Genomic DNA, 129,854 nt, shown 5'->3' with positions numbered 1-129,854 from the left:
CATGTGTCCAGCTTGTAATTGGCCTTCTTGTCAAGAATGTTGTCCTCACTGTTTCCACTAGTGATATAAACAGATGAGCCAAAACATTAGAACCACCCACCAAATTTTCCACTGATAAATGATGCATACATGTATAGCCATCCACATAAGCTTGACACATTTTAATTATTAAAACAGAAATGATAATTACTCTGCGGTTAAAGCCTAAATATAACATCCTTAAATATGCTGCTGCTTGCCCTAATGTCAAATTCCTAACGAATGTAAACCTTACAGAGTGAGAAACCAGAACAGAGAAGACTTTTTTTATTTGGTTGCTTGGATGTCCACATACAGTGCCTTGCAAAAGTATTCATCCCCCTTGAACTTTTCAACCTTTTGCCACATTTCAGGCTTCAAACATAACGATATGAAATTGTAATTTTTTGTGAAGAATCAACAACAAGTGGGACACAATCGTGAAGTAGAACGAAATTTATTGGATATTTTAAACTTTTTTTAGAAATAAAAAACTAAAAAGTGGGGCGTGCAATATTATTCAGCCCCTTTACTTTCAGTGCAGCAAACTCACTCCAGAAGTTCAGTGAGGATCTCTGAATGATCCAATGTTGACCTAAATGACTGATGGTGATAAATAGAATCCACCTGTGTGTAATCAAGTCTCCGTATAAATGCACCTGCTCTGTGATAGTCTCAGAGTTCTGTTTAAAGCGCAGAGAGCATCATGAAGACCAAGGAACACACCAGGCAGGTCCGAGATACTGTTGTGGAGAAGTTTAAAGCCGGATTTGGATACAAAAAGATTTCCCAAGCTTTAAACATCTCAAGGAGCACTGTGCAAGCGATCATATTGAAATGGAAGGAGTATCAGACCACTGCAAATCTACCAAGACCCGGCCGTCCCTCTAAACTTTCAGCTCAAACAAGCAGAAGACTGATCAGAGATGCAGCCAAGAGGCCCATGATCACTCTGAATGAACTGCAGAGATCTACAGCTGAGGTGGGAGACTCTGTCCATAGGACACAATCAGTCGTACACTGCACAAATCTGGCCTTTATGGAAGAGTGGCAAGAAGAAAGCCATTTCTCAAAGATATCTATAAAAAGTCACCTGGGAGACACACCAAGCATGTGGAAGAAGGTGCTCTGGTCAGATGAAACCAAAATCGAACTTTTTGGCCACAATGCAAAACGTTATGTTTGGCGTAAAAGCAACACAGCTCATCACCCTGAACACACCATCCCCACTGTCAAACATGGTGGTGGCAGCATCATGGTTTGGGCCTGCTTTTCTTCAGCAGGGACAGGGAAGATGGTTAAAATTGATGGGAAGATGGATGGAGCCAAATACAGGACCATTCTGGAAGAAAACCTGTTGCAGTCTGCAAAAGACCTGAGACTGGGACGGAGATTTATCTTCCAACAAGACAATGATCCAAAACATAAAGCAAAATCTACAATGGAATGGTTCACAAATAAACTTATCCAGGTGTTAAAATGGCCAAGTCAAAGTCCAGACCTAAATCCCATCGAGAATCTGTGGAAAGAGCTGAAAACTGCTGTTCACAAACGCTCTCCATCCAACCTCACTGAGCTCGAGCTGTTTTGCAAGGAAGAATAGGCAAAAATGTCTGTCTCTCGATGTGCAAAACTGATAGAGACATACCCCAAGCGACTTGCAGCTGTAATCGCAGCAAAAGGTGGCGCTACAAAGTATTAACGCAAGGGGGCTGAATAATATTGCACGCCCCACTTTTCAGTTTTTTATTTCTAAAAAAAGTTTAAAATATCCAATAAATTTCGTTCCACTTTATGATTGTGTCCCACTTGTTGTTGATTCTTCACAAAAAATTACAATTTCATATCGTTATGTTTGAAGCCTGAAATGTGGCAAAAGGTTGAAAAGTTCAAGGGGGCTGAATACTTTTGCAAGGCACTGTATGCAATTGATTTGTTCTAGCAACTTGCTTCCAGCAAGGAGTTATAACAAGTCACTCTTACAAGCCATACCATGCGCTTACCAACAAAAACAATCAAACCTCTGTCTTCCACGTGACAGGCAGAGATACTGTCCACTATACCAGGGGTGTCAAACTCATTTTCACAGAGGGCCACATCAGCATTATGGTGGCCCTCAAAGGGCCCATTGTAACGTATCCTGCTGTGATTGCAGTCTGTTGTTTTTCTTGGAGGCTAAATTCTGCATTTATATTGTCCTACTTTACCACAGACACAGCCTCATAACACAAGAGACACACCGGTTTTTCTTCCTGAAGCACAAACTTGTTTTCACTTTCATTAAATTTCCTCCTTATGCTTAATTTTCTTACTTATCTTCTTGTACATTTTAGGATCATGTGTAAATATGTGTAACATCATCTACTGGCGGGATGTGTCACTTTGCAGGTCACAAAATCAGCATGCATTTTAAAAGATGCAGTTTGTTTAGGATTTTACAGTGTATTTTTAAGACAATCGTTCTGCCCTCACTAATAGTTTATCCCCCTTTCTCAGCTAGACAGACAGACAGACAGACAGCTCTCTTCAGAATACAGTCGGTTTTATTTGCTTCTCAGCTGTGTGATACACTGTGCATCAAAATGAATTAAAAATACAAACAATAAAAACAATAAAGAACTTAATACAGTACAAGCACACAGCTGTAGTCAAGTGTTACATCTGGTACAATATGAGATTTAACCAAACGTAAAATAGCGCTAACGAGTTAGCATTTTGTGTAAAGATACTAATTGCTATAGTAACAGTAACAATTGTATTTAATTACGATAAACTTGTAACTAAAGCGCTGTGATATACTCACTAAACATTTACTAACAACTGAGAATATAAACGCCACTACTTACAGACGATGCTTTGGTATTATATTGCAAGATAATTATCTGTATTTATTTATTATTGTTTACGTTACTGACTACGCTACTTCGCGTTCTTTTGCAGTAAAAGTCACATGGCTACTCAGCGAGGTCAAAGTTAGTTGCCATGACTACGATGTCGCCAGTTGCACTTAAAGGCGCAGGAGTCCCATTAAATTATAAGCGCGTCTCTGTAACGACTCGAACCAAAACAACAATCATACAGTCGTTTAAGCTCTCGCGGGCCACATAAAATGACGTGGCGGGCCAGATCTGGCCTGCGGGCCGTGAGTTTGACACCCCTGCACTATACTAACGAGGACGAGCAAGTGGGCCATCGGTTCGGCATACCTCCCTGAAACTCTCACCACTTCAGGTGAACAGTAAGGCCACCTGCAGCAAAGATGTTTCTGCCCAGTTTCGAACCAGGGACCTTTCGCATGTTAGGCGAACGTGATGACCACTACACTACAGAAACTGAGTGAGGCACTTCTAAGCTGCTAAGCTTGTGTCTGGAATAAAATGAAACTCAACCCTTCGAGCAAGGCAGAATGTTGTCATGCGAAGCATAAGAGGTCACAACTGTTGGACCTTTCGCGTGTTAGGCGAACGTGATGACCACTACACAACAGAAACTGAGTCGGGCACTTGAAACCGCTGATCAAGCTCCCACTTCAGCTAACCCGTTAGGGACCGTCATCAAACTAACAGAAAACTGTAGGAAACATTTACTCTGCACTTATTACAGAGAACTTAAATACTACAAACCATATTTTAAAAAAATAATGTTTGGATTTATTTTCCATTAATTTTAAAGTAAAAATAAATGTAATGTAATGTTTTATGTACAAAATTAATGTCCTTTACCAAACCTTTACAAACCTTGTTTTTTTTTTTAATCCTTTTATATTTATTTTATATTAAAATATAATACAAATCAGTAAATCCAAAATAAGTGTAATGATCATTTCTCCAAAAAATGGTTTGATTTTGATCAAAATGCTACATATGTGCTAATTCATACAAAAATGTCAAAAAAGATATTTACAAATAAATCCAAAATGTGATAGCTTCGACTTTCAAATATTGAAAGAGATTTAGATTAATAGAGATAAATAATGTTACATTTTGAAATATATGTTTCCTACCATGCTAAATCGTTGTTAATCATTTTTCTGAAGAATCATTAACATTAACATGATCAGACAGTCTCTTCAAATGTATGAATATTGATAATAATAATAATATAATGGAAGGCAAGCTGTGCAACTTTATGTTATTCGGGAAGTTTGTATCACAAAGTAGCCCTTTGTATTATTCAGTAGCCTTGAAGTAGCTCTCGGTCTGGAAAAGGTTGGTGACCCCTGCTCTAGACAGTGCCACTGGTGTTGCAGTGCTCATCAGAGGCTTCATTCATCCAAAGAACTGGCTCAATTCTACTGACTAAGTGATAAGCCATGGGCTTACCAACAAAAAAAGCTAACGCAGCAAAAGATAAGTCTGTGCTTTTAAAGCAGACACAGCAAAAGTAGCACTTGCAGCATATACGTACCTGCTGAAGTAACACTTGCAAGCAACACACAAGCATGGCAAGAAGGTGTGAAGCCAGACAAACGGCACAAGACACAATCACCCAGTCCCTACACCTAAGCACAAACTCAAGCTTCCACAAGCAGCCTTTGCTTCATGCCAAATGGCCAAATTGGCTCAGGAACATAAGCTTCCCACTCCAAACTAATTCAGTACAACAAGTCAGAAAGATCTCAGTCATGGTCAATGAAACTTTGAAGTGAAACTTACAGATGAGAGAGCAGATTTGCAGAAACGCACCCAGGTGTTGGTCTGCTTCCACGGGGCTATGAAAGTCTCCTTGCATCCCTGGTACTTTTGCGATGTGCAGCAGAAGGAGTCGAAGCAGTATTTCACTAAAATGAGCTTGGGTTGCAGTCTTGCTGGGAGCCTCCACTCATCCACAGAACTGCCCGCTGATCCTGATAGACCAAAATTGTGGTGGCGCACAGCTGGGGTGATTGTTAAAGCTGTTGTGTGGTTGTTTTCTTTGTTGATGTGATGCAGAAAGATCAGCTGACTGCTAAAAGACCTCCTAGCACAAGTACTCACCAAAGAACAAGTCTTGGAGACCAATTCACCTTTACAGGGCCACAAAGACAAAACCAGCACTTGCTTCCAGCAACGAGTTTTAACAAGGTGAGGCTTTAGTCCAATGTGTTGGTGGTATAGTGGTGAGCATAGCTGCCTTCCAAGCAGTTGACCTGGGTTAGATTCCCGGCCAACGCATATCCGTTAACCAGCAGGTGCTGAGGGAACAAAATGTTGCTACCACGTGCAGTTTGAGAAGACTCAAAAAGAAGATACGGACAAGTCACTCTTACAAACCACGCCATGCGTTTACCAACAAAAACAACATGGTCTCCCCGTCAGGGAATCGAACCTTGGTCTTCCGTGTGACAGGCGGAGATACTGTCCACTATACTAACAAGGATGAGCAAGTGAGGCAGCGATTGGGCATACCTCCCTGAAACTCCCACCACTTCAAGTGAACAGTAAGGCCAGCTGCAGCCAGGGGCGATTTAATGCATGGGCTTACCTGGGCTTCAGCCCAGGGGCCCCGAATAATTGAGGGCCCCGGATTGGCTGTTTTTTTAAATATATTTTGTTAGTTATTTTGGTTAATAAGAATGGGGAACCTTACAAACCAATGATTTTGTAAATCATTTACACGTTATTCATATTTCTGACTGTTGATTGGCCAGATAAACTCCAACGAGCTGCTGTAATTTTGGTTGGTGGTTTACGGCTCTGGTTAGAGCTAGTATGTGAGTGACATTCAGCTCAGCCAATCAGAATGCAGCACCTGGTTTATACATGTGCGTTCAGACGTTCTGCAGTTAGTTTTGTATATGAGACTCGCCTTATGGTCCCAGCATTAAAGTTCGGGTTCTGGAACTAGGCAGTCTAAAGTGTTGTAACGCTCATTGAAGTCCTGACTAAACAGTTAAAGTGAACTCTACCCTGTCATGTGCCTTTATTCCTACACCTCCACCACCGCACAGCAAAAGACCCATAGCATCCCACCGTAGCCCCTGGGCCCACAGGCAGGTTAAATCGCCTCTGGCAGCAGCAAAGATGTTTCTGCCCAGTTTCAAAGCGAGGACCTTTCGCGTGTAAAGATACCGTGATGACCACTACACTACAGAAACTGAGTCTGGTACTTCCAAGCTGCAGCTTTGTGTCTGGAATAAAATTAAACTCAAACCTTAGAGTGAGGCAGAATGTTGTCATGTGAAACATAAGAGGTCACAACTGTTTCTGCCCGGTTTCGAACCGGGAACCTTTCGCGTGTTAGGCGAACGTGATGACCACTACACTACAGAAACTGAGTCAGCCACTTCCAAGCTGCAGCTTTGTGTCTGGAATAAAATGAAACTCAAACCTTGAGAGTGAGGCAGAATGTTGTCATGTGAAACATAAGAGGTCACAACTGTTTCTGCCCGGTTTCGAACCGGGGACCTTTCACGTGTAAAGCAAACGTGATAACCACTACATTACAGAAACTAAGCTATGAGCTTCTTGGGTACAGTTTCGTGTTTGGAAAAAAGGGACTCAAAACGCAAAACCTCGGCAGAATGTTATCAAGCGATGCATAAAGGGTAACCATTATTTCTGCCTGGTTTCGAACCTGGGACCTTTCACGTGTGAGGCGAACGTGATAACCACTACATTACAGAAACTAAGCTATGAGCTTCTTGGGTACAGTTTCGTGTTTGGAAAAAAAGGGACTCAAAACGCAAAACCTCGGCAGAATGTTATCAAGCGATGCATAAAGGGTAACCATTATTTCTGCCCGGTTTCGAACCTGGGACCTTTCACGTGTGAGGCGAACGTGATAACCACTACACTACAGAAACTGCCTGCCTCTAGACGGTGCCACTCGTGTTGCAGTGCTAATCAGAGGCTTCATTCATCCAAACAACTGGCTCAATTCTACTGACCAAGTGATAGGTCATGAGCTTACCAACAAAAAAAGCTAAAGCAGCAAAGATGAGTCTGTGTGCTTTTAAAGAAGACACAGCAAAAGTAGCACTTGCAGCAATGGACATACCTGCTGAAGTAGCACTTGCAGCAACACACAAGCATGGCAAGAAGGTGTGAAGCCAGACAAACGGCTCAAGACACAATCACCCAGTCCCTACACCTAAGCACAAACTCGAGCTTCCACAAGCAGCCTTTGCTTTATGCCAAATTGGCTCAGGAACATAAGCTTCCCACTCCAAACTAATTCAGTACAACAAGTCAGAAAGTTCTCAGTCATGGTCAATGAAACTTTGAAGTGAAACTTACAGATGAGAGAGCAGATTTGCAGAAACGCACCCAGGTGTTGGTCTGCTTCCACGGGGCTATGAAAGTCTCCTTGCATCCCTGGTACTTTTGCGATGTGCAGCAGAAGGAGTCGAAGCAGTATTTCACTAAAATGAGCTTGGGCTGCAGTCTTGCTGGGAGCCTCCACTCATCCACAGGACCTGATCGCTTCTGCTGGTCCCCTCCCTTTCCAGAAATTCAAAAGCTCTTTGTCTGAATCCCAGCTGTGACCTCAGCAAACTCAACGCGCAGTCATTGGAGGAAGGAGGTGTGAAAGCTCTCTGCTAATCCTGATAGACCAAAATGGTGGTGGCGCACAGCTGGGGTGATTGTTAAAGCTGTTGTGCGGTTGTTTTCTTTGTTGATGTGATGCAGAGAGATCAGCTGACTGCTAAAAGACCTCCTAGCACAAGTACTCACCAAAGAACAAGTCTTGGAGACCAATTCACTTTTATAAGGTCGCCACAAAGACAAAACCAGCACTTGCTTCCAGCAACGAGTTTTAACAAGGTGAGGCTTCAGTCCAATGCGTTGGTGGTATAGTGGTGAGCATAGCTGCCTTCCAAGCAGTTGACCTGAGTTTGATTCCCGGCCAACGCATATCCTTTAACCAGCAGGTGCTAAGGGAACAAAATGTTGCTATCACTTACAGTTTAAGAAGATACGGACAAGTCACTCTTACAAGCCATGCCATGCGCTTACCAACAAGAACAACGTCGTCTCCTCGTCAGGGAATCAAACCCCGGTCTTCCGCGTGACAGGCGGAGATACTGTCCACTATACTAACGAGAACGAGCAAGCGAGGCAGCGATTCGGCATACCTCCCTGAAACTCCCACCACTTCAGGTGAACAGTAAGGCCAGCTGCAGCAAAGATGTTTCTGCCCGTTTTCGAACCGGGAACCTTTCGCGTGTTAGGCGAACGTGATGACCACTACACTACAGAAACGGAGTCGGCCACTTCCAAGCTGCAGCTTTGTGTCTGGAATAAAATTAAACTCAAACATTAAGAGCGAGGTAGAATGTTGTCATGTGAAGCATAAGAGGTCACAACAGTTCCTGCCCGGTTTCGAACTATGGACCTTTTGTGTGTAAAGCGAACGTGATAACCACTACATTACAGAAACTAACTCTGAGCTTCCCGGGTACAGTTTCGTGTTTGGAAAAAAAAAGGGACTCAAAACGCAAAATCTCGGCAGAATGTTATCAAGCGATGCATAAAGGGTAACCATTGTTTATGCCCGGTTTCGAACCAGGGACCTTTCGAGTGTGAGGCGAACGTGATAACCACTACACTACAGAAACTACCTGCCTGCAGACGGTGCCACTCGTGTTGCAGTGCTCAGCAGAGGGATTCATTCATCCAAACAACTGGCTCAATTCTACTGACCAAGTGATAGGCCATGAGCTTACCAACAAAAAAGCTAAAGCAGCAAAGATGAGTCCAGCTTGCAGCTTTGAATGTAGGTTCCTTCCCTGTATTCTGGAAGCACAGTCTCATAACACCAATCTATAAAATTGGAGATAAATTTGACCCTAACAATGACCAGGGCATCTGCATGAACAGTAATCTGGGGAAGTTATTCTGCAGTATAATTAATTCACGATTATTACACTTCCTTACCGAACACAATGTCCTGAGGCTTTTGATTCAATTTGGCATCAAGGATTGTTTCATAAAATGTTGGAAAGTGGTGTAGGGGGTAAAACATATGATCTTATTAAATCCATGTACACAAAAAACCAGTGCTGAATAAGAATTGGCAGTAAGAGAACATATCTCATCTCTCAGAAGCGTGAAGTGAGACAGGGATGCTGTCTGAGTCCAACACTATTTAACATCTATATTAATGAATTGGCCTCCATGTTAGAGCGCTCAGCCACACCCGGTCTCACTCTACACGACTCAGAGATTTAACTCCTGCTGTATGCAGATGATCTGGTCCTGCTGTCCCCCAGCGCCCAGGGTCTCCAGCACAAACTGGACCTGCTGCAGCAGTACTGTCAGACCTGGGCCCTGACAGTCAACCTCAAAAAGACTACAATTATTACCTTTCAGGAAAGAGCCAGATCTCAGGGAACCAAACATACATTCAGATTAGGAAATCATGAAATTGAGCACACTAGAGATTATACTAACCTTGGACTAAAAATTAGTTCAACAGGAAACTTTAACCCGGCAGTAAATAAACTGAGAGAAAAAGCTTGCAGGGCCTTCTATGCCAAAAAATGATGAACATTCGTAGAAATTCCAATTCGAATCTGGCTCAAAATTTTTGAATCAATAATTGAACCAATTGCTCTATATGGCAGTGAAGTGTGGGGTTCGCTTACACACCATCAATTCCATAATTGGGACAAACATCCATTAGAGACCCTGCACACAGAGTTCTGTAAAACCATTTTAAAGGTGCACAGACACACCACGAACAATGGGTGCAAGGCAGAATTAGGCTGTTTTCCACTTATCATCAACATACAGATAAGAACAATTAATTTTTGGATACATCTAAAAGAGAGCGACCCCCAATCTTATCATTATAAAGCCCTGAAACACCAAGAGCTGAGCAAAGATACCAGCCCCTCATCCAACTGGTCCTGAGTCACTGCACTAATAATAGGCATCCGTCAGTCTCGGGAGACTATGGAGTTGTGCACTGTTCAATTTTGCAGCATCGGTTGTGGCTTGTCAGTCCTATACGGGAATGACAGTCTCTTCCACATCTTGCGCAGATGAAGCTTGATGCTGGTCTCTCAACTGCACTTAGCGCTTTCCTCTTCTGGTGTTGTACCTCTGTCTTTTGGGCTATTTTCTCTTCAAACTTGGAGAGACCCTTCTGCACTGTATGCTTCCAGGATGATCGCTCGGTGGCCAGGGCTTCCCACGTGTTGAGGTTGATGTCCAGGGCTTTTAGGTCTCTTTTACAGACATCCTTGTAGCGTAGCTGAGGCCTGCCCGTGGGACGCTTTCCTTCGGCCAGCTCTCCATACAAGAGGTCTCTAGGAATGCGGCCCTCGTCCATCCGGACAACGTGTCCAAGCCAGCGCAGCCGTCGTTGTTTCAGTAGGGTGAACATGCTGGGGGTGCAAGCCCTCTCGAGGACTGTGGTATGGGGCACCCTGTCCTGCCAGGTGATGTTGAAGATGCGGCGAAGGCAGCGCATGTGAAAGGTGTTGAGCTTCTGTTCTTGTCTGGGTCGTAGAGTCCAAGTTTCGCTGCCATACAGGAGTGTGCTCACTACACACGCTCTGTAGACTTGGACCTTAGTGTGTTCTGTCAGCTTTCTGTTGTTCCACACTCTCTTTGCCAGTCTGGACATAGTCATAGAGGCCTTGCCAATGCGCTTGTTCAGCTCACTGTCAAGAGAAAGAGAGTCTGAGATTGTCGACCCTAGGTACACAAAGTCACGGACCACTTCCAGTTCATGTTCTGATATGCAGATGTTAGGTGGAAGGTCCACACCTTGTCCCACGACCTGAGTTTTCTTTAAGCTGATTGTAAGCCCAAAGTCGCAGCAAGCCTCACTGAAGCAATTCATGAGCAGCTGAAGGTCGCCCTCTGAGTGAGTGGTGATTGCTGCATCGTCTGCAAAAAGGAAGTCACGCAGGCATTTCGACTGCACCTTAGACAACGCCCTCAGTCTGGAGAGCTTGAACAGCTTTTCATCTGCTCTGGTGCGAAGGTAGATGCCTTCAGTGGAGGACCTGAAGGCGTGCTTTAGCAGGATGGAAAAGAAGAATCCAAATAGGGTGGGGGCGAGGACACACCCCTGCTTCACTCCACTTCGGATGTCAAATGCTCTTGAAGTGGAACCATCATAGACCACTTTGCCCTTCATGTTTTTGTGGAAGGACCTTATGATGCTGATGAGCCTTAGAGGACAGAGTCACTGCACTGATACACTACCAACACACATCGACACACCACTAACACAGCAAAGACTCAGGAACAGGAGAAATCTGCAAACCCAATTATAATGAACCAAATTATACAAAGTCTCAAAATGAAATATCTGAATTATTGGGAAACTGAAACTAGTCAATGCAGTGTTATTTGGCCCTAAACAGACACTACAGTGCAGCAGATTATCTGAGCACAATATCTGACCCTAAATTAAGAAACACCTTGACGAGGTACAGACTGAGCGCACACAACCTGGCTGTGGAGACGGGGCGACACATCCGGTTCTGGTTGCGCCAGCACTGCACTCTCAGTACAGTAGAGATGGAGTTGCACTTCCTCACCCAATGCACCAAATACCACCACATCCGGTCCCAATTCTTCCCCAAATTTAACACCATCATCCCCAACTTCAACTCCCTCCCAGACCCCGACAAACTGCCCCACCTACTGGGGGAGCACAGAGAGAGCTGCACACTAGCAGCACTCTATACACACACCTGCCACCAGGTGAGGGACAATGGCTGACCATGTCACACACAACAAATTTTTATTTCTACCGCATTACTGGTAATGTTACCTTTTTATTGTTATTATTTGCAGTTTTTATTATTATTTTATTCTATTTAATTTTTCTTTTCTCTGTAACTGAGCTTTGGCAATACGCATGTCCTTATTTGTAATGCCAATAAAGCTTCCTTTGAGTTTGAGTTGAGTCTTGCTCTTTAATGGTGAGATGAGCAGAGGACATACTGTAGATGAGAGAGCCAGGGTAGGTGAGAAAGCCCAGGTGGAGGAGGGGGGCAGTGGACTGGCAGAGAGGTGCTAAAGATTGCCCTTTGTCTGTTCAAATCTGCAGAACTAATTCAGGTCATTGGTGAGCTGGCAGTCACTCAGAAGAAGGGAAGCCTCTCTCACCTTGTAGTTGGTAATCTCTTCGAGGCCGTTCCAAACTGAAGTCAGGTCACGAGCAGCAATGTGGCTGTTTAACTTTGCTATTTCTTCCTTGCTGCTTTAATCCATGTGTCTAGCTTGTAATTGGCCTTTTTGTCAAGAACGTTGTCCTCACTTCTGAATGCTGCCCAAACTGTTACACTAGTGATTTACACAGATGAGCTAAAACATTAAAACCACCCACCAAATTTTTTGTCAAAACTGCTCTTACCTTCGGAGTCATCGACTTAACATGACATCTGAAGATGTCCTGTGGTATCTGGTCTCAGGACATTCTCACAGCATACAGAAGCTAAAGGACCTGCTGGTATAGATCACCTACAGTGGTTTCTAGTGCCATTTCTTCCATGGGTAAATGATGCATACATGTATAACCATCCACATAAGCCTGACACACATTTTGATTATTAAAACAAAAATGATAATTACTGTGCAGTTAAAGTTTAACTTAAATATACTTCTGCTTGCTCTAAATGTCAAATTCCTAGCAAATGTAAACCTCACTGAGTGTGAAACCAGAACAGAGGAGACTTTTTTATTAGGTCACTTGGATGTCCATATATGCAATTGATTCATTTTACATAAAATAAAAATAAATACATAAATGGACAAAAACAGAAATGTACTCACATAGTCCACCTAAATCTGTTAAAATACTTTGCCCTGGCGTACCAGAAAGATGTATTTGTCAAATAATCTACAAATAAATTGCATTTTAGTGTAGTCAATAACATCTACATTGTATTACAGTAGTGTTCAAAAAAATAGCAGTGATTTTAAAAAAGTGAATAAAGCACAAAATCATTATAATAATTTTTATTTCCATAAATGCAAATGCACTGAAAATACTACACTTTCAATTCTAAATCAAAACATTAACTAAATGTAGCCAGTTTGTGTTAATCCTTTACAGAAAGTTAAGAAAAATGAATATTAGGCTGTTCAAAAAAATAGCAGTGCCAGCATTTTTCTTTAAAAACTAAAAAAATGTATCTATAACATGAAAAAATGTTTGAGGTTTCACTTTACTTTAAATTACTGAACTAATATTCAGTGGCATAACAATTGTTTCCGAGATCTGTGTTGCATGGAGTCGACCAACTTCTGGCACCTCTGAACAGGTATTCCAGTCCAGGATGATTAGACATTCCACAGTTCTTCTGCAATTTTGGGTTTTGCCTCAAAAAAACGTGTTTCAGACGTCAGCCCACAAGTTCTCTATGGGATTGAAGTCAGGGGATTGGGCTGGTCACTCTATTACCTCAATCTTGTTTGTCTGTAACCAAGACCCAATGTTTTGGGTCATTGTCATGTTGAAACACCCATTTTAAGGACATTTCTTCTACGACATAGGGCAACATGATCTCCTCAAGTATTCTGATATATTTAAATTGATCCATGATCCCTCGTATGTGATAAATAGGTGTAACACCATGGTATGAAAAACATCCCCATATCATCATTTTGTACCACCATGCTTTACTGTCTTAACAGTGTACTTTGGCTTGAATTCAGTGCTCGAGGGTCATCTGACATACTGTCTACGGCCACTAGACCCAAAAAGAACAATTTTGCTTTCATCAGTCCACAAATGTTGAGCCATTTCTCTTTGGACCAGTCAATGTGTTCCTTGGCAAATTTGAACCCATTCAGGACACGTCTTTATCTTAACAACGGGACTTTGCAGGAGTTCTTGCTGGTAAATTGGCTTCACTTAATCATCTTCTGTACTTACTGGGAACTTCAGATGTTCCTTGATCTTTCTGGTGGTGATCATTGGCTGAGCCTTTGCCATTCTGGCTATTCTCTGATCCATTCGAACAGTAGTTCCACGCCTCCTTTTGCGTCTTTCAGGTTTTGGTTGTCACTTTAAGGCATTTTAGCTGAGCAGCCAATAATTTGCTGCACTTCTCTGTATGTTTTTTCCCTCTACAATCAACTTTTTAATCAAAGTACGCTGTTCATCAGAACAATGTCTGGAACAACCCATTTTACCCAATATTTCAAAAGGAAATGAGCTATGACCAACCTGTGCAACATTTGCCACCCTCCTACCTTAAATAAAGGCCAAAATTGACACCCGTTCTTCTGCAGAATGAATGACTTCACCAATTGAACTCCTCACTGCTATTATTTTGAACAACCCCCTTTCAATCAATGCTTCAATTACTCAGAATGAACGGCATGCATGTCCTAATTGTTGGGTTTGTTTTGTTTTCATTACTCTACTACACTTTCAAGTGAATTTATTGCTATGTAGAAATATCACTTCTACTAAAAACAGTGATTTATCAAGTTAATGGTGTTGGACTGCTATTTTTTTGAACACTACTGTATATAGGCAGTATGGATCAGGGAAAATATTTCTTGGGGAGAACAGAAAACCATGCTTTATTGTAGCTGTATTTTACCAGTGCTGTAGTTAAAATAAAACTGTTCTTGCAAAAACTGATGTACTGTACAACAAATAGAATAAAAGTAACTCCAAGAATTGGTCCAGTCAAGACGGCAACATGCTTTTGAGACTCAGACCTGCTAAGCATGACCTCAAATGTATGCATTCTGGAATAAATGAACTGCAGAACCAACTAGTGTACAACTACTGTCAAAGTGTGTGTTCAGCAGTGAATAATAAAATACATTCAAATTTCATCCTTGAGGTACAATGTAAAAATATGCTGTGGATACAGAAAGCATTCAGACCCCTGGTAATTTGTCTTGATATTTATTTGATTTTAACGTCATGTTTACACACTTTGGTTACATTCATGACAAAAACGGTAGTTACTCATAACACAAGATTCATCAGTTCACATGTTTAATGTAAAAAATCATGGACAATTTTGTTTCTCCAATTCACCTGACTGCGTGTCTTTGGACTATGGGAGGAAATTAGAGCACCCGAAAGGAAACTCACGCAGACATGGGGAGAACATGCAAACTCCACACAGAAAGGACCCAGACCACCACAGCTGGGGATCGAACCCAGGACCTTCTTGCTGTGAGGCAACAGTGCTACCCCATTTGTCTTGATAAGAGCACAAATGCACTGCACGTGGCTAATACCATCCCCTACAGTGAAGCTTGGTAGTGACAGCATTACTACTGGGTGCTTTTAATTAATTAAAAAAAAATATATATATATATATATGTTTTCGGTTTGCCTAAGTGACTAAGTGTAGATTGATGGGTAAAATCGGCAATTACAGTGGTGTGAAAAAGTGTTTGCCCCCTTCCTCATTTCCTGTTTTTTTGCATGTTTGTCACACTTAAGTGTTTCGGAACATCAAACCAATTTAAATATTAGTCAAAGACAACACAAGTAAACACAAAATGCAATTTTTAAATGAAGGTGTTTATTATTAAGGGAGAAAAAAAATCCAAACTTTCATGGCCCTGTGTGAAAAAGTGATTGCCCCCCTTGTTAAAACATACTGTAACTGTGGTTTATCACACCTGAGTACATTGTCTCTAGCCACACCCAGGCCTGATTATTGCCACACCTGTTCTCAATCAAGACATCACTTAAATAGGACCTGCCTGACAAAGTGAAGTCCACCAAAAGATCCTTAAAAGCTACACATCATGCCGAGATCCAAAGAAATTCAGGAACAATTGAGAAATAAAGTAATTGAGATCTATCAGTCTGGAAAGGGTTCTAAAGCCATTTCCAAAGCTTTGGGAATCCAGCGAACCACAGTGAGAGCCATTATCCACAAATGGCGAAGACATGGAACAGTGGTGAACCTTCCCAGGAGTGGCCGGCCACCCAAAATTACCGCAAGAGCGCAGCGACGACTCATCCAAGGTCACAAAAGACCCCACAACAACGTCCAAAGAACTGCAGGCCTCACTTGCCTCAGTTAAGGTCAGAGTTCATGCCTCCACCATCAGAAAGAGACTGGGCAAAAATGGCCTGCATGGCAGAGTAATGAGGTGTATTTTATATACAAGATATTACTTCATATGTGTATTTTATTCATATGTGCACTGTTAGGGAACACAATTCTGTAGAAGGCATTCAGAGGGGGTCATTGTGCCCCTCAGAGACACATTCCTATGGACGGACATATGGAATGTATTTATGTGAGGCTCTGTCCCGGGGAAACACTCTTAAATGTATGGAAAGCTGTAAGGTTCCCAATGATAGGATGGGGAGGCCTGTCCAGCATAAGACGGAGGTTGGTGCTAAGGGTTAGAATGGGGTTTTAGTTCAATGTATATATTCTACCAGGGGAGGGCTTAGCTCTCTCTCAGTATTTGAGAGATCAAAGTGGAAACAGATGTGCTGTATGTAAATCGCTGGGGTATTTAAACCTGAGGTTGGCGTAAAGAAGGCAGAGAAGGAATCGGCTGCCTTCCTCCGGGCATAATCGCGAAATGTCTGTACTGACACTACTCATTTCTTTGAATAAACCTCTTAATTAAACATGAGTTAGTGTCAACGGAGTTGTCATTCCTCATTAGTGCTTCACCACGACAAAAGACACCACAAAGTGGCGCTGCGAGCAGGGTTCTGATGTGGCTGCTACACTACTGATGACATAACGACATCAGGTGAGCGTTCTATTTTGTGACATTGGGCGTGAGCCTGTGTGTTGTAATCTGTGGTGTTTGGCTGCACTGAAACGATCTGGTGTGTGCTGTGAGGTGTGGACAGTGGAATGATGCTCCGTCTAAATTTGAGGTTTATTGCGTAGTAAACTTTGCAATAAAGGGGGGTTATGGAAATAGAGTTAATAAGGAAAGGAAAAGTTTAAGGAAAAAGTTTACGTAAAGTGTGGAATAGCCTTAATTAGTAACGGTTACAGTGTGTTAATATGCCATGCGAGATTATGGAGTTTAGGGCCCATTAGGCTTTGTAAGCGGTAAGACATGAATATTAACCATTGCATGAAAATTGGCTAGATATAGTTGTGTTGTGAAAATAAGAGGAAGACAATTAAGCTCTGAGCACAGGGACATAGGAATAAGGAATAAGAGATGAAGTTAAAGATTAAGAGAAATTTACAGTGTAAAGGAACAAGAGAAGAAATAGAGAAATAGAGAATACAGAGGTAAAATAAGAGGAAAAGTGAAGTAACAAAAGAGAATAAGTTAAAGTTGTGACATAAGGATATTTAGGTAAGAGAAATTAGAAAATGTGGGAGAAAAAGGAATTTTAGAGAAATAGAGAACTGGTAATAAAGGGAAAGAAAGAGGATTTAACATGAGTAAAGGAGAGTAAATGAGTGTAAGGAAGAAGCATGCGTTAAGGAAAACATGGATTAGTCGATTTTGAAGCATTAAATGTTTTTTAGGAATGTGTGTGAGAGCTCTAAGTGTTTGTGTGTGCGTAAGGAGGGGCCTCTAGGCCTCTATGTGTGTGCGTTTGTGTGTGTGTGAACCCCCTTGTGTGAGGAGAAGAAGGAGGGGTGATGTGTGTGTGGCGCCTGTCTGTATGTAATTATTGCATATGCATAAAGGTGAAAAGTTATTTTGTCTTTTAATATTAAAAACACATGAGCCCTTGAAGAAGATTTAATTTATTAATTAATAAGTAATTTTAATGAGATTCTTCAAGAGGACAGTTAATGCTAATTAGTTAATAATAAGTAATGAGCTTTCTTTGGGAGATTAAATAGTTGAATAACTCATGAGCCTCAGAAGTAAGAGGACATTGTGTAGTTAAAATACATAAACTCCCAAAGAGAGACATAGTGTTTTTAAGAATGGAGAGATATTATTAGAGTGGAAACTAGATGTTTTACTGATGAAGTATAGTGTGAAATTATGGTTTAGTGCTTAAATGTGGACAACATTAATTGCCGATGAGGTGTTGTTCGGTAGAGGTGTATAAGTCTTGTTGAATTACTTATTGTAATTATTATGTGTTATAAGAACTTATGAATTCCTGTCTTTCTTATCCTGTGTGTGGGTGAGAAGAATAGAATGCATGTAATTCAGATTTGCAGAGATCCAAGGACGTAAAAATTAATTAAAAGGAGTTTAAGGTGAAGACAATATAAAGGAGTTTAATGTAAACAGAAATAAGAAATATGTAAGGATTTAAGGACTGAAAAGTAGTCAGAGGAACTGAAGGAACTGAACTAAGTGGCCCATGTACATTGATATATGTGTATGTGTGTAGTTGAAGTGCCTAGCCTTTGTAGGTGTAATGTTTAGCCTGACTGCAAATGCTTGCATGTGTGTAGAAGTTTAACAAAGTGAAGGGAAAAAGCCTAAGCAAAGCAGTGAGTGCTGTTTGGTAGGAATTTGTATAAAAGTTGTATGCAAAGTCATCTGAAAATAGAGAGTTAGTGAATTATAGTATGAGAGCATGAATTGCAGTACAGAGTGCTGAGTGTTGTGTTGATGCAGATGCATAAGAACAGTGTGTGAGGAAAAGTTTAGCATGAATAGAGGACTTGTGGAAAGCAGGACATAAATGATAAGTCAATATTCTTTGAAGAAGTGAAGAATTAAAGAAGTAGTTTAGATGTATAGAAATGGTTGGAGAGGTTTGTGGTTTGAGAAGGATTGTGAAGGAAAGAAGTAGTGGAAAAGAAGCAGAGAAAGTAGGGACCAGTAGAGTGGAATTTGACTTTGTCGAATAGAAAGAGGAGATTTAAGAAGTTGAGAAAGTATTAGTAAGTGTATTTGAGGGATTTTGAAGGTGAAGCTGATGTTAGAGAGCAGTGATGGTGTTGTATAAGTACTAATATAGATGTTATGTAGTTTGTCTGTTTATCTAAGAAGTTAGATAAGTGCAGTAAACCTTGTGGCAATTCTATGCATGATCATAGATGAGTGATGGATGAGTGCAATTTAAAGATTGAGGGAATAGTGAGAAGAAAATAACTTGGTAGGAGAGAAGCAGATAAAGGGGGGTGACCGGAGACCCAGGTCATAAGTTTCACAGACGCACAGCAACCCAGAGGGGGGTTGAGGCCATAAACTGCAGGGCCTGCACAAGAAGAGAGAGAGGAGAGGTTTTCACATACTCTGCTCCTAAATGGAAGATGCCAATATCATCGAAGGAGACTGAAATCTCAAATGAGGACAACAACAGAGAAGACAAACATCTGGAAGGATGATGACTGCATCCAAATGACAAGCAAGAGTGAGGATGAAGCGGCAAGAAGTAAAAAGGACTAAAGTCTTGGTCATTCATGGATCAGAGAAGACTAATGGCTCAGCTGTCAAGCATGAATTAAGGAGGCTGTTTCAGCTGTTGCTAGAGAAGTCTGTCTAAAGTGTCAAAGAAAAGAACGGGACAAAGAAAACATGGAGAAGTGAAGATGATGTGGATGGAGAAGAGATGATGATGTGGATGGAGTAAACAAATAAGAAGAGGAGTCTGATATTTGATCTACAGTGTACTAGCTGAGGCTGATGGACACTTATGCAGTACCAAAGATGATGTGAAAACGATGAATGCCAGATCTTGCAGATGTGTGAAATGGCTGTTGTTGCATTCTGATGTTTGAGTGAAGCAGTGTTCAAGAGACATGTGAGGTGCTGAGGTACAGAATGCCAAAGTAATGACATCATCAGACAAGAGGAAGTGGAAGCTGATGTGAGACTGGATGGTGACGTAATGCAGTGCAATCTCAAGCCCGTGTGGAACAGTAGTATGCTTTACTAGCATTCACCTGTAGATCTGGGTTCTATAATAAAAAGTGAGGGATTTGGTAACAACATCATATAGAGGGTTTGGATGTATTTTACAGTAGGGTATTAGAAAAACAGAGACTGTGTAGAAAAAGTTTTGGTTGCAAAAGTAAATTAGATAGGGCTGTAGGAGCTTGTGTTTTAGTGAGAATAGGGGTGCATGTACCATAGTGATGTAGGGTTAATGAAATTTGTAGGGAAATGTAACAATAATATATCAGAGATAGTATAGGTATGGAGGATAGGAAAAGTATTAAAATATTTAGTACAAGCTACTATCGAATAGTCTAGCAGACACTAGAAGTTGTACAGTAACTGATTGGGGATCAGTGAGGTTTAGTTAGGCATGAGGGAAAATGTATGTGTATGAAATTGCCACAAGGATACTGTGAGTTTAGTTACTAATAAGATAAGTGTAGTATGTTCAAATAATTCATATGAAGTGATATAAAAGTGGAAGTTTTTTGTATCCTAATTATATTGAGATTTTGCAGACTAGAGAAAATATAAGTAGGCATTTATTGCTGTTCTGTAGATTATGATAAAGATACATGAGGAGTTTAATACAGAGAAGTGTCATGTGGTGGAAAGAACAGATGCTCACAGAGAGTAGAGAGGGGTTTATTATTGTGATAGTAATAAACACTAGCGAAGCATGAATGCTAGGTATGCAGAATAGGTTGATAGTACTTTGCGATGTGGAACTGTTTGAATGAAATTGTAATTCAAGATAGCAAAAGCGGATCAAAGCACTGGTGATGATAAGCGTGAGGGATTGGCTGACTAGGAGCAGGAGACGGTCATGTGAGAGTCTGTTGGATTGTGGGAAATGGAGTCTGTATTATTAGAAGCAGGATGTGCGTTAGTATGAGTGACCAAAAGTTGGAGTAAAAATCTGAATGAATAAATATATAAGTCAGGGGTGTATAGGACTGATGGAAGCTGATATGGCAGAGCTGTTGTTATTTTAAGTATGGCAGAGTGTAATAAATAATGGATTGGTGATTTTGTGTTGGGAAAAGTGCCACTTAGAAGACTAGTGCATGACAATTAGACAATTTGAGGGGTATCTAGCATGCGATGATGAAATAGAATACATTAGATGTGTAGAAAATGTTAGATGTAATGTGTATGCAACTTCTGCTCTGATCAGTCTGAACTGTTTGAAGTAGAATTGTATATAGCAGGAAGGGTTAATGCAGTATGAGAGATAAATAATGAATTGCATATGTTGTTGACTGGATTGTCTTTAGTGTCAACAGGTGATAGAAGAACTGAGTATGACTTATAGTGGACGCGTCTGAGTTTACAATACATAAGTGTTGAGAATTAATTTGGCAGAAAGGATGGTTACGCCTGATGATATTGGGAGAGTTTTGATTTTGAATGATTGTTGTGGAAAAGATATCTATGTAACTGAAATAGCAGTGAAGTTGCTGTTAGACAAGGTCTGTTAGTGGATAATGAATAATTTGAAACAACCTAATGAGCAAAAAAGTAGGACAAATCTGAAGCAAGCGTTGCTTTATGAAAATAGGGTGTGGACCCAAAAAGGGGAGTTTCAATTTGCATCTGTTGTTTATGCAAAAGATACTGGTTGGTGTTCTTTCTTTCCTTCTAGTATGAAAGGGGGGAGACCACTTTCTGGGTGATTGATTATTCAAGGACCCTGATGTGCTGAAGGGGTTCATACAGCTCACACGAGGACAATAAGAATGGACTGAAAGACTCAGAACAAGGACTCTGTGATGAATGTCAAGATTCAATACATCATCAAGACTACATGGAGTCACATGGAGAGTCAATGCTGCTGAGGAGCTGCAGTGTGATACATTCTTATGTCTTTCTTATGTTATACTATGCAAATAGATGTGTGAGTTATAATTGTAGTCTGGTATTATGAGTGATATTCTTGTTAAGATATGATAGATATTCTTACTATATGAGTACTTAATATGATATTATGTTGTTTTGGGGGGTATTAGTCTTTAATGAAGAATGTTCAGTTATGAGGTAAGTACATTGGGGACCTCAGAGTTTTTTGTTTGTTTCTCGATGGTTAGGGACAGATTGATTGATAGGTAGGAACAAGGTCCAATAGATCAATTCGAAGGGTCGACCTGTTGGTCTTTCGACATTATTAATTTTCTTTTCTGAGGTTTTTAAATGTATTTGCTAAAATCATAATCTTATCAAATATAATAGTTCCACTTTTAGTTTGGGGTAAAGTTGGATGTGATCCTTTCAAATATAATAGTTCCTCCTTTAGATTCTGGGGAAAATTGGACTGGAGTACAATATGTGGCCGCCTGGGCAGAGGGGTCGCGAGTGAGTTTTTTCCTGTCTAGATTGACTGATTGATTGATGGACATTTCGGAAGGACGATACCGCCTGGTTTTTCGCTCCCGCATTCCATAAAAGTTGCTAAGTGCTAAATTTAAGTTGAGACACATATAGGTGGGAGGAACAGGTATTATGTTATGTCTATAACCATTATTAATTATGTTATTCTCTTGAGTTTTGAGACTGATTAGCCTCAAAGGGGGGAATGAGGTGTATTTTATATACAAGATATTACTTCATATGTGTATTTTATTCATATGTGCACTGTTAGGGAACACAATTCTGTAGAAGGCATTCAGAGGGGGTCAGTGTGCCCCTCAGAGACACATTCCTATGGACGGACATATGGAATGTATTTATGTGAGGCTCTGTCCCGAGGAAACACTCTTAAATGTATGGAAAGCTGTAAGGTTCCCAATGATAGGATGGGGAGGCCTGTCCAGCATAAGACGGAGGTTGGTGCTAAGGGTTAGAATGGGGTTTTAGTTCAATGTATATATTCTACCAGGGGAGGGCTTAGCTCTCTCTCAGTATTTGAGAGATCAAAGGGGAAACAGATGTGCTGTATGTAAATCGCTGGTATTTAAACCTGAGGTTGGCGTAAAGAAGGCAGAGAAGGAATCGGCTGCCTTCCTCCGGGCATAATCGTGAAATGTCTGTACTGACACTACTCATTTCTTTGAATAAACCTCTTAATTAAACATGAGTTAGTGTCAACGGAGTTGTCATTCCTCATTAGTGCTTCACCACGACAAAAGACACCACAGTTCCAAGAAGAAAACCACTGCTGAGCAAAAAGAACATTAAAGCTCGTTTCAATTTTTCCAAAACACATCTTTATGATCCCCAAGACTTTTGGGAAAACATTCTGTGGACCGATGAGACAAAAGTTGAACTCTTTGGAAGGTGTGTGTCCCATTACATCTGGCGTAAAAGTAACACTGCATTTCAGAAAAAGAACATTATACCAACAGTAAAATATGGTGGTGGTAGTGTGATGGTCTGGGGCTGTTTTGCTGCGTCAGGACCTGGAAGACTTGCTGTGATAAATGGAACTATGAATTCTGCTGTCTACCAAAAGATCCTGAAGGAGAATGTCCGACCATCTGTTCGTGACATCAAGCTGAAACGAACTTGGGTTCTGCAGCAGGACAATGATCCAAAACACACCAGCAAGTCCACCTCTGAATGGCTGAAGAAAAACAAAATGAAGACTTGAGTGGCCTAGTCAAAGTCCTGACCTGAATCCTATTGAGATGCTGTGGTATGACCTTAAAAAGGCCGTTCATGCTCGAAAACCCTCTAATGTAACTGAATTATAACAATTCTGCAAAGATGAGTGGGCCAAAATTCCTCCAGAACGCTGTAAAAGACTCATTGCAAGTTATCGCAAACACTTGGTTGCAGTTGTTGCTGCTAAGGTTGGCCCAACCAGTTATTAGGTTTAGAGGGCAATCACTTTTTCACACAGGGCCATGTAGGTTTGGATTTTTTTTCTCCCTTAATAATAAACACCTTCATTTACAAATTGCATTTTGTGTTTACTTCTGTCATCTTTGACTACTATTTGAATTGGTTTGATGTTCCGAAACACTTAAGTGTGACAAACATGCAAAAAAACAGAAAATCAGGAAGGGGGCAAACACTTTTTCACACCACTGTATATACAGTGCATCACAAAAGTGAGTACACCCCTCACATTTCTGCAAATATTTCATTATATCTTTTCATGGGACAACACTATAGACATGAAACTTGGATATAACTTAGAGTAGTCAGTGTACAACTTGTATAGCAGTGTAGATTTACTGTCTTCTGAAAATAACTCAACACACAGCCATTAATATCTAAATAGCTGGCAACATAAGTGAGTACACCCCACAGTGAACATGTCCAAAATGTGCCCAAATGTGTCGTTGTCCCTCCCTGGTGTCATGTGTCAAGGTCCCAAGTGTAAATGGGGAGCAGAGCTGTTAAATTTGGTGTTTTGGGTACAATTCTCTCATACTGGCCACTGGATATTCAACATGGCACCTCATGGCAAAGAACTCTCTGAGGATGTGAGAAATAGAATGGTTGCTCTCCACAAAGATGGCCTGGGCTATAAGAAGATTGCTAACACCCTGAAACTGAGCTACAGCATGGTGGCCAAGGTCATACAGCGGTTTTCCAGGACAGGTTCCACTCGGAACAGGCTTTGCCAGGGTCGACCAAAGAAGTTGAGTCCACGTGTTCGGCGTCATATCCAGAGGTTGGCTTTAAAAAAGAGACACATGAGTGCTGCCAGCATTGCTGCAGAGGTTGAAGACGTGAGAGGTCAGCCTGTCAGTGCTCAGACCATACGCCGCACACTGCATCAACTCGGTCTGCATGATCGTCATCCCAGAAGGAAGCTGACGCACAAGAAAGACAGCAAACAGTTTGCTGAAGACAAGCAGTCCAAGAACATGGATTACTGGAATGCCCTGTGGTCTGACGAGACCAAGATAAACTTGTTTGGCTCAGATGGTGTCCAGCATGTGTGGCGGCGCCCTGGTGAGAAGTACCAAGACAACTGTATCTTGCCTACAGTCAAGCATGGTGGTGGTAGCATCATGGTCTTGGGCTGCATGAGTGTTGCTGGCACTGGGGAGCTGCAGTTCATTGAGGAAAACATGAATTCCAACATGTACTGTGACATTCTGAAACAGAGCATGATCCCCTCCCTTCGAAAACTGAACCAAATTGAGCACCTGTGGCTCATCCTCAAGTGGAAGGTGGAGGAGTTCAAGGTGTCTAACATCCACCAGCTCCGTGATGTCATCATGGAGGAGTGGAAGAGGATTCCAGTAGCAACCTGTGCAGCTCTGGTGAATTCCATGCCCAGGAGGGTTTAAGGCAGTGCTGGATAATAATGGTGGTCACACAAAATATTGACACATTTGGGCACAATTTGGACATGTTCACTGTGGGGTGTACTCACTTATGTTGCCAGCCATTTAGATATTAATGGCTGTGTGTTGAGTTATTTTCAGAAGACAGTAAATCTACACTGCTATACAGGCTGTACACTGACTACTCTAAGTTATATCCAAGTTTTATTTCTATAGTGTTGTCCCATGAAAAGATATAATAAAATATTTGCAGAAATGTGAGGGGTGTACTCACTTTTGTGATACACTGTATATACAATTTTATGAATTAATATTAGTATTTAATACCACTTGCATGGTATTAAAAAAACACAAATGACTGGAGAGCATTAAGTGGCTCGAAAGAAACGAAAACTAGACAGATTTCAGGCAAAAAAAAAAATAATTTCACCGAGTTCAGAGAAAGGTGTACGTTTGATTACAAGAAGTATGATAATCTCCCCATCTGGATTATAAACTGGTAAGTAAAGTTGCAAAAATCTGATTATAAAACGGATAGTTTCGGTCCTAAAATCTGATTGGCTGAGCCGTGTTCGAAGCCGTTGTAAAATCCCCAATAAACGCACACCTAGGACCACCTCACATCATTCCATATTAATACGCCACTGAATAGAAAAAGTTAATGTTATTTTCGCCTTCATGTTGCCTAGCAACACTGTTAATCAAACTACCTGGCGTCGCGGAAGAATGCTTTTTGTAAGTTTATACACAATGAATACATTTATGAATTAAACGTTGTATTTATTGTATTTTATGTTGACCGCCGTTTTATAAAAGCAATAAGCCATAAGAGACCGTGCGTTACTGCTATGATTTTAGCACGGGGAAAGAAGTTTTAGGCACTCCGCTTCGAGTCGTGCCAAAAACGTCATCCCCGTGCTAAAATCACAGTAACGTACGGTCTCTCGTGGCTTATTGCTTTAGTTTACACAGCACTGTCAAACAATTAAATTAAAATTAAGTAAATGTTAGTAATCAGGTAGGTCTATTACATTTTCATTTGTTATTACATTAGTCTTTGTCCCAAGAATGCACACATATTACTCTATCTGAAACCACACAAGTAAGGATCGGACACTGATTTATACTACGCAAGTTTAAATAGAGGTCAAACTAAGAATGACAGTACTCGATTATCTATCATTAACCATCTAGATCAGGGGAGAGCGCGAACGCAGTCCCCCACTACCAGAAATTTTGCAGTCGAGATTCCCACATTTGGGGAATTCGCAGGGGTCAGCACAGCCGGAGTGCAATGGCTGAGCCTCACCCTGGGTGAACCACCTTCTTGATCATGGTATCTCCCCTGCCAGGTAAGTATGAATTCTACACGCACCGCGGAGCAGAGGCACCACAACACACAGCGTTCACACTCATGGTGACAGACACACACAGACACACAGACACACACAGACACACAGACACACACACACACACACACACACACACACACACACACACACACACACACACACACACACACACACGCTACATTACTGCATCACATGAACACTGACTGCATTTCTTGTACAAAACTCTGCTGTTACCTTTATCTAATCAAAACTACACCATTCTGAACCACCTCCCATCATGCACTGCTTCCGTATATTTAACGAGAGTGCTGATGGTTTCAGTTTGATTTGTTCTCTTGTGCAATAAATATACAGACGTGCAACCAGCGGCAAAAACACATCAGTAATTTCAGGCAGTATAACGGAAAGCTTTTACATTTCTCGGTTTAAATCAGATCATTTAAACACAATTAAAACGTATAAACTTAGGGAATCTGGCTCCAGCATCGGAGCAGACTTCAAAATAAAAGTCCAATTAAACGCACGCATTATAACAGACGAAACTAAGTTCTCTATGATGTTCCACCACAGGTAAAGGAATCTAAGTAATTTTAAAATGACAAACGGATTAAAGTCCAAGTATAGCGCCGAGTCCCTACTAGAATTAGGGACTACATAAGAATTATGACAAAGTAAGACATTAATGAGAAAAATACTGGTGTGACGGATAGTGGTAAAACAAGCAGTCCAACACACGAGTCCCAGTACATGAATTTTCAGCATTCTTGAAATAGAGTTAGCATTTTTGTACGAGTTTCACTTACATAAGAGTCCCAGGTTGCATTTCTTGATGCAGAATAATCAGATTGGATGCAAATGGACTTGCATTTGACTAAATGTCCAACCTTATTGTTATTAAATACAAATACAAAACTATCTGAATATTTACCCTACATGTTTCACTTTATTATGTGCATTAGTGTTGACCTTATTTATCATTTATTAACTTTAGTGGTCCGTTTGATGTACGGACCTTTTACTTTGAAAGCAGTGATACATATCCGTGATGTTTTAATAAAAACCAGCAGACAATAACAAGCAAAGCCCGTGAAAATTAGTGTAATGTTAAACATTTACAGTTTCTCCGTCTATGTTCTTTCATTAAACCATTTTAGAGGGGTGCACCGTTCCCGGAGACACTGCAATACCGGGTCGATGCGTGGAGTGGACGGAGCAAGCCCCTATTCCATCTCCCTGATCCAAAAATCAATTTAATATATGGTCCCCGGGTAGGGGACGTATCAGATATTAAACTGATAAGAACAGATACTACACTTGATCTTAGCCAAAAGGCCGAGAAGCGATACCGGAACAGAGGGGAAACAAGGAGAGTCATTCAGCAGTACACAACACACGAGGACGACAACTACCGTTTTTAGCTTCCAACACCTACTGTGTATCCAACACACGAATATTAATCAATAATAAACGTTTTATATCAAATCATTCCATTAAAAACTAACTCGTCGTTTAGCAACAATAGACTCAAGAGGAAGATTAGCAAGAGCGATGACCTCATGAACTGACCAGTCAGAAACGCGGACACACTTTTCCCCCTACTACAAACCTTTATCCTACTAAAATATTCATCTAAACTAGAATTTAGAAAGAAAATGGACTTAAGTTATTATTCAAAAAAGTAAAACAGACAAGGCAACCGTGATCGGTTTAAACAAAATAAGTTATTTTGCTTTAAACAATTTTGCCCCTCTGTGGTAAAAGCTGGTATCACATCTCAGAATAATATAAGAACACATTGAACAATATTTTTGAAAGAATAAACGGAGCAAACAATTAATTAGGTTTAGAAAAGGTTTTAACTGCACCCAACAGTTCTATTAAAGTATAAACATAATACATAGTGTTTCATTACACCAAGTATTAACCTTTCAAATTACATGATCCCTAAAACATTTAAATTTTAAAAATGAAAATACCAAAACTAACTCAATTGCTATGTGTGAACTAAATAACTCAATCCGAGCGGCTCGGCAAACACTCAGCGACTGAGGAGAGATACAGCGGTGTTCAAAAAAAAAATAGCAGTCCAACATCATTAACCTGATAAATCACCGTTTTAATTTACTGGAAAGTGTAGTAGAGTAATGAAAACAAAACAAACCCAACAATTAGGACATGCATGCCACTCATTCTGAGTAATCTAAGCATTGAGCAGTGAGGAGTTCAACTGGTAAAATCATTCATTCTGCAGAAGAACGTGTGTCAATTTTGGCCTTTATTTAAGGTAGGAGGGTGGCAAATGTTGCACAGGTTGGTCAAAGCACGTTTCCTTTTGAAATACTGGGTAAAATGGGTTGTTCCAGACATTGTTCTGATGAACAGCGTACTTTGTATGTTTTTCCATCTACAATCAACGTTTTAATCAGAGAAGTGCAGCAAATTATTGGCTGCTCAGCTAAAATGACCTCAAATGCCTTGAAGTGACAACCAAAACCTGAAAGATGCAGAAGGAAGCGTGGAACTACTGTTCGAATGGATTGAAGAATAGCCAAAATGGCAAAGGTTCAGCCAGTGATCACCTCCAAAAAGATCAAAGAACATCTGAAGTTCCCAGTAAGTACAGAAGATGATTAAGTGAAGCCAATTTACCAGCAAGAACTCCTTGCAAAGTCCCGTTGTTAAGAAAAAGACGTGTCCTGAATGGGTTCAAATACGCCAAGGAACACATTGACTGGAGAAATGGCTCAACATTTTGTGGACTGGTGGAAGCAACATTGTTCTTTTTGGGTCTAGTGGCCTTAGACAGTATGTCAGACGACCCCCAAGCACTGAATTCAAGCCAAAGTACACTGTGTAAGGCATGGTGGTTTCAACATGACAATGACCCAAAACATCTTGGTTACAGACAAACAAGCCAGCCCAATCCCCTGACTTCAATCCCATAGAGAGCTTGTGTTCTGATATCTGAAACATGTTCTTTTTTTTTTAATGCAAAACCCAAAATTGCAGAAGAACTGTGGAATGTCGTCTAATCATCCTGGACTGGAATACCTGTTCAGAGGTGCCAGAAGTTGGTCGACTCCATGCAACAACAATTTGCAATGCAGAAACAATTGTTATGCCATTAAATATTAGTTCAGTAATTTAAAGTAAAGTGAAACCTCAAACATCTTTTTCAGTTTATAGATAAATTTTTTAAGTATTTAAAGAAAAATGCTGGCACTGCTATTTTTTTGAACAGCCTAATATTCATTTTTCTTAACTTTCTGTAAAGGATTAACACAAACTGGCTAAATGTTGTTAATGTTTTGATTTAAAATTGAAAATTTAGTATTTTCAGTGCACTTGCATTTATGGAAATAAAAGTTATTACAATGATTTTGCGCTTTATTCACTTTTTAAAAAAATCACTGCTATTTTTTTGAACACTACTGTATCTACTATATCTAGTTTCTATCAGAATACATCGGCACACAAATTTTACAATTTGTGAACTTATCGTCCACGCCAAACCATAATACCAACACTGAATTACAAACAAATATTTATTAACCTCCAACTCGCTACAGAACAGAACAATCCCTGCTGGTCACGTCGGATTCATTTATTTTTCTCTTTGATTTTTTTATGCACAAACAACTTTGATTACTCGCTACTTGTTGACGTGCATTTTTGGATGTGGTATCATTAAACTTAACTTCACTTCTCACGTTTGTTTTTGTGACAAAACGTAGTTTGGGAAACCAGAGAAGCTCGCCTGCGATTCCAGTTGGTGATGGATTGTGTAGTGTGTAACCCCCTATCGCCGATCAGTCGTGTAGTGTGAAATACACACCGACTTGAGACTCCCGATTACAAGAGATCCAGTTGTGTAGTGTGAACTGTGCAGCAACCTGACCACTTGCAAAGTCGTGTAGTGTGAACTTGGCATTAGTGTGAAACTAGCTCGGTTGTCCATATAGGCAATTAAAAAAAAGTTTAAGAATAAATCAATAAAAAGTATCTACATAGTTAAATCAATAATTACATAGTTAAATTAGTGTTTAGAACATGGGGTTACAGTTAAGGTTAGTGACAATGGTTTTCCTAACCCTAGAGCTGTTCTGAATTACACTGCTCAAAAAAGAGGGAACACTTAATCATCACAGTATAACACAAAGTCAGTTAAACTTCAGGGATTTCAATCTGCCCAGTTAGGAAGCATAAGCAATTGTGAATCAAGTTCACCGGCTTTGGTGCAAATTAAAGTGACAACAGGTGAACTCGAGAGGCGAGAGGCAACAGCAAGACAGGCCCCTAAAAGGGAACGGTTTTGTAGGTGGTGGCCACAGACAAATACTCTCTGCTTATCCTTCCTGGTTGATTCTTCTCTAGTTTTGCGTTTTGCTAGTGTCCTTGTCACTACTGGTAGCATGAGGCTGTACTGGTAGCATGAGGCTGTACCTGCAGCCCTTTTAAGTTGCACAGGTAGTCCAGCTCCTCCAGGATCGCACATCCACACATGCCGTCACAAGAAAGTTGGCTGTGTCTCCCAAGAGCATGGAGGAAATGCCAGGACACAGGCCATTACACGAGGAGCACAGGGCTGTAGAAGGGCATCAACCCAGCAGCAGGACCGGTATCTGCTCCTTTGTGCAAGGAGGAACAGGAGGAACACTACCAGAGCCCTACAAAGTGACCGCCAGTGGGCTACTGGTGTGCATGTTTCTGAACAAACTGTCAAAAACAGACTCCATGAGGGTGGCACAAGAGTCTGATGTCCTCTAAAGGCACCTGTACTCACAGCCCAGCACCATGCAGCTTGATGATGATGCTTCCTTGATTTAAAAATAGTGGCACTACTGTTTAACTTATTGTTTAACACAATGAGCTCAATCATAATACATACAGCCAAAACGGGTGATCATGTTCATAAATAAATACGACCACCTATTAAAAAAAGAAACACACACAAAAAGCCGACGCGGTGTAATAAACACGTTGCGACTAATGTGAAGAGTGTAAATCGATATAAAGTGTTTAACTCACTCAAGATTGTAACACGTGAAGCAATGCAATTAGGCCTACCTGCATGTTTTTGTAGTTCTGGTCTCTACACAGTTCCAACTGATTTGCTGCTATTATTCCAACACAACAACATTCAAAAGTTTTTTATATTTTACTGAAGACAGAAAGTTTTAAAATACTCTAAACTATACAAACTTTCCCCTTCAATCACACAGGCGTCTTTCCAATGAGTAGCATGAAGCTCTGATTAGCTGGCAGGTGAGAGGCAAGGTCATGTGACCACACTGGTTTCAGTCGTATCTTACCAACAGACACCACTTCATCTCCTTTGGTGCACACACATCATCCACAGCTACTGTAGCACAAGGGGTGCCTCAGGGTTCTGTCCTTGGTCCCCTCCTGTTTATCTTATATAGCTCTCCTCTTGGCCAGATTATTCAAGATCATGGGCTTAATTTCCACTGCTATGCTGATGACATTTAGATTTATTATTAGTATAGCTCCATCTATAACACCTGGAATTCTCTTCCACCATCACTTCGTGACTTCCTCTCTTTCTTCTTTTAAAACTCAACTAAAAACTTTTCTGTGCACTTCCCATTACTCTGCTTAGAGGTTTTTTTCCTTTCCTTTTGTTTTTGTTTATTTGTTATTGTTTTTGTAAAGCGTCCTTGACATTGTAAATTATTATTATTATAATCATCATCACACTGATGAGCAACTAAAATACAAGCTGCTTTATCTGTGTATAAGCCTTTAGCATTCAAAATATTTTATAAGCATAATTTTGTACAATGTTTTGATTTTAAACATTTTTCAACAAAAGTTCCTTCAAGTTGCTTTTTAAAAGTGTTTATCTAGTATTTAAATGATGATAAACATGGTTAAGTAACATATATAATACTGACACTTCAAGCATGAAATTGTCATTTTAATAGTGCACAAGTATACATTCCTTAAGATAATTTGCTCTGGCTTACAGGGAAGATGTTTTTTGAAACCCCAGAGCTATACTCACCTTTTTCCTGCTGAAAAGCCTGTTACTGTCTTGCTCTTTAATGGTGAAATGAGCAGGGGGCAGAGATCAGAGAGCCAGGATAGGTGAGAGAGTCAGGGTGGGGGAAGAGGGCAGTGAATTGACAGAGAGGTGCTAATGATTGACCTTTGTCTGTTTAAAACTGCAATCTCAGGTCGTTGGTAATCTGGCCAGGAGAAAGAGAGACTCTCTCACCTTGTAGTTGGTAATCTGTTCGAGACCATTCCAAACTGAAGTTGGGTCGCTAGCGACAATAAGGCTGTTTAGCTTTGCTATTTCTTATTAGCTGCTTAAATCCATGTGTCCAGCTTGTAATTGGCCTCCTTGTAGAGAACTTTTGAATGTTGCCCCCTTTTCTCTCTGAAGCTGTCCAACTTTAACTACAAACCATGCTTTATCGTGGCTGTATTTCACCCATGCTGTAGTTGAAATGAAACCATCCTCGCAAAAACTGATGTACAACAAATACAATAAAAGGAACCTCTTAGAGTCCGTCCAGTCAAGAACGCAGGATATTCTTGAGCTGAAAATGAAACAACGGCAAGCTGTTTTACAATTTGTAAAAAGGCTGTACAAAACAGTGGTAACACAACAAATTTATAAAAGCATATGAAAAATCATGCGAAAGAAAACACAGAGCTACAGAAACGGAGAGAGTGCAACTGATAATTTGTTACTTTAGTCGACTCAAAAAGTATAAATTACGCTAAGACCTTGATATAATACATTTATACAATTGAAACATGTTATTTAAATGAATACATTTACTGGAATTGAACCAAAATGCTGCATATAATATGGCTCAGATTTGATGATGCATCTACCTTAATTATTATACCGACATCAGCAATACTGGTCCTGTATTTGCTGGGTATCGGATCGATAGCAAATTTTGCAGTATCACCCACCACTAGTACATACACTTAGGAATAAAGTGACAGGCGTTTTCATATATTTACTAATTCTGTTAGAACACTTGCATGGTATTAAACCGACGAATAGAAGGCATTCAAGCAAGTACGAAGCTAAATATTTTTTTCCACCGAGTTCAGAGGGAAGTGTGTATGTTTAATTTAGTGAAGTATAATCATATTCATCAGGATTATAACTGGTGAGCGAGATTGGCAAAATCATAGATTACACAACACTGTCAATGATGGATCAATTACTACAAAATGTAACAGACCTACCTGATTACTAACAAATAGTCTTTCATTTAATTTGATCATTACAAGAATCTGTGACCCATGAAAGCACAATGAAAACTCTATCTGGTCACCAGCAAGAACATATTGGACACATGAGACTACGTTCCCCTGCTCTAGAACACTTCAATGCAAATCGGATCTCTCCCCCATCCATCATCCATATAATGAATACACTTAATTATCTTTCATTAACCATCTAGATCAGGGGAGAGCGCGAACGCAGTCCCCCACTACCAGAAATTTTGCAGTCGAGATTCCCACATTTGGGGAATTCGCAGGGGTCAGCACAGCCGGAGTGCAATGGCTGAGCCTCACCCTGGGTGAACCACCTTCTTGATCATGGTATCTCCCCTGCCAGGTAAGTATGAATTCTACACGCACCGCGGAGCAGAGGCACCACAACACACAGCGTTCACACTCATGGTGACACAGACACACACAGACACACACACACACACACACACACACACACACACACACACACACACACACACTACATTACTGCATCACATGAACACTGACTGCATTTCTTGTACAAAACTCTGCTGTTACCTTTATCTAATCAAAACTACACCATTCTGAACCACCTCCCATCATGCACTGCTTCCGTATATTTAACGAGAGTGCTGATGGTTTCAGTTTGATTTGTTCTCTTGTGCAATAAATATACAGACGTGCAACCAGCGGCAAAAACACATCAGTAATTTCAGGCAGTATAACGGAAAGCTTTTACATTTCTCGGTTTAAATCAGATCATTTAAACACAATTAAAACGTATAAACTTAGGGAATCTGGCTCCAGCATCGGAGCAGACTTCAAAATAAAAGTCCAATTAAACGCACGCATTATAACAGACGAAACTAAGTTCTCTATGATGTTCCACCACAGGTAAAGGAATCTAAGTAATTTTAAAATGACAAACGGATTAAAGTCCAAGTATAGCGCCGAGTCCCTACTAGAATTAGGGACTACATAAGAATTATGACAAAGTAAGACATTAATGAGAAAAATACTGGTGTGACGGATAGTGGTAAAACAAGCAGTCCAACACACGAGTCCCAGTACATGAATTTTCAGCATTCTTGAAATAGAGTTAGCATTTTTGTACGAGTTTCACTTACATAAGAGTCCCAGGTTGCATTTCTTGATGCAGAATAATCAGATTGGATGCAAATGGACTTGCATTTGACTAAATGTCCAACCTTATTGTTATTAAATACAAATACAAAACTATCTGAATATTTACCCTACATGTTTCACTTTATTATGTGCATTAGTGTTGACCTTATTTATCATTTATTAACTTTAGTGGTCCGTTTGATGTACGGACCTTTTACTTTGAAAGCAGTGATACATATCCGTGATGTTTTAATAAAAACCAGCAGACAATAACAAGCAAAGCCCGTGAAAATTAGTGTAATGTTAAACATTTACAGTTTCTCCGTCTATGTTCTTTCATTAAACCATATTAGAGGGGTGCACCGTTCCCGGAGACACTGCAATACCGGGTCGATGCGTGGAGTGGACGGAGCAAGCCCCTATTCCATCTCCCTGATCCAAAAATCAATTTAATATATGGTCCCCGGGTAGGGGACGTATCAGATATTAAACTGATAAGAACAGATACTACACTTGATCTTAGCCAAAAGGCCGAGAAGCGATACCGGAACAGAGGGGAAACAAGGAGAGTCATTCAGCAGTACACAACACACGAGGACGACAACTACCGTTTTTAGCTTCCAACACCTACTGTGTATCCAACACACGAATATTAATCAATAATAAACGTTTTATATCAAATCATTCCATTAAAAACTAACTCGTCGTTTAGCAACAATAGACTCAAGAGGAAGATTAGCAAGAGCGATGACCTCATGAACTGACCAGTCAGAAACGCGGACACACTTTTTCCTTTCTACAAACCTTTATCCTACTAAAATATTCATCTAAACTAGAATTTAGAAAGAAAATGGACTTAAGTTATTATTCAAAAAAGTAAAACGACAAGGCAACCGTGATCGGTTTAAACAAAATAAGTTATTTTGCTTTAAACAATTTTGCCCCTCTGTGGTAAAAGCTGGTATCACATCTCAGAACAATATAAGAACACATTGAACAATACTGACAGACCTAAACAGAGCAAACAAAAAAGTTTTATTAAGTAAAAGTTTCTCCCTTATTTTAAGTTTTAAAAATGAGAATCTCCACCTAACCGTTCTATTGAAATATAAACATAAAATACAGTGTTTCATTACACCAAGTATTAACTTTTCAAATCACATGATCCTTAAAACATTTAAAAATTTCTAATGAAAATACAAAAATTAATTACTACTCATGAATAAATACTCATTAGTATTAGGGCCAATTGTTTTTAATTACCAGAATGCAAGGGCAGCATTTATTATTTAAAAAGTGACAAATACTGTAAAACATCCTTAAATATGCTGCAACTGGTCAAATTCATAGCAAATGTAAACCTTAATGAGTGTGAAATCAGCTTGGATGTCCATATAAATCATTTCTTTATTCTACATTTTAAAAAATAAACAGCACCTACATAGTCCACCTGAATCATTGCTTAGAACATGGGGATACAGTTAAGGTTAGTGACAATGGTTTTTCTAACCCTAGAGCTGTTATGAACTAGATAGTAAGCAATCCTGACCGCAATAACATCCCGAAGTGTTATGTATGGTTCCAACAGTGTTAAGAGATGGCAAACTGAACACTTCTTACACGTTTTGAAAAAACTAAGAACATGTTCTTTGGATTTAAGTATTGCGCGGTGGTATGACAATGCGTTCGGTATACCGGCTTCAATTATTCGTACGGTATAGATCTCTCATATACCACCATACCGTGGCATAGTTTATTCAGTTGATGTAGACTTCAAATATAGGCAGCATTTAGGTCCACATTTTAGTTTCAACATCAAATAAACAAGCAGAAAAGCCATGCAATTTTTAGTGCAAAATTAGCAGTAAATAAACAAAGTAAATCAAACAAATACAGCCAATACTGTAATGATTATATTTAGACTAGGGGTTTTCAATCTGTGGGGCGCGCGCCCCCCGGGGGGAGGGGGAGGTTGGGCGAGTACTTGTCTGGGGGGCGCGAGTGCCTGACCAGGGGGCGTGAGTGCCTGACCAGGGGGCGTGGCATTGCGAGATTTTTTTTTTTTTACTTCTAAAACTAAAGCAATTCATTTTTTCACCCACAGGATACATATTTCATTAGTCTAACTGACCACACACACACACACGCAGGTTTAATGTTATCCAGTTCAGTCTGAAAAAAACTTAAAAACAGGTCTAACAGTGAAGATAAACCGGTGACAAAAGCAACGGTGTGTCTTTACAAGAGACGCTCTGTTCACAGTATCGATATAAGTGATTCAGGAGTCGATTCATTTTATGCGATGCGTAAGTTTCTCTTCTCAGTTATCTCTCCGTGTTTACTGTTATTAATTAAATGTCGTGGTTTTAAATAAACACCAGCTATTATAGAACATTTTGTGTGACTCTCTTACATTAAAAAGCTTAATTAAACTGCTATTACCACAGAGCGGTAACCGAGTCAGACTCGTTCTGCCTGTGGAGCTAAAAGTTTTCTGTCAGTCAGAGCAGATGATCCTGAACTAACGAATTTAGTAATTAATAAACTTTTGCCTCCGATTGGCTCTGTAACGTTTCCTGTTCTCATCTGTGCTCATAGAATCGACTCAGATGGGATCGGGTTGAATTATCTTTTTAAAGTAAATATTTAAATCAGCAAAATTGCATCGTATGTATGATGCACAACGTTAATTATCTTATTTTAGGTTGTGAAATGCGATGGTTGACGAATGGTGATGCGATGGTTGGCGCTTTGTAGCTCAAAGTCTGGATCAATCCACTGTGCTGTTAAGCTTAACATGGAGGTGATCTTTATACATCACGCGATCGGATCTGCTGAATTTAAGAAATATCGACCGATCGCATATTTTCATTAAAAATCGGCTGATTTCGATACATAGCCGATCGATCCTTCAATCTCTAGTCACATCCCTAGTTGTAATAGTTACAAAATGACATGTACGATGCACTATACCAGAGCCGTAGATAGAGTTGCGACACTCCTTGATCTCGCTGCCACGTGGTCACGTGGTTCATGTAACCCTCCAATAGTTCCAAACAAACCTGGCGCTGTCATGTTCTCATATGGGACAGGCAGCAGTGAATGAAATATTAAACGCTAAATAATACACATTTGTACAATTTCTGGGTATTTTCAACTGCCTTTAAATTTACTGCATCTGCTTTAATGTCAATTTGGTATATAAAGTGGAAGATTGATGTTTATAATGACTTGTTAATAGGTCATTCTTGTTAACAGTACATTATATTAGCATACATTACATAATGCCATATCATTAAGTAGTAGATACAATATACAGTACAGAGATTACAGTTTTTTTGTTTAGTTTTTTTGCATAAACTAATCTCCCTTCACTTATTCATAATAATAATCATTTTGGTTAAACACTAAGCCATGTGGATGGATTCATAAGGTGTACCTGCACTGAATGAACAGATTCATAAACACACTACCGTACCAAAAACACTATAGTGCAGGTACATGAAAAAGCATTCATTCATGTCTTATTTCATGAGTGATTAATAATTTATTCCTACATGTAATACATTAATGAATTCATTATGAATATGCACTAGTTCATTTTGTCTAATGTAAGTGGTGGACAAGGTACACAAACCATGCAGTTGAGTTAAAGTAGAGATATCCAAGGTAAAATATTACTCCAGTAAAAGTAGTAGTAAAAGTAAAAATACTCTTTACCTCTAAACTAAAGTACTAAACTAAATTTACCTTCAAATGTACCTAAGTATGAAAGTAAAAGTAGCATGATTTATTATGGCTCTAATGTTTTATGATCATTTCTGTAACAAGACTCTTGATTAATCAACTCATTTTAGATAAAAAGACTGTAGTGTCATTAATTTAGCTTAACTGACTAAGCTAAATTCAGTTATACCTATTAATTAAGATAAACATGTAACATTTAGTGCTGAGCAAATGCTAAACAATAACAGTATTAAGTATATTAATGACATTAAATTCATTTTTTTTTTTTTAAACAAAGCAACATACAGCTAAAAATGTTTGATAAGTAGTGGAAATGAATGGGGCTCTATGGGATGTTTGGAACTATTCAGAGCTCCACAACCCGGAAGCTGCGCAGAAAAATGTCCCGCCCCGTTACAATGGTTCCCTATTGGAGTGTCGCCACTGTTCTCTCTACCGCTCTGCACTATACCTGTATTACAGAAGAATAGTTCTACACAGCAAAAAAATGATATAAATATATTGTAGAGAACATGCTAAAGAACAGGAACACCGGGCACAGTCTAATGATGCCATACTGCCCAGCCCTAGTTCTTGTAAATGTCAATATTAATATAATAAACGTTTTAGGTACCTAGTGACATGCTATATTACAGAAAAAGAACCTTACAGTATGGGTACAGTAATAAATCATACAATGTTGATTTATCCAAAAACCCAAAAATTAAGAAATGTAAATTTTAAAATGTTGTAGATTAATATTGCACATCACTGTCACAACATTACAAATGCAGTAACAATCCACCTATGCAAGGACATGATTTCTCTATAGACAGTCAAGAAAAAACTTTTAAAAAGCAGATTCGCTTTTATCGGATCGAAAAAGTGTTTTTTCAAAGTTACACCAACAACACTGAACTCTATACAATTGCCCACTTTCCAACAACAGATCTGTGGTCATGTTGCACAATAGAGCAAGACCTAAGTATAAGGGATATACTGGGAGAACTAAGGGAACTGTATGATACTTACGTTGTAGTTTTGCACAAAAAAATATTTACATTCTGCAACTGTTGCATGCATATTCATACCATCACATATTTAGTCATTTTGTGGGTCCAAGCAAAACGTATAGTTCCCAAAACCTTCATTATATACATGATGAAATAAAAATGCTTTATATTCTATGTACTCTTAAAAATAGAATAAGGCAAAGACATATATAGAATCACAGCCATACAAAATAAAATACATACTATCTATTTAAATGAATAATAATTTTTACAAAATACTGTGAAACAAATTTTTGGCCATACCGCTCAGCCCTAGATTTAAGTTTAATGTCTGAACTCGCTGTAAACCAAAATGCTACACAAAACCTTGTAACAATTAGGTCAAAATGAGTGAATTTTCATACATTTTGCTAAACCATGATGTATTAAAAAAAATATATGATCTTTTGGTAGGAAGACAATTTGGATTTTTCGCCTATTCAAACTTCAGCTCCTTAACAGCCTGTGTTCTAATTCTTTTCATCTTAGGACACAATACATTTACAATTGTAGCCAGAGCTGGACAGCACATTCTCAATAAAGTCAAAGCCACATTGCTTCTAGCGACCTGACTTCAGTTCGGAAAGGCCTCCAGGAGATTGCCACCTACAATGTGAGAGAGGCTTCCTTTCTCATGAATGACTGCCAGCTCACCAATGACCTAAATGAGTTCTATTGCGGATTTGAACAGACAAAGGACAATCTTTAGCACCTCTCTGCCAGTCCACTGCCCCCCTCCTGCACCTGGGTTCTCTCATCTATGCTGGCTCTCTCATCTCTGCCCTCTGCTTATCTCACCATTAAAAAGCAAGACATTAACAGGCTTTTCAGCAAATGAGGTGAGAATAGGTTCAGAGCCAAAAGGAGTCTCTGCATCCACCCTAACATGCTGATGTTACCAACTAGCACCTATTTTTACAGATATCTTCAATATATAATTGGAACTTTACCTTGACCACTAGGCTACAACAAATCTTAATTTTTCCATACATAGATAGTATGTTTCAAAACACGTGACAGAGTACTTTATTACTATATCTTAAGTAAAACATGAAATTGTGTTGTAGCCTCAACATACAAAACCCTGTTTTGTACTGAATCGAAGTTAAAATAAATCAGTCTCTAGTCAGACTCAACTTACAACAATATTTAGGCCAATCAACAAGACAGTAAACTCAATAAAGTAAACTCAATAAAAGTTTATATTTGGTCGACTGACAAACACTTAATTTCGCTCCACTATTTCAAAAACAATTGGCAACCTGTAGTCGTTTGCACTTAATAGAATTAAAACAGAATATAATAATAACGGTTGTATTTAACACCAGTAAACATTGACCCTGATGATGCTTGTTTGATTTAAAAAATAGTGACACTACTGTTTTACTCTGTCAATCAATGAGCTCAATCATTATACATACAGCCAAAACTGGTGGTCATGTTCATATTAAAAAAAATACGACCACCCATAATAAAAAGAAACAAGCACAGACGCGGGGTAATAAACGCATGTTGCCCGTAAATCGATATAAAGTGTTTAACGCGTGAAGGGTCCGTGTACCTTTGGTAATTCGTTTTTCACTTTAAATCCCGAAGTTGAAAAACAAGAAAACGGGGCGTTATTCGTTTTTCGTTTTAAGATCAAAAATCAAATAACAATTAAGCAGAAATTGAAAAACGGGTCGTATTTTAATTTTCCAAAATCAACATTTTTTATTAATTCAACCAGAAATAAAAGTGCGAGCGCGTGCACGTGCTGATGTGCGTGTACACGCTTCATATAAAGTGTAAATCAGGTACAAGTGTTGAGAAGACGGAGCAAAAAGTCATAATAACGTTACACCGCGTCCCCTGTTCTGACTTTTGTGTCTGCCGTACTTTTTCCTGCCCTTGTAATTCACACAAGAACTGTTTATCCTAAAAAGAATAGGGGGTTATTCTAAGAAAAAAAGAATGCTGCATTATTTTTTTACATTATTATTATTATTATTACCGTATAGGACCCAGTTCTGTAATATAGGCATAACTAATCGTACATGTCACAAAGTGGTGGTAAATTCGGTTCATTTTATGGACTCGGGTTAGTCTGAGTCACTCAGTGATGTGATTCGGTTCACTTGAGTCACTTGTACTGACATCTTGATTGCGATTGATTTACTGCATGAAAATACATTCAAATATCACTTATTTTCCGTGCACTCAGAGCCAGTGCCAATCAGAGGACTCCTAGGATCCGGGTTAATTGAGATCTCGGACTCGTGATTCCTGATTCAGTACGAAGATTCGAATCATTAACCGAGTCGATTCAATATTATTTCTTGTTCTCGACCAATAAACATCCAAAATTAATAAAATTGCACGAACTCTGCAGTAAACAAGGAGCAACAACAATCAAATATATTTCACAAAGTTATTTGGTAAATAATAAGCAGAACGCTGATTAAAAAAAAGCATTAGATGTTGTAATAGTTTCACCGTGACATGTACGATTAGTTCTGCCTGTATTAGAGAATCGAGTTCCATACGGTAATATAACAGGGGACGCGGTGTAACGTTATTATGACTTTTTGCTCCGACAACACTTGTACCTGAGTTACAGTTTATATGAAGCGTGTACACGTGCGTGCACGCGCTCGCACTTTTATTTCTGGTTGAACTGATAAAAAATGTTGATTTTGGAAAATTAAAATACGACCCGTGATCTTAAAACGAAAAACGAATAACGCTCCGTTTTCTTGTTTTTCAACTTTGGGAATTAAAGTGGAAAACGAATTACCAAAGGTACACGGACCGTGAAGCAATGCAATTAGGCCTACCTGTATGTTTTCGTAGTTCTGGTCTGTAACATTTCCCTTCGCAGTTCCAACTAATTTGCTGCTATTATTCCAACACATCGACAACAGTCAAAAGCTTTTTATATTTTACTAAAGACAGAAAGTTTTAAAATACTCTAAACTATACAAACTTTCCCCTTCAATCACACAGCGTCTGTACAGACACTAATTAAACCACCGCTCTTTCCACTGAGCAGCAAGAAGCTCTGATTAACTGGCAGGTGAGAGGCAGGATCATGTGACCACACTGACGATCAACTGAAATACAAGCTGCTTAGTCCGTGTATAAGCCTTTAAATATTTCATCACTTAGTTAATGGAAAGTTTCATTATGTTTTAATTTATTATGCTAAGTAAGCATAACTTTGTAAAACTTTAATATTGTTTATCTAGTATTTAAATAATGATGAACATTGATCAGTAAAATGTTATGATACTGACACTTTTAGTAGGGAGTGTTCATTTTCAGTAGAGCACAGGTAAACATTCCTTTAGGGTGAAGTGTTTTAAGCAAGTTCCCAAATACAATACCAGCAACTGAGGGTTAAGAGCCCTGTTCATCGGTCTGACGGTGACAACCGGTCAGTAGTGGGGAAACCACAGATCTTCCAGTTGCTAGTTTAACCACTGAGCTATCAAAGACTATTTACATTTAAACAGAACAGAACATTATGCCTTTATTTGTTATATATACATATACACACGTACAGTACAACAAAATTCTTTCTTTGCATATCCCAGCTTGTTTTGAAGCTGGGGTCAGCCATCGCAGAGCACCCCTGGAGCTGATAGGGTGAAGGGCCTTGCTCAAGGGCCCAACAGTGGCTGCATGGCAGAGCTGGGATTCGAACTCTCAACCTTTCAGTTGATAACCCAAAGCCCTACCCACTAGGCTACCACTGTCCAAACAATACCAGTTTGTTGATTAGAACGATTGTTTAACTTGGTCAGTCTTTGGTAAGCTGCTATGGTAAAATGGATAAAACGGATAGTTCCGGTCCTAAAATCTGATTGGCTGAGCCGCGTTCGAAGCCGTTGTAAAATCCCCAAAATACGCACACCTATGACCACCTCACATCATTCCATATTAATACCCCACTGAAAAGAAAAAGTGAATGACTACCTGATTTCACGGAACAATGCTTTTTGTAAGTGTTTTTGTAAATAAAAACATTTATAAATTGAACATTGTTGTATTTTATTATATTTTATGTTGACCGCCGTTTTATAAAAGCAATAAGCCACTAGAGACCATGCGTTACTGCTATGATTTTATCACGGGGAAAGACGTTTTAGAAACGCATCCTTCCCTGTGATAAAATCGCAGTAACGCACGGTCTCTCGTGGCTAATTGCTTTATTAAGTTGGTATTAGGCAGCTAAATGTGCACTACATGAACTGTTGGCACAAGGCAGACTGGGTCCATTAACTGCACCTAATACTGGCTCTTCTATCTGCCTGTTGCAGCATAAAATTTAGATTTATTTGACCAGGTAATGTTGTTTTCAGTATTGGACTGTCCATTTTACTAACCTATGCCCACTACAGCCTCAGATTCCTCTTCTGTGGAATGCAATGTAAGCTTATTTACATTTTCAGCATTTAGCAGACGCTTTTATCCAAAGCGACTTACATTACTGTGACAATAAGCAATTGAGGGTTAAGGGCCTTGCACAAGGGCCCAACAGTGGCAACCTGGCAGTGATGGTGCTTGAACCAGCGACCTTTGGATTACTAGTCCAGTACCTTAACCACTAGGCTACAACTGCCCTAGCTTATGCTGTTACAATAAATAAATAAATGGACAGTGACAAAAATGTATTTACATAGTCCACTTAAATCTGTTTTAAGATCATTTGCTCTGGCTTACAAGGAAGATGTATTTTTAAATCATTTTGGCCCTGGAGCAATTCTCACCTCTTGTTTGCTGAAAAGTCTGTTAATGTCTTGCTCTTTAATGGTGAGGTGGGCAGAGGGCAGAGAACAATGAACCAGGATAGGTGAGAGTCAGGGTGGGGAAGAGGGCAGTGGATTGACAGAGAGGTGCTAAAGATTGCCCTTTGTCAGTTCAAATCTGCAAAATTCATTCAGGTCATTGGTGAGCTGGCAGTCACTCAGGAGAGGTGAAGCATCTATCACCTTGTAGTTGGTAATCTTTTCAAGGCCGTTCCAAACTAAAGTCAGGTCATGAGCAGCAATGTGGCTGTTTAGCTTTGCATTTCTTCCTTGCTGCTTTAATTCATGTGTCCAGCTTGTAATTGGCCTTCTTGCCAAGAACGTTGTCCTCACTTCTGGTATCTAGTCCTGTGGTATCTAGTACCAGGACATTACCAGCAGGTCCTTTAGCTTCTGTATGTTGTGAGATAGATCATCTTACAGTGGTTTCTAGTGCCATTTGTTCTACGGCTAAATGATGCATACATGTCTGGCCATACACATAAGCTTGACACACATTTTGATTATTAAAACAAAAATGATAATTACAGTGCAGTTAAAGCCTAAATATAACATCCTTAAATATACTTCTGCTTGCTCTAAATGTCAAATTCCTAGCAAATGTAAACCTCACTGAGTGTGAAACCAAAACAGAGGAGACTTTTCTTTAGGTTACTTGGATGTCCATATATGCAATTGATTTGTTCTACATTAAAAAAATAAATAGACAAAGACAGAAATGTACTCACATAGTCCACCTAAAGATACCTGTTAAGATACTTTGCTCTGGCTTACAAGAAAGATGTATTTTAAAATCATTTACAAAAATGTGGTAATTGCACCTTGGTGTAGTCAACATCTACATTGTTTAATATAGGCAGTATAGATCAGGGAAAATATTTCTGTTAATATTTATATTGCTTTCAGATTCTTCGGTGCATACAACTAAAATATTTTCATATTAAATGTCAGTTTAAGTGTATGGAAAACATCAAACAGACACAAGTTAAAAGAGCAAAGTTCCAGTGATTTATTGATGATATTGGTAAAAAAAAAAAAATTTGCTAGTTGGTAACAGCAGCATGTTAGGGTGGATGCAGAGACTTCTTTTGGCCCCCGAACCTATTCTCACCTCTTGTTTGCTGAAAAGCCTGTTAATTTCTTGCTCTTTAATGGTAAGATGAACAGGGGCAGAGATCAGAGAGCCAGCGTAGGTGAGAGAGCCCGGGTGGGATGAGGGCAGTGGACTGGCAGAGAGGTGCTAAAGATTGTGCTTTGTCTGTTCAAATCTGCAGTAGAACTCATTCAGGTAATTGGTTTAGGGCTAGTAATGAGGTGAAAAAACTAAATAATGGATCTCCAGTTTGTCTACAATTGTGTGAAAATGATTGAAATGTTGTTTGAAACAATGTACCTCAAAAACAGATTGGAAGGGATTTGCATATTTCTCCCTCTACAGTGCATAACATCATTAAACGATTCAAGAAATCGGGAGGAATTACAGTGCATAAAGGCCAAGAGCGCAAGCTTAAGCTGAACGCCTGTGATCTTCGTTCCCTCAGACGGCACTGCATCAAGAACCGCCACTCAACAATAGCTGATATAACCACATGGGCAAAGGATTACTTTGGCAAACCTTTGTCAAGCACTACAATACAGAGTTACATGCACAAATGCCACTTAAAACTTTACTGTGCAAAAAAGAAGCCTTATATTAACCATGTCCAGAAGCAACATCGACTTTTATGGGCTATGAGGCATCTAGGATGGACCATCACACAGTGGAAATGTGTATTGTGGTCAGATAAATCAGCATTCCCGGTCTTTTTTGGAAAAAATGGACCCTGTGTGCTCTGGACCAAAGACGAAAAGGACCACCCAGACTGTTATCTGTCCAAAAGCCAGAGTCTGTCATGGTATGGGGCTGTGTCAGTGCCCTTGGCAAAGGTCATTTACACTTTTGTGATGGCAGCATTAATGCAGAAAAGTACATTGAGATCTTAGAGCAACATATGCTGCCTTCAAGACGTCATCTTTTCCAGGGACATCCATTCATTTTTAAACAAGACAATGCAAACCCACATGCTGCACACATTACAGGCATGGCTGTGGAAGAAGAGGGTACGGGTACTGGACTGGCCTGCCTGCAGTCCTGACCTGTCCCCCATAGAGAATGTGTGGAGAATTTTAAAATGAAAAATGCTACAACGACGACCCCGTACTGTTGCACATCTTAAGACGTGTTTGCAGGAAGAATGGGACAAAATAAAAGCTGAAACACTAAATCACTTGGTATCCTTGCTGCCAAAACATCTTTTAAGTGTGGTGAAAAGGAATGGCAACATTACAAAGTGGTAAATGCTTTACTGTCCCAACTTTTTTTGGAATGTGTTGCAGGCCTGAAATGCAGGAAACAAATAAAAGTCAAAGTAAATGTAAGAAACTCTGTGTTTTTTTATTAATTGCATTTTCCATACTGTCCCAACTTTGTCTGACTTGGGGTTGTAAATGCATTCGAATTTCATCCATTTTTCTCCATTTTTACTTAAAAAGAGACTTCAGCAGCTTAATAGTTCATGGTTATTGTTTATTCTTCTCTTTATGAAGCACCATACATTTTCAACAGAAGACTGGACTGCAGGCAGGCCAATCAAGCACACACACGCTGTGTCTATGAATCCATGCTATTGTAGCATGCAGATTGAGGCCTGGCACTGTCTTGCTGAAACAACCAAAAACCTGTTTGACAGGTATGTATGCATGTCTGCTGCCATTTATTGGTAAAAAAAGAGTAAATCATTGACTGTACTAAGGAAGTATAATTCCTCTGGCATAAAAATCCACCTTGTGGATTTTTTCCACCTTATTTGGATGTATGTGATTTAATTTCTGATGTCTAATCAATATTTTCCCTCTACCCATATGTGAGATTAACACCAAATTGCAATGGATGTATCAGGAATCAGGACATGTCGAACAACAATCGGGCAAATACAGATAATGTGATTATGTAGAATCAGAGGCTTTCTCTTTACATTGGTAAACACAGTAGAGGGTGTGGTGGGTACTGCGCACACATGCTACAAAATACAGCAAAATCTGTGAACTCTTAGTAACCAGTGTTACACAGTGAAATTTGTTCGTAGTTAATAAAACCGAACCTGTTCCTGTGATTGTTTTAATGTTTAATTAAATAAAAGATAAAAATAGCCCATCAATGCTGAGTTCGAATCACTGGAGCTCTGCTATCAGCTGGCAGGGGCTACACAGGCATGGTTGACTTATGTATAAGGGTGGGCAGGCCAAAGGAATTCCTCATTGTCTCTGCCAGATGATTAAGGTGCCTGCACAGTGGAGATCCATGCATGACTTTCCTTAACCAATACTGATCTCTGTATGGTGAAAAGCAGTGGTTGGCTACTACACACATGCCAGAGAGTGAGTGTGTTAGGTACAGTGGTGAGGAGTAATTTATCTGGGTAATTGGATACAAATATTAGAAGATATAGAAAAAATGCATAAATATGATATTTTAAAAAACATGCCTATATTTAGTAGTACATTGATGTACCTACTTAGTTGTCAAATCAATGCATTATAAGTTTTAACATGCAAAAATATGCGTTATGGTAACAGGCAGAGCTAAATAGCTGGCAATAATAGCTCCTAGTAAAATATGTGTATAAGGTAAGCAACAAAAGGCACATGGGTGGAGCAGCAGTAAAGTATGGTAGACCACTATTGCTGAGATCTGGGGTTTCAATCTCAGTGATGCTATCAGCCGGTCAGGCATTTGTACAGACGTGATTGGCTAAAGTCTGAAAGGGGTAGTAGAATCAGCTTAGCCATTAGTAGGTGTACTTGTCAGTGTGCTTTCAGTACAGGTCCCAAGCCTGGATAGAAATAATAACTAATAACAATAACTGGTGTAAAAACTGAACAGTAGGAATACGTTTTTGTGATTAAGAGAGAATAGAACAGGTTAAAGAAAATTAGCATGTGCTGGCTCTGTGCTCATGGAGATAAAGAATCTATGATGGTGGGGGCAATATATGCTTGTAAATGGAAATGTATTACAGTACAGTATAGCTAATATTGAGTTTGTCAGTGAAATTTTATAAAACGAGACGAATTGGTGGAGTTTATTATTAACCCAAGTGATTACTACTCATGGCACAATGTATACAGTCGTGTCATTCTCAGTGCTAAAGTTTTCCATCATTCAAATTGATAGAACGCAAGCGTATACATACAACCTATCGCAGCAAGACCTGATTTTTAGTGGCGTGTCCTAAATGCAGTCTTGCTCCCTATTTCCTAGTACCTGCAAAATAATAATGCAGTTCTTAATATCCCCTACTCCACATTTGCATAGTAACTTACTGGTGTATATTGGAGGTGCAACACGTTTTGTTCTATGCTTTCAGACATTATTTATATTAACATTAAGACTCCATTAAAAGTGCACTACGTAGTACACGATGTGTTAATTTGGACATGCTACGAGCTCGCTTAACAGAGGAAGTGAGTTTTGAGTCACGTGGTATTGTGTTGCCGCTCTGCTTGCTTCAGTGCTCGTAGCAGGTTGTGTTTTGGGGATGAAACATGTCATCTCCAGAAAGCACTGCTGTTAGCGGGATTCAGGGCTCCCTGATCAAACTGCACAGCTTTCTTACAGACTCAGACACCAGAAACGCTGCTCTCATATGCCATGATATTATAGGAGACCTGGGTCAGGAATGTATGCTGACCAAGAGCGAGAATGAACTGGGTGAGTAAACTTAGCTATCAAACTTCATGTGGGCATCACTGGCTGGCTAAGTAATAAACTTGTATATTTAGGTCACAGTGTTCCGCACATTTTACTGATTCTTTATACTTCTGTCAAATACACATCCATGCAATGATGAAGGCAACTGTACAAATGGTCCTAATCACTGAGGTAATGGTTTACCTGCATTACTAAAACATTATCTGTTATCTTATCTTTGGACCTGTTTAAAAAAAATCTAGAGTATACTGGCTGACTTGTTGCCTGACAGACTAGGCGTTAACAGTGATCCGTCTTAACATAAACTCTCAGACACAGTTCAGTTAGGAAAATTATGAGGGATGTTAAACAGACCAAATGGACCACATGAAACACACTTCTTAATGCTTTTTTGAAGTGCTCGCCTCCACTGTCAAAATCTGTAATGTTCCATACAGTAGACCCTTGACTTGCGAATTTAATTGGTTCCAAGGGGCTGTTCTTAAGTCAAAATGTTTGTTAGTTAAACCTATTTTTCCCATAAGAAATAATGTAAATAGAATTAATCCGTGCCAGACCTCCCAAACCACCCCCTTACCTAACCTCTCTAATGTCTTAAGTGGTCTTTTTTGTTATAAAAAAAAGTTACAAGTATATTTTCCCTTAAATCTTAAATTATAGAATAGACATTACTGTAATAAACAACAATACACAGTAGTACTGTACATAAACACACATCACATTTCAGTACAGTACGTGTGCTTTACCATACACCATAATAATTTCCTTCTTTTTATATAAAATGTATCTACCAGAAACAACAATAACTTTCATATTTCTCTATTATTTCCTTCTTTATTTCAGTAGTGTTGTATTTTGTAGGTGTAATTGCACAAAAGAAAGAATACTTTACTCAGCTGAATTCCTTCTTCTCTCTCACTCACTGTCCCCTCTGTCTGATACACAGTGACAGCTACTGGCAGAAGTAATTATACAACACAACAAATAGTGATTTTTTTTTTCATTTTCTCACCACTTGAAATGTCACTTTGGGGACATTTTAATATTGAATTGTACAAAATATAAAGAAAACACCGGAAAAACACAGTCCGCTGTCTGAATATTTGCTCACAGTGTATATATACTTGTTGCCTGTCACAGTATATACAGTATATATATATGGTGTATATATACTTGTTGCCTGTCACAGTATATACAGTGTATCACAAAAGTGAGTACACCCCTCACATTTCTGCAGATATTTAAGTATATCTTTTCATGGGACAACACTGACAAAATGACACTTTGACACAATGAAAAGTAGTCTGTGTGCAGCTTATATAACAGTGTAAATTTATTCTTCCCTCAAAATAACTCAATATACAGCCATTAATGTCTAAACCACCGGCAACAAAAGTGAGTACACCCCTAAGAGACTACACCCCTAAATGTCCAAATTGAGCACTGCTTGTCATTTTCCCTCCAAAATGTCATGTGATTTGTTAGTGTTACTAGGTCTCAGGTGTGCATAGGGAGCAGGTGTGTTCAATTTAGTAGTACAGCTCTCACACTCTCTCATACTGGTCACTGAAAATTCCAACATGGCACCTCATGGCAAAGAACTCTCTGAGGATCTTAAAAGACGAATTGTTGCACTACATGAAGATGGCCAAGGCTACAAGAAGATTGCCAACACCCTGAAACTGAGCTGCAGCACAGTGGCCAAGATCATCCAGCGTTTTAAAAGAGCAGGGTCCACTCAGAACAGACCGTTGGTCGTCCAAAGAAGCTGAGTACACGTGCTCAGCGTCACATCCTGACAAACTGCTGTCTTTGAAAGATAGGCGCAGGAGTGCTGTCAGCATTGCTGCAGAGATTGAAAAGGTGGGGGGTCAGCCTGTCAGTGCTCAGACCATACGCCGCACACTACATCAAATTGGTCTGCATGGCTGTCACCCCAGAAGGAAGCCTCTTCTGAAGTCTCTACACAAGAAAGCCCGCAAACAGTTTGCTGAAGACATGTCAACAAAGGACATGGATTACTGGAACCATGTCCTATGGTCTGATGAGACCAAGATTAATTTGTTTGGTTCAGATGGTCTCAAGCATGTGTGGCGGCAATCAGGTGAGGAGTACAAAGATAAGTGTGTCATGCCTACAGTCAAGCATGGTGGTGGGAATGCCATGGTCTGGGGCTGCATGAGTGCAGCAGGTGTTGGGGAGTTACATTTCATTGAGGGACACATGAACTCCAATATGTACTGTGAAATACTGAAGCAGAGCATGATCCCCTCCCTCCGGAAACTGGGTCGCAGGGCAGTGTTCCAGCATGATAATGACCCCAAACACACCTCTAAGACGACCACTGCTTTATTGAAGAGGCTGAGGGTAAAGGTGATGGACTGGCCAAGCATGTCTCCAGACCTAAACCCAATAGAACATCTTTGGGGCATCCTCAAGCGGAAGGTGGAGGAGCGCAAAGTCTCGAATATCCGCCAGCTCCGTGATGTCGTCATGGAGGAGTGGAAAAGCATTCCAGTGGCAACCTGTGAAGCTCTGGTAAACTCCATGCCCAGGAGAGTTAAGGCAGTTCTGGGAAATAATGGTGGCCACACAAAATATTGACACTTCATGAACTTTCACTAAGGGGTGTACTCACTTTTGTTGCCGGTGGTTTAGACATTAATGGCTGTATATTGAGTTATTTTGAGGGAAGAATAAATTTACACTGTTATATAAGCTGCACACAGACTACTTTTCATTGTGTCAAAGTGTCATTTTGTCAGTGTTGTCCCATGAAAAGATATACTTAAATATCTGCAGAAATGTGAGGGGTGTACTCACTTTTGTGATACACTGTATATATATATATATTTATATATATATATATATATATATATATATATATATTCATATATATACATATATATGAGAGAGTGAGAGCGAGAGAGAGACGGTTGGAGTCAACTTGTTCGTGTTTCGCAAATTTCTGTTCGTAATCCGAAATTTATTCATACGTTAAGTTGAAAAAGATCGCTCGTAACCCGAAATGTTCGTATGGTAAACCATTTGTAACTCAAGGGTCTACTGTATGTCACATTGGGGTTTTTATGGTAAGTATATACCTCATTTGAAATAAAAAGAAAATCAGCTTCACTTTTTTGATTAATAGTAAAGATTTGGGGCGGCACGGTGGCTAAGTGGGTAGCACTGTCGCCCCACAGCAAGAAGGTCCTGGGTTCAATCCTGGGGCGGACCCGGTCCTTTCTGTGTGGCGTTTGCATGTTTTCTCCATGTCCTCGTGGGTTTCCTCGGGGTGCTCCGGTTTCCTCCCACAGTCCAAAGACATGCAAGTGAGGTGAATTGGAGACACTACATTGTCTAAGACTGTGTTTGATATAACTTTATGAACTGATGAATCTTGTGTAATGAGTAACTACCGTTCCTGTCCTGAATGTAACCAAAGTGTAAAACATGATGTTAAAATCCTAATAAACAAACAATAGTAAAGATTTGCCTTATTATTTGCATTTCCACAACACTGCTGGTTAAGTCAAACAAATAAAATGTTGTAGGGAAACAAAACTTGACAATTAAGCCCACGCCAAAAATTGTCAGCAAATACTTTGTAGTTTTGGTTTGATGGAAGTGTTTCACACAGCTTAACCACAACATCACCTCCCATGCCAAGTACGTTTTTTTGTGCCACCTTGATAGACTACAAAGTCACAGAGGATTCTGGAAGATGAGCAACAGTCCCAAATTTTCAATCCCCAAGGATGGGCCTTACCCTTCACATACTGGCTTATTTGGCTGTGTGCCCCCCATTTGTTTGTCAGAAAGAGTTGTGCTCCTCTGGGGTGATACCCAGCACTGTTTGTGAAACATATCAAATCAGATGAATCTCATATCCATCACATATCCCCTTTTTCTCTGTTTGACAAATCAGTGTTGTCAGTGAAATGAAAACGGTTGTGTGACATGTGTCAAGACTGTATGGGTTCACATATTCATGCCACAAGTAAATAAACTGACATTTAAATAGGATCAACATGTTTCTTTACTGTTAAGTATACCATCGCTGCTAAAACCAAGGTACAGTTGCAGTACTGAATTGCAAAAGTTTTTATAATAGTTTTATTGATTACATTTGTTTAATTATGCCTTAAAGAAAAAAACTGAAAGTATGTTGGTTCAAATGAATTGAATCAGTTAAATTAATTGAGCAGTTCATTAGCATTATTGTGACACACAGGTCACATGGTGTTTTCGCAGCTATTTTGAGGTTAAATTCCCAATGTAACAACAATCATTTTGTAATTTGTTTTACATTATTTAGTTACAGAACGGGGGTCAGAATGTGTGATAATGTAATATAGAACATGTTATTAAAGCATTAGAATTAAATGGGTTTAATGGGTTGAAACATGCCTTTAGAAACAAAAAACTCTTTTCAAATGAGCTGATTTTGTCTGATACACTTACCAAGCACACCACCATATTGTAAATGAGGTCACATAAACACAAATTCACAAACAGTCACCTGACTGCATCCAGGATGTTTAGTATACTGTATGTCACACTTCATAAGGACAAAGTGAAGGATAAAGCTGTATAAGGAACTTTTAAGACCTTTCAAAGTGTTGGTGACACATATGTCACTGTGTTTTTTTATGCGTTCTGTAAACTCTGCCACCAAATGCCTCCCCTGCTGCTGTTGTATTGCTTTATTAGTATTATATAAAAGATATATTACTGTAGTCTTAATCCTTGTTTTAATATTGTGGTTCAACAGTTTTTCAGACATCCTTGCTGTTTGCTAAAGAAGAGGGACTTCTCAGCTTTCTTCGGAAGTCCCTGAATAATGACCAGGTAGGAGCTCTCTAAGCTATTGATTTAGTCATTTTCATTTTAAGTCATGTTTTATTCTGTTTACGCAAATGTGGATTAATGTTATTACCTAATCTATAGCTCCAGGATACCCGGGTGGATATTCTCCATCTGCTGCATCAATTCCTGCAGAAAATGGCAGACAATGTAAAAGGATGGGAGAACAACTATGCAACTGAGATAAAGGTGTCTCTTATTTAATTGATCACATCTTTTATTATTTTAGACACAGTGCACAAATGTCCTTAACCCCTTTGCACATTTTACCCAAACGTTGGAGAAATTAGTCAGGTTTTTGTAATTAGAGGAACTGTTAGGTGGAAATCAATAACTAAAAATTACGAGACCCTCATAATTGATATTAAGAAAATTGTAAATGTTATAAATGTAATAATATACAATCACAATCTGTATTTTTAGAAGGTCTTGACTTTGATCATATTTAATATTAACAACTAAAAAGTCAAATAGATCAAACAAAGCTAAAAACAATGTTTATTTATTTATTCATTTTTGCTTGTGCACTCTTTAGGTTAGAAAATAAACTTATATTAATTATGGCAACACTATAATTATCTATTGCTAAAGGCAACCAAACACCAATAATTTCTTTCTGGACAAATAAAGTATCCATCCATCCATTTTACCATCCATCCATCCATCCAAGATTTGTCCTGAATTTTTAAAAGGTGATCTGTCAAATTTCTCAGTATTTTTCCCCTTAGTAGTCACCATAATCCTTACTGGACAAAATGTGTCTCTTTTTCCAAAGCACAGAGCAAACTGTACTCTAGAATTAAGGTGGTCAAAAGTCTAATAGGCCCAAATGCGAGTAGTCTCATATTTAATGCTGAATTTTATGCACCACTTTTCATGGATTATTTGTCTCATGCTAATCCTTTAGGAGGGAATTCATGATATGCATTATTGTGACATTTCTAACATAAACACTGGTACCTCAGTGGTAAAGAAATATAGTTAAAGTGAGTAGAAGGTCGCTGGATTAAGCCCCACCACTGCCAAGTTGCCACTGTGGGATTCTGAGCAAGGGCATTAACCCTCAATTGCTAGCATAGTTTTTAGTCACCATTGTAGGTTGTAATGTTGTAAATTGAAATAAAGCTATTGTAAATTGGTTATGTCATGTAGGATTTTCTTTCCTCAGGTGAATTACAATTAAAACACTATATTCTATATTTCTATATGTGATTTTATCATTTTGTTCCCATAAAATGCAATCTTAAATGATACTGAACATTTGTGGCTAGGAAGTTAAATCACTGGACTATCAATATGAAGGTTGAGGGTTTGAGCCCACCATGGCCATGTCTAGTAAAATTAAGTGCTGTTTTTTATTTCCCTTGAATAGGATGCTTGTCTTGTTGTCTACACGAAGGACAAATCTGCAAAATGTAGGGCTCCTGTTATCGAGTTGCTTATTAAGGTAAAGGCTCTTCACCCTTGAAAATTAGAAGACAATAGTCTGTTGATTTAAAAAATAAAATGTTTTTTTTATTACATCTAAACCACATTATGATTTGTCTGTCTCACAAATATATCTAGATACTTTATCTCACCAAGGACTCAAGTGTTGTCCAAGACTTTAAGATCAGGGATATTTTCAACAAGTTCTATGGGGAGTTATGTCAAAAAAGCAGGATTCCTGACACAGGCAAGTTATATTGTATCTGCACCTAAAATAATAGGCGTCTGCCATTGTTGCATGTAAGACATGATTAGACATGAGCTTCGATTGAAATTGCATACTTCCATACTGAACAGTATGCAAAAGCAGTATGCGAGAGCAGTTAGTATGTCCGAATACGTAGTTTACATTAAAAAGTACGCGAAAAGTACCCGGATGACCTACTGCTTTGGCAGCCATTTTTGAGTATGCAAACGATGCACGCTTACGGTCCGATAATCTATCCCATAATTCAACTGGAGCTGCAAAGGCGTTCGTTGCAAAGCAGAAAGATGGTGGAAAGCGGAGTAAGACAAACAATAGAATGTTATAATTAAGAACAACCCTGAATAACATTATGAGTAGCTTTGTGACCAAAGACAAAATAAATTTTGTCTGATTTTAAAATTTTTATAACTGTGGCGATGAGACACCATGCATCACGTGGCATTGGTAAGATGGTGGACGTATTATGTACGAGTTTGCGTGCATACTGCACACTTGCGTACTGAATGAACGTACTGCTTTACCGACCGAGCAGTGCGCACTGCCTCGAATCTAGTACGTACTGTTTAAGTATGCGATTTAAAAGGTCCTGGGTTCGTTCGGTGGGGCAGTCTGGGTCCTTTCTGTGTGGAGTTTGCATGTTCTCCCCGTGTCTGCATGGATTTACTCCGGGTGCTCCGGTTTCCTCCCAGAGTCCAAAGACACGTGCCCTGGTGGCGCAGCGGGATATTCCGCTAGCACACCAGCACTGAGTTTCTCAACTCCTCTGTTCGAAACTCGGTTTTGCCACCGGTCGGCTGGGTTCCATCTAGCTGGCATAATTGGCAGTGCCTGCAGCAGATACTAATTGGCCACCGTATCTGCAGGGTGGGGGCCGGACTATGTGTGGGTGGGTGATTCTTCATACGCTGTGTAAGGACCCTGATTGGTGGAAGAGACGCCTGTGCAGAATTCTTGGGCGAGAAGAGGAGGGCTGTGCACGTGTTGGAAGAGACGTGTACAGCGACGTGCTCTCCTTGGATGCAATCAGGTATCTGTCAGCAGCAAAATACAAAATTGAGTTCGCTAAACTGGGAGAAAATGCATTAAAAAAAATCCTAACAAGTATGCGATTTCAGATGCAGCCATGATGTTTAGTAAAAAAAAACACCATAGCAACCACATATTTAGATACATAGCACTACAAACCAATCTGCCATGATGTATTTTGTTTTTTCCTTACAGTTCTTGGTAATATTTATGAGCTGCTTGGAGTGTTGGGTGAGGTGCATCCCAGCGAGATGGTCAACAATTCAGATAAACTCTATAAGGCATACCTGGGAGAGCTTAAAGTACAGGTAAAAAACCCTAATATTGAACAGATCATGCCTGACTAATCTAACCAAGACTCAGTATAGGCCGAAAGTTTAGGTTTTTTATTTGTGCTGATCTTTTTTAGATGACCTCTGCTACGAAGGAGCCAAAACTTCCTGTTGTTGCTGGTTGTCTGAGAGGGGTCACAGCGCTGATGGTAAACTTTACCAAATCAATGGAGGAAGGTGTGTATGTATGTATGTATGTATGTATGTATGTATGTATGTATGTATGTATGTATGTGTATATAGTGTGTAGTGTTGTTTCAAGACAAGAAAAAACAGGCTGTGCCTGTATGTCACTTGGTTAATAAAATGCCTCCTTTTAATTGTTTGCATTTTGTAAATACAAACAAATCTGGATTTCTGCAAAATACTCCAAAAGTTGGAACAGAGGCAAAGTGTTGGAGTTTTGCAAGTTGAATTTTTGCCCATTCTTGCTTGCTAACAGACGTCAGCTGCTCAACAGTCTGTGGTCACAGTTGTCTCATTCTCCTATTTATGATGTGCTGTACATGTTTAATAGAAGACAGATCCTGGCAGCAGGCACATGCACTCTGTCTATAAAACCACACTGTTGTAGCGAATACCAAATGAGGTCTGACGTGGTCTTGCTGATATAATCATGGACTTCTCAGGAAATTACATCACATTAATGGCAGCATGTCTCTCTGAAATACCAATAAACACTGCTGTGTCAGTGGTACCTTCATACGCATGCAAGTCACCCATGCCAGGGGCACTAATGCACCCTTATGCCATGACTGTACGAGACTTTTGCACTTTTTGCTGATCACAGTCTAAATGGTTATTTTAATCTTTTGAATGGATAATCTGTTTTTCCCAAAACAAATTGAACTGTATACTTTTCAGACCACAGTATCAATTTCCTCTGTTTTTCTGTCTATCTGAAATGAGCTTGGTCCAATAGATCTTGGTGGTTTTCTGCATATAATTGATGTACAGCATTCTCTTTGCATAATAGACTTTCAGGTTGCATTTCTCGATGTAGAGGCTGTGTAAAGTGACTACGATTTTCCATATTTATCACAGTAGCATAACAGTCTCTCATGAAATGATGCCTGAGGACACAAAGAATGCACACATTTAACAGTCCTTTCCTGCCCCACATTTAACTGTATTTATAAAGACGTCAATTATTTGCAATTTTGTATTGAGAAATGTTCTTTTTGAATTGATTAACAATTCTCTTCTGAAATTTGGACCAACGTAGTGAGTCTTTGCTTGCAAAGACTGAGACTGAGATGGATCCTCCTTTTATACCCTCACCTGTTACCAATTCCCCTGTTTATTGTAGAATGTTTCAACACAGTGTAACTTGAATATTATTTAAACTATACACTGTTATTTTGCATCTGTCACAACCTTTTTGAGTGTGTTACAGGGATCAAAAACAATATTTGTTTGAATTTACAAAATATGATCTGGTTTGTCAGGAGCCAAAACATTAGTAAGTGTACGTTTGCCAGTTAAATAATGATTGAAGAGAATGAACAAATCATGGATTCTAGTTTTTATTGCATATTACAAAATCTCCAAACTGTCCAAACCAAGATGTGTGGTTTGTATAACAATAAATGAGTGGTTTACCTCTTATCTTTCAATTTTGCAAAGACTTCCTGCACGTTATGTATATGGACTGCCATCAAGCCCATGTTTGGATAGGCTGTGTCTGTGTGATTATGCAGTGATGACGTCCTTTCCAAAATCAGCCTAGGATTGAGTAATTGGACTAAGTGTGAAAACAAATGATGAAAATCGTTAACACAAACTACTTTTTAAGGTCAAAGCATTGGGTAACATTTGCATTGACATTCTGGAAAAATCGTATCATGCCTTGTTAGGCACCCAATTTTGTTGTCATGATTCAAAATTGCCATCACTTGTAACCACTAGTGTCCAGTCCTATCTAACATCTTTTATGTTAAAAACAGACCCTGCTACCTCGAAAGAAATCTTTGATTATGCACTGAAGGCTATTTCCCCACAGGTGAGTCTGTAGATTTTTTCTTATGTATTTTTTTTCCTTACCTTTTTAACTATTCATTCACATCTATTATTCTTCTAGGCTGAAATGAAGCGCTATGCAGTCCCATTTGGTAAGAAGCTGTAGGTTAAAACCCAATTTGTGTATACATATAAGTGCATGTGTTTAAAAGCCTTCTTTACCTGTATGTATGTATGCTTCCTGGCAGCTGGACTTAAACTCTTCACAAAGCATGCAGGCCAGTTCAGCAGCTGCCTCATGGATCACTACAGGACTTTGTTTGAAATCATGTCCAAACTTTGTGGACACATAAACAGTGAAATGAAGAAGACCAGCTACTCTGCTCTTGAAGCTTTTCTAAAACAGGTGACTTATGCAATTTTATATTTTTTGTGTTGATGTTTTAGAATAGATTTTGGTTTGAATTAATTTTCAGTTGTTCTCTAGGTTGCTGCACTTGTGGCTGAGAATATTGAACAGCATGAAGGCAAGCTGAAGTACTTCATGCAGAAGTTTTGCTCTATTATCAGGACAATGGATTCATCTAACAAAGAGCTGTCCATCGCTATCAGAGGATATGGACTTTTTGCTGCTGTGAGTCTGGAGTACTTTTGTGTACTAAATGGTACAACCTTTTTTGGTAGGAGGATATGATAAGAGATTGAGGCAGCAGGTGTAGTCTCGTACCTGCAAGAATGGGGAGGATGAACCTGATTTGCAGGATGCCTAACCAAGGAAAAACAATACAGCGGCTAAAAACGCTAAAACAAAAATACAAAATTAAGGGTGACAGAAATAACAGAAAAAAATTAGTAAAAAAGAGCCAAATAAAAACCGCAGCCCAAAGTGTTGATGGTAAGGGATATCACACTCTACACACTTACCCATAAAAAGAAACGTAGGCTTTACAACAACAAATGCCTATATGTCTCCAATGTCTCCAGCGAGTGTCTGAAAAATTGATGATTCCCCACCAGCAAAACACACAACCACAGAGGAAGGTAGGAAACAATAAACATTTTTGTAAAAAAAAGAGAGAGGAACTCAATTCAAAGAAGCCTAACAGCCACTCTATCACATTGCTTGTACAATCATGCCACTTCTGGGGAAAGTTTGCATTCCAGGGTGCTGCAACAGAGGCTGGATTCTGACTTGACCAAAGGCAGCTATCACTGAGGCACGGCCACTATCAAATGCAAGTCAAAGCCCAACGAAAACATTAATTAAAGGGTTCTCCCAGGTGCAGCACATTACTGCTTATGAGACACAGAGACTGTCTGATTAAGCAGACTGCCACAGACAGTCATCTATGCCCCCATGACCATTGACAGCCATTAGTGGCAGGGCAGATTGACAGAGTTCTGTCATTTAAACCCTCTGCCATTCTCTACAGCAGATTGGCCTGTTACATCTGTATAATGTAATCTTGACTTGAAAATAACATTCTTTCTTTAGCCCTGTAGGGCTGTGTGCCCTCAAGATGTGGATTTGATGTATGTCGAGCTCATCCAGCGCTGTAAGCAGATGTACCTGACCGAATCAGACCGGGATGATGATAATGTTTACCAGCTTCCCAGTTTTCTGGACTCCATAGCCAGTGTTCTGGTACACCTGGACAAGGTATGAGGCAACTTTTTATTTTTATTTCACTGCTGTTAATGGTGTACAAAATACTAACAAGAAACAGTTATAGTTACAAAATCTGACTTATCATGAAACATCAACCAACAAACAGACCAACCACAAAAATAATAATTCCTGAGATCTACAGCTAAAAGAGTAAACAAGCACCCTGAAAACAGGAATATAAATTCTGGTTAAAGCACAAGTTAGCAATTGAATGCTTGACTAACCATAAACCCAGGGTTCACACTAAGCTGCTGATGTTGCTCAGAGTAGGTTTCTTCTAGCACCAATCACTTGGATTTGTCTATGTAACATGTAAGGACATATTATTTTACATTTGCATTAATGACATTTAGCAGAAGTTCTTATTTAAAGCGAGTTACAGTTGCAAATGAGTACAGAGAGTTAAGGACTCTGCTCAGCTGCCCAACAGTGCTAACTTGGCAATGGTGCGTCTTCAACCAGCGACCTTCTTTCCCACCCAGTGCCTTAACCGTTAAGCTATTCCTTTCCAAAATGCCATATGTCACTTAGTCTCTATGTCTCCTGCCAATTTTGCCTCAATAGCTGCTTGTGTAGCGTTTCTACCTTGGTATTGTCACTCTCTAGACTGATTAAAATCCACAAATGTCTTGCTTAAATTAGAATTTTATGTTCAGATTCCTGAAGTGTACACGTCTGTGCTGGAGCGTCTCCTGGTGGTTCAGATCGACACTTTTCCCCAGTACAGCCAGAGGATGCAGTACACCACCTGTCGCTCTATCATCAAGGTTCTTGTAGCAATGGCAGCCAGGGGCCCTGTTCTGTGGAGTTTTACCAGCTCTGTGGGTAAGACCCGGCTGCTGAATCCTTTTATTTAATAGCTTTAGCACTTATTTATCAAGTCACGTTATATTTCTTTCTCTCTTTTCAGTTCACCAAGGCTTGATTCGTGTGTGTTCCAAACCAGTGGTACAAGCAGAGGTGATTTATTTTCATGCTTATTATATAGTCCAGATTTTCATAATTTTTTTGGCAGTCTAGGTTTGTAAATTGATTCAGCACTGTATAGATTTATTGCAGTAACGTGTAAACTCTTTGAAAAGTATTTTCTGTTCAAATAATGGTCAGTTATTGGGTGCTCGGTGATGCACCAGTCTTGCAAGCCCACCACTACTGAGATCTCTCGGACATGATTGGCTATGTCTGAGGGTGAGTGGGCCGAAAGGATTCCTCATTGCTGCAGTGATTGTGGCCTCTGCTGGGTGGTCGAACGTTCCTGCACAGAGATGGGGATAATAGAGATTGGTGTGTGATTCTTTCTATGCAATACTGTGGGAACCCACCTAGTGCAGGTGAAGAGAAGTAGTTGGCTACAGCACTTATCGGAGAGGGCGTGTTGTGTATAGCCATCCTCAGTCAATGTAGGGGTCTGCAGCAGTAGAGAAGATACAGCTGGGTAATTGGATATGAATAGATTGAAAGAAGAAGAGAAAATGCAACACAGTAAAAATAATAATATTCTAATGATAATGGCTAATTGTTGATCATTGCTGATCTGATCCAGTGTCTTTTTGTTTGTATGTATGTTCTAACGGTTGAGTTTGGGAAAGGTGCTATATTAATAATGATTATTATTATAAATCTGTAAAGGAGCAAGGTGCTGCTCAGAGTAGTCCCAGGACTGAGGAGGGAGCTGGTGAACCCACGTTGGTGCGATCTGGAAAATGGAGGGTTCCATCTTGTAAGGATTATCTGGACCTTTTCAGAGGGCTTCTGGACTGCGAGAATCTTAAGGTGGGAACTTTTTACACTGGGCATTGAAAGCTATTGGCTAAATGCTTTTTAAAGGAAACCATCGCAATTATCTTTTTAGAATCCTAGAACATTTGAAAAAAATAATAATTTATTACCACCAAAACTATTTAAAGCCATTTGAATCGTAAATCCATAATGTCATGTTTTTTTTTGCTTACAGCTGCTTCAGCTTAACATTACCAGAACCCATAGCTATAGCAAAAATAATCTACAGTGGGGCCAAAAACTATTTAGTCAGCCACTGATTGTGCAGGTTCTCCTACTTAGAAAGATGAGAGAGGTCTGTAATTTTCATCATAGGTACACTTCAACTATGAGAGACAAAATGAGGAAAAAAAATCCAGGAAATCATATTGTAGGATTTTTAAAGAATTTATTTGTAAATTATGGTGGAAAATAAGTATTTGGTCAAAAACAAAAGTTCAACTCAATACTTTGTAACATAACCTTTGTTGGCAATGACAGAGGTGAAACGTTTCCTGTAAGTCTTCACCAGGTTTGCACACACTGTAGCTGGTATTTTGGCCCATTCCTCCATGCAGATCTCCTCTAGAGCAGTGATGTTTTGGGGCTGTTGCTGGGCAACACGGACTCCACAAATTTTCTATGGGGTTGAGGTCTGGAGACTGGCTAGGCCACTCCAGGACCTTGAAATGCTTTTTACGGAGCCACTCCTTCGTTGCCCGAGCGGTGTGTTTGGGATCATTGTCATGCTGGAAGACCCAGCCATGTTCCATCTTCAATGCTCTCACTGATGGAAAATTGTATTCACACCAACCTGCTTGCCTATTGTAGATTCACTCTTCCCAGCCTGGTGCAGGTCTACAATTTTCTTCCTGGTGTCCTTCGACAGCTCTTTGGTCTTGGCCATGGTTGAGTTTTGAGTCTGACTGTTTGAGGCTGTGGACAGGTGTCTTTTATACAGATAACGAGGTCAAACAGGTGCCATTAATACAGGTAACGAGTGGAGGACAGAAGAGCTTACAGGTTACAGGTCTGTGAGAGCCAGAAATCTTTCTTGTTTGTGGGTGACCAAATACTTATTTTCCACCATAATTTACAAATAAATTCTTTAAAAATCCTACAATGTGATTTCCTGGATTTTTTTTTCTCATTTTGTTTCTCATAGTTGAAGTGTACCTATGATGAAAATTACAGACCTCTCTCATCTTTCTAAGTAGGAGAACCTGCACAATCAGTGGCTGACTAAATACTTTTTGACCCCACTGTAATAGCCTGCCCCCTAGCCAACGTACTAGCGTTTTTTCTTCTAAACCAGCGGTCCCCAACCTTTTTTGCACCATTTCATATAAGATATAATTTCACGGGCCGGCCTTAATAACACCCGGAGAGTTTTGGAAATTTAACTGCTTTTTGTAGCGATCTCTAATTATTTATTCTTTCTGTGCGGCCCAGTAATTCATGACCCCGGTGGTTGGGGACCACTGTTCTAAACAACCTGAATCAAAGCTTTAACATTTTTGAGCTTTGCTGCACACATCTGCTGTAGAGAACTTTTTAAACAGCCACAGAACAAATTCCACAGAAGTCTGAAATTACATCTTTTTAGCTTGTTTTCAATCTACATTATCATGGTCAGATTCACAGCGGGTCAGGTTTCAATCCATATGCTCACCAGTCAAAAGCAAGCACTGTTAAGATTCCAACATGAATCTGATACAACGAAAACAATTTTGTACACTACAAAACTGCACTGGGTTAAAATTTATAGCTGGGCAAATCATTCCTCTGTCTGATTTGTTTTAGATCCTGTCTGAAACCTGGAATGTATTTGTTTAAGCTATTTAAGACTTTATTGTGTACATTTTGTGTGTTTATTTCTTGTGTAGGACACCGGATTTCTTGATGGTGCTGCATTAACCAAAAACTACAGCCTGAAAGCCCTAAACAGGCTCTTGTATGATGCATTTGTGCAGTCGATCATGAAGATTGTGGAGAAGCTTGATCTCTCTGTGCAGAAAGTGAAAGCAGAAGATGAGGTGCAATCAAAATACACACTAGATAAGACTCTAGAGTCAATAGAAGTAAATCAGTAAATATTATCTAGTTGCTAAGCTCTAATGACAATGAGCTTTTTGTTCTCTTCAGTTAATGTCATGTGTTCCAGCCTAGAAAACCTCACTGTGGTCTTAGTTAATAGTTTTTCCTTTAACTTTCTCTTTCTTTAGGGACAAAGTGACGTAGGCTCTGGTTTTATACCCTCTTCTGATCCCACAAGCAACCTGATACCCAATAAACCCAAAGATTTCACTGCCTTCATTAATTTAGTAGACTTCTGCAGGTACCTTTACACCTCTGCAGTAACATTTCACAGCTTGATGTACACAAGTGATGAGTCTTCGATGTGATGATCTTTGTTAAATCTGTCATTAAGGTTCAGTTTACTCAAACTGTAGCTCATTACACAAATTGCATTTGATCATTAGGCTTTGCTCGAGTCACAGCATTAAAAAGCTGATTAAAAACACACAGAATTAGTCTTGTGAAATGTTATATAATTTTTCCCATTTTGACAATTTTTCTGACTGTGATTCCACTGCCAATTTTACAGCCTCCAGTCTGATCAAGGAGAGTCAGATCACACGTCTTCAACATGTGTCCAGTCTGTGTCTTCTACTTATAGCTAGGGCCCTCCTAAATGTACAGGAAAATGTACTTTATTTCACAAACCTTGTTTTTCAAAAATCACTGATTTCGTGGACTTTTAAAGAAAAGTAGTACCACATTTCACAGCAGTCATTAAATAACACTCATTAATTGAATGATAAAATAAATAGAAGCTACAATACACAGCACAGTCTACCGTAATGGTTAAATGCAAAACTAGAACATCCAGCGACGGTGCAAGGCTTTATGTCCTCAAAGACAAAAAATTCTCGTCCTCCTTTGCGTCCACAGAATCAGTTGGGACTTCCAAACTCAGTTATCCCAGTTCTGTTTTTAGCTGCTTTTAACTTCGACATCTTGGACATTTTCACTAACCGATAGCAAACTGGATTGGCATAGGATTGCTAGGACTGCCTCGTAGTGCAAACTAACCAATAAATATGAGACATTTAAACACTATGCAAATGAAAAATTGTGTTAAATTGCTAAACACAAAACTTCACAGCAAATGACATATTACACGGGAAACGGCTGACACTTTAGCCAGACACCTGGAACAGTCAGGCATATTGCATATGGCAACAGGAAGAGACCCCGTCTTGCTATGTAAAGAAACTATTCCTTTAGCATCTCTTTCATGTTCTAAGCTTTTCAATGCCGGTATTATTAAGGTTGCCAGATATGTGATATGCGCTTTTCCAAAAGTATGCAAATAAATTGGTTTGAATGAGGGACTTTTATTAATATTTTTATCAGTAGAGGTTCTTATGTCAATAAGTAGATGTGACACAAATATTTGTAAATCCAGTAACATACAGAGCTACCAAATTCAAAATGCTGAAATCGCCATCTGGAAATTAAAAAACAGCCCGTGGTTACATAAATTCCTGAGTGTGAAGATTCTTTTATTGCTTGTTTTTTGAGTTTGTTGACTGTTTTATTTACTTTACAGTCAGTTACTTCCATCAAAGAATCCAGAGTATTTTGCACAGTGGATGTACCCTCTGTGCCACGAGCTCATCCTTCAGTCAATTCGATTTCCTCTGGTCAGTGGATTTTACAGGCTGCTTTCTTTGTCTATGCTCCTTGCCAAGAAGATCCAGTATTTTCAGGTAAACAGTGCACTCATAGTGCTAAACAGATTTTGCATGTACACTTTTATGATCTTATATTGTTAATATTATTATATTTTGCTGTTTATGGTTGTGTGCAGGATCAGGGACCCAAAAGCATAAGTGAGGGCTCCCCGGCTGGAAGTGCCTGTTTTGCACTTATTTCAAAGTTCGGCAAGGAGGTGAATTTACTTTTATCATTTATTTTCTAAGTTTCTTATATATACAGCTGCAACTGAAAATATTCAACAGCTATATAGGCACTTTTAAATAAATGTGATGTAAAATTGCTATCTCCACAGGTCTGTGTCCGTATTAAACAGTATAAGGATGAGCTTCTGGCTGCGTGTCTGACTTTTGTGTTGTCTCTCCATCCGGATATGGTGGCTCTGGACATCAAAGCGTACATCCCAGCACTACAGGTTCCATCTAAATATTCTGTTTATCATTTTGAACATGATTTAGTGGCAGGATCTTTGCAGAAATTTGTGTACTCACTTGTACAAACTAATAAAGTAACTGTTAAAAGTCTTGATAATTGGTGATAATTAGATTAAACTGTTACATTTTGGTAATTTAATAATGTAAAATCAGCTCTCGGATGAGCAGGCTCAGCTAGAGCTTTCTCTGAGTTCAGAGCTGTTAGCAGTGTTGGTTTTACACTGGATGGAAGCCAGATCATAAATGACTGACTTTAATTGATTTGTTGCTGTAAAATGAATTATTTGATGTTATTGGCATAGTAGGTTTACAACAGCGCTTAGGTGGTGCACATTAGCCCACTACCGCTGGTATCTAGGGTTTAAAATCCCAGCAGTGCTGTCGGTTGGTTGGGCATCTACATACAGACATGATTGGCTGTCAGAGTGAGGGGCGAGGTCCCAAAACGGTTTGGCATCCTGTCCGTTGTTTTTAGTTATTGTTCCCCCTTAAGACCATGTCATGATTATTTCAAGTTAATTATGTCTGAGCAGTACTGGTTTATATTTTGCAACAGTAAGAAAAGATTGCTGTATTGTTTATGTTTATTTCGCATACATTTAAAAATACGTAAACTGATATTGCACTTTAGGAAGTTATATAAGTTATAACTATATCTGTTATATGATGTGTGTATGTCAGGCTGCTTTACGACTGGGTCTGAGTCATGCTCCACTAGCCACTGCAGCACTGGACGCTCTGGAGTCATGGTCCTCCCACATCCCCTTCTCCATCATTCAACCACACTATGCAGACATTCTGCCTCACTTGGACGGCTACCTCAAAACAGCCACCAGCAGTGGTGATTATGTGTTACCTTATTTAAAATATGTATAGTGTTTTTGATTTGTGTAAAATATAATTTTAGGAAGTAAGCAATATGTTTTTAAATTTAAGGTCACCTACATTTTAATGGGTGCAGTTAACTACCACACTTTTTTTTTTGGTTTTTTTAATGCATTTTCTCTCCATTTTCCTCCCGATGTAGCGCACTCAATTTTTGTCTTCCACTACTACCAGGGATACCAGATTGCATCCGAGGAGAGCTGTACACGCCTCTTCCGACATGTGTACAGCCCTCCTCTTCTCACCCCTGCTTTCTACACAGGCGTCTCTTCCGCCAATCAGGGTCCTTACACAGCGTATGAAGACTCACCCACCCACACATAGTCCGGCCCCCACCCTGCAGATACGGTGGCCAATTAGTTTCTGCTGCAGGCACTGCCAATTATGCCTGCTAGATGGCACCCAGCCGACCGGAGGCAACACCAAGTTTCGAACCGAGGAGTTCAGAAAGTCGGTGCTGGTGTGCAAGTGGAATATCCCGCTACGCCACCTGGGTGCCTACAATTGGCAATGTTTAAGAAAAGGAGGGTCGGACAGGGTCTCTTTCTGCTGCCACTGCCGTGTGTAATCTCCGGAACTGTGATGAAAAGCGGCCACAGAATAGACATGTGTTGGAAGAAAGCGTCTGGCTATCCGGCTCTCCTTGATCAGATTGTGGGTTGTGCATGTGGCAGCTTGTGGATATAAAAAGATTGGAGGATAAAGAGAGGAAAATATCTAGAAGTCTCAGGCTATGTACACAAGGATGTTGTAACATTATATTGTTTTGCTGATTTATAAGAGAGACAGAAGTGTCTAGTTTTTTTTTTTTGCTTTAATCCTTTGTAAGTTGTCTAAATGAATTGATTATTTTCTGTCCTGTTTATATTTTCTTGGTGGCAGGTAAGGATGAGGGCAGTATGAGTGTGACTTTTGTGTCATCGGGCACTGAAAAGGGATATGGCAAAGTAATGATGAGGCTCCTAAAGAAGTCCAAACATCTGCCTCTGGTACACTGCTAATTTATGGAAAATATTATGCTTTTGTTAGCTTAGAAGCCACATCGCATGTTTGGGTTAAAGAATGTAAATGTTTTTGGGTCTCTGAAGAATGGATTAGGGTGGAATGAAGCTAAAGTTTGGGGAGTTGGCTACAGTGCATGTGAAGTATGGGTTGGTTTTAACTTGATTTCTGCATTGCTAGGCGGATGATTCTCCCATCACTGCAGTGCGAAGGCGAGTGGTGCGACTTTTAGGCCACCTTGGAGGACAGCTGAACAGGAACCTTGTAACAGGTGATCTGCATTATAGCTCTGGTTATGCCTGACTCACGCCTGATTCATTCCCAGTGAGGTTGAATGATTAGTCAGCAGCTGGGTACTTAAAGCCTTGGTTTAAATCTTGCCTCTGATCATGCTTTGTGATCAGCTTTACATGTTCTCCCTATGTCCACATGGGTTTAATCTGAGCACTCTGGTTTCCTTCCAACATACATATCTACTGAAAACATGCCAGTAGGTATGTTTATGGCTTTAAACTGCCTCTAGGTGTGAGCATACAGTGCCTTGCAAAAGTATTCAGCCCCCTTGAACTTTTCAACCTTTTGCCACATTTCAGGCTTCAAACATAACGATATGAAATTGTAATTTTTTGTGAAGAATCAACAACAAGTGGGACACAATCGTGAAGTGGAACGAAATTTATTGGATATTTTAAACTTTTTTTAGAAATAAAAAACTAAAAAGTGGGGCGTGCAATATTATTCAGCCCCTTTACTTTCAGTGCAGCAAACTCACTCCAGAAGTTCAGTGAGGATCTCTGAATGATCCAATGTTGACCTAAACGACTGATGGTGATAAATAGAATCCACCTGTGTGTAATCAAGTCTCCGTATAAATGCACCTGCTCTGTGATAGTCTCAGAGTTCTGTTTAAAGCGCAGAGAGCATCATGAAGACCAAGGAACACACCAGGCAGGTCCGAGATACTGTTGTGGAGAAGTTTAAAGCCGGATTTGGATACAAAAAGATTTCCCAAGCTTTAAACATCTCAAGGAGCACTGTGCAAGCGATCATATTGAAATGGAAGGAGTATCAGACCACTGCAAATCTACCAAGACCCGGCCGTCCCTCTAAACTTTCAGCTCAAACAAGGAGAAGACTGATCAGAGATGCAGCCAAGAGGCCCATGATCACTCTGAATGAACTGCAGAGATCTACAGCTGAGGTGGGAGACTCTGTCCATAGGACACAATCAGTCGTACACTGCACAAATCTGGCCTTTATGGAAGAGTGGCAAGAAGAAAGCCATTTCTCAAAGATATCCATAAAAAGTCACCTGGGAGACACACCAAACATGTGGAAGAAGGTGCTCTGGTCAGATGAAACCAAAATCGAACTTTTTGGCCACAATGCAAAACGTTATGTTTGGCGTAAAAGCAACACAGCTCATCACCCTGAACACACCATCCCCACTGTCAAACATGGTGGTGGCAGCATCATGGTTTGGGCCTGCTTTTCTTCAGCAGGGACAGGGAAGATGGTTAAAATTGATGGGAAGATGGATGGAGCCAAATACAGGACCATTCTGGAAGAAAACCTGTTGCAGTCTGCAAAAGACCTGAGACTGGGACGGAGATTTATCTTCCAACAAGACAATGATCCAAAACATAAAGCAAAATCTACAATGGAATGGTTCACAAATAAACGTATCCAGGTGTTAGAATGGCCAAGTCAAAGTCCAGACCTGAATCCCATCGAGAATCTGTGGAAAGAGCTGAAAACTGCTGTTCACAAACGCTCTCCATCCAACCTCACTGAGCTCGAGCTGTTTTGCAAGGAAGAATGGGCAAAAATTTCTGTCTCTCGATGTGCAAAACTGATAGAGACATACCCCAAGCGACTTGCAGCTGTAATCGCAGCAAAAGGTGGCGCTACAAAGTATTAACGCAAGGGGGCTGAATAATATTGCACGCCCCACTTTTCAGTTTTTTATTTCTAAAAAAAGTTTAAAATATCCAATAAATTTCGTTCCACTTCACGATTGTGTCCCACTTGTTGTTGATTCTTCACAAAAAATTACAATTTCATATCGTTATGTTTGAAGCCTGAAATGTGGCAAAAGGTTGAAAAGTTCAAGGGGGCTGAATACTTTTGCAAGGCACTGTATGATGCCCTGTAGTACCATGCCCTGTAGATGCCATTTGCGTCTTATCCCAGGTGCATTTCTACCTTGCGGTCTCTCTACACTGAATGAGCCTGACCATGAGCTTCTTGGGCATTCCATTGCAAAACATTGGCTATTTTGCAGTGTCTGTAGGGATTTGTCAGACACTGATGTTGCAAAAGAAAGGTCTTAGCAGACAACATTCCATATCGTCCCACAGTTTAGTGGGGTTGGGAACAGGGATCTGTGCAGGCCACTGGAAGTCCTTTACACCAAGCCATGTTTTTATGGCCTCGCTTTGTGCACAGGGGCACCGTCATGCTGGAACAGGAAAGGGCTCTTTCCACGCTGTTGCAACCAAGATTAAAACATACAGTTGAACAGATTGTACACACCTTGTGGTGTACACACCTCATAGCATCTGACACCGATGCTGAACACTGAGCTCAATAAATAGGAGTGGTATAAACATACTTTTGCCTATATTGTCCTTTCATCTATGAATCTGTATTTGCTTTGTAATCTTCATGGTTTGGGTTGCAAAATTCTGGACAATAGTAGCTAGTGAAAGCTATAAATCGGACAAGACCCCAGAGCTTTAAAACAAGCTGGGATGTGCAGGAAAAAAACATTTCATTGTACTGTATATGTGTATTTGTATATAATATATGACAAATAAAGGCTTTTCATCTGCTCTAGATTATTATTATTCTAAATTTTTTTGTTGCAGCCATTTCTACAGAGGACATGCTGAGGCGCTTTGTAGCGTGGGACAGTGAAAAAAGACTGAGCTTTGCTGTGCCATTCAAAGACATCAAGCCTGTAATCTACCTGGACCCTTTTCTGCCGCGAATCACAGAGCTTGCCCTTTCCTCCAGCGACAGGCAAACTAAAGTATGAATGTGCTGAGTTGTACTGTAATTTTAGTTGCTATTTTATAGTCATGTCATTAATAGCAATAAGGTTTATTATATTATATATTATATATGTGCATTATTCTTGATGCAGATCTTTTTTTCCTTTGTGGAACTAGGTGGCAGCATGTGAGCTTCTTCACAGTCTGGTGGTGTATATGGTGGGAAGAGGAGCTCAGATGGCAGAGGGCGAGAAGTCTACTCCACCCATGTACAATCTGCACAAACGGGTCTTTCCTGTGCTCTTACGCCTGGCCTGTGATGTTGATCAGGTCTATAAGCTTTTCATTTGTAATTAAGAGAAGATATTAGGATATTTTGAAGATTTCCGTTTTTGATCATTTGTTTTTGCACACATTCCTCAGGTTACCAGGCAGCTGTTTGAGCCGCTGGTGATGCAGCTGATCCACTGGTTCACCAACAACAAAAAGTTTGAGAGTCAGGACACAGTAGCGGTGCTGGAAGCCATTCTGGTAAATGACAATGTTGTCTTTAATAATATTTTATTTATTATAAGATATTTGGTGTACGTAAATGATGCCATGCAATAAACTGGCATTCTATCGGAGATGTAATTTTACTTTCCTGTCTACCTACACCTAATGGTCCAAATTATAAAGATACTTGACCAGAGCTTGGGGCATTTCATTTCAAAACCTTGGCTTTCTTGCAACCAGAAACCCTCTCTGACACGTATCCATACTGCAGCTGGGTTCCCATACAGATCTACAGTGGGGCCAAAAAGTATTTAGTCAGCCACTGATTGTGCAAGTTCTCCTACTTAGAAAGATGAGAGAGGTCTGTAATTTTCATCATAGGTACACTTCAACTATGAGAGACAAAATGAGAAAAAAAAATGCAGGAAATCACACTGTAGGATTTTTAAAGAATTGATTTGTAAATTATGGTGAAAAATAAGTATTTGGTCAATAACAAAAGTTCAACTTAATACTTTGTAACATAACTTTTGTTGGCAATGACAGAGGTCAAACGTTTCCTGTAAGTCTTCACCAGGTTTGCACACACTGTAGCTGGTATTTTGGCCCATTCCACCATGCAGATCTCCTCTAGAGCAGTCGCTGGGCAACACGGACTGCACAAATTTTCTAAGGGGTTGAGGTCTGGAGACTGGCTAGGCCACTCCAGGACCTTGAAATGCTTTTTACGGAGCCACTCCTTTGTTGCCCGAGCGGTGTGTTTGGGATCATTGTCATGCTGGAAGACCCAGCCACGTTCCATCTTCAATGCTCTCACTGATGGAAGGAGGTTTTGGCTTAAAATCTCACGATACATGGCCCCGTTCATTCTTCCCTTAACACGGATCAGTCGTCCTGTCCCCTTTGCAGAAAAACAGCCCCAAAGCATGATGTTTCCACCCCCATGCTTCACAGTAGGTATGGTGTTCTTGGGTTCTTCTTCTTCCTCCAAACACGACGAGTTGAGTTTTTACCAAAAAGTTCCATTTTGGTTTCATCTGACCACATGATATTCTCCCAATCCTCTTCTGGATCATCCATAAGCTCTCTGGCAAACTTCAGACGGGCCTGGACATGTACTGGCTTAAGCAGGGGGACACGCCTGGCACTGCAGGATTTGAGTCCCTCTCGGCGTAGTGTGTTACTGATGGTAGCCTTTGTTACTTTGGTCCCAGCTGCAGGTCATTCATCAGGTCCCTCCGTGTAGTTCTGGGATTTTTGCTCACCGTTCTCATGATCATTTTGACCGCACGGGATGAGATCTTGACCCCAAGGGAGATTATCAATGGTCTTGTGTGTCTTCCATTTTCTTACAATTGCTCCTACAGTTGATTTATTCACACCAACCTGCTTGCCTATTGTAGATTCACTCTTCCCAGCCTGGTGCAGGTCTACAATTTTCTTCCTGGTGTCCTTCGACAGCTCTTTGGTCTTGGCCATGGTTAAGTTTTGAGTCTGACTGTTTGAGGCTGTGGACAGGTGTCTTTTATACAGATAACGAGGTCAAACAGGTGCCATTAATACAGGTAACGAGTGGAGGACAGAAGAGCTTCTTAAAGAAGAAGTTACAGGTCTGTGAGAGCCAGAAATCTTGCTTGTTTGTTATTGACCAAATACTTATTTTCCACCATAATTTACAAATAAATTCTTTAAAAATCCTACAGTGTGATTTCCTGGATTTTTTTTTCTCATTTTGTCTCTCATAGTTGAAGTGTACCTATGATGAAAATTACAGACCTCTCTCATCTTTCTAAGTAGGAGAACTTGCACAATCAGTGGCTGACTAAATACTTTTTGACCCCACTGTATATCATGTATGAAGAGTCACGTATGAAGAGTCACGTATACCTGCACACATAAGCGTGACACCGACTGAGGATGTCGAATTGTGCCATTCATACTCTTATTTTGTTCCCATACAGTGCTAAGGGTATTTTAGTGCTACTGTTACACCGATCAGCCATAACATTGAAACCACCTCCTTGTTTCTACACTCACTGTCCATTTTTTCAGCTCCACTTACCATATAGAAGCACTTTGTAGTCCTACAATTACTGACTGTAGTCTATCTATTTATCTGCATGCTTGGTTAGCCCCCTTTAATGCTGTTCTTCAATGGTCAAGACCCCCACAGGACCACCACAGAGTAGGTATTTAGGTGGTGGATCATTCTCAGCACTGCAGTGACACTGACATAGTGGTGGTGTGTTAGTGTGTGTTGTGCTGGTATGAGTGTATCAGACACCGCAGCGCCCTGTCACTGCTGGACTGAGAATAGTCCACCAACCAAAAATATCCAGCCAACAGCGCCCCGTGGGCAGCGTCCTGTGACAACTGATGAAGCTCTAGAAGATGACCAACTCAAACAGCAGCAATAGATGAGCGATCGTCTCTGACTTTACATCTACGAGGTGGACCAGCTTGGTGTTGGTGTGTCTAATAGAGTGGACAGTGAGTGGACATCGTGTTTAAAAACTCCAGCAGATCCACTCATACCCGCACAACACACAATCCAGAACAATCCACCACCTAAATAATACCTGCTCTGTGGTGGTCCTCTGGGGGTCCTGACCATTAAAGAACAGGGTGAAAGCAGGTTAAAAAGGTATGTAGAGAAACAGATGGACTACAGTCAGTAATTGTAGAACTACAAAGTGCTCCTATATGGTAAGTGGAGCTGATAAAATGGACAGTGAGTGCAGAAACAAGGAGGTGGTTTAATGTTATGGCAGATCAGTGTAAATTTACTACTGCAAAATATTTATTCATATATATTTTTGAATGTTTTAGATGTTGGGCTTGCTCACAAAAAAATACTCAATAATAACCCAATAAATAAATAAATATCTACAAATTATTTAAAAAGTGTTTGGTTTAATTGGCACTTGAGTGGTGCAAGTGGTAAAACATGCTAGCCCACTACCACTGAGATCCAGGGTTCGAAGTTCAGTGGTCCTGTCGGCCGTTTGAGCGACTATGTATGCAGACTTGATTGGCTGTGTTGGTACAGGGGTAAAACCAAAACCCTGCAACAGATTGACGCCTTGTTCCGATTATTCCTGCCTTGTAAGTTTTTCAAATTCATTTGTGTGGGGGAATAATTCTTTTGTTTTTTATGTTATTGTTATTATGTTATTTTATGTATTTTGTTTATCTTTAATGATCCTTTCCATAAACAGAAAAATGGAAGTAAAGCAGGTTATTTTGATGTGTGATGCTAAAATTATGATTAACATTGACATTTTGGAAATACAGGATGGAGTGGTGGACCCACTGGACAGCACCTTGAGAGATTTTAGTGGCCGCTGCATTCAGGAATTTGTGAAATGGTCAATTAAACAGACCACTCCAAAACAGCAGGAGAACAGCCCAGCTAACATCAAGTCCTTGTTCAAGCGCATCTACAGCCTGGCTTTGCATCCCAATGTGTTTAAGAGACTTGGAGCTGCACTCACCTTTAACAACATCTATAGACACTTCAGGTATGCATATACCAGATAAATTATCAATATGTAAGAAATTAAAGTTGCTTTATGTCTGCATATTAATGCTTAAAGGCTGCAAATAATTAATACATGAAGAAGCCTACTAGCAGAATAGTGGTAGAACTCGTGAGTTTGATTCTCAGCAGAGCCACCAACCTGCCTGTACGTCACAAACACAAACACAATTGGCCGTGTTTGAGGGAGGGCAGGTCAGACGGACTCTCTTGTCACTGCGATATGTGGTCTCCTGGTCTGTCTGTGTGAGTTGTCACATTGAGTCTAGCGTGGCTGTCTGTACGGGATATGACTCTGTGTGGGAATCCAGCACATTTAGGTAATAAGAAGCGGCTGGTGGAAGAGGTGCATTATGGTCTACAGTGCTCCTTGGCCAAAAAGGACGTAGTGCGAGTGGCAGCGTAATTAATGCTCAGAGAATTGGAAGTTACAATAAGCACTAAGCTGTTTATTAATTATCTTAAGAAAAAAAGCCCTTTTTAAACGGTTCTGAGTGACTTTCAGCATTGTAGCATTTGTAGCTTTATTCAGCCTTATTGTATACCTTTGTATGCAAGATGAAATTAGACAACTGAGCTTGAACCTTTTCTTTTTTCAGAGAGGAAAACTCTCTTGTGCAGCAGTTTATATTTGAGGTGCTTGTGGTGTTCGTGGAGAGCTTGGCTTTAGCACACTCGGATGAAAAGTCGCTGGGTAAGATGATCGACGTTGCCCTTTCTTTCAGCTGTCCTATTTGATTTGATTAAAATTGTCTTTCATATAATGTTATCTTTACAGGAACCATCCAGCAGTGCTGCAGCGCTTTGGATCATCTTAAAAGGATAATCAAACACAAGGCAGAGACTCTCAATCAGAATGCCAAGCAGAGACGCATACCTAGGTGTGTTGTTTTTTTCCTCCCAGATGTTTGCTAATACATAATTGAATTTCAGTCCAGCTGTGTGCTTAATGGATGTAGCTGTGTAATTAATGGATGTTTAAATAATAGTGTTGTTTTATATGGTTGATAGGGGTTTCCCTCCAGAGCAGCCGCTCTCTCTCTGTAATGTGGTTACATGGCTATTGACCCAATGTGGACGTCCACAGACTGAATGTAGGCACAAGTGCCTGGAGCTTTTCTATGAGTTTGTGCCACTGCTACCAGGTAACTTGAACAATAAACAGATAATATCCAGAAACAGTGTTGTATTTAATTCCAGTGCTTCTCAGAACTTATGGGCAGGTTATAGAGATAATACATGTATTAAAGCTCTTCAGTGGGTTACCAGAAGCTCACTGAAATGTTGGATTATTTTCACCACATAAAGTGCATTCAATACTTGAAAGTTTTAGGCCTGTTTTGCTTTTCACCAGGTAAGGCTTCTGCCGCACAGTGGCTGGAGGACCACATAAAAAGAGACGGTCAGGAGTTTATCATCGCACGTCTGGAGGGTGGAGGTTTGCTGTCTCAACCCACTCTAAGAGAACTGGAAGCTCCCTTTAGTGTTCGAGCCACACTGCAATGGATGGATCTGTTGCTGGCTGCTCTCGACTGCTACAACACTTTCACCAGTCTCCGTCTTCTTCAGCCTGGGAATATTCTGGGTTAGTTAAAAAAGAATACAATGATTAGCCATGATATTATGACCACCCCATAAAAATACTAATGGAAAAGTTTACTTTACGTCACAGTCAGGAATTACATGTCGGACTAAAAGTAGTTTTTGATATGGGTAGGCATAAAGACCAGAATTACTTTAATAAGGGCCAAATCGTTATGGCTAGACGACTGGGTTAAAGTATTCCAAAAACAACAACACGGGCCTGCAGACAGCCATGGTGAGTTCTCATCAACAGTGGTCCGAAGTGGGACAAGCCACAACCTACTGATAAAGTGTTGGTTGTCCAACACATTGTGTCAAACTATTTTGTGTATGGAGCTGTGTATTTGTAAGGCAGTCACCGGTGCCCTTACCAACTCCTGTCCATAGTAGTAAACTTCTACTGTAGGCATACAAGAGTAGGAATGGAACATTAGAGCAATGGAAATAAGTGTCCTGTTCCAATGAATCCTATTTTCTACTGAATCATGTAAATTGCCAGGCACATGTGCATTGTTTACCCCAGGAAGAATAGCATTGGGATCGGTGGCTGATCCACCTTATGACATGCAGAAGTTGGAAGGTCCTTGTAGCCAGATACCACAGTAAACCATCAGAGGTCTTGTGGAGTTTATTCCTTAGTGGGTCAGAGCAGTCTTGGCATCCTATTAGGCAGGTGGTCATAATGTTTTGGCTGATCAGTGTTGTATCCCTGTGTTACTTTTTTTAACCAGCATTACTGCAAAGGTATGACTGCTCATGTCTTTCACAGACTCCAGTGAGAAATCCAGCTTTCTGCCAGCCGTCCGTTTCTTCCTGACAGAACTGGCACTGGATGACTTAAAGGCAGCAAGGGCCTGTTTTAAGGCAGCTGATTCCACTTGGCCTCACTTTAGCCCTCGAGAGACGGAGCTCTACAACTACAGCAAGTGCACCATCATTGTACGACTGCTGGAGTTCTCCACCATGGTTCTGCTCAAATGCCAGCAGGACCTCTGGAAGGTCAGGTGCTTTTTTCAGTTAGACATGAAAATATATGCACACTTAGTAATCAACTCTTTTCAATGTCATGTTTTTTATTCAGTTTCACTGTTTTATGCAGTGAACATATAACTGACTTACATAATCCATGTAGGCACTGGCTCAAAGCAACACTGGAGTAAAATAAAATAAGAAAAATAATATTTCTGAGTTGGCCAGACTTATTTAAGGTTAACATCTGTTGCAAGCCTTTAAAACTGCTGTACACTAATGCTTCTCAGCAGAATCCTTTTCCAAATCCAACCATAAATGCTTAATGACTTTCTGCTGAATTAAATGTTAAAGGGTTGCACTTCTTTCATTTTTTTTTATTGTTTTATTTATTTATTTATTTTTTTATTTTTTTTTTTACAAAAATGCTGCTTCTTCCAACCCAACAGTAGAAGCTATTGTTGCAGCGGTGATAATGTTGCGCTTCATTACGCATTTCTTGTTTCAGACACTGGTTATTGTGTCTGTTGAGCATCTGTGGCACTGGCGAGACTTAAGCATTCCAGAACCCACGTTGGTGGCCTAGCCTGTTAGGACAGCAATTCCACCTGATCACCCAGATGTAGAATTATAAGTGATCGTCTTCAGTATATAAATAATTTTAATAAGCAAGAAAAGGTTGTTTTGTTAAATTGATACAATTGATACAAGCCCCAATTGCCAGATTTGTGCGTAATTAGAAATTGTTGTGTAATTAGAAAGGAGTGTGCTGTTATTTTAGATCAGAAGTAGTACTAGACTAGCACAAATTTAAAGTATTTAGTATTTATTTTCTTATGGACATTAAGAAGTTTCAAATTCTGCTGTTTCAGCTGCTGGAACAAGATCTTTTCAGTGCTACCTTCTTCACGCTGGTCACTATGACTGTGTGTGAACCGTCTTCTGTTGGGTTCAACATGGCCGATCTGGAGGTGATGACTCGCCTGCCAGAGGTGTGTGTACCGCTACTAAAGGCCCTGGCAGCAACCCATTATAGGACAGCTCTGGAGAACAGCATCAGGAAGAAGATAACTACACAATGGTCTGATGATAATCTTAAACATAATACTGAAGTAATACTGAAATAATGAACATTTTAAAACAGTATTTATACTTGAGATTTAATATTTGACTAGATCAAGAAGTTTTCCAAGATCTAGTTTTACTAATAATTACTCCTCCCATAAGTAGTAATTGAAATGATTTCCAGGCAAATGTTAAGTTGTTAAATTTATTAATATCTGTAATTATTACCAGTTCTGACAAGGAAAAGATGTGTGTACACACAGCAAAAACATTTTCTATTGTGGGCTGTTGGGAACAGTTGTGGTCATTGTTGTTGGCTCCATTAATTGTTTAGTATAAAAAAAGGCAATATGTTCAGAAATAAGTGGATATGTACCAACTTAGATTGAGATCAGGACTCATTGCTGGCCAGTTAAAAACAGTCTATTTTTCCTTCTTATTCATTTGTGTGTACCTTTGGACATCCTCAAACCTAATTTTCTTACACTGGGGAGCACATTTCACTGTAAAATACTCTGATAATCCTAGGATTTCATTGTTCCTGTAACATGTTCAAGGCCTCCAGTCCCAGAGGCAACAAAGCAGCCCCACATTATGGCTTTTTCTTGCTTTACTGTGGGTACTGTGGGTTCATAAAACTATGGAAACTGTTTTATCTATTGTGAAGCATATGGTGCAGGTTGAAACAATCACTCCAGATGTATCTAGCTCAGCCTAAAGTTCTTTGCATGTTGTACATGTTTTTTGTCACATGTTGACCAACCTTTTGTAGGCTTGTGTAGTTTCCATTGAGTACTTATTATTTAGTGGTGCCAATAGTGTTTAGCACAAATGCAAAAGAAAGTTACTTACACTTAAATTTATAGTTTAATTAATTTAAACAATAAATAATTCGATCAGTTGGCACAGCGGTCTAATACGCTAGCCCACCAGGGATGAATCTCTGAGCTGCTATCGGCCAGTTGGGTGTATACACGAACATTATTGGCGTCCTTTGTAGGGGATTCTTGCCTTGTGCCGTCAAGTGTTTCCCTGATTGAGCTGTGGGAACTGCGCCATCCAGTTTTTCTCACACACTGTGGGAACTGAACCAGACCCAGTGTCCTCGAACAGGATAAAGCAGATCATTCTGCAGTGGCAGTTCTGGAGCTGTTTTTTCCCCTGCAGTGGTCTGTTTCAGAGGGTTCTTGGATTATGCCTGACCATCCAGAGAACCTTCCTCTTAGCACAAAATCTTCTTTTGCTGATGTATTGTACTTTGCTAATCCCCAAACTGTGGATCTGATATAAACCTAATGATGGCATTCTTAGATGTTTGCCATTCAGTCTGACAGAGCTTTAGAAAATCTGCCATAAAGAATGGGATAAACTGCCCAAATGCAGGTGTATAAAGCTTGTGGACAACATAGTTAAGAGTGCAACAAGTTAAGGGGTCTAAATATTTTCCAAATTTATTGTAGAAAATTTACAAAACATAAAAAAAAAACTAATATTTTCATGGAACTATTAATATATTCTAGTTGGAACAGGACAGATTCATTTGTATTTTATTTTTTAACAGTGTGGAGGAATTGTGTGCAGTGGATCTGTATGATCTGGACACTCAGGATAGCCATGCCAGGCTGGAACTTTTACTCTCAGCCTTTAAACAGCTTCACCAAAGTGGGCTTCTGAGCTCCATCCTGCACAACCAGGTATGCTGCGTTCACCTGAATGTAATTACATTCGCATTATTCGTATAATTAAAATGTGATTTATTTGTTTTAGGACTTGGCTTATATTAGGTCTCTAGGTTTTAAACTTCTCATGGCAGTGTACAGAGGCATTGCACCTGGAGGGAACAGGAAGTCCCTCCCCTCTATGGATGTCAGTAGCAGGAAGTTGGCTAACGGTTTAGTGCAGCTGGCTTTCTCTCTGGGTGATCAGGTGAGTAAACTAGCAGAGCGAAACAATGTCTCTCTGGATCTTGGAGATCATTAAACAGATTGATGCTTACTAATCAGACCCACCAACAGAACCAGATTTAGACTGTTTGCATTTACGAACTTTATAAGATTTATAAGATTTATTTATGTCTCCCCACACAGACGGAACAGTTGGTGGATTTGCTGCTCAATTCAGTCACTCTGTCAGTGCCTCTGTCAGGCAGCCTGAACCCTCACTTTCTAAGCTTTTCCCATGGAGAATATTTCTACAGCCTCTTCCAGAACACAGTTAATGCAGAACTTCTGTGCCACTTGGACTGCTCTGTTCCTCTGCTACTCAATGCAGCCACCAAAAACCCCAACATGGTAAGACCTCCTGCATGAAGTAAAGTAATATACTGTATGTAATAAAGAAAGGAATATGTTTTTTTTTTTTCAGATAATCACTTTATCCAAGTCAGGGTCAAGAGTGGGTCTGGAACAACCTAATAACACTATGCACAAGAATACACCTTGTACAGGATGCCAATCCCTCACAGGGCACCACACACTCAATTACACCTAGGGTAAATTTAGAGTAACTAATACAAGTGAAGGGAAAACATTCAGTCACTTATTGGATTCATGTTAGACACTAAGCAGGTTGGGCCCATGGACATTTGCATAGTCGAGTCAAGTCAGGTTTATTTATAAAGCCCCTTCAAAGAAAATAAAAAGAGTTACAACAGTCAATTCGAGAGGAAATGAAAGCATGTGTAACAGTCCAGATTCACAGACCAGGCAATATGTTTAGCTGTCCAATTTGCCCATTTTTGCCTCAGATTACTGCTCTTGACTTGGAACCTGATTTGATTTTCTGCTGTTGTAGCCCATCTGCCCTGAAATTTGTCAAGTGTGTTTAAAGATGATTTTCTGCTCACCATGTTTGTAAAAAAGTGGTCATTTGAGTTAGGCTATAATCTTTCTGGGCGTTCTCTTCCTCTCATCGATTAAACATCCTCCAAACCTGCCATTTACTGGATATTTTTGCACCAATTTGTGTAAATTTCAGAGAGTGTTATGTGTAAAAAAAAAAAAAAAAAAAGTCCTAGAAAATTAGTAGTTTTGTTTTTTTCCTAATTTTTTTTTTTTTAGACCCCCCCCTGTAGTTTCTCTGCCAGTTACACCAGCCCTATTTTAGCCAAGGAGAGAAATTGGTTGCTTCTTATCACTTTCCAGTGATATCACTTTACAGGCAGAACCATGCTGTATACAGAGAATCATGCTATGCTCATTGTGTCTGTTCGCCCACCACCCGCACACCCACTGAGATCTGCTTTGTAGATCAAATGTTGCAGTGACAATCAGGAAACCCCATCTGACTTTTCTTGCTCTGACACTGCCAGCTGTGTCTGTTGCATGGCCAGCCAGGTTGGTAGCACTGCTGAGATTTGAGCTCTTGAGCACTAACACTCCACAGAGGTGTGCTTGCAACATTTTTTAATATTTAAATTAGTCGGATTATGTATTTGTTAGGTAGATGATTTTATTCAAAATGACTTGAAGTTAATGCATGAAACAGATATGCAGTATGAGTATTTGGATGTGTGTTTAAAGTAGATAACAGAATTCTAGAGATCAAAATCTGTATTTGACCTGTAGTTAAACATGATGGGTTAGGTCATCTTTCAGCAATTTTAAAATGGCTAAATACTGTAAATGCAAATGTAAGCACGGGTGTAAATGCATGTTCTTTTTCAGGTCAGTGTCCTTCTCAACGGCATGTTGGACCACAGTTTTCGTGAGCGCTCGGTCAGGAAGACTCAAGGCTCACGACTGGCTGAGCAAGTACTAAGGGGGTGGGACTTGCTGAAACCATGGTGGGCTAGCCAAGACGCCTCACCAGAGAGCAAAACTTCAATCCTTACATTGCTTTCCAAAGTTCTACAGGTATCAGAAACATTTGTGCACATTTAAGCATTTATCGCCTTACAAAAATGTGGTCAGACCAGCATTTAGTACAGAAATAGTTAACGTGTATTCATTTTTTTCTATAACAGATTGATTCTTCTGTAAGCACGAATACTGATCATCCAGCGTTCACCTCAGTTTTTGCTACCTTCATCAGTCTTATCACAGATATGGCTCTGCCCCTAAATCTGAAGGTAATTAGCTGCTTGGTGTTTTTTTTTCGAGACTTTGCATATTTAAAATGTAATGAAAGCTTAATGTTTGCGAATTTGTCATCCTTATTAGACAAAGCAACTTTTCTTTTATTGTGCCACAGAGCCAGGCCCTGATCATGCTGCCCTTCTTTACTACATTACCCACTGGCCCTTTGGAGGAACTAAAGAGGGCTCTAGAGGCCTTAGTGGCCAATCATTTTCCAATGCAATCAGATGAGTTCCCTCGTGGATCGCTTCAGCGCAACAATTACATGGATTGTATTCGTAAGGTGAATGGCTGCAAACACAAAAAACATTAAACATTAAATCATACACCTACGTGATTAATGTTGATCTTGGCATTATAATGCTTCACAATGACATCTATGTCCTAAAATACCAGTTTTTATGTTATATACAGTGTATCACAAAAGTGAGTACACCCCTCACATTTCTGCAAATATTTCATTATATCTTTTAATGGGACAACACTATAGACATGAAACTTGGATATAACTTAGAGTAGTCAGTGTACAGCTTGTATAGCAGTGTAGATTTACTGTCTTCTGAAAATAACTCAACACACAGCCATTAATGTCTAAATAGCTGGCAACATAAGTGAGTACACCCCACAGTGAACATGTCCAAATTGTGCCCAAATGTGTCGTTGTCCCTCCCTGGTGTCATGTGTCAAGGTCCCAGGTGTAAATGGGGAGCAGGGCTGTTAAATTTGGTGTTTTGGGTACAATTCTCTCATACTGGCCACTGGATATTCAACATGGCACCTCATGGCAAAGAACTATCTGAGGATGTGAGAAATAGAATTGTTGCTCTCCACAAAGATGGCCTAGGCTATAAGAAGATTGCTAACACCCTGAAACTGAGCTACAGCATGGTGGCCAAGGTCATACAACGGTTTTCCAGGACAGGTTCCACTCGGAACAGGCTTCGCAAGGGTCGACCAAAGAAGTTGAGTCCACGTGTTCGGCGTCATATCCAGAGGTCGGCTTTAAAAAATAGACACATGAGTGCTGCCAGCATTGCTGCAGAGGTTGAAGACGTGGGAGGTCAGCCTGTCAGTGCTCAGACCATACGCCGCACACTGCATCAACTCGGTCTGCATGGTCGTCATCCCAGAAGGAAGCTGACGCACAAGAAAGCCCGCAAACAGTTTGCTGAAGACAAGCAGTCCAAGAACATGGATTACTGGAATGCCCTGTGGTCTGACGAGACCAAGATAAACTTGTTTGGCTCAGATGGTGTCCAGCATGTGTGGCGGCGCCCTGGTGAGAAGTACCAAGACAACTGTATCTTGCCTACAGTCAAGCATGGTGGTGGTAGCATCATGGTATTGGGCTGCATGAGTGTTGCTGGCACTGGGGAGCTGCAGTTCATTGAGGGAAACATGAATTCCAACATGTACTGTGACATTCTGAAACAGAGCATGATCCCCTCCCTTCGAAAACTGGGCCTCATGGCAGTTTTCCAACAGGATAACGACCCCAAACACAACCTCCAAGATGACAACTGCCTTGCTGAGGAAGCTGAAGGTAAAGGTGATGGACTAAACCCAATTGAGCACCTGTGGCGCATCCTCAAGTGGAAGGTGGAGGAGTTCAAGGTGTCTAACATCCACCAGCTCCGTGATGTCATCATGGAGGAGTGGAAGAGGATTCCAGTAGCAACCTGTGCAGCTCTGGTGAATTCCATGCCCAGGAGGGTTAAGGCAGTGCTGGATAATAATGGTGGTCACACAAAATATTGACACTTTGGGCACAATTTGGACATGTTCACTGTGGGGTGTACTCACTTATGTTGCCAGCCATTTAGACATTAATGGCTGTGTGTTGTGTTATTTTCAGAAGACAGTAAATCTACACTGCTATACAAGTTGTACACTGACTACTCTAAGTTATATCCAAGTTTTATTTCTATAGTGTTGTCCCATGAAAAGATATAATGAAATATTTGCAGAAATGTGAGGGGTGTACTCACTTTTGTGATACACTGTATATACAGGTATGTTATATATATAATTTTTCCCAACCATTGGTCAGATTTCTGCCCAGCTGGTAAGCCGTGGACGCTTCTAAAGTGTAAAAGTAACAGTGGCTCAGCCATGAAGTGCCAGACTACACTAGCACTGCAAGAGCGGTCATGATCAGGTTTTTATTTTTTAACAAATCCACATTTTAGTTGGAGGGGTGTAAAGCACATGACCACTCGAATATGAAGTAGTTAAGCACTTGTCCCTGACTGTTGGTAAGGTAAACACAAACCCCATTTCCAGAAAAGTCGGGATATTTTCTAAAGTGTAATAAAAGAAGAATTTGTGATTTTGTAAATTTTTTTGTATTTTGTTTATGCGTTTTTCCCATTTGTCTGCCAACTTTTTAGCACGTCCAATTGCCTGATTGCGCCATGCTTTCTCTCCACTAACGCTGATCCCCACTCTGATTTGAGGAGAACGAAGCTAACCCACGTCCCTTCCGAAACGTGCAGCAGCCGTATGCATTTTTTCACCTTCACTAGGCGAGTGCTAATGCGGATCAGCACTGTGTACGGAGAGACACAGTGATCGACGCACTCCTTTCCCGCCCCTGTGCAGGCACCATCAATCAGCCAGCAGAGGTCGCAGTTGCATCAATTACGAGGAGACCCTATCTGGCTTACTACTACCCCACCCCTATATGAACAACAAGCTAATCGTTGTTCATGTGGCCGCTCAGCCCAGCCGGATGGCAGAGCTAAGATTTGATGCGATGTATTCGAGATCCGAGGTCCGATGTGCTAGTGTGTGTTTTACCGCTGCGCCACCTGAGCGGCCAGATCATCTTTATTTAACTGACAAAAGTAGTAAGAAAAGATTTCCAATGTTCCCTAATCAACTTGATCACTGATCTAGTTTGTACATATTAACACATATAGAATTTTATGCCTGCAATGGACTTCAAATAAAAAGGTTGGAAAAGAAGCAAAAGCCGTCATCTGTCATGGTATGGGTGTGTCAGTACCCACAGCAGGGGGTTATTTGCATATGTGTGAAGGTACTGTTAACAAGAAGGTGTACAGTGTATCACAAAAGTGAGTACACCCCTCACATTTCTGCAAATATTTCATTATATCTTTTCATGGGACAACACTATAGACATGAAACTTGGATATAACTTAGAGTAGTCAGTGCACAGCTTGTATAGCAGTGTAGATTTACTGTCTTCTGAAAATAACTCAACACACAGCCATTAATGTCTAAATAGCTGGCAACATAAGTGAGTACACCCCACAGTGAACATGTCCAAATTGTGCCCAAATGTGTCGTTGTCCCTCCCTGGTGTCATGTGTCAAGGTCCCAGGTGTAAATGGGGAGCAGGGCTGTTAAATTTGGTGTTTTGGGTACAATTCTCTCATACTGGCCACTGGATATTCAACATGGCACCTCATGGCAAAGAACTCTCTGAGGATGTGAGAAATAGAATTCTTGCTCTCCACAAAGATGGCCTGGGCTATAAGAAGATTGCTAACACCCTGAAACTGAGCTACAGCATGGTGGCCAAGGTCATACAGCGGTTTTCCAGGACAGGTTCCACTCGGAACAGGCTTCGCCAGGGTCGACCAAAGAAGTTGAGTTCACGTGTTCGGCGTCATATCCAGAGGTTGGCTTTAAAAAATAGACACATGAGTGCTGCCAGCATTGCTGCAGAGGTTGAAGACGTGGGAGGTCAGCCTGTCAGTGCTCAGACCATACGCCGCACACTGCATCAACTCGGTCTGCATGGTCGTCATCCCAGAAGGAAGCTGACGCACAAGAAAGCCCGCAAACAGTTTGCTGAAGACAAGCAGTCCCAGAACATGGATTACTGGAATGCCCTGTGGTCTGACGAGACCAAGATAAACTTGTTTGGCTCAGATGGTGTCCAGCATGTGTGGCGGCGCCCTGGTGAGAAGTACCAAGACAACTGTATCTTGCCTACAGTCAAGCATGGTGGTGGTAGCATCATGGTCTTGGGCTGCATGAGTGTTGCTGGCACTGGGGAGCTGCAGTTCATTGAGGGAAACATGAATTCCAACATGTACTGTGACATTCTGAAACAGAGCATGATCCCCTCCCTTCGAAAACTGGGCCTCATGGCAGTTTTCCAACAGGATAACGACCCCAAACACAACCTCCAAGATGACAACTGCCTTGCTGAGGAAGCTGAAGGTAAAGGTGATGGACTAAACCCAATTGAGCACCTGTGGCGCATCCTCAAGTGGAAGGTGGAGGAGTTCAAGGTGTCTAACATCCACCAGCTCCGTGATGACATCATGGAGGAGTGGAAGAGGATTCCAGTAGCAACCTGTGCAGCTCTGGTGAATTCCATGCCCAGGAGGGTTAAGGCAGTGCTGGAAAATAATGGTGGTCACACAAAATATTGACACTTTGGGCACAATTTGGACATGTTCACTGTGGGGTGTACTCACTTATGTTGCCAGCCATTTAGACATTAATGGCTGTGTGTTGAGTTATTTTCAGAAGACAGTAAATCTACACTGCTATACAAGCTGTACACTGACTACTCTAAGTTATATCCAAGTTTCATGTCTATAGTGTTGTCCCATGAAAAGATATAATAAAATATTTGCAGAAATGTGAGGGGTGTACTCACTTTTGTGATACACTGTATATTACGATTTTAAAGACGTGCTACTATCAAGGCGACATCTTTTCCCTGAAAATCTGTGGTTGTTTCAATAAGACAATGCCAGGCCTCATTCTACATGTGCATGTGCTCTGCATGTGTCTCCTATTGAAAATGTATAGTGCATTGTAAAGAGGACAATTAGACAACAGCAACCACAAACTGTTAAGCTTTAAAGTTTCATATTTAACAAGAATAGAGAAAAAAAAATCACCTGCAAAACTGCTACACTTAGTGTCCTCTGTTTCCAAACAATTAAAATCTCATTAATAGAAAAGGTGAAAAACACAGTGATAAACATGTCTCTGCCCCAGCTGTGTTTATGTTTACAAAATGTAATACATATGATCAAAGATTCAGGTGAATTAACAATCACATATTCTAATGAATAAAGTTATACAAATGAAATATAATATAAAGAAATGAATGAATGAATGTTAAGTAAACCCACCTGTTGTTTCTTTTGCATTTGAGTAATATCTATTGCTGGTTTCAGTTTTTAGATGCACTGGAGCTATCCCAGAGCCCCCTTCTGTTAAAGCTAATGGCTAAAGTCCTATGTCGAGACAAAAAGCACCTCATGGAGGACCTCTTTCAGACATGCTTCCAGAGAATTGTGAGACAGTAAGTACAGAAATGCTGTCATGCACTGTGTGTGTATTAGTAGTATTTACAGCTTTTGAACTTTTTCAACAGGTCGAGCTGTGAAGGCCAAGTTCTCCTTCTCTGCACCATCTATGAGATGTTCCAATCCAAAGATGTTCCTATGAACTTTATGCTCATGGGCCTGTTGGACCGAGTGCTCATCCCACTGGCCACTCATTGTAGTGCTAAAGCGCTGGCTCAGTTTTTCATCACCAACGTGGCTAACATCATGAGTAGCCTACAGGCTCGCTTTTCTAAAGTGGGTGGATGGTGAAAATAGCAGTGTTTCTTTTTGGCTGAATTAAGTTATTTTTTTTAAAGAATTCATTTTTATAGAATTTGTAATGTGTTTCCTTTGTCCAGTCTGTCGAATCTACTTTCGAGACTCAAATCATCATGAAGATCGGTTGCTGTAGGCTGCTGGAGTTGCTTTACTCTCGCCTGCCAAAAGAGGAGGTCTACTCAAAAGACTCAGCCATTAACCAGGCCTTTTGTGGTCCAGCCAAGGGTGAGGGAAACGAACTGTCCAAAAGTCTGCTCAAGTAAGTACGATGTTTTTTCGCTCATATTTGAAACTTTTGCAAAATAATAATGGCAGATATACTAATGTAGTGCTACTTTATAATCTACATACCCATTTTACAGTATTTACTATTGTAGGATAAAGACCCAGTTGATTATTTTCAGGACAGATATTTCCTTAGCTGTTCTAATTGTAATTAGTGCTAGACAGAAATATCTTTAGAATGAGTATGTAGGCTATAAGTAGTACAGCAGTTTTATTTATTTATTTAAAGCATTTTCTGCATTTTTGTCTTCCGCTGCTGAGAGATAGCCGATTGCATCCGAGGAGAGCACGTCGCTGTACACGCCTCCTCCGACACATGCACAGCCCTCCTCTTCTCAGCCGACCGGTGGCAACACCGAGTTTAGAACCGATGAGTTCAGAAACTCAGTGCTGGTGTGCAAGCGGAATATCACCTGGGTGCCTTATAAGTAGTATAGCATTAGTATAGACTTAGTGGTTGGTGTGACCGACGTGGATGTTCAAGACAGGGCAGGAAGGAGACAAATGATCCCTTGAAGACCTGTAACGGGAGATCTTCAGAAACATGCACGTTTTTAACATGTGCTATATAGTTACACACGTTTACCTATAAAAAAATGCATTTGCAGTATTTTGATATGTTTGGAAAGTTATGGAATTTGAGACTCTAATATTAAAATCCTATTTTTCTTGTGATTTTGGTATGCAGCACAAAGTGGTTTTAGTGAATTACATGGTTTCAGAATAGATAGGGGTCAGTGATAGTTCAGTGGTTAAGGTACTGGACTAGTAAACAGAAGGTTGCCGGTTCAAGCCCCGCCACCACCAAGTTGCCACTGTTGGGTCCCTGAGCAAGGCCCTTAACCCTCAACTGCTCATCGTGTTCCGCTCATTGTGTAAGTCGCTTTGGATGAAAGCGTCTGCTAAATGCTGAAAATGTAAATGAAAATGTAGATAGGCACCTAGACTGTTTTGAACAATTTTCATATTAATGCCCATGGTTTTGAAATGGGATGTCAAGCTCATGGTCAGGTGTCCACATACTTTTGGTCATTAATTGTATCTCCTGTGATGTAACTTAAAAAATACTATTATAGTACTATTTCTTATTTCTTTGGCTGCTTCAGTATTATACCAGACTTGCACTGGAAGACTTGATTTTTACCCCAGATGCCTAGCTTGGTCAAAGGCTCTCCTTGATCAGATCGGGGGTTGGAGATAAAGGGGGAAAATCCTGGGAAAGATGGAAGTTGAGTATTTAAGTTGTTGAAAAAGTCTCTTTTATGTGTTGCAGGACATGTTTTGAGGCTTTTACAGAGAACATGGCAGGAGAGACGGCTCTGCTGGAGTTAAGGAGGCAGTACCACTGTGCAGCGTACAACTGTGGCATTGCACTCATCAGCTGCTGCTTTAACGAGACAAAGTTTTACCAGGGGTTTCTCTTCACCGAGAAACCAGAAAAGGTGGGGACTTGCATTCATCATGACTGAATACATGAGACGGTTTTAATCTAGGACAGTTGTTGTTGGGCAAGCCGTGGCCTAGTGGTTAGGGTACTGGACTAGTAATCAGAAGGTTGCTGGTTCAAGCCCACCACTGCCAGGTTGCCGCTGTTGGGCCCTTGAGCAAGGCCCTTAACCCTCAATTGCTCAGCTTGTATACTGTAACTGTACAGTAAGTCGCTTTGGATAAAGGCGTCTGCTAAATGCTGAAAATGTAAATGTTGTGTTGATAAAGCATTACAGTGTAATGCATGCAGGTAATTCATTTTTATCTTTAATTTTTAGCTGAATAAATTTTTAGAAAACACTGGGCATAAGGACTGAACACTTTGGACAGGGCGCTAAGCCACTGCAGGGCTTACATAGCCAGTCATGTCTGTGTAGGGCAGTGGTACTGATACAGGACTAGGTTCTGGACTAGTGATCAAGCCCCGCCACTGCCCAGATGCCATTGTTGGACCCTTAATCAAAATCTTTACCCTTAATTCTTTCAAATTGTATGTCAATTTGGAAAAAAAGCAACAGCATAATCCCATAAATGTAAACATAGCCTGTCTGACCGATAGCACATCTGAGATTTGAACTTGGATCTCAGTGTTAGTGGGCTAGTGTAATCGTGTAGTGTATGCGTTATTGTGTATTATCAGTCAGTTGTTCTGCATGTCCTTGTATTACTTTCTGCCCATTGTTTGCACAGAATCAGTTTATTTTTGACAACCTCATTGACACACAAAGGACGTACAACTTTCCCATCGAGATTGATGTAAGTATTGTTTAACCTTTCTTTTTTGTTTGTTTTGTGAAGTGTTGGTTGTTCTCATTGCACTTTATGGCCTAATTTGTATTTACAGGTTCCTATTGAAAGAAAGAAGAAATATGTAATGATTAGAAAGGAAGTGAGTGAAGAAAACAAAGGTAAAGTTTTGCTATCAGTCAGCCGACTACACAGACACACGATTGGCTGTATGTGGAGAGACAATGGCTAAAATAATAATACTTGTTGCTGGGCAATTACAACCTCTGCTGACCAGTCGAGAGCCCTGTAGTCTGTGAGACTCTGGTCCTAGCAGATGAAAAGAAGAGATTGGTGGCTATGCACTTGTCAGAGGGGACGGTGGTAGGTGGCAGCAGTGAGAGAGAGAAAGAATTTAGAGTAGCTAATCTAACTTCTGTTTTGTATTATAGCAGAAAAGCCACAGGGCACACAAGCAGTTTTAAAGCTCTTTCACTGAGTGAGGATCTAATCTAGAATTAATTCTAAATTCTTGCATGTTTACATCCACATGCTGAAAATTGTGTGTAGCCTAAATGGTATATTATAGTACTAAAAAGTACGCCTAGAGTGAGGGCTGCAGATTGAGACACAGCCCTGTCTAACCTTTTTAAATTAGGCTGCATATGGGAGGGTTGCACAGCACGAATCACATTTAGAAATGTATTTCTACCAGAGAAACAAATCGTTATGAATCATCTGAAAGGAGAATTGTACTCTAGATGTAGAACAGGCCATTCCAGACTAACTCGCCAAGAGGGGGAGACCCCACATTATGTGCGGTTATTATATTATATTATATTAGTTTATCAGACACCCATCACTAAAACATTTCCTGACTGAATGCTTTGAATACAACAGATAAAGACAAAGCCTACATATGCCTAAACATTAAAAGAAACCCTCATTCAAGATAATATAGAAACAGTTTTTAAATGTGTCAATAGTACTAGACAGAAAGCACATACACCGATCAGCCATAACATTAAAATCACCTCCTTGTTTTTGCACCCACTGTCAGTTCCACTTACTATATAGAAGCACTTTTTAGTCCTAACCATTGAAGAACAGCATGAAAAGGGGGCTAACAAAGCATGCAGAAAAACAGATGGACTACAGTCAGTAATTGTAGAACTACAAAGTGCTTCTATATGGTATGTGGAGCTGATAAAATGAACAGTGAGTGTAGAAACAAGGAGGTGGTCTTAATGCACCTGCTGTTACTGTCGTCAGTATCACAAATGTGCAAATGTGGCATTAAAAAATTCTAAAAAAAGAGAGTCACAGTGGAGTAAAATAATCAGTGTTAGTGGGTCATGAATCTTACAAGCCTGTTGTCTTTGAACATGCAAATGCAGTACACTTACTGGAAATGTGTACACACATGAATATTTACTTGGTAATGTACCTATGATTCCTTGGTTAGGGTGTGGAGTGTGAACTTCACAGGGTCAAAAATTCTAGGTTGGGATTGTTACAGCAATTTGCCTAGTTGATACCTGGCCCTGTGTAAATAAAAGCTAATTAATTACTGGTGGAATGGGTGCTTTTAAACAAAAGCCAAGTAGAGTAAAAGTAAGAAAACGCATTAATATTATACATCAATATTTTACAAATGCATGATTTAGGTGACATCTTTCACCCACTCTTGTTGCCAGATGCACCAGTATACCTCTCTTCTCAGTCCTACATGGCTGACAGTAGTCTCAGTGAGGAGATGAGTCAGTTTGACTTCTCTACTGGGGTCCAAAGCTTTTCCTACAACTCCCAGAATCCAGCAGCCCATCGCAGCAGCAGCAGGACAAGGGTGAGATAAACTAGAGATAGAAATAAGGTTTCTATAAGATGCACGAGACAGTCATTTATATGTAAAGCTATTTTCTGTAAGGACCGCATGGAGGATCTGTCTCCCGATGAGGCTGTTGAGTTGGAGATGGATGAGCTGAACCAGCATGAGTGCATGGCCACCATGACTGCCCTGTTCCACCACATGCAGAGAAACAACATTACGCCAAAAGTAGAGGAAGTATGTGAGATATGAGATTCAGCTCTCGCTGCTGTACACTGTTTTTACCATTCTACAGTATATTATATTTAGCATTCAATATATACCAGTACTGAAAATAAGGTGTATATGTTATCATACATTAGGGCCAAAAGTATTTGGACACCTTGTTGGACAGCTTGTTGGACATATCATTTAAAAAAAACTAATGATATAAAAATAGATTGACCTGTATGTTCTGTGATCCTTTCAGCTATAAAAACAGCCACTCTTTTAAGAATGCTTCTCACATGGCTTAATAGTATGTCTGTGGGAATTTGTGCCCATTCAGTCAAAAGAGCATTTGTATGGCTGTGTATTGATTTTGGTCAAGAAAGCCTTAACTTGGGTGCCCAGGTGGATTAGCTGGATATTCCGCTAGCACACCAGCGCCGAGATTCTGAACTCCTCGGTTCGAAACTCGGTGTTGCCACCGGTCGGCTGGGCTCCATCTAGCGGGCATAATTGGCAGTGCCTGCAGCAGACACGGTTCTGCTAGGGCGGGATGACTGGATGAGGTGGGTGAGGTCTTCAAACGCTGTGTAAGGACCGTGATTGGCAGATAGAAAGGCACCTGTGTCAGAGTGCATAGGTGAAAAAGGGTTCCGCCAAGGGCTGCGCTCGGGTCGGCGGAGGCGTGAGCATCAATATACCCACCTCGACTGTAATCAGAGATCCCCCAGCAGTGGAAGACAAATTGACTACGCTAAATGCATAAAAAAAGAAAAAAAAAGAAAGCCTCAATTGATGCTGTATTTCATTCCAAAGCTGTTGAGTGGAGCTGAGGCCAGTGGAGTTTCTTTAAATTAAGTTTTTCTTTAGGTCTGTATAGCGATGTTTTGTGCACAGGGCACAGTCATTCTGGAACAGGAAAGTGCCTTCCCTAAGCTGTTGCTGCAAAGTTGAAAGCATGTAATTTTCTGTATAGTTGGTACATTACACCTATTTTTTGTGGCTGAAGCCCATGAATTCAAAAATTAGACAGGGTGTCCAGTACGTTTTTTCCATACAGTGTGTTTAAAGTTCGATTTTTTTTAGGGTGTGATACCAACTGATCTTCCTCCCTGGATGAAGTTCCTGCATGGAAAGTTGATGAATCCATCAACCCTTCTGAACATCCGACTTTTCATCGCCAAACTGATCATTAACACTGAAGAGGTAACAGCTGGCATTTTTATACATACACACCTAATTAAGTATTAAATTCATTACTTTAAAGATTTTATAAATGTTCCTCAAAATCGTCAAATCAGCCTTACCACCTTTGATTAATGTCGTGGTAGGGATGAGTAAATGAAATCTTTGGTAGCGAAGGGCTGTGTCTCAATTCACATGCCATGCATCAAATGGTAATCAAAACAGCACTAAAAGAAATGAAGTACTGTCCAGCAGTAGTGGGCTACCATAATTTACCACTGCGCCACCAAGCATGCAAGGTTATTGTGTGAAATCACTGTTGTCACAGTTACAAAGTATTAGGTAAAATTGCACACATTTTTATCTAGATAACCATCATTAGCTGGTAAGCTGTGTAAGTTTAGCAAAGCTGATTATGAGAGTTGTGTGAGAATGCCTGTATCACTTGCTGGTTCCAGTTTGTTCTAGATTCTTTTTTTTAAACAAAGAAATCAGATGCCCTGCCACAACTGCATGAAAAATGTTCTATTGTGAATCACTAGGATTGGGCTAGTCAGTACACAGTGTGCATGTTTTAGAAGAGCTAAGCTTATTATTTTCATTATTTTCATCAACTGCTTCATCCTGGTCAGTGTTGCAGCGGTTCCGGTTCCACTGGAAAGCACAGGCAGGAATTCCCTGAGCAGGGTGCCAATGAAAATATGGATAGTGTTTCTCCAGAATATCCTGTCTTCTGTTATGTTCTTTAGGCTATTTAATGGCTTGTTCATTGTTCCTCCAATTGTACTGTATACATCCATCACTGTTGCTAGCAGATTTAAATTAAATGAAACATGTGGTAAAAACAGTACAAACTGAAAATGCAACAAGATTTATCAGGAACTAATTTGTAAGCACATTGTGGCAACCCATATTGCAATTTATCAAATCATAAAGTGTTTGAATTTTTACAATTTTGTCACAGAAAACAGCAGTTTGCTCAAGCATTTTAATCACTCTTTAACCAAAGTCATTTGGTCACTTGTTTGCTCACTTCTACACAGGTGTTCCGTCCCTATGCCAAACATTGGTTGGGTCCACTTTTACAGCTGGTGGTTTCTGGTAACAACGGAGGAGAGGGCATCCACTTCATGGTGGTGGACATTGTGGTTACTGTCCTTTCTTGGATTAGTGTGGCTACTCCAAAGGTATGTAATTATTTGTGAGTTGAAAAGATTACTGTCATGGTACGACATCCTGGCTTGTCAGGAAACTGTAAAGTATGTCTGTACAGCTGAAAAAAACATCACTTTTCCTGACAGTGTCAGGAAATCACTGACACTGATCACTGATCATATAAATGCTCTTTTGAGTGAATGGGCACAAGTTTCCACAGACATACTTCAAATTCTAGTGAGAAACCTCAGAAGAGTGGCTGTTGTTAGCTCACAGTCATACTTTTGGCCTTATTAGTGTATCAGCATATCACTCTGTCCTGTTTGTCAGTAGTTAGGTAAATGAAATATAAGCAGGCTATGCAGATTACTGTTGACTGCTGTTGACTGTTGTCTTATCTATGTTTTTCTCCACTTAGGGTAACACTAGAGATGAAGTCCTGGCCAATCGTTTGATAGAGTTTCTAATGAAAAACTGCTTCCACAACAAGAGGGCCGTGTTCAGGCATAATCTGGAGATCATTCGTACCATAGTGGAATGCTGGAAAGACTGTCTGCACATTCCGTACAGGTAGGAAAGAACCCAGAGTAAAATTGCTCAGTTTTAAAACATAATAGAAGCACTTGGAAGCACATTTGGAAGCACTTCTGTAAGTCGCTCTGGATAAGAGCGTCTGCTAAATGCTGAAAATGTAAATGTAATGGCTGTAATATTCTTTTGCACTGATACATTTTCTCCTTACAGTCTGATATTTGGCCACTTTTCTGGAACAGATACCAACAGTAAAGACAACTCTGTTGGATTGCAGCTCTTAGGCATTGTGTTGGCCAATCATCTTCCCCCGTATGATCCTGCATGTGGCATTGAGCATGACAGGTATGTACTAAAGTCTTCAGAGTGGATGCTTCCCAATCATGTATTCCAGCTGCAACAGTGTATCAGTGTACTTGTTTGTGAATGTATGAATTTTTCTTTCTTAACTTGACTTAATATTTTGCAGGTACTTCCAATCCCTGGCCAACAACCTGTCCTTCACTAGATATAAAGATGTATACTCTGCTGCTGCGGAAATCATTGGGTTAACCCTAAACTACATGACTGACAGGCAAGATGTATGTATATAGTGCATTTTTTTAAACATCGACCATATCCCATTTATTTTATTTTTATTACAAGTCCAGTTTGATAAAAGCATCCTTACACTAGCCAAGCTTAAGTGTTGTCTGCCTCAGGGCTGTTTGTAACCTACAGGCAGGTTGGCAAATAAATAATTAACCTGAACACTGCATAATGCATTTAAACAATTAACATTTCACCATGCTTTGTCACATGCTCTTTTAAATAGCTATAGAATGCTGTATTAGGATATCATTGTATAGAAATGCTAAGTAGGTGAGATGGCAAATGGAAAATAGCATAAGTTGATTAGCCTGTGATGTGTTAGGAAAAACATTTTACATTTACATTTTCAGCATTTAGCAGACGCTTTTATCCAAAGCAACTTACACAATGAGCTGAACGCGATGAGCAATTGAGGGTTAAGGGCCTTGCTCAAGGACCCAACAGTGGCAACTTGGTGGTGGCGGGGCTTGAACCAGCAACCTTCTGTTTACTAGTCCAGTACCTTAACCACTGAGCTATCACTGCCCAAAAACAGATGTTCCATCCTTTGACTACAGTTCTGTTATGGCCGTTTGCTTTAATTTGCATGTAAGCACAATGTAACAGAACTGTCCTGTCAGACGAAATCAAACACACAGCAAAAGTATTCAAAATCCAATTCAACATCAGATTGCAGTTCAGCACTACTAGTATTGGACATGATTAAGGTCTGAACAGTACGTATGTTAATGTGTGTTTTTCAATAGCAAAATGATGCCTGCTTGTTAAACGCAACTGTTACCAAACTCATGGACTTAAAGAAGAAGGATCTGAATGACAAATTTGTTATATGTTTGAGCAAATGCATCAAACACTTCCCACCTCTGCTAGATCGGTAAGTTGAACAGCATGTCCAGCGTTTTTTTTATTAGTTGCAGCCGGCTATGCAGACTTCCAGATAACTGTGTCAATGTGTTTTTACCAGATTCGTCAATCATGTTTTTTATCTGCTGCCAAAACTACATGGCATGTTGAAGACTTACTGCCTGGATTGTGTGCTCACCCGTGCTGATGTCATTCCGGATATCTTCCTGCACCTCAAGACCAAGGGCTTTACTCAGATTATGGCCCAAAGGTGTGTGTAGTGTTTGATTTCATACAAAAAATGTTTGCATGTGCAGTGTATACATTAACCAGATGACACACTTGTAGAACTTGTGACCTGGCTGGGCATCCACACAAACACAATTGGCCGTGTTTGAGGAAGGGAGGGTCGGATGGTGGTGGTCATGGTAATTTTGGTAATAGGAAAACCCTAGTGCTACATGAATCTGTTCATAATCACATTTCCTTCAATATAATAGCATATATGCATATGCTTTGCTGTAACATACACTATATGGTCAAAAGTACATGGACACCTGACCGTGAGCCTCTCTGAAATCCCATTTCAAAAGCATGTATAATGTAAAGTTGGCTTTGTAGTGGATAATATAAAATTGGTTTTGTAGTGCAGCTGTAACAGTCTTCTGGCAAGACGTTTCACAAAACTTTGGAATATGTCTGTGGGAATTTAGTCAAAAGATTATGTTTCCGGTACTGATGAACAGGAAGACCTGGCTTGCATTATTGTTTCTTTCTGCAAGGGAAAAAAGGCCTATTGGGATTGAGGTCATGGCTCCATAAAGGACACTGGAGTTCCTTTACACCAACCGTGCCAATCATGTCTGCATGTCGGCCCGCGGCTGGTCAGTAGCAGGGCTGAACTTCACACTTGCAAGCTCGAGATCTCAGCACAGTTGGTCTAGCGTGTTTTCATTGCTTTACCGCTTGCCCGAAACATGATTCAGGGTTTGGCGCCAATCATAATTTTTCCTTCTGCTGCTGTAGCTGTTTGTATTTTACAATGCCTATTATTGTTTGAATGGTTTATAATTATTATTTTTTTTATTTTGTTTTTATGCATTTTCTCCCCCTTTTTCCCCCGACTTTTAGCGCGTCCAATTGCCCGATTGCGTCATGCCTCCTCTCCACTAATGCCAGCCCAGCATTAGTGATTAAGGAGATTAATTATCTGATTAAGGAGAACGAAGCTAACCCACGCCCCCTCCGACACGTGGGTAGCAGCCTTATGCATTTTGTCACCTTCACTAGACGGGATCAGCTGCGGATCAGCTCTGTGTACGGAGAGACACACCCTGATCCGCACTCCTTCCTCGTCTCTGTGCAGGTGCCATCAACCAGCCAGCAGAGGTCATAGTTGCATCAGTCATGAGAGAGTCCCTATTTGGCTTAATGCCCCACCCCTATATGAACAACAGGCTAAACGTTGTTCATGTGGCTGCTCAGCCCAGACGACAGGCAGAGCTGAGACTCGATACGATGTATTCAAAATCCCAGCTTTGGTGTGCTAGCGTGTGTTTTTACTGCTGCGCCACCTGAGCGGCCTTTATAATTGTTAACAACAGGTATAATTTTACACTGGTAATGTTAAAATGTTTCAAAGCCTCTTTAGTGTCGCTGCTTATGAGCCTTTAAACAGCGATGGAAACTTCTTTCATAGCTGTCCGAACCAAGAAGATCTAGCCCATCCCAGAACACCTGGGAGTTATTTCTTACAGTTGTATTTTGCCACTGAATGGTTGAATTTACTGTCGTTTTAATGTCACACTGTGACTTTTCTTGTTGTCCCTCAGAGATGAGGCAAGGCAGCGGGTGTGTCTGGACATTGTACATAAGATCCTGGGGATTCTAAAGCCAGATGAGCTGAAGCAGATTTTAGGGGCAGTCTGCGCCTTTGTCTCTCACCCATCACCTGCATGCAGAGAGAGGATGTATGCCATCCTGATGTGGATCCAGGATAACTACAGGTCTATTCTATTAGTCTATTCACTCTGACTCTTTAACCAGCTCTTTGGAATCTTCTCTTTTTACTGTGCGATTGTTAGTCATAGATCTTTTTTCTTTATTTATTTATTTTACAGTGATCCTGAGAGCAGAGCAGACAATACATGTGTAGAAGTACTTGATACAGCTAAGGAAACACTCCTCCAGGGTCTAACGGAGGAGAATCTGGGCTTACAGTGAGTATTGCACACAGCGTTAGACTATTGTTCTGTTTATTCTGCAGTCTCACTTAGCCAGCATCGCTCTAATACAGAGATGTTAGAAGCATCTTTGGAAAATTAAGAGGTGCAACTTTGAAACTCTGAAAAAATTGTCTATTTATTTGTTTCCACCGTCCTTCATTCTGTCAGAATTATGGTTGTTCAGCATCACCTTTAAACACTGTAATACTGTGACATCTGTATCCAAGCTGATCTAATACTAAAGCATTTAACCATTGTGCTTTAATCCATTGACTTGTAATTGTTTCTGAAGGTTGTACGTACGAAACTTCTGGAGTCACGAGAGCCGTTTACCATCTGCTACGCTGGACCGAATGCTTAAAGTGCTGGACTCTCTGTACTCATCCCGCATCGAGGAACGCTTCCTTAGCCTGGCTACAGACTTACTGCTGGAAATGACCAGTCAGAGTCCCGACTACACGCGCAACATGTTTGAGTTCCCACTGTCCGAGTGCACATTTCAGGTATTCATGTCACAGTTTCAATTACACAACCATTTGTTATGATATTTAAAGAGAGGGCGCTGTTTTTGTTTGTTATTAAAGTCCACACCATCCCACTTAATATGGACAGGAAGTGGACGGGTTAGCATGGGCTTTTTGCTTGGACTATGACTGCAGAGCTGCACACAAAGAAGGGTTTTATGCACAGTGTGACACATTTTCCAATCACTATTATTAAAATGATCTGCAATTTAAACTACAGTCTATTTTTCTTTGTTAGCCTTTGTTTTTTCTCTGATTTTAATGATGGTAGTTTGTTTATACACAAGGTGGGGGCGGCACGGTGGCTCGGTGGGTAGCACTGTCGCCTCACAGCAAGAAGGTCCTGGGTTCGAACCCCAGGTGGGGCGGTCCGGGTCCTTTCTGTGTGGAGTTTGCATGTTCTCCCCGTGTCTGCGTGGGTTTACTCCAGGTGCTCCGGTTTCCTCCCACAGTCCAAAGACATGCAAGAGAGGTGAATTGAAGATATAAAATTGTCCATGACTGTGCTTGATATAAACTTGTGAATTGATAAACCTTGTGTAATGAATAACTACCGTTCCTGTCATGAATGTAACCAAAAGTGTAAAAACATGACGTTAAAATCCTAATAAACAAACAAACAAACACAAGGTGGCGAACATCCTCCATATGCAACTTGACCCATGCTCGCTGCAGCAACTTTGTTAGTTGTTGGACATTTTGCAGGCGAGTGGGAGCGGATTACACAACCCAAATACACTGATCAGCCATAACATTAAAACCACCTCCTTGTTTCTACACTCACTGTCCATTTGATCATCTCCACTTACCATATTGAAGCACTTTGTAGTTCTACAATTACTGACTGTAGTCCATCTGTTTCTCTACATAATTTTTTTAGCCTGCTTTCACCCTGTTCTTCAATGGTCAGGACCCCCACAGGACCACTACAGAGCAGGTATTATTTAGGTGGTGGATGGTTCTCAGCACTGCAGTGACACTGACATGGTGGTGGAGTGTTAGTGTGTGTTGTGCTGGTATGAGTGGATCAGACACAACAGCGCTGCTGGAGTTTTTAAATACCATGTCCACTCACTGTCCACTCTATTAGACACTCCTACCTAGTTGGTCCACCTTGTAGATGTAAAGTCAGAGACGATCACTCATCTATTGCTGCTATTTGAGTTGGTCATCTTCTAGACCCTCATCAGTGGTCACAGGACGCTGCCTACGGGGCGCTGTTGGCTGGATGTTTTTGGTTAGTGGACTATTCTCAGTATTCTCACTATTGTCAGTGTCACTGCAGTGCTGAGAATGATCCACCACCTAAATAATACCTACTTTGTAGTGGTCCTGGGAGAGTCCTGACCATTGAAGAACAGCATGAAAAGGGGCTAACAAAGCATGCAGAGAAACACATGGACCACAGTCAGTAATCGTAGAACTACAAAGTGCTTCTAAATGGTAAGTGGAGCTGATAAAATGGACAGTGAGTGTAAAAACAAGGAGGTGGTTTTAATGTTATGGCTCATCAGTGTATGTTCAATAGAGTTGCAGTCAGGCGAGTTTGGGGGCCAAGGCAGTGTGGAGAATACATTGTCATGTTTCTCCAACCATTCCTGAGTGATCTGAGCCCGATGACATGAGGCATTGACCTGTTGCAAAATCATACTGTTGTCGGGAAAGACCTCCTGAAGATATGGGTGCAGATGGTCAGTTAACAGGTCCTTATAGCATTCACCATTCAAGGATTGTGGTAAGATGACTAACGGTCCTAGGGCATACCAAGAGAATGCTCCCCAGACCATTACACCACCACCACTGGCCTGTAGCACTCCAACGTTGCAACCAGGAGATGAGGCTTCATACGGTCTTTACCAGGTGTGGACCTGTCCATCAGCATGTCTCAGCAGGAAACAGGACTAGTCACACCAGACGACTGTCTTTCATGTATTCAAGGTCCATTGATGTCTTTCTATGACCCATGTTAGGCATTGGTTATGATGACAGGTGGTCAACATCGGCACACGTGGTTGGTTGTGCTTGTTCACTGTTGTACTGGTGGGTGAGCTGTTTTACTGTGGCACATTGTTGCTGCGATACCAATCGCGATGCTCGCCTCTCGGATCGGCTGGCCGCTGTGTGACCTTCGGCTGGGTGTTTGTTGGTTATGGTACACCTGTGATACCGTGGTATGGGATCAGCCCACAAGTGCAGCTGTCCCGGGCTCCAACTATTGAATGGGGAATGGGGTTTGTAACTTAGTTCCCTAGTTAGAATTGTTTTATCCCTGGTTTTTTATCAAGTTTAGTTTAATGATTATTTGTTAAATAACATAGGCAATTGGAAATAGTTATCTACTTCCTCTTTTTTACATTTAATCTGCCTGCAGGATTACACAATTGACTCTAACTGGCGTCTGCGGAGCACCGTCCTCACCCCCATGTTCATGGAAACCCAAATGACCCAGGCAGCAGGCTCACAGGGGTCGGGGAGTGCAGGGATGCAGCCAGCCAGCATGAAGGGTCAAATCCGAGCAACCCAGGCCTCTCTCGAGTTCTCCCAGACTCAGGCTCCTGGAGCAGGTATTAACAGTTATGCTTCCAGTTGCAGCTGACTACTTCTGTTCTGTCTTTACTGTGCTTTACTATATGTGTTATAGGCCACGCCAGCCCACATTTCCCAATAAATGAGTTGATCGTATTCTGTTTCAGGTCGACGTTATAACTGGTTGACAGGAAGCAGTGTGGACACACTAGCAGATTACTCGCTATCTTCTGACTCTGCTTCGTCCCTGCTGGTGTTTGAAAAGAAAAGAGCGGAACGGCCTGCAACTTGGAGAGCTGTGGGCTCCGATTTTGGATCCAAACGACTGACTGCCTCTACCGATGAGACAGACAGTCGCAGTGCAGGTCAGCTAACACTCATTAGAACAAGCACACATAATCCAGTGTGACTGGGTTGCCTAATATTGCATTATAGTGAAATGTACATTATAATGAAATGTATTTTAAAACAGCTGAACGGGAACGACGTGCCGATATTCTAAGGCTGAGGCGACGGTTCCTAAAGGACAAAGAAAAGGAGAACATCAAGTTTGCACAGAGAGAAATCCAGTCCCAAAGAACAGAAAGGGTAAAAATCACATAGAACTGGCTGGTCTGTGTTTTATTTGTCGCTACACATTGTTTTGCTGTAACTTTGTTTTCTGTTGTGTTGAGTAGGAAAAAAGGGCAGAGCAGAAATTAAGGCAAGAAGCTCAGATCACCTTGTACCGTAGCTACAGGGTGGGAGATCTGCCTGACATTCAGATTCAGTACAGCAGTCTTATTGCACCCTTACAGGCCCTGGCACAGGTAAGCACTTCCACTTACAGCCAGCACTACAAAGTATGAGTTTTATCAGCATTTTATGAGAACATTTATTGATCATGGGTTAAAATCGCTGGTCTAGATGTGCCATTTACAGCCATTCAAAAGCTGTTTTAAGTGAATGGGCACAAAGTCCTTCAGACATACTTTAAAATCTTGTGAGAAGCCTTCTCAGAAGATCTAAAAAGATCACATAGCAGTCACTCCATTTTAATACCATTTTTTTTTTTAAATGGGATGTCCAGCAAGCTGATGGTCAGGTGTCCAAATACTTTTGACCATACACTGTACCTATAGCCTATTTTGGTTCTTTGAGAATGGGCAAATACTTGATTTGTCCACCTTAAAAGTGCAAAGGTCAACGGATGGGCACGACAAAAGATTCAGATTCAGTTGTTCAGTCAGATCTTGCGAAATAGATCCAGGTGGGAAAGTTAGTATTACCAGTTACACAAGCTCTGCAAGCATTAGCAGTTAGGGACAGTGGTAGCCTAGTGGGTAGAGCTTTGGGCTATCAACTGAAAGGTTGAGATTTCGAATCCCAGCTCTGCTATGCAGCCACTGTTGGGCCCTTGTGCAAGGCCTTTAACCCTCTCTGGGGGCTTCGTTTGATGGCTGACCCTGCGCTCTGACCCCAGCTTCCAATCAAGAATTTCATTATACTGTACAGCTGTATATGTATATATGACAAATAAAGGCATTCTATTCTATTCAGTGAATTTTTTTCTTTTAATTTTAAGCTGTTGTGGGCCCATATAAAAGCATTAGCAGAAATCTAATAAACAATACTTTCTGTCATCCTTGCTGAAAGCAAAAGAATAATATCATAACCTGTGTCAAGGGGTTCAGAGACAAAGATTTTAGACACAGGTGTGGACCGATAAGGATGAGAACCGCTTATGTAAAATACTTTAATTGCACACAATCATTTATTTAACAGCCTGCATACATTAGTCAAGGCCATTCTGAAATGGTATAGGTTGCTACCTGTCAGGTACAGTGAAAATACTCTAATAACCTCAGGCTCACTCTTGGAGGATAAGCTTGTGTGTACTCAGGAATAACATTAATTACTCTAGCAAAATGTATTCATGTACTTACATTGTACACTGTTGAATCTTCATGATGTAATCTTACTTAAAGAACACATCAGTCTGCAATACAATACAGGCAAGATTTTAGTGGCATTCTGCCCTATAGTGGGACCTAATAATCTGTTTCACATTTAACCATATGTGTTGTATATAACTGCGTCTTTGCAGAGGGATGCCACACTGGCCAAGCAACTGTTCAGTTCCCTGTTTTCTGGCGTTCTGGTTGAGCTGGAGAGATCACATCCTTCTAAAGAGCAAGTGGGGATCCTGAAGGATCTGCTGCAGAACATGAACAACTTTCTGTACAACAGCACTACGTATTTCCCGCCCTTTGTTGCTTGTGTGCAGGTAAGTGCACATTCTAACTACTAGAGTAAATGAATCTGTGGACCATGTACAGTATGCTGAATTTGACATAATGAGCCATGATGGCCAACTGTTCTGTTGGTATGAACAAATAAAGAAGGAAATGCAGGTCATTGCCAAGTTCGGTTTATTGGGAATATCTGTAAGCATTATAGGACTGAACATGCTTAAAATGCTAATCAGCTGATGCCACTCTAAGGCTTTCATGTGATAAACGTATTGCGCTTCACATGTTGCCACACATGCTACACATCAAGCTTGAAATAATAAACACTACTGGCAGTATTGACAGTTTCTTCCCATGCAGTTTTGTATGAAATGTACTTTAGTTTAAATCAAGAAAACTCTGTGTCATCATTTAAAGACAAGAGAAGATAAAACCCCAGCAAAAGAATAAAGAGGATTCATAAAACTGTGTAGTCCAATGACAAATTAAATCATATTGAAGAGCTTCAAAGCCACACCAAGCGAATCCAGGATGAGAAAACTAGTTCTGGTTATCTAGGCAAACACCGTCTCACTGCTTCACAGCTTACTAGTCACCGCCAGACACACCAAGGATGACGCATAGACCAATCGGCCATGCCAGAATAACCCACCAACACCTGATAAAAGGAGAAAAAAAACAACCTGTGAAATCTGCCAAACACCCATTAAGATAAAGATAAAAGAAATTCTTACACAAGACAACACAAGAACGGTATAACCTACCTCACAGCCATACAAACGTAAATACAGTATATAATGGACCCAAAATATAAAGGCAAGATACAATAAGCAGAATTAAACATAATACGGATCATGCCATAAAATTACACAAACATGGTGTTAAAATCCAAACAAACGGGATAATCCGCTAGCACACCAGCGCAGAGATTCTGAATTCCTTGGTTCGAAACTCGGCATTGCCACCAGTTGGCTGGGCGCCATCTAGCGGGGAGAGAATGAGTATGTGGACGGGGTCTTCAAACACTGTGTAAGGACCATTATTGGCGGATAGAGGCGCCTGTGCAGAGTGCAAGGGTGTAAGGTGGTTCCGTTAAGGGCTGCACACGGGTCAGTGGAGACGTGAGCAGCAATATACCCTCCTCTGCAAAAAATTTCCAGCAGCGGAAGACAAATTGACTACACTAAATTGGGAGAAAATGGGAGAAACATACATACATATATGAAATTAGTTCGTAATTAGTTATGTAAAATTTTTATCTCGATTAATTTTTTTCATCGCGATTTACATTTTAACACGTTAATCGCGTTAATAAACGCAATTAACGACAGCCCTAATATATATGTATATATAATGTCATGCTAGATTTAAGGTCGAATATTCAGGATTTTGTGAAACAGAAAGCAAAGCACAGATATGGTGAAATGTGATTCTTACTATTACATCATATGAACAGGTTGTCCCATTGATGGTGCTTTAAAAAGCAGCAAACTGGCTTAAAGTTCAATCAGATCAGAACAAAATGTGCACAGATGCTTTATGCTCAAGGTAGTGCAGCGGCCTAACAATAGCACAGCCGACGCAAAAGCAATTTTGTCAATGCAACCCAAAACCAAAAAAAAATGTTTGTATACTTTTTTTATTCTTAGTGTTCCACTCCAAAACAGTAAATATTTCATAGTTTCAATATTTCTTTTCAGAAAATGCTGATAATTTTAAAACTGTTTAGCCGCATTATGGATTTTATATTTTACTGAAATATTTTGTCGGCCTCATTCCAAAACCATTAAACAAATAAATAAAAATTCTTCACAGGACATGTGTTACCAGCACAAGGCCCTGCTGCATGTACAGCCTGCCAGTGTCAGTACCAGCTGTTTGGCCAGCTTGCAGCAGCCAGTGGGTATTCTTCTTCTGGAGGAAAGCCTGCAACACTCCAGCAACATGCCTGAAGAGCCTCCCTCCAAGCGGGCACGGGGCAGAAGGGAGATGCCCCCTGACACAGAGCGCTGGATTCATTTAGCAAAGTAGGTTCAGCTGACATCACCAAAATTTCTCATGATGTGCTTTTTTGCTTCTGTTTTTTGGTTGTTTTTAGAGTTATGTTATGATGTCCATCCTCATCTTTCAAATCTGGCTCTGTTGTCTTTCTCTTTTTTTTAGGTTGTATAGGTCTTTGGGGGATTATGATGTTGTAAGGGGCATCTTTGGTGGGAAGGTTGGCACAAAGCCCATCACATGCACTGCACTGCAGTCAGAAGCAAAAAGTGACTACGCAGAGGCAGTAAAGCTATACAATGAGGTATTGCTTTATACAGTATTATTTTGAAATGTTTTTAGGATACTAATAAATACTAATTTATTAAATAAATAAAAATGCTAGTGCATAGTTGTGGGCTGAATTATGGAGTAGTGAGCTTTATTTCTTTTGTAAGTTTGTATGGTGTCGTTACATTCTGTTTGTAACATGTTTAGAAAATCTAATTCTTCTTAAAGCTCTAAACTGAGTTTGTTATTCTGAAGCAGAGATGTTCACAAGTCACAAAATACGAGTCCGAGTCAAGTCCTGAGTCTTTAGGCTAGAGTCTGAGTCAAGTCACGAGTCAATATAATATACACAAAACATACAGTGTATCACAAAAGTGAGTACACCCCTCACATTTCTGCAAATATTTCATTATATCTTTTCATGGGACAACACTATAGACATGAAACTTGGATATAAGTTAGAGTAGTCAGTGTACAGCTTGTATAGCAGTGTAGATTTACTGTCTTCTGAAAATAACTCAACACACAGCCATTAATGTCTAAATAGCTGGCAACATAAGTGAGTACACCCCACAGTGAACATGTCCAAATTGTGCCCAAATGTGTCGTTGTCCCTCCCTGGTGTCATGTGTCAAGGTCCCAGGTGTAAATGGGGAGCAGGGCTGTTAAATTTGGTGTTTTGGGTACAATTCTCTCATACTGGCCACTGGATATTCAACATGGCACCTTATGGCATAGAACTCTCTGAGGATGTGAGAAATAGAATTGTTGCTCTCCACAAAGATGGCCTGGGCTATAAGAAGATTGGCCAAGGTCATACAGCGGTTTTCCAGGACCGGTTCCACTCGGAACAGGCTTCGCCAGGGTCGACCAAAGAAGTTGAGTCCACGTGTTCGGCGTCATATCCAGAGGTTGGCTTTAAAAAATAGACACATGAGTGCTGCCAGCATTGCTGCAGAGGTTGAAGACGTGGGAGGTCAGCCTGTCAGTGCTCAGACCATACGCCGCACACTGCATCAACTCGGTCTGCATGGTCGTCATCCCAGAAGGAAGCTGACGCACAAGAAAGCCAGTAAACAGTTTGCCGAAGACAAGCAGTCCAAGAACATGGATTACTGGAATGCCCTGTGGTCTGACGAGACCAAGATAAACTTGTTTGGCTCAGATGGTGTCCAGCATGTGTGGCGGCGCCCTGGTGAGAAGTACCAAGACAACTGTATCTTGCCTACAGTCAAGCATGGTGGTGGTAGCATCATGGTCTTGGGCTGCATGAGTGTTGCTGGCACTGGGGAGCTGCAGTTCATTGAGGGAAACATGAATTCCAACATGTACTGTGACATTCTGAAACAGAGCATGATCCCCTCCCTTCGAAAACTGGGCCTCATGGCAGTTTTCCAACAGGATAACGACCCCAAACACAACCTCCAAGATGACAACTGCCTTGCTGAGGAAGCTGAAGGTAAAGGTGATGGACTAAACCCAATTGAGCACCTGTGGCTCATCCTCAAGTGGAAGGTGGAGGAGTTCAAGGTGTCTAACATCCACCAGCTCCGTGATGTCATCATGGAGGAGTGGAAGAGGATTCCAGTAGCAACCTGTGCAGCTCTGGTGAATTCCATGCCCAGGAGGGTTAAGGCAGTGCTGGATAATAATGGTGGTCACACAAAATATTGACACTTTGGGCACAATTTGGACATGTTCACTGTGGGGTGTACTCACTTATGTTGCCAGCTATTTAGACATTAATGGCTGTGTGTTGAGTTATTTTCAGAAGACAGTAAATCTACACTGCTATACAAGTTGTACACTGACTACTCTAAGTTATATCCAAGTTTTATTTCTATAGTGTTGTCCCATGAAAAGATATAATAAAATATTTGCAGAAATGTGAGGGGTGTACTCACTTTTGTGATACACTGTATATTGGAAATGTAGCATAAAAAATAAACAAATAGTATGTAAGTTCAGATAAAAAACAACAGATTAGCGACTGTATTTTGCCATTTTGCTTAGTGCCTTTACTTTCCTAGGTACCAGTTAAAAGCTTAAACTGATACGTTTTGTTTTCATTGCAAAACAAAAGCGCACGATAAATCAAGGCACAGTGGCCAAAATCCAAAACACAGCAAAAAAAATCATAACCACTGCTTACCTTAGCTTATGTTCTTAAATTAAATTATGTTCTTATTAAATTTTTAACTGTGTTGTCCCATTAGGAATATAATCCATTATATTGTAAATGTGCTTATAATTAAAAACCTCCAAACTTTTCCCACTTGTGGAGTAAAACACGAACCCGTTAGAAAGCCAATCAAGCGTTTCATCATCTGTGTGACGTTGCAAAATAAATAAATACAAATAACAGCATTTCTTACTAAAAATTAAAATCAGAAGGTCCGATTGGTTCAGAAAGCGGTTCTTACAATCATTAGCGCCAATTCTGTAGGAGCATTTCATTCACACCAGCTGTTCCAGTGAAGTGCACTACGTAGGGTATTCCACCATTTTAAGTGAGATTCCAAAGGTAGGGAGCGACTCTTCATCGCTACGCCAGAAGCTGGCTGGAACATTTACTCATTGCGTGCGTTGCGGGTTAAAACGGCCAGAGCGTTATTAGAGAGCAGAAAATGACACGATCAGAATGATGTCGGATCATATATATATAATTGTCGCACGTAACTAATGTTAACACATGCTGCTGACTTTTGTTGTCTACAAGTCATTTTTTGCGAGTCACGAGTCATTTTAAACGAGTCACAGACTCGAGTCCCCATTTCTGTTCTGAAGGTGGTAACACCCTTGAAAAATTAGCGGTTGATGGTAATAGCATTTGCATTCTTTCAGTAATACATACCGACTAAAGCAATCACACAAATACAGCTTTTTTAAATAGAAGGTTATAGCATCGGCCACTTATCAACCCTGTTATTAGATCATTATTTCTGCTTTTATTTATAAAGAGAAACAGTGGGCACAAATGCATCATCAGCAGATCATACTATACCATGAGAGTATCTGGAGGAAATACATGTCCTACTGCTTAATCCTGTTCAAATCTTGCTTAATTTTGCCTTTTTGCACTGTAGGCACCTGATTGTTTGTTAGAAAAATATCTAACATTGTTTGCCTGTGTTTTTTTTAAATAGGCACTGAACACAGAGGAGTGGAAGGATGGGGACCCAACTGATGCAGAGAAGGACTTTTGGGAGATTGCAGCTCTGGAGGCCTATAATCACCTCACTGAGTGGAAGTCTCTGCAGTACTGTGCTACAGTTAACATAGATGACAGCTCCCCAGTCAACCTGGACAAGATGTGGGATGATCCATTTTATCAGGTGAAATTTGACTTGAACGCTTAACGCTGTATGATTGCAAGAAATATTGTACAGTATTGTGTTACATGCGTGGTGCATCCTTTCCAGGAAACGTACCTGCAGCACATGATGCGCAGTATGCTGAAGCAGTTGCAGCTGGGCCAGAGGAGCCAGGATCTGCTAAGCTTTGTGGATGCTGCTATGAAGGTGGAGCAACGGAAACTGGTGATGGAGACGCACTATAGTCAGGACCTCAGTCTGCTCTACATCCTGCAAGAAGACTACGACCGAGCAAAATACTATGCCAACAATTGCATGCAGGTCTTCATGCAGGTCAGTGTTGGGGCTGGGTAGAGAGAGATATTAGCTGACTTTGGAAGTTAATGAATGTAAGACTTTTTACCTGCACATAACTGTATTGTGGATATTAAATATTATGTATGTATGGAAAATATATGAAGATACAAATCCTACTTTGCTGTGAATTCTTTAGTTGCTTGTATAGTCAGAGTTGATATAGCAGGTGCTCGGTGGCGCAGACAGTATGGCCTGAAATTATGGTTAAACCATTGATGCTTTAGCTTTAGAGCATAGGCAATCCTCAGTGCTTTGTTTACCCAACCTCGCTGTCAGGCCAAAATCGTAAAGACTGCATCAATAAAGGATCTAGTATGTACAGTATGAAATAGCATAATGCACAGTGATATTTGCACAGTTTGTTCTCATCTTTACTTGGTCTATTCGAGGGAACATTAAATGTATGAAAACTCATCACATTTGACTGTCATTACACATTATGAAGGGTATACAGGACTAAAGGAATAACTGACTCTTAACACTGTATCATACAGAACTACTCCAGTATCGACCCACTGCTAAACCGCAGTCGTTTGACGATCCTTCAATCAGTCCAAGCTTTGACTGAAATCCAGGACTTCCTGCAGTACATCACAGGAGAAAGTAAGCAGGCTAATGTATTTAACAAGGTTTTGAAGCCAAATGTTTATAGACTGACTGCATCTGTACTTTTTTTTACATGTAATAGTTCTGTTAAGGTACACTAAGATACTCCTAATTATTGCTTTTAAATGTTTTTAGCAACATCAGTTGCAAATGGGTGTCTGAACTCAATTAAAAAATTAATGAAATACTAATGTTTCAGCATGACTGTACCCATGTGCAAAAAGCAGGACAATGAAGACATGGCTTGGCCAGTTTGTTCTGGAGGAGCACAACTGTATTTGAGCAGTTGTATACCTGTGGGATGAATTGGACCAAGCCATGCCATGTAATAAATGGGCACTCCAAAATTTTATGGAAAGCATTCTTAGAAGAGCGGAGGCAGTTAATGCTGCAAAAACTTATATTAATGACATACTAATAACTATGGTTTTAGAATAGGCTGCCTTACATGCTCATGGTGGGTTGTTCACATATTTAGGCTATTTTTTGTATGTTGGTAAGTGTGTATTAATTCAGTCTATAACCCTGTCTCTTTTATTCCCTCTTCTTCTAGTCTCAGTGTGTTCTCTGAAAAGGGTAATCAAGCGGTGGACCAGTTGCTACCCTGATGCTAAAGTTGACCCGATGAATGTGTGGGATGACATTATCACATCCCGGTGAGATCATCTGGCAGTGCATTTTTATGACTGATACAGGGTGCAAATCCCCAGCGGTGCTTTTGGCCGATTGGCTGTCTACGTACAGACTTGATTTGCTATGTCTGTGGTGAGTTGGGGGTTTGGATTGTGGCAAAGGCTTTGCGATGGATTGGGGATCTCTCCAGTGTGTTATGGAATTGCTTCTGGTGATTCCAGAGAAACTGGAGCCACTGCAAAACTGACCAGGATAAAGAAGTAAAAAGAAAGTGAAAAATGAAATGCAGAATTGAAATAAAAAAAACACTTGCAGCAGCAGCGGGAAGGGACCCTGACCAGTTTCCATCTCATTCCATTCCATTTAACAATTTAATATTGGTTGAGCCGCTCAGGTGGCGCAGCGGTAAAACACACGCTGTTCACCAGAGCTGAGATCTCGAATACATCGTATCGTATCTTGGCCCTGCCTGCCGGCTGAGCAGCCACATGAACAACGATTGGCCTGTTGTTCAGATAGGGGCGGGATTAAGCCGGATGGGGACTCTCTCTCAGACTAGTGCGATTACGACCTCTGCTGGCTGGTTGGTGGCGCCTGCACGGAGATGGGAAAGGAGTGCGGTAGAGGGTGTGGCTCTCCATACACAGCGCTCTACTGCACTGCACTCATCAAGTGTAGGTGATAAGATGTTCGATTGCTGTGCACGTGTCGGAGGGGGCGTGGGGCAGCCTCGTCCTCCCCAATCAGGAGCAGGGACCAGCATTAGTGAGAGGATGATTGACGGGCAGAAATCGGATGCGCTAAAGTGGGAGAAAAAGGGGAAAATAAATAAATATTGGTTTTAATCTAATCTATATTTTCTCTGGACCATTTGTTTCTTCCTGGATAAGATCTTGGAAAAGCTCAGCTCTTCTCCTGCGAACAGTATGGAAGTAGATGATAGAGAAAAAGGGGGGGGGTAAAAATGGGTTTAATCTGGTTTTAATCTAATCTATATTTTCTCTGGACCAGTTGTTTCTTCTTGGATAAGATCTTGGAAAAGCTCAGCTCTTCTCCTGCAAACAGTATGGAAGTAGATGGTGCTGAGCAGGACAGCATGGAAGACTTAGGAGCCTTGGTGAAGGACTGCAAGTTTAATATGAAACTCTGCATGGCAGATAGTGCCTGGAGACAGGTACTTTATCTTGCTTTTGTATTTAATCCTATAATCAGTCATCAATCATATCAATACAAAAGACTTTATGGTTTTATTGTACAAATAATTTTTCAGAGAGTTTAGTCACTCATGCCTAAGTGGAATTTATGGTAATCTGTACCTAGAATTTTCCATTGATTAACAGTTCAAGGGATTTCATTCAGTTAAAGCAATTAATGTTTTTATGTAGCTGCTGATGTTTAATTTCTCTTGCACTACATATGTATTAAAATAATTTTAACAGAGGCTGGATGAATATTATAATTCATTATGGTATGAATATTCCATGTGATTTATACTGTTTTCCACCAGTACCAAATTTGACACAGAAAATAACTTTTATCAATCAGCTTTCGATGCTCGATTGTGTAAATAGGCAATGTGCTTAAAGCAAATCTTACACGCTGGTGCCCAGGTGGCACAGCGGGATATTCTGCTAGCACACCAGAGCCGAGATTCTGAACTCATCGGTTCGAAACTTGGTGTTGCTACCGGTCAGCTGGGCGCCATCTAGCGGGCATAATTGGCAGTGCCTGCAGGGCAGGATGACCGGACTATGTGGGTGGGGGCTTCAGACGCTGTGTAAGGACCCTGATTGGCAGATAGAAGCACCTGTGCAGAATGCATAGGTGAAAAAGGGTTCCATTAAGGGCTGCATGTGGGTCGGAGGAGGCGTGAGCAGCAATATTCCCACCTCGACTGCAGTCAGGGATCCCACAGCAGCAGAAGACAAATTGACTACGCTAAATTGGGAGAAAATGCATAAATAAAATAAATAAAAAATCTTGCACTCCACGTTTGAGGCACATTAGATATTGGTATATGGGTAGGAAATCTTTTTTTTTTTTTTTTTTTTTTTTTTTTTTTCACTGAATCAAAATTATTTATTAATACTAAAGTTTGTTTTGTTTTTTTAATAAAACAATCTTTTGGTAGAACAACTTTTCCGTGGCCACCAAGCTGTTGAAAGAGCTACACAGGGAGGCGAAGACTGAGAAGGACTGGCTGCAGCACTGGGTTCACTGCTTTAGCCGCTTCACACAGCGTAGGAGCCATAGTCTGGGTCCTGCAGAGCAAATCAGCTCCTTGCTCAAGACTGTACCACTGCTCGGTAGGAACTAGCGTACATTAATGATGGCCTGATAAAATACTAAATGAATCACAATTAAGAGCTGGTTTGTGTGTGTCTACCTGTGTATGTGTCGAGTAGAGGAGATTGAGAGGCAGGGTGAAGGCTGCATTGGCAAGGTGTTTAGGGACCAAAGGATACTGCTGGGCACCAACCTTGACCTTTTGGCTTGTGCTGTGCACCGCAGTCCTTCGACTTTGGAGGCCCTTGGAGAGGAGAAGGCACAGAAAGTGCTACAACTTTCTGGGGCTTCTGATTATCATCAGGTAGTGGTTTTGTTTTACATTGCTTGAAAATGTTTACTTGGGTAACACTATTTACCACATTACTCAACGTAAGCCAGTAATGAAGATACATTGCTAATGTGATACATTGCCCAACTTTTTTCGTTTTGTAATTAGTAGTAAGCATTACTATTTAAAGTATTCTTTACATGTTAAGTGAGCATCACTGCATGTAGGTGATCATCTCAGTTGAAGTTTTTTTTGTTTTATATGGATTGATTAAAAAACAATAACTACAATTTAACCAAGACATGCAAAAAATGGTGCAATTAAGTGTACAAATAAAACACTACCACATGTAGATTTTTTTAACAGCCAAAACTGACTTTTTAAAAAAGAAAATCACCTGACTTTAAATAACATAAAATCAAATGAAGTGCTGAATTAAAAGAGGCAAGTGGCAATATTTCACAATCGGAAGAATGGAAGTTTGAATCAGAGCTCTGCCATGCAGCCACTGTTGGGCCCTTGAGCAAGACCCTTAACACTCTGGGCTCCAGGGGTCGCCATACGATGGCTGGATATTATTTGGATTATTTAGATTATTGTCAATAATAATAATGGCAATTATTTGTTTTTGTAACAATACAAATGGGTTTTTAACAATACAATTGGGTATTTTTTAAAACAAAATACTGACTACAGTTGTACATTTAGCAAATGATGGTGGTACATAAATGAGCTGCAGCGATCGTTTTTGTTTTTATATACAATCAGTTATTTCTCAATATTCATCTGAAAACATAGACTATAAAAAACATTAAATTAAAAGTTTTTTTCTTTAATGGGAAATGACCCTGGACCAGTAGCAAAAATCCAAAACAGCAATAACTCTCACTATAAAAATATACTTGCTGATATACAGTATTCCCTTATGTATTAAGTATGTTGCTAGATGGTTTACAGTCAATTAAGAGGTCAGATTAGAAGGTGTATCACTTGATTCTTTTTAGTTTTTATAATTACAATTAGCATAGTTTTCAAAAAAAAAAACAAGGTACTTGATTTGCCATCACAAAGTAATCAGCTGCATTTAGAAAGCTAGTAAATCCACATCACTGCCGACTGCACCACAGTAGCAGCGTTTATCAGGCAAAAATTCTAAAACTGATGCTTGCAGCAATTTTGTGATGATCAAGGCCTCAAGAGTATCATCTATTATTTTTTTAGCTTAACACAGCACTTACCTGTCTCACCTAATTGAAATCATAAAACCACAACCCAGCTTAGTAAGTTCAATTCCCAATTAAATTACTTTATCAAAATGAATTATGCATTAAGAAAAAGGCCAAAACAAATGTCTCTCTTATATAAAATGTCAGGTGGTGGAAGGGCTGCAGACGCATGCTCTGGATCTTTTAAGGAGTGCTGCATGTAAGGCTGAGGAAGAGGAGCAATCATTCAGCCACAAGCATGCAGACACAGCGGGTATTACAGAGGCCTACATGACTCTTGCCAACTTCTGTGACCGACGACTAAGAGAAGATGAGCAAAGAGTAGATGGTAAAATCTTTAATTAATCTTTTTATTTTTTTACAAGGTTACTGGTTTAAGTCCCATCACTGCCATGTTGCAACTGTTGGGCTCCTGAGCAATTGCACTAATTGTATTCAGTCACATTTGTAAGTCGCTTTGGATAAAAGCCTCTGCTAAACACTGTAAATGTGTATGGTTTAATTAGACATTTTACCATGTGTAAAGACGAAGAAGGCATTACAAGCAGTAGCACTGATGAGAAGTCACCAAATAAATAGTAATGACTTAAAAGTCTTTTTTTTCTCTTGTAGCCTTGTTCCTTGACTGCACTAGCAGTAGAATGGCATTGTGTGAGATAGCAAGGAATGCTTTTATTACTGTCCTCTGTTTATGTTTAGCAATGAGCACATCTAGTCTGCAAAGTCTGCCTGCTGATGTGGTAAAGATGGTGCTGAAAGCACTGAAGCTTAATTCTGAGGAAGCCAGACTCAAGTTTCCACGTCTGCTGCAGCTGGTGGAGCTCTACTCCGCAGAGACGTTGGATCTGATGACTAAAGAGGTGGGACTGTGGAATTTACTTTATGCCACTTCAAAATTTTTCTGTCTCCAAATCAATACTGGGGGATGGGAAGTTGCAAGTATAAATGAGGGGGGTGGAGGTATAGGCTATAGATCAACAAGGCTGACTTAAGATGTGGATTGAGTAGCAGTTCTTGAAGTTGCTGACTTGAGGCATGTGTTAGCCCTCACCATCCTGGTTGGGTAGTTATTGTGATAGTTGGGAGACACTAATGGAAGCAAAGATTATGTTTCCACAGTTGGTGAGTGTTCCCTGCTGGCAGCTGATTGGCTGGATCAGTCAGATGATGGCTCTGTTGGACAAGCCAGAGGCAGTGGTGGTTAAGCATGTGATTGAGCAGATTGCAGAGTGTTATCCACAGGCACTCGTTTACCCCTTCATGATAAGCAGTGAGGGATACAAATTCGAGGAGTCCGCCATCGGTCACCAAAATCAGGAGTTTGTTAACAAGTACGGAACAAGTGTTATTTTAAACCAGTTATTTTAAATGACATGTAAACATTAAAAAAGAAATTCTGAGGATGTGATTGTGTAATTGGTGTGTGTGTGGACTATTGTTTTTCCAGGCTGAAGGCAATGCTGGATAAAGGAGGGGTCATTCGAGAGTTTGTTAATGCTCTTCAGCAGCTCACCAATCCTGATATGCTGTTTAAGGTATATGTTCACAACAGATCTCTGTTAACAAAAACTACATGTCTTATGAAACCTTTGAGATAAAGAATTGTAATGTGTGTGATCTTTTTCTTCTATTTATGCATTTTCCCAATGTATATCCAATACCCTGCTGCACATCCCCCACCCTGACAGATGAGGGTCGTACTTAACACACACCTCCTCCTACACATGTGCAGTAGCAAACTGCTTATTTTCACCTGCTCAAGACGGGTTCACACAGAGAGCAGTATAGCATACGGAGAGTCACGCACTGCTCTCCAGGCACCATTGAGCAGCCAGCAGAGTCTGCAGTTGTAGCAGTAATAAGGAAGCCCTTCGGCCCGTCCTCACTCTGACATAGACACTCGTGTATGTGTGGGCGTCCAGCCAGCTGATAGCAGACCTGAGATTTGAACTTATAATAATCTTATTTAATAATCTTAATGTGCACAGTTTACACTCTTGATTTTTATTGACTTGCTGTTTGGCAGGATTGGTTGGACGACCTTAAGAGTCAGTTGGAGAAACCCAGATTTGACAAGAAGAAGATGAAGGAGCTGTATGAAGAAATGTGTGCCTCACTTTTTGACTCAACTCAAGCAATTGGAGCTTTCAGGAGAAAATTTATTCAGGTTTGATATTTCAATGTTCTTAATGATTGTCGTTTGTTAAACAGACTGTTCAGGATGAAGGTTTTATTTTTCTTCCCTGTATCTGTTAAAGAAATTCTCCAGAGAAGTGAATAAGCTTTTTGGTCCAGGTGGTACTAAAGTGTTTGAGAAGCGTAAAGATAAAGAGTATCTGAGGAAAGTGGAAGAGCTGGGAATAAATATGAAAGGTTTTCAGAAGGAGCCTGGGAATCTAAAGGAGTATTCACCATGGCTCAGCAACTTCAGAGCAGACACGCTCAGGAACGAGCTGGAGGTGCCAGGTCAGCTCACAAACTCTTATGTTAAAAAATCTGTTTCTTCTAAGTTTCTTTATTAAATGCTTAAGGTGTGATTTCCTTCCTTGTCTTCAGGACAGTATGATGGTAGATCCAAACCTCTGCCTGAGTACCATGCAAAGATCACAGGTTTTGATGAAAGGGTATGTACTCTGAATTGAGTGCTTGTAAATGTCCATTAGTGGCGTGGTTAAATCCCAGACCTAACCCCTATTGAACATCCATTTTGACAGAGCTTAAGTGGCTCTGCCATGAAAAATGGGACATACCGCTTAAATTCAGCTGTGCAAAGCTTGTAGATATGTAGCTTAGGTCAGTGGTCCCCAACCACCGGGGGCTATTTATTACTGGGCTGCACAGAAAGAGTGAATAATTAGAGATCACCAGAAAAACAGTTTTCACTGCTTCTATTTCGGGTGTTGTTGACTTATTGTCACCCCTAGGTGGAAGCAGCGTCTCGTTGCAGTGAAAAAAGCTCATTTTACATTGTTTGTGAGCAATATTATTGAATCTTCTTTTCTCCGCCGGTCCGTGAAATTATATTTACATTTTCGGCGTTTAGAGGTCGCTTTTATCCAAAGCGACTCACAGTACTGTGACAGTATACAGTCTAAGCAATTGAGGGTTAAGGGCCTTGCTCAAGGGCCCAACAGTGGTAACCTGGCAGTGGTGGGGCTTGAACCAGTAACCTTTTGATTACTAGTCCTGTACCTTAACCTCTAGGCTACAACTGCCTTATATCTTATATGAAACCAATTCGTGGTGCAGAAAAGGTTGGGAAAGCTGGCTTAGATGACTTGCCTCTGTAAATGCTGCCAAAGTAGCTTCTTCAAAGAATTAATTAAATAATCTTTGTCATTATGGGTGATTGCCATTTTTACCCATCAATCAACATTTAATCAGTTATATTTATTCAGAATTAAATTCACAGCACAATAAGCTTTGTGGGAGGCTAAATCTAAATTCAAATATTATATTTAGAAGAAAAAGTTTGTGATATGTTTATGGTGCCAGGTGTTCCCAACACCCAGATCTAAAAAGACATTTACTGATGCCTTCTTCATACAGTTTTCAATATATATTTTTTTTTTGTGCTGGTGGCACTTTAGGTTAAGATCATGACTTCCATTCGTCGTCCAAAACGTCTCATTGTGCGCGGTGATGATGAGAGAGACCACCCCTTTTTGGTGAAAGGGGGAGAAGACCTTCGGCAAGACCAGCGTATCGAGCAACTCTTCGGGATCATGAACATTATTCTCAACCAGGACGCAGCCTGTTCCCAACGTAGCCTGACACTACGTACCTACCAGGTCGTTCCCATAACCAGCAGGTAGGCGAGTGTTTGAGGATGAGTTGTACTTCAATTCTAAGAGCTGAAAACAGATGGTTTTAACACACGCGTATGATTTTGACTTTTACAAAACACAGTAGGGGCAAACAAATAAAAATGAATAAACAGAATTTTATTTCTTAAGAGGTATAGAGTAGGGCTGCAACTATCGATTATTTTTGTAATCAAGTATTCTATCGATTATTCCAGCGATTAATCGAGTAATCGGATAAGAAATACTTTTGCTTTAACAAAGAGCAAAAACAAATACATATTAGATTAAATAAGACATGTTTCTTAAACCAAACTGTACATTTGTATTCCTTGCATACAGGACAGTTTAAAATGTTTTAAATGCAAAAATAAATAAATCAAAAATAAATCAATTTACTTTTAAAATGTAAACAGGCAACCTGAAACATCAGGTCATCAAGTCATAAATAATAATAAACAAAAATACATGAACATAAGCCTGTAATTTGTGCAACTTTCAAAGCTCAAAGTTTCAGCTACAGCTCACTCAGAACATAAAGCTTTAATATATTGTTGGGAGGTTTTGTGGTGTTTGTAGGGGGATAAAAATCTGTCAGGATTGTGTCTCTAGATGAGGTAGATCTGGTGTGTGTGTGTGTGTGTGTGTGTGTGTGTGTATGTGTGTGTTTGCCTAAATCTTCATAAAAGCCTGTGGTGGTTGAAACGAAGTAAAGTCAGTAAACATGAGTAAAGTAAACACGACGCTCTGATGGTGTGGATGTTATACTGAGTTTTAGTTTGATCAGCTTAAAATGATCTCAAACTTTCTGTGGTTTTCTCTATCCAGTCTCCTCCTGTTCGCTATTTTCTCTCTATATTTTGCAGTCCGCGCTATCAAATCTCGGCTGCGTCCTAAACTGATACGTTCAGTTCGCAGGAGCGGCGAACGTGTCCAAATACGTAGTGTTCATTAAACTGTCCGCAAAAAGAACCCGGATTAAGTCCTGTTAAGTTCTGTTTATGTTTAAGATATTTGGGACGCAGCCCTCAGATTCTTCACGTCACCTGCACACAGCGTTAAACACGCTGCGCAAAAGTGAAAGTCGTCCGTGTAAAACACCGTGAGCTGTATATGGTTGTGCGGATTAAACGATTCCTCGATGCAAAAAATTTGAATCGATGATTTTTAGTAATCGATTTACTCGAGTTACTCGAGGAATCGTTTCAGCCCTAGTATAGAGACATTTATAGTTTTGGTTTTAATCTTAATAGCACATCTGAAATTGCATTTGCATTGATACTTTTAAATAGCGGGCACTTAGGTGGCACAGCAGTCTGTCATGCTAGCCCACTACCGCTGAGATTCTGGATCGAATCTCGGACTTGCTATCTACAGACATGACTGGCTGTGTCTGAGATGGGGGGAGGGGATGTGATTTGGTGGACAGATTGGTGTCCTGTTCAGGGTATTTCCTGGAGGAATCAGGTCGCCGATTAATAATAATGTGCATGAAATCTAACTCGACTACACGTTCAGACACTTGCCCTTAATATTTTACTGGCTGATGACAAAATGACATTTGTTAATTTGTTGTGCAGGATTGGGCTGATAGAATGGATGGAGAACACCTGTACTTTAAAAGAGTTCCTGTCTAGCAGAAGGACTGAGCAGGAGCAGAAAACAGAACTTGAGTAGGCACTTTATTAGATACTTTTGATTGTTTAATATTTTGGCACTTGGCCCCAGCGATACTTGTCAGTCTAAAAAAAGGATCTTTTTAAGATTGTCAATTTATACAGCCCAAATTTCTACCTCATTCATGGTTTACCATCTTAATGGTGTTTGTGAGTCAGAGCTGTGAAATGTTCAATTCTTTATGCTACTAAAGTTTATATTTATTTTCTGCTTTAGTCCTATAAACATGTATGATACTTGGCTAAATAAAGTTGCTGGGAAGATAGTGGGAATAAGAAGATATGCTGAGGCATACAGGTAGGTTTCTATTTACTTTTTGCTCTAAATACACTCTCGTACTGTCCTGCTGAGTCTCACTGGGTTAGAAGTGGACAGAGAAAGTGCTCTATTACTCTGATTGCTGTCGTTTTACTTCAGGAGGGCAAGCCGAACGGACACCGTAAATAACTTTAAAAGGATTGAGCAGACTGTGCCAGAGGATCTGCTGAGGTACGCCACTCTACACAAGTTCCATTATCGTCTAATTGTCATTTGTATTATATTGTTTAGTTAGCTTATTTAAAACTTTGCTCCATTCACTTTCTGTGAGCTTTGGCATGTTTTTATGTCTGCATGCAGGGAAACAGAAGGTGCATAGACTGCTCTATATTACTTCCAAGCAGACCTATGGATAGGGCCCTACTAAATTCACTGGAAAATGTGCTTAATTTCATGGACCTTGTTTTTCAAAAATCACCGATTTCTGGGGTTTTTAAAGAAAAGTGCACATTTCACAGCAGTCATTAAATAACACTCATTAATTGAATGATAGAATAAATAGAAGCTACAATACACAGCACAACCTACCTTAATGGTTGAACGTAAACCTAGAACATTCAGCAACGGTGTGAGACTCCGTCTCAATTACGAAAATACTCGTCCATGTTTTGACACTCCCAATTGTTTGGGAGTTTTCCAGTCAGTTATCTGAGTAGTTTTTTAGCTGCTTTAGACTACAACATCTTGGACATTTTGACTAACCGATTGCTAACTGAACTGCCGTAGGATTGCTAGTTTAACACTTTTCTGTGATGTAGTGTGCTGACAATGTTTGATGTATGTGTTTACATATTGAGTGCTTTTTGTCCCTTTGGGGATTTCATCATCCCCAGTGGAAAAGAGTGCTTCTCTACACACTTGATCATCTCTCTGTAGTCTGTGCTGCACCTCAAAAGAACAAGCCAGTATAGTATTATGCTCCTGATAGTTTGTCTATGTACAGTTTAATTCTTTCTTTATAAACTTAACAAAATGACAACAGGGCTGATCATGTGGTAACATTTTGTTATAATGGTAATGGTAATGGTGGTAACGTTGGTTATTTTCCTGCCCCATCCAGACGAGCTTTTGTAAGAATGAGCACAACGCCTGAAGCTTTTCTCTCACTGCGCTCTCACTTTGCCAGCTCCCATGCACTACTCTGCATTAGTCACTGGGTGCTGGGCATTGGAGACCGCCACCTCTCCAATTTCATGATCAATACTGAAACAGGAGGCATGATCGGCATTGACTTTGGCCATGCTTTTGGATCAGCAACTCAGGTAAGCCCCACCATCCCTGCTTTGCCATGCCTTTGTGTTGTCATTTTTATTTATTTATTAGGATTTTAACATCATGTTTTACACACTTTAGAAGAACCTTTATTAAAGCAATAAGCCACGAGAGGCCGTGCATTACTGTGATTTTAGCACGGGAATGACGTTTTTGGCACGACGCGAAGCGGAGTGCCTAAAACTTCGTTCCCCGTGCTAAAATCATAACAGTAATGCACGGTCTCGAGTGGCTTATTGCTTTTATAAAACGGCGGTCAACAAAAAATATAATAAATACAACAATGTTTAATTCATAAATGTATTTATTGTGTATAAACTTACAATAAAGCATTCTTCCGCGACGCAAAATAGTTCGATTAACAGTGTTGCTAGGCAACATGAGGGCGAAAATAACATTAACTTTTTCGATTCAGTGGCGTATTAATATGGAATGATGTGAGGTGGTCCTAGGTGTGCGTTTATCGGGGATTTTACAACGGCTTCGAACGCGGCTCAGCCAATCAGATTTTAGGACTGGAACTATCCGTTTTATAATTGTCGTTTATACATATACAGGTGTACAGTACAATGACATTCTTTCTTTGCATATCCCAGCTGGTTTGGAAGTTGGGGTTAGAGCACAGGGTCAGTCATTGTATGGCGCCCCTGGAGCAGAGAAGGTTAAGGGCCTTGCTCAAGGGCCAAGCAGTGGCTGCATGGCAGATCTGGGATTCAAACTCTCAACCTTTCAGTTGATGGCCAAATAGGCTACCACTGTCCCACTTTGGTTACATTCATGACAGAAACGGTAGTTACTCATTACACAAGATTCATCAGTTCACAAGTTCAATGTCAAACACAGTCATGGACAATTTAATATCTTCAATTCACCTGACTGCATGTCTTTGGACTGGCAGAAAACCAGAGCTCCCTGGGGATCAGTGACGGTGCTACCCACTGAGCTACCGTGCTGCCCTGTTGTCATTTTAATTTTCCAAAACCTTTTAAAAGTCATCATGGTAAAAAAAAAAGAGAAGCATGCCTATAAATTCAGAAATTTTGATCAGTTTGCAAATGATATACATTTGTTGGTTAGAATATGACGCTGAAATATCAAGGCCGAATTTCAGCTGTTATTAATCTGGCTAGACACATTATGCTGTGCCTAAGGGAGGTTAAAAAAGAGGGGTTCCTCATTGCTATGCAAATGTGACCTTTGCTGGTGGTGGATGGTTCGCAGAGGACCTTTGCTGGTGGTGGATGATTCGCAGAGGATATAGCGTGATTGTCTGTGACACTCTGCTGGCTGGTGAAAAGAAGCGGCTGGCGACTGCACAAATGGCACAATGGTGCACATCCACATGGTCTTGCATTTTCTCCCCATGTTTGCCAGTTAATCCAGTTTCTTTACACTTTCCAAAAGCATTTTTATTCTAAGGTGGAATGATGGATGAGTGTGTTGAAATACGTTGCCGCCCTGTGTAGGGTGTATTCCTGCCTGCAAAACTGCTCCTGTGACAACTCTTTACTCTGCCTGCTTAGACCATGCCATGGTGGAAAGTCATGACCCTGTAAAAACGTGGCTCAAAGTGCTGATTATATTTTGCAGTTTCTGCCAGTGCCGGAGCTGATACCATTTCGGCTTACCAGGCAGTTTGTGAGTCTGATGAAGCCCATGGCCGAGTCTGGCCTGATCCGCAGCGTGATGGTTCACTCACTCCGGGCTTTCAGAGATAAGCCTGATCACCTACTCAACACGATGGATGTGTTTGTCAAAGAGCCATCTCTGGACTGGAAGGTAGAAAATGTTGTGCATTTGTGTATAATGTATAAAAGATTACCTTCATTTCACATTGTTATTTTAGACTGAAGGTCAATTTCTTTATTTTTTTGGATTTTGTAATTGGCTGACTGTAATTGTTGTGGATATTTTATAAATAATATATAGTATAATGGTTAGTTTCAGGGTTTGGAATTGCATTTTTGAGTGAAAAAATATCAGTTGTTACCTTGAATATATATATAATTTTAATTCAGCGTGTTATAGTAATTCATATACACTGATCAGCCATAACATTTCATCAGCTCCACTTACCATATAGAAGCACTTTGTAGTTCTACAATTACTGACTGTAGTCCATTTCTCTACATGCTTTTTTAACCTTTCACCCTGTTCTTCAATGGTCAGGACCCCACAGGACCACTACAGAGCAGGTATTATTTAGGTGGTGGATCATTCTCAGCACTGTAGTGACATGGTGGTGGTGTGTTAGTGTTTGTTGTGCTGGTATGAGTGGATCAGACACAGCAGCGCTGCTGGAGTTTTTAAATACCGTGTCCACTCACTGTCCACTCTAGTAGACACTCCTACCTAGTTGGTCCACCTTGTAGATCATGGCTCATCTATTGCTGCTGTTTGAGTTGGTCATCTTCTAGACCTTCATCAGTGGTCACAGGATGCTGCCCACAGGGCGCTGTTGGCTGGATATTTTTGGTTGGTGGACTATTCTCAGTCCAGCCGTGACAGTGAGGTGTTTAAAAACTCCATCAGCGTTGCTGTGTCTGATCTACTCATACCAGCACAACACACACTAACACACCACCACCATGAGAATGATCCACCACCCAAATAATACCTACCCTGTAGTGGTCCTGGGAGAGTCCTGACCATTAAAGAACAGCATGAAAGGGGGCTAACAAAGCATGCAGAGAAACAGATGGACTACAGTCAGTAATTGTAGAACTACAAAGTGCTTCTATATGGTAAGTGGAGCTGATAAAATGGACAGTGAGTGTAAAAACAAGGAGGTGGTTTTAATGTTATGGCTGATCGGTGTATGTTGTGTAACATACACATATGTAAAATACACTTGAATAAATTACAATGTATTTTTAAACTAATAATACATTTGATCAGGAAATTACTCTCTCTCTCTATTTCAGAACTTTGCAGTGAAGCAGCTAAAGAAAGGAGGCTCCTGGACAGAGAGTGTTAATACAGAGGAAATCAACTGGTACCCACTACAGAAGATCAACTTTGCTCATAGAAAGCTAGAGGGAGCAAACCCCTCAGTCATTACCAGGTATGTCTTACTATTGCTCATTAACAGATTTAATTGATTCCAACTTTTCTTTTTTTCTTAATGCTCGAGTAACTAAAGCATTTTACTGGTTTTTGGAATAATGTTTTAGTACTTCTACAAACAGGAAACGATCATATGCATGCACAACAGCACAGAGAGCATCTACAAAATAATGCTTTAATTAGGACTCTAGTTTCTCCATTCAACAAGATTAAGATTCTCCGCTGCTAAAATGCACAGTTCAGGTGATCAGTTTGTCCAGTCCTTGTTTCTGAAGGCTTATGCTAATACAGTGGTTCTCAACTTATTATTGGCCAATGACCTTATAATAATGTCTCAAAGTCTTTGGACCTCAGCTCAACTCCACTTCTCGTACTATGGGCAAATGTTTTGTGCAGTACTGTGAGTAAGTGCATATTCCTCAAAATATTAGCTAAGTGACCAAGACAGAAGCTCAGGACAAATGATAAAATAATGGCTTTTAAAATGAATTAATGATTCTTTTCAGCCACAGCGGATCATTTAGCTGCATATTTGAGGGACAGTGGTAGCCTGTAGTGGTAGGGCTTTGGGCCAACCAACAAAAGGTTGTGGGTTTGAAGCTCCATGGTACGATGGCTGACCCTGTGCTCTAACCCCAGCTTGTAAATAAGCTGTAATATGCAGAAAAAGAATTTCATTATTTACATTTACGGCATTTAGCAGACGCTTTTATCCAAAGCGACTTACAGGCTAAGCAATTGAGGGTTAAGGGCCTTGCTCAAGTGGCAACCTGACAGTGGTGGGGTTTGAACCAGTGACCTTCTGCTTACTAGTCCAGTACCTTAACCGCTAGGCTACAACTGCCCTTCATTATACTGTACATGCATCCTTATACATTTACATTTTCAGCATTTAGCAGACGCTTGTATCCAAAGCGACTTACAGTACTGTGACAGTATAGTGTCTAAGCAATTGAGGGTTAAGGGCCTTGCTCAAGGGCCCAACAACAGCAACCTGGCAGTGGTAGGGCTTGAACCAGCGACATTTAGATTACTAGTCCTTAACCGCTAGGCTACAACTGCCCTACAGAAGTCTAAACTAAGCACAGACTTCTTGGATAAAGACGTCACCTTGGAAGAATATGTCTCTCTAAAATCCCAGTATCCGCTTCTCCGTTTCAGTTCACACATATACAAGTCACCCATGCTGTGGGTATTATTGCACCTCATACCATGACACATGTTGCCTTTTGTTGCCACCTGGCAGTGGTGGGGCTTGAACCAGCAACCTTTTGATTACTAGTCCAATACATACTAGGCTACAACTGCCGTTATACTGTATGACAAAGGCATTGCATATAAGCTTTATTGTTTTTTTTCCTGATGCAACCCCCCTTTTCCTCTGAGCTTGGGACCGGCAGCCACACACCACACATTATCTGTGTTTGTAAGCCCAAGCTTGCATTATTAATGGTGTCTCGTTTGCAAGTATAAAGTTGAGAACAGCTGCCTACTACTGGACATCATGTTGAATTACAGCAGCAAACCTTACCAAATACATGAATTAGTGAAACAGTCAGTTATGACGAGTTACTTTGTACTTTTTTCCCAGTATCATCTGAGCAGCTTTTATTATAATCAATTTCTCTGTTATCATTTTCTCAGTTTAAACAATGGTTAACTTCACAACAGAATAAGGAATATTCTTACTGACCCAAACCCAGACAGCTGTTCTAGACCGAATCAGACATTACAACCAAAAGATGATTTAGTGCCTTCATACCAGCAGCAGCTGCATCCCCCCCCCCCCCCACACACATTCACACTCAAAGCAGAACATAATTGGAATTTGGACAGAGTAAAACAAAATCCACCAGAAACATTAAACCTGTCTGCAGATCTCTGTGAGCAGAGATGAATATCCTGCATAAAGTGTTTGATTAAATGCAGCTCTAATTCAAAATAATTGTGATTCTTCTATTGTTTAGCTTAACTTTTGTGTCAAAAAAAAACCCCACTAATAGACCAGAGACTGTCTGAATACTGAATATGTAGAAGAAATGAGGAAAAACTGAATCCAACAACCTTCTCTTTTTTCTGGTAGTGAAGAGCTGCAGCTTGGCTTTGAGAAGGACCCCACGTTTAAGGGCATGCTGGATGCGGCTCGAGGGAGCGAGGAACACAATATCCGCGCCCGGCTCGGAGAAAAAGACCTGAGAGTGGAAGAGCAGGTGGATTGCCTTATAGACCAGGCGACTGATGCAAATCTACTGGGCAAGACATGGGTAGGCTGGGAGCCCTGGATTTAATGTACCACGTTTTTCTAGCACTTAATTCCGTTGTGCCTCTTATATGTAGGTAACTGACAAGAGCTTTACTGTTGTAGCCTAATGACATCACAAAAAACTAATCGAATTAGACTTATTAGCAGAAATATTGATTTGACTGTAGGGCTTGGACCAAATGCTGTGCTAATTATGTTATACATTCATAAAACCTTTCTACAAAGTCATTGATGAATTGTGGTGTAAGGCTCTGCTACCAAAGTAGAATTGTCTTTTACAATAGGGCGAGGTCAGATGATCAGTTTAGTTTGGTGTGTTGGAGGTTTTTTTAGACAAGACAAGCCTTTAATAAAAAAAATGCTGTGTCAGTGTGGGCCTTTGGGATTTTGGTCACTGATTTTGGGATGGGATGTAACTTTTTTTTTTTACCATTAAATGCTCGTCATCAATTATCTGAGTCTTGTTATTTACTACGTTTACAACATTTACACCCAACTTTTATTATAAAAATATTCAATGCAAGTACCAGTGCTGAAAAATGGGCTGTTAATGGTCACAACCATATATTCATATTATTTTTCATTTTTACATGCAAGTTATTTAAACTGCCTATCAAATTAAATTGACCAAATGTACATATTTATTTGTTTTATACACTTCTTAGCAAAAGGTGTGGCTCGAACACCTGAACCTAGTTTAAATCCTAACTCCATTAAATTCTTTAAATCCGATAATGTTGTTTACAGCTGGAAGCACAATTTGCCAGTATTAGTAGCACCTGGGTTAGACTTTGTCAGCTTGTACCAGTTCGCCCATTCTTCTTTGGATTCATTCAATGGATGCATTGAAGAACTGCAGCTCACTAGATATACACCGATCAGCCATAACATTAAAACCACCTTCTTGTTTCTACACTCACTGTGCATTTTATGCAGTAGTTCTACAATTACTGACTGTAGTCCATCTGTTTCTCTACCTATCTTTTTAGCCTGCTTTCACCCTGTTCTTCAATGGTCAGGACCCCCACAGGGCAGGTATTATTTAGTTGGTGGGTCATTCTCAGCCCTGCAGTGACAATGACATGGTGGTGGTGTGTTAGTGTGTGTTGTGCTGGTATGAGTGGATCAGACACAGCAGCGCTGCTGGAGTTTTTAAATACCGTGTCCACTCACTGTCCACTCTATTAGACACTCCTACCTAGTTGGTTCACCTTATAGATGTAAAGTCAGAGATGATCGCTTATCTATTGCTGCTGTTTTGAGTTGGTCATCTTCTAGACCTTCATCAGTGGTCACAGGACGCTGCCCACAGGGCACTGTTGGCTGGATATTTTTGGTTGGTGGACTATCTCTGGTCTCAGTCCAGCAGTGACAGTGAGGTGTTTAAAAACTCCAGCAGC

The 129,854-nt window shown here is 40.3% G+C and overlaps 1 protein-coding gene and 4 non-coding genes across 5 annotated transcripts; 1 reads left to right on the top strand and 4 right to left on the bottom strand.

The window, feature by feature from the left end:
- Window positions 1–26,172: 26,172 nt before the first annotated feature.
- Window positions 26,173–26,336, bottom strand: LOC134313095 (U1 spliceosomal RNA). Its single transcript, XR_010011993.1, has one exon. It is a non-coding gene; the product is annotated as a U1 spliceosomal RNA (small nuclear RNA).
- Window positions 26,337–27,481: 1,145 nt separating this feature from the next.
- LOC134313233 (U2 spliceosomal RNA) lies at window positions 27,482–27,672 on the bottom strand. Its single transcript, XR_010012123.1, has one exon. It is a non-coding gene; the product is annotated as a U2 spliceosomal RNA (small nuclear RNA).
- Window positions 27,673–33,781: 6,109 nt separating this feature from the next.
- On the bottom strand, window positions 33,782–33,945 carry LOC134313093 (U1 spliceosomal RNA). The gene has a single exon (XR_010011991.1). It is a non-coding gene; the product is annotated as a U1 spliceosomal RNA (small nuclear RNA).
- Window positions 33,946–35,050: 1,105 nt separating this feature from the next.
- LOC134313232 (U2 spliceosomal RNA) lies at window positions 35,051–35,241 on the bottom strand. The gene has a single exon (XR_010012122.1). It is a non-coding gene; the product is annotated as a U2 spliceosomal RNA (small nuclear RNA).
- Window positions 35,242–48,850: 13,609 nt separating this feature from the next.
- On the top strand, window positions 48,851–128,907 carry prkdc (protein kinase, DNA-activated, catalytic subunit). Its single transcript, XM_062993526.1, has 86 exons — window positions 48,851–49,016; window positions 53,791–53,867; window positions 53,967–54,071; window positions 55,255–55,329; window positions 55,449–55,557; window positions 56,800–56,912; window positions 57,014–57,113; window positions 58,883–58,938; window positions 59,017–59,047; window positions 59,144–59,301; window positions 59,383–59,529; window positions 60,391–60,555; window positions 61,221–61,389; window positions 61,475–61,524; window positions 62,194–62,337; window positions 64,209–64,358; window positions 64,548–64,660; window positions 65,939–66,098; window positions 66,200–66,280; window positions 66,401–66,520; window positions 67,221–67,380; window positions 68,307–68,413; window positions 68,607–68,697; window positions 71,297–71,460; window positions 71,600–71,752; window positions 71,846–71,953; window positions 75,212–75,438; window positions 76,055–76,149; window positions 76,234–76,336; window positions 76,467–76,600; window positions 76,810–77,040; window positions 77,809–78,038; window positions 78,881–79,089; window positions 80,635–80,767; window positions 80,841–80,999; window positions 81,161–81,364; window positions 82,739–82,927; window positions 83,038–83,142; window positions 83,265–83,432; window positions 88,318–88,445; window positions 88,518–88,725; window positions 88,830–89,008; window positions 90,308–90,476; window positions 91,213–91,278; window positions 91,367–91,430; window positions 92,946–93,094; window positions 93,176–93,313; window positions 94,370–94,489; window positions 95,512–95,655; window positions 96,042–96,193; window positions 96,368–96,499; window positions 96,624–96,735; window positions 97,492–97,619; window positions 97,710–97,859; window positions 99,421–99,594; window positions 99,709–99,807; window positions 100,106–100,316; window positions 102,709–102,901; window positions 103,031–103,228; window positions 103,336–103,451; window positions 103,541–103,672; window positions 104,950–105,129; window positions 106,910–107,121; window positions 107,258–107,396; window positions 110,509–110,697; window positions 110,785–111,009; window positions 111,528–111,636; window positions 112,193–112,295; window positions 113,284–113,446; window positions 114,404–114,578; window positions 114,678–114,862; window positions 116,203–116,383; window positions 116,755–116,915; window positions 117,175–117,386; window positions 117,503–117,590; window positions 118,082–118,222; window positions 118,314–118,521; window positions 118,612–118,679; window positions 119,646–119,866; window positions 121,439–121,531; window positions 121,752–121,832; window positions 121,953–122,024; window positions 122,914–123,115; window positions 124,716–124,904; window positions 126,050–126,189; window positions 128,275–128,907. Exons 1-86 carry the CDS (start codon window positions 48,851–48,853, stop codon window positions 128,477–128,479), a joined length of 12,363 nt encoding a protein of 4,120 aa, XP_062849596.1. The 3' UTR covers window positions 128,480–128,907.
- Window positions 128,908–129,854: the final 947 nt, after the last annotated feature.

The sequence above is a fragment of the Trichomycterus rosablanca genome, chromosome 4 (genome assembly GCF_030014385.1).
Source record: "Trichomycterus rosablanca isolate fTriRos1 chromosome 4, fTriRos1.hap1, whole genome shotgun sequence".
In the NCBI taxonomy this organism is placed as follows: domain Eukaryota; kingdom Metazoa; phylum Chordata; class Actinopteri; order Siluriformes; family Trichomycteridae; genus Trichomycterus; species Trichomycterus rosablanca.
This window is presented reverse-complemented; position numbering and strand designations above follow the sequence as displayed.

Excerpts from the sequence above, each read along its gene's own strand:
- prkdc (XM_062993526.1), top strand. The coding sequence starts at position 48,851 with ATGTCATCTCCAGAAAGCACTGCTGTTAGCGGGATTCAGGGCTCCCTG. Across the intron at positions 57,114-58,882 it reads TACCAAATCAATGGAGGAAG|ACCCTGCTACCTCGAAAGAA; the intron begins GTGTGTATGTAT and ends TGTTAAAAACAG. Across the intron at positions 79,090-80,634 it reads AAGAAGATAACTACACAATG|TGTGGAGGAATTGTGTGCAG; the intron begins GTCTGATGATAA and ends ATTTTTTAACAG.